A 144,179-nucleotide genomic window follows, 5' to 3' on the forward strand; every position below is an offset into this window, starting at 1 on the left:
AAAAAAGGGAGGGGCTGTTCTGTCTACCTGTATATGAACCTGTTCATGATATCAGATACAGAGAGGAGGTAAAAGAGAACAGTGACAGAAAAAAGGGACGCTGTAATAGAATGTCCCCACCGCCTGTGTCACGTGGCAACCCAAGCACCTGCAACCCCTCCACCTCCACACATACACGTACACAACCCATGCACCAGGTTTCTCAGTACATGCAGTGTGTACAGCTCCATGCTGGTAACCCTCATCAGATTCTGCCCAATAGGCATAGCACTATATACTCTTTTACAGTGCCTGTTCCATGCATCACAGCATTCACGCATTCACTGGGCAGTTTCTTATGCAACACAATCTCCCTCAATAACTTTCCAAGGGTCTGTGCCCGAGCTAGTTGGGGGTAGCCAGCACTCCCCATAATAACTGCATAATTTGGCCTACTCCAAATCATTGCTAAAACCTCAGGGGCAGATTTTCAAAGGGGTACGCGCATAAGATACGCTCGTAACCCCCGAAAAGCTGCCCCTTCCACCCCCTCCGCGCGCCGATCCTATGTTGCATAGGCTCGGTAGCGCGCGCAAGCCCCGGTACACGCGTAAGTCCCGGGGCTTTCCTGGTGGGGGGGGGGGGGGGCATGTCTGGGCGATTCGCAGCTGGCGCGTCATCGGGGGGCGTTCCGGGGGGTGAGGCCTCCGGACCAGGCCCCGGACCGGAACATGGCGCGCCAGCAGCCGGCCTGCACGCGCAAGTTACATCAGGCATAACTTTTGAAATAAAGGTAGAGGGGGGAATTAGTTAGGGCCGGGGGGGGCGAGATAGGGGAAGGAAAGGGAAGGTGGGGGGCACCGGAAAGAAAGTTCCCTCCGAGGCCGTTCCGATTTCGGAGCGGCCTCGGAGGGAACGGAGGAAGGCTGCGTGGCTCGGTGCACGCAGGCTGCCGATTTTGTGCAGCCTTGCACGCGCCGACCCCGGATTTTAAAAGATACGCGCGGCTACGCACGTATGTATTAAAATCCGGCATACTCTTGTTTGCGCTGGGTGTGCGAACAAAGTATGTGCGTGCGTACTTTTTAAAAATCTGCCCCTCAGTGTGGAGGGAAGGGCATGGTAAGAACAACAGCCAAATGTAAAGTACAACAATCAAGTTGTACACCATACTGGATGTGTCACCATACCTACCTGCACACGTCAGCACCTCTGTAAACACTACATATAAACTGTCAGTGTACTTGGGGAAAATGAGCCCTTCAAGGGTTAAAACCATTCCTAATGCTGACCATATGCTGCCTTGTGAGAGGCACAACTTTTCCAGAGGGCAATCACTCCATGAAAGGTGTGGTTGGGCTCCCTTGGGTCTGCAATGCAGACCCAAGGGAGCAACTTGCGAATACTCCAATACTCTCACACAGTGAGTGAGCAAGGCACACACAGCACGTGGGTCACGGGTACACACACTCACTTATGTTAGCAGTAGGGAATACATGCTGCAGTTCCTCCATGTACACATGTGCAAGGCCTATGTTGCAGCTATGTTTGCCTTTAAACTACATAGAGGTGTGTGGCAGCTTGCTATAACAGCTAATGAGTCTGTGTGAGTCCTTCTTCCACAATCATTATCTAGACCTGACCGCAGGTAAGACTTCTGTGACAGGCATATATCCACCATTCTTAGTGCAAGATTCTGACATGGGCCCCTGAAGAGCTTAGATGGCACAACATACCTGTTTGTCAAAATGGCTACACCTAAAGGCCATCACCAATCATGACAACCACATGACATCTGTGGGAGCAGTATGAGCATAGTGTGGCGGTTACTATACAGCCAGCCAGTACACTAATAATCTGTTCAGCTGAGGACAGTAGGTGAACACAGGATGCAATATACAGAGGAGTACATGGACTGTGAACCACCACAGTGGGCCACCTCAGAAATAACAGTGGAAGTGTGTAACACCACTTACTGCAGAGCCTACAGCAGAGCAGCTGTTCAGCAGTCCACAGACTTGGTGACACGCATGTGCATCAGCAAAGCCCTGCAAGCAGGAAAGCAGGCAAATGTGTGCACAGATGTTCCTAACAGTACTATGTGCAAAGTGTTTTGGACAGGAGTGTTCAGCCAATGTGCTGTAACTGCCCTCTGAGATCACACCTGCAGTGTTCAGGTAGTAGGTGTAGGTAAACAGTGAGCAATGTGCATATGTTGAGGGTGCAAGCATCTGTGCATACTGCTGCACCACAGTAGTATCTGTGACACATAACACTGTATGCTCTTCCAGCAACCTGTCATCTGCAGATGACAGTGAGCCTATGTGTGACATGGCAGTTGAAGGCATTAAAATCCTTGCCCTGGATGATATTAACATTTAATGAGGATAGATGTGTCTGCGGTTAGAATGCTTATGAACTATACCGTGATGGTGATATGTCTCAGATCATAGGAAATTACAAGTGAAGGGAGTAGCAGATTCACAATCCTGCCTTCAGTCCCCTGCAAGTGCATCCTCCCTTTGGTTTCCTAATAAGGTGACGCCACCTACATGACATCATGACAGGCAAGACCCTCACCTTTTGCACCTCATTTGTGACACATTTCCTAGCTTGCTGTAGTAGGGTGCATGCATGTGCATGCACTGAGAAAGTGGAATGCTACCTTTGAAGGAGCTATGCACATACAGCAAAATGCACCAGGTAGCACTTTCGCTGTCAGTCAGGCTGTCATGGAAGGTATGATACCAAAGGTGAGTGATGCATGCAGTATTGTGGCCAGCTGTCCTGAATGTGAAGTATGAACATGCTGCCATTTCATTACATCTCCCTAAAAGTAATGGAAGCAACAGCAAGGCTCTCTATACCTGTAGGCATAGCAGATACTTAGATGATGGCTAGATGTACATATGCTGCAAAGTGTATGCTGTTATAAATTCTACTGTTACCTCGCTCTTCAAGTGATCAAGCACTGGTATCAGGTGGGTCTGGGAATACACTTGTGACATAAAGCACACCCATTACAGAGGTAATACTTCCACTGCAGACCGTTAGCCACATCCAAACAAGGGTGTAGCAATTGCTATCTTCCAGTAAAACATGTAAGTGTTCCCTTCTTACTTTGCCATGCATGTTGCACCTTCACTGTAATTTCACATGTACTGCATTTATATTGTTGTCACTCTCCAGGGTCCATTACCATGTGGGCCACCAGCACACTTATGACACTATGGCATCCACATGTGAGGAGGAGAATGAGGTGCGCAGGTGATGCCTCTCAGGCCACACTGTATTAGGTAGGCCACCAAGTGAAACATCACAAGTGCATCATTTCTGTAACTAATCAGCAGAATACATGGTGGTGGCCACATGTGTATAATGTAATGGTAACAATGAACATTTTATTTAAAGTACACTGTTATGCTGCATCGCCAACACAAATCCTGAGCAGCCTTATGTGTTTGAATGTAACACAGTGACCTACTCAGACAAGAAGTGATAGAAAGAAAAGGGATAAGGAGTAGAGGAGCAGCTAATATACTTCAGGCAGACCTCCACTGGAAGAAGAATTGGTACGTGAGGCTTATCAGGTTGTTTTGCCGAATCTGGCTGCAAATCGCATGGTCTCTTTGGCTCATGCACAGAGACGTGAGGGATCCTGTGGGAAATCTGGATCCTGTCACCTGTGGTAGCCTGTACCTTTGCTGAGCCTTCAAACCTGATTAGCGCTGCCTGAGAGCATTTAACATTGTGGTGACAGGATCCAGATTCCCTCGGATGTCTTCATATAATTCCTGGATTGCCGGAGAGCTGAGATGATACCTGTTTGCCACAAAGTCCTCAGGCATGCCCAGCGAAGATGTCCGTGGTGGAAAGATACACTCCCTGTACCTCCTGGTCTATGGCCGGGTGCATGCCCGCCGCTGGGCCAGGGCCTGAACCCACGGCAACGGAGCCTCTGCCTGCACTGCTGGAACTTCCCTCGGATATCTTGGAAGTGGCCTTGCCTGTTGTTCTGGTTGTCCTTCTTCCACGTTTTGTTGTCTGCGACGAGCCTAGCGAGGCATGAAGTGTGCTTGTAGAAGAACACTTGACAGTGACAAAATGGTGTTAGGAAGGTTGACCTGGTGAAAACAGGCATTTTTATTGGTCCAGAAATGCTTGGTAGGTGTGTGGGGATTGTTTGGAGTGTTTGTAATGCGCAATACGCGCCACAATAATACTGCGGCCCATGATACCACGCGCAATCAGACTGTACCGCCAAGAATAAAGGCGTAGCTATTAGCCAGTTACTGACCCGCGATAATGTGCGCTACTTATTGCACACCGCGCTACCACCCCCTACTTTACATTTTTCCCACCCCAACTCCTCCCACTTGAATATCAATTTAGATATTTGCATACGCAATTTGCAATAGGCAGTTTTAGTGCACAGTGAGGCAGTATCGCACGCAATACTGCTGTAATGAGTGCAATAACAGCCTATCACGATTTGATAAATGATCCTGTAAGTTTGGAAACCATTATCTTAAGTAATTTTAATATTCTTTTTCTGTGGGAACCAAAGTTCTTTATAGTCAAGAGAAATGATAAAGTTAAAAAAATTGATCTTTTGAAAAGAATGTTTAAAAAGCAGACACATTCTCAAAATCATTTCTAAAATTTAATTTTGTCTGAGTTGTTTGTAACCAGACAGAATGCTTGAAATCAATATTTCCTAGCTAATCAACACACATAAAGGACTAGAAGAACTAAAATTGGCTAATCCTGTGAGAAAGAGAAAAATCTTTCAATGTATTATATTATGAAGAATGACATTAAAATAATAAGATGGTAGAAAGACCACAGCAACAAATTCCACAATAAGCATCAATGTTCATTCATGATCATAAGAGAAAAACAAGAATAAAAAATGTGCACAATGAGAAGTCCTTAACATGATTGCAAATCCTGGGGAGACTGACAGCAGTGTGTAGGTTTAGTCACAGAAAATTATATATATATATATATATATATATATATTTCCTGAGGAAATTAGGGGAGGCCCAGTCAAGTGGGTTAATGGCTGTACCTTGTAGTGCCATGCAAAAGGTCTCCAGTTCAATCCCTTAGTCAGATCTTCTACTCATCAGAGTCAAGGATGCTACAAAGGTAGCATTTATAGCTTGAGCAACTGCAAAGGAGTCATGGTCACTGTTGAAGGGTGACAATAATCTGATTTAGGCCCCTGATTGCAGAGTTCTGTTAGAAGACTGGGTATATGAACCCTTGCCTGTGATTTAAAAATAGGAAAAATCATGGGTAGTTGTGAATAAAGGAAGTTGGTGCCAGATTCCAAACCTAGTTCTATTCAAGCTGGAAGTACAAAGGAACAGGAGGAAACTGTTATATAAATAAATAAATAAATAAAAAACCACTGAAAGTCTGGGGTAGGTCACTAAGAGAATTAAATACAATGCTTGGGTTAGGACGTTTCATAAGAATTTGTAGCCCCAAAAACATTGCTTTGTTTCATTTGTTTTGGTGAAGGGCTTTCAGTATTTTTTGTGTAGTTTTTATTTTTTTAATTCAGAGGACGTGGTCATTTCGTTCTGTTTCTGATTTAGTGCACACTATTTGCAAGTATTGCACTAAAAATGAAAATGACATAAACTGAAATCAAAGCAAAACTTCATTACTGTAAATTGTAGTTTCTTTTTCAAATGGCACAAAATGAAAGAGCTTTTTTTCTTTGGTGTTTTGAAGTCATTTAAAAATAAAAGCACATCCCTGATGTTTTATTCTAAGGGTCAGGGCTGGCGCATCCATTAGGTGAACTTCGGCGGTCGCCTAGGGCACCGAGCCGTAGGGGGCGCCGAAGAGCAGCCACGTGGTGCTACAAGCGGGGCCTATCCCGTTCGTGGCAAACAGAAATAGAGACTATGTGCTTCTCAGGGCCGTGCCTCCACCTGTTTCGGCGCCGACTGTTTCTATTTCTCTTTTTCTGCGAGCGGTATAGGCCCCGCTTGCGGCACCATGTGGCTGCTCTTCGGCGCCCCCTACAGCTCGGCGCCCTGAAAAGCACACAGTCGGCGCAACCGGGGAGGGGGTGCAACCAGGGGGGGCAGCAGCGCAAGGGTCGCCCAGGGAGCCCAATACCCTTGCACCGGCCCTGCTAAGGGTAAGTCACAGGAAGGGCCAACTATTATATGTAGAAGGAAATTAGGGAGTCTGGGAAAACAGTGTGCATGAGTGAAATTCTTCATTTTGAGAGCATGACACAAGAAGTGCTTGCCAACAGTGGATTGGTTAAAGAGGTCTGAAACCATTGCTACAAAAGTGGAAATGGCAGAAAGCTGGCTTTTCTATTTTGCGTGTAGAGATCCCTAGATCTCTACTAACCAGTTTTCCTTAGCTGAGCTTAGGCTAGGATTTTACAAAAGAGAGAGTAGATTGCAGTTTACAAAAGGGAGAGTAGTTTGCAGGCCATCCCTGCAGGAAACTACACAGAGGCTAGTGTGGATTGGTCAGCAGTGCAACATAAAAGCAGGCTATGCATGAGGAGAAGTATGGCTTTTGGTTTTTGTTTGGCATTCTGAGTTGGCTTTTCAATTTTTTGTTACAGTTCAAGGAAGCTGGAATGCTTCATTATCCTCCCTATTTTTTGGGCCCCACAGCTTGATACAGAGGAAGGGCATTTTAGAGTTTTGAGTTGGAGGTAGGACTAGTGCAAGAAAATGTAGTGCTCTAGATAAACCTTTGGTCATATATGCCCTCCCCTAAGGTACTTCAAGTATAGCGCACCCTCCTACCAGTGGCAGTGGCTCCAGAATAGCTCTCCTTTTTTTGGTTGTATTGGCTGTAGCAAAGTACCCATCTGGGCCTCATATGGGTGGCATTTTGCTTCCCCCCAAATTTTGTGCTCTAGGCCAGTGGTCCCCAACCCTGACCTGGGGCCCACCAGCCAGTCGGGTTTTCAGGATATCCACAATGACTAAGCATGCAGTGCATGCACATTTTCTCTCCTGCATATTCATTGTGAATATCCTGAAAACCCAACTGACTGGTGGGCCCCCAGGACATGGTTGGGGACCACTGCTCCAGGCAACTGCCTAGTTTGTGTAATTGAAGCACTGGCCCTATTTTTAGGCTTCACAGCTTGATCCAAGGGAAAAGACTCTGCCCTGGCCAGTACCTCATGGTCTGGAAGGGATTGTCATGGAGAAGTGGAAGAGAAGCTTTTGAGAAAGCTGTGTGTATTTTTCTGAGAATCAATTATTTTTTCTTAAATCTGCCTCTGCCTAAAGAGGATTGTCACCTCTGCCTTGGGATCTCAGAATAAATGCTGTGATTCCTTCCACTCAGCCAAGAAGGGGCAGTGGTGATCTGATAGAGAAGAAGTATGGTGATGCTCATCCCTGGAGGTTTATTTCTCCTCCCCCCCCCCCCCCACCAGAAAGAATCCCAGCACCCTGGTGCAAGTGGACTGTGTTTTTGTAAGAAGAGGGAGATCCGTGATTAAAAGTGGTCTCGGGAACAACAGTGTGCCCTTGAATGCTGGAAGTTCCCTGTAGAGGGGTTACACAACATGGCACCCAAACAAGGACCCAAGGGCATCCATGGGATGGAGTCAGATGAATGTGAAGAGAGATGTTTTACAATCTTTGAGCGATTTAAGAGGTTTTGGTGACAAACAGAAAACATGGCCACTGCTCCCGCCTTAGGATGGCTTGGTGGGAGAAAATGCGCCAAAAAAGGTAGAAGAAGATAATTGTGTACATGACTGTGACATCAAGCTGCCGTTCATCAGCATTCAGCCATTCAGGAGTCATGAAGCAGCATAAGCTAAGGACATAGTTAGCTTAGCACAAGAAGAGTAAGAGTAAAAGTGTTTGCCATTAGAGATCAAAAGAGAAGTTTGTTCAAGTTCATGAGCAGGAGCCTATACCATCACAACAAACTATGCAAACACCCATTCCAGCATGGCCAGCCTTTCTATTCTGAGTTGGGAGACTGCAGTCGGCTGTATCGCTCTGCAGAGGGTCTACTTCCAGTGACTGGAGGATCTTTAGTCAGTTTGGCCAGTATGGCACAAATGACCACACATTCTTCCCCATCAGCTTTCTCTATCTGTGTAGTCAGCTTCCTCTCTCCCTTACTGTGAATGCAAAGACTGCCAAGGTTTTCAGTGACCACAGCCCATTGACCTACAATGTTTCAGATGCAATTCCAACTTATTTCTAGAAGCAGATATGGGTGTCATCCTGCCTAGCCAGCATATTGATCCACATTCTGGTTAGTGCTTTGGAGAGAGCAGGCCTGGGAGTGAGAAGAGGGTCTTCCTCCGCTGTGATCCTAGGGCCCCAGAGGAGTGGAAAGCTTCCTTCTCGCTTCCAAGAGAGTGGAGAAAGTAGCGGCAGCCACAGCCCGAGATGGGACAAGACCAGCTCTCCAAATGTAATATCTATACCGTAGCTGATCCCCCAGCTCATGAGCAAGAAGAAGTCTGAGATAGTGCCAGCATCGATTCTCTGTTCAATTGAGTGGCCAAACCTTATTGTTCAAGAGATATTTGAGGAGGCTACTCCAGTTTCCACCACCTGGGTGAGCAAGCTGTTTTGTATCAGAATGTGCTGCCTGAGAAGAGAGTGAGAGAAAAATTGTGAGAGGAAGACCAGCCCTCCAGATGCCTTTTCATTCAGCTAGGCCTTGGATGATATCACGGAGCCTCCCAGCTATCCCACAAGCCAGCAAGGAAGGCAGACAGACCCATTTCTTTGATGAGTGATTGCCTTTTTCCTGGTCCCTACAAAGGAGTGGCAAAATGGTGGTTGGATGTAGTAAAGATTCCCCCGAGAGGGACATCACTGTCAGCACCAAGCTTTCCTGCAAGCATTTCTCCATGGTTACCCCCAAATGCAATCTGCTGGTATTTTGTCAGCTTGCAAATGAGACTCTGGTTCAGCATTGCCCATCAGGGTTTTCTTCAGGAGAAATGTATCTTTGTTTAAGTGAGTCACTGAGTGTCATTTACCCAGCTGTGGACCAGGATATTTTGTGGAGGAGGGACTACTGGATCACCCATCACCAGAGCAGTGCAGGACCACTCCTGGGTGGTCCCCAATATTATTGTGCCAAGATGGAAAGCTGCTCATGCATCATAATCTGAACAGATGGTGTGGAGGAATGTCAGGGCACTTTTTGGTTTGCATTCTCCCTATGTAACAGTGTAGGTGATGAATTATGTTGAACAGCACTGAGAGGAGTGAATATAGGAGCATGTGGACTGGTGCATCCTAAAATATTCCACAAACTCCAGCTTTGTCAGCTTCCATCCTGACTACCCTGGAGCAGTGCTTCTCAATCCAGTCCTCACGGCCCACCTAGCCAGTCAGGTTTTCAGGATATCCACAATGAAAGTAGTGCATGCAAACCTATATCATGCATATTCATAAGAACATAAGAACATAAGAAATTGCCATGTTCGGTCAGACCAAGGGTCCATCAAGCCCAGCATCCTGTTTCTAACAGAGACCAAACCAGGCCACAAGAACCTGGCAATTACCCAAACACCAAGAAGATCCCATGCTACTGATGCAATTAATAGCAGTGGCTATGGCTATTCCCTAAGTCAACTTGATTAATAGCAGTTAATGAACTTCTCCTCCAAGAACTTATCCAATCCTTTTTTAAACCCAGCTACATTAACTGCACTAACCACATCCTCTGGCAACAAATTCCAGAGCTTAATTGTGCACTGAGTGAAAAAGAATTTTCTTTGATTAATCTTAAATGTGCTACTTACTAACTTCATGGAGTGCCCCCTAGTCCTTCTATTAACCGAAAGTGTAAATAACCAATTTATATCTACTCGTTCAAGACCTTTCATGATTTTAAAGACCTCTATCATATCCCCCCTCAGCCGTCTCTTCTCCAAGCTGAACAGCCCTAATCTCTTCAGCTTTTCCTCACAGGGGAGCTGTTCCATCCCCCTTTATCATTTTGGTTGCCCTTCTCTGTACCTTCTCCATCACAACTATATCTTTTTTGAGATGCGGTGACCAGAATTGTACACAGTATTCAAGGTGCGGTCTGACCATGGTGGTTAGTGCAGTTAGTGTAGCTGGGTTCAAAAATGTTTTGGATAAGTTCTTGTAGGAGAAGTCCATTAACTGCTATTAATCAAGTTTACTTAAGGAATAGCCACTGCTATTAATTGCATCAGTAGCATGGGATCTTCTTGGTGTTTTGGTAACTGCCAGGTTCTTGTGGCCTGGTTTGGCCTTTGTTGATAACAGAATGCTGGGCTTGATGGACCTTGGTCTGACCCAGCATGGCAATTTCTTATGTTCTTATGTTAATCTCGTTTCGTTTTGAAAACCTATTTAAAAAAAACCTCAACAGTTGAGCCTAGATCTAGACTTGAAGCCTGGACATCACCAAAGGAGCAGGCCGAGACCCAAAACATGGGTCCCAGCATATGCCAGATCATGACTCCAGTGCTTGGCCTGAGGCCTAGAACTGGAGCCAGGGCCTCACCTAGGCATAGGCCACTACCCAACAAAGGGGCCGTGGCCTACGCCTGCGCATAGTTTATAGTTTATAGTTTATTTAGGTTTTCTATACCGTTACATCAGTCGTAAAACCATCACAACGGTGTACAGTTAAAATGAAAATACAATAGTGTCATAAATACAATTAATAAAAAATTAATATCATAAAATGGTGGTAGCATTAAATTATTCTAAAACAGTAAAACATTATTACATCTTAAAATAAACTAAAATATCATAAAATGGTAAAAATCAGTAAGCTTTGGGGTCATGGCCTAGGTCGTGGCCCAATGCCAGGGCCTAGGCTGAGACATGAACAAAGACCCAGGCCTGGGAAATTTCCCAAACCACCCCCCCCCCCCCCCTCATACATATCAAATCCGATGCCATGACCTGGCCTGATCTTGATGCCAGGGTCATGGCCCAGATAAAGGTACAGAACTGGGGCATATCCTGGAGGCCAGTCCCAATGCCTGGGCCTCAGCATAGGTCAGGGTCTGAACCCAGGCCCGACACCATGGCCCAGCTTGGAGGCCGGGTCCCAAACCAGGTCTTCAGTTGGGCCCAGGGCCCAGGCAAAGGCCCAACATCACAGCCCGGCACAAAGGCTGAGTCCCAACACCAGAGCCTCAGTCACTGAGGCCCAGCCCAGAGGTTCAGGTTCTGATGCTTGGGCCTCGGCCCAGGGTCAGGGAAAGGCCCAGAGCCCAAGCCTTGGAACTCACCATCTTCATTCTTCCCCTCTTCTTTGCTAACTGACACCATTCACTGGGGTCATTGCACTGGAGTTAATGCCAGTGACCCCAGCAGATGGTGTCAGGTGGTAAAGAAGAGCTGAAGAAAGAAGACACCTAAGGGAAGCTCCAAGACCTCACTCTGGACCAATGCCCAGGAATCGTGAGCTGGCCTCCGTGCCAGGCCCTGGTGTTGGGCCTAGCTATGGGCTAAGGCTCTGGCACTGGGACCTGGCCTCCAGGCCAGGCCACAAAATTGGGCCTGGGTCCAGACCTTGGCCTAGGGCGAGGCTCAGCTGTCGGGTCCAGGCCTCCTAGTCTGGGCCTTGCCTAGGGCCTAGGCCGAGGTCATGGCAACCTACCACATTCTAGGCCTATACAAGACCAAGTCTTCGGCATAGACTTAGGCTGCAGTAGGTCACCACTCCCCTGGCCTATGCCCCACGCAAGGCCTCATCTGCAGATCACCCCCAGAATGGGTAAGTGGAGGCTGGGGATGACCCTGGCCCCAGCATTTTTCTGGTTAGGTGGAGGAGACAGGAGGCCCTGGGAGGCCCTGTTTCTTATTTTTCCGTTTTTGAAGGTTTTTCTTTTCAATGTTTATTTTGGGTTTTTTTAAACTAAAGAAATTAATAAACATTTCACAAAACAAAATTTGTGGGGGAAAAAGCCCCCTAAAGCCTCCTAAATGACATTGACTCAGTTTATAAATCTAAGGAAAGAAGTACTGGGAAGAAAAAGGGGAAATAGATTCCAATGAAAATCAATAAGGGCCCTGGCTTTTACAGTCTGGAATACTGATGTGCATACATAAGGGAAAAATAGCACAGGACTGCTTCTATGGCCAAATCCTAGAGCAAAGCACGTCAGGAAGCACTGTCTGAATTTTCAAGAACGCTCCTCACCCAGTAAAAATGTTGCTAGCAGTAATTTTTATTATGGATTTGACAGTTGCTTGGTTTTGATTGTAAATATTACTACCCTTATCATAAAGCTTGGGGGTAACTGCACGGAGTGGCAGACTCTACCATGGGAAGCTTGCTGGGCAGACTCAATGGATCTTTTGGTCCTTTTCTGCTGTCATTACTATGTTACTATGTTTTTTTTAGGTAAAGATAAATTAGAGAATTATTGTTGTGAATTGGACTTCCAAACAATTTGTTTGCAGCAAATGTTACTTGAACACCTGTCAGAGTGTCCAGCATCTTTCTTCAAAGTCATAAGTTTAGAATTTTAAACCTGAGAGAGCAACGAAAAAAGACACTGAATGACTGTGTGGCGGTGCCCACTCCCATGAGCCTCGGGCCCTGGAGGTTTATCATCATCTCTGGAAAGAGCCCTGGCATCCACGCTTTTTACTCATTTTTAAACTACATACCGTAGAAGTAGAATACTGCACATGTCTCTGGTTTCTGCATTGTCAGGTTTGCTCATCGAGTTTTGATGCTTCAAGGAGAAGGGGGAATAGACTTATTTTCTTTTTATATTTTCTCTTCTCCATGCATGGATGTTTTCACTTCAACCAGGTTTTGTACAGTTGTCAAGGGAGGGTCATGCTCATTATCTCTGTGTTTTCTGGGAGAGAAATGGGGAGAAAGGAAGAACTATACAGGCAGTTAAAAAGCGAGGAAAAAAGCAAAGGAACCATATTGACAGGGAGAAAGGAACTGAAGAAGCACTTTCAATTAGGAAGGTAAAGGGCAAGGATTAGGTAAAAAAACATCTGTGGAATCCAGCTTTGCAAAATATCAGGTGGCCTATACTGTGCATAGTGACAATGTAGAATTTGCTGGTGAATGTTTCTAAATTGTCATTTTTTATTTTTTTTTTGACATTGTGTTTCTGAGTGGAGTGTTTTTGACTGAAATTGCAGTCATTCACTCCGGGGCTGATGCAATACAGTGCACTCAGCCTAGTGCACACCTTTATGTGCAGTTGGACACGTGTTTTGGATGCGCTAGAATAACTCCGGATGCAGTAAGCTAATAGCGTGCTTATCACATGTAAATGCCATGTTGATGAGGCTATAATAGCTAGTACCCCCGATATAAAAAATCACGGTGTGCACAATGTGCACGTTTTAACCCTCAAAAATTAACTCCAGCCCCGGAGCTGGTGTCAAGTCTTGAGCCACCCCAAGCCATTAACAGAAAAGCAGAAAATACTGCTTTTCTCTTGTTCCTTTTACTTAATATCATTGTGATACTAAGTAGGAGGAACCACAAAAGCAGGAACAAGAAAAAAAAAAAATCTTGACAACGGTCAAGGTCAGAAAACGGATGCTCAGTTTTCCAGAATCCATTTTCCTAGCCCACGGCTGGGTGCGGGTTCAGAAAAGCAGACGCTCATTAATTGAGCATCCATTTTCCTAACCCGTGGCTGTGCAGTCACGTTTCTTGGGCGCCCGATGCCAAGGACGCACTAGGGATGCACAATTTCCCCTAGTGCGTTCCCTTAAATGCTGCTGTTCATTTGCATATCGCATTGCATGCCCAGGAGAGGTGGATGGGTGCGTGTTAGGGAAACAGGCGCCCAGTGTGGATACCCATTTTTAGCACGTCTGTGTTGCATCGGCCTGTCAGTGAGTGACTCCGTGTAGCTTTGCCAATCTCCTTCATCAAATGCAATAGCTAAATCTCCACCAGTCATTGAAAGGACATTGGCCATCACTAGAACTATTGTGTGGCATTGCAACTAAATTAAATCTTAGCTGGAGTTTGCATCATTAACATGATGGGATTTAATTCAATGTGTAAATTAACTACTAGGCAAATGGTTCTACGAAGAATGGATATGCACCATCAGTTTCTGATTTGAGAAAGAGCTAAAACTTTGCCAAGTATTTTCTGTTTGGGGACTTGCTGAGATTTGCAGTGTTGAGCCAAATTAAGATGCAGGCTCCACTCCTTTCATCAGATCCTTTAAGTTTCAGTTAAGGCTAACACTGAGACAGCTGCAACCCTTCAGAACTTAAATACTTTACTGTCCCTATTTTTAAGAAGCTGCTAGCTGGATTATTAAAATTATTATGCTAGTAAAATCTGTAGTTTGGTCTTGATTCATGAAAATATTTAACAACAAAAATCACCAAAAAATACCCAAGTGAAATAAATACCCATGCAAAATAAACCAAAGATATAAGAGCTATTTAAATAAATAGAGCATCATATAATGGGGTTGATTGATTCACACAGGTAGTTAAGAACATAAGAACATAAGAAATTAGGGATGTGAATCGTTTTTCAACGATTAAAATTATCGTCCGATAATGTTTATATCGTCTTAAATCGTTATAGAACACGATACAATAGAAATTCTAACGATTTATCGTTAAAAATCGTTAAATCGTGTTAGTGCGCACTAACTCGAGTTAGTGCGCACTAACTCCCCGTTAGTGCGCACTAACTCGATTTAGTGCGCACTAACTGAAAATGATACAAATAAACACTTTCCAGGTCACTGAAGGTCAGTTAGGAATGAATATGTGTTCCTATTGGCTGGCTGCCCTCTTATCTATTGATATTACCAAGGTTACCACTGAGGTGATGGTTGGGGGGATGGGAAATGGAACTGGAAACTAACGAACACCAACAGAAAATGAAACAAAGTGTTCACACTTCCCAGGTCAGTAAAGGTCACTTAGGAATGAATATGTATGTATGTATTCCTATTGGCTGGCTGTGCTCTTATCTATTGATGTTACCAATTTGGTTGGGGGGATGTGAAATGGAAACAGTTGGAAGCTTGACAAAAAAAGTAATGTAATGATCAGCACTCACGTGACTAGAACTTGTTTGTTTATTATTTTTGTTAGCAGGCACCTGAAATGCTAGTGCATGTTGAATTTGCCAATCACTGTGCATTTTAGAAAGGTGCTCCTGGCTGGAACTGTACACAGTTCAAATATATGTAATTGATTGTTGGTAAGTGTATTTTTTAAGCAGCCACACTGGCACCAGTATGTTTACTTTTCCTCCTACTTAACTCACTAGCTCAGCTTTGTAAGAAGGGCTTCTCTGCTTGTGTGTTGTTTTTGTTTGGTGAGAGGAGAGCAGAAACATCAGATCTTTATTCAATCTACTACAGTCATCTCTTACAGTGCCCTATCCCTATTAATACCAGGAGTGTTGTGATCTTCCTGCACACAGTGCCCAAACCCTGATACCAGTCTGAGACAGCTCCCTCCCTGCATTACTAGTGAGAGGCTGGCTTCACAGACAGGGGGGAGCTGCCTGACCCTCACTCCTGACTTCCCCCATGTCCCAGCTAGTGAATGGTGTGTGGGTGAGGGGGGGGGGGAGGATGGTGAAGTCTGAGACAGCTCCCTCCCTGCATTACTAGTGAGAGGCTGGCTTCACAGACAGGGGGGAGCTGCCTGACCCTGACTCCTGACTTCCCCCATGTCCCAGCTAGTGAATGGTGTGTGGGTGAGGGGGGGGGGAGGATGGTGAAGTCTGAGACAGCTCCCTCCCTGCATTACTAGTGAGAGGCTGGCTTCGCAGACAGGGGGGAGCTGCCTGACCCTCACTCCTGACTTCCCCCATGTCCCAGCTAGTGAATGGTGTGTGGGTGAGGGGGGGGGAGGATGGTGAAGTCTGAGACAGCTCCCTCCCTGCATTACTAGTGACAGGCTGGCTTCACAGACAGGGGGGAGCTGCCTGACCCTCACTCCTGACTTCCCCCATGTCCCAGCTAGTGAATGGTGTGTGGGTGAGGGGGGAGGGAGGATGGTGAAGTCTGAGACAGCTCCCTCCCTGCATTACTAGTGAGAGGCTGGCTTCACAGACAGGGGGGAGCTGCCTGACCCTCACTCCTGACTTCCCCCATGTCCCAGCTAGTGAATGGTGTGTGGGTGAGGGGGGGGGGGGAGGATGGTGAAGTCTGAGACAGCTCCCTCCCTGCATTACTAGTGAGAGGCTGGCTTCACAGACAGGGGGGAGCTGCCTGACCCTCACTCCTGACTTCCCCCATGTCCCAGCTAGTGAATGGTGTGTGGGTGAGGGGGGGGGGGGGAGGATGGTGAAGTCTGAGACAGCTCCCTCCCTGCATTACTAGTGAGAGGCTGGCTTCACAGACAGGGGGGAGCTGCCTGACCCTCACTCCTGACTTCCCCCATGTCCCAGCTAGTGAATGGTGTGTGGGTGAGGGGGGGGGGGAGGATGGTGAAGTCTGAGACAGCTCCCTCCCTGCATTACTAGTGAGAGGCTGGCTTCGCAGACAGGGGGGAGCTGCCTGACCCTCACTCCTGACTTCCCCCATGTCCCAGCTAGTGAATGGTGTGTGGGTGAGGGGGGGGGGGAGGATGGTGAAGTCTGAGACAGCTCCCTCCCTGCATTACTAGTGAGAGGCTGGCTTCACAGACAGGGGGGAGCTGCCTGACCCTCACTCCTGACTTCCCCCATGTCCCAGCTAGTGAATGGTGTGTGGGTGAGGAAGGGGGGGGAGGATGGTGAAGTCTGAGACAGCTCCCTCCCTGCATTACTAGTGAGAGGCTGGCTTCACAGACAGGGGGGAGCTGCCTGTCCCTCACTCCTGACTTCCCCCATGTCCCAGCTAGTGAATGGTGTGTGGGTGAGGGGGGGGGGGGTGGATGGTGAAGTCTGAGACAGCTCCCTCCCTGCATTACTAGTGAGAGGCTGGCTTCACAGACAGGGGGGAGCTGCCTGACCCTCACTCCTGACTTCCCCCATGTCCCAGCTAGTGAATGGTGTGTGGGTGAGGGGGGGGGGAGGATGGTGAAGTCTGAGACAGCTCCCTCCCTGCATTACTAGTGAGAGGCTGGCTTCACAGACAGGGGGGAGCTGCCTGTCCCTCACTCCTGACTTCCCCCATGTCCCAGCTAGTGAATGGTGTGTGGGTGAGGGGGGGGGGTGGATGGTGAAGTCTGAGACAGCTCCCTCCCTGCATTACTAGTGAGAGGCTGGCTTCACAGACAGGGGGGAGCTGCCTGACCCTCACTCCTGACTTCCCCCATGTCCCAGCTAGTGAATGGTGTGTGGGTAAGGGGGGGGGGAGGATGGTGAAGTCTGAGACAGCTCCCTCCCTGCATTACTAGTGAGAGGCTGGCTTCACAGACAGGGGGGAGCTGCCTGACCCTCACTCCTCCGGGGTATTGTGATCTTCCTGCACACAGTGCCCTATCCCTGATACCAGGGGTGTTGTGATCTTCCTGCATGCAGTGCCCTATCCCTATTAATACCAGGAGTGTTGTGATCTTCCTGCATGCAGTGCCCTATCCCTATTAATACCAGGAGTGTTGTGATCTTCCTGCATGCAGTGCCCTATCCCTGATATCGGGATGTGTGCAAGAAGATCACAACACCCCCGATATCAGGAATAGGGCACTGTGTGCAGGAAGATCACAACACCCCCAGTATCAGGAATAGGGCACTGTGTGCAGGAAGATCACAACACCCCTGGTATTAGGGATAGGGCACTGTGTGCAGGAAGATCACAACACTCCTGGTATTAATAGGGATAGGGCACTGTGTGCAGGAAGATCACAATACCCCTGGTATCAGGGTTAGGGCACAAGTTCTAGTCACATTGACTGATCACATTACTTGTTTTGTCAAGCTACCAACTGTTTCCATTTCCCATCCCCCATATACTGTCAGTAGGAAACTTGGTAACATGAATAAATAAGAGGGCAGCCAATAGGAATACATATTCATTCCTAAACTGACCTTAACTGACCTGAAAAGTGTCAAATTGTATCATTTTCAGTTAGTGCGCACTAACTCCCGTTAGTGCGCACTAACTCGAGTTAGTGCGCACTAATCGGAAAAAACGATTTTTAACGATTTTTTAACTAAAAAATCGTGCCTAAGACGATTTTCTTGCCCTGCCACACGATTTCTATCGTTAAGACGATATGGAAAACGATTCACATCCCTATAAGAAATTGCCATGCTGGGTCAGACCAAGGGTCCATCAAGCCCAGCATCCTGTTTCCAACAGAGGCAAAAATCAGGCCACAAGAACCTGGCAATTACCCAAACACTAAGAAGAACCCATGCTACTGATGAAATTAATAGCAGTGGCTATTCCCTAAGTATAATTGATTAATAGCCATTAATGGACTTCTCCTCCAAGAACTTATCCAAACCTTTTTTGAACCCAGCTCCACTAACTGCACTAACCACATTCTCTGGCAACAAATTCCAGATCTTTATTGTGCATTGAGTGACAAAGAATGTTCTCCGATTAGTCTTAAATGTGCTACTTGCTAACTTCATGGAATGCCCCCTAGTCCTTCTATTATTCGAAAGTGTAAATATCTACTCGTTCAAGCCCTCTCATGATCTTAGAGACCTCTATCATATCCCCCTTCAGCCGTCTCTTCTCCAAGCTGAACAGCCCTAACTCTTCAGCCTTTCCTCATAGGGGAGCTGTTCCATCCCCTTTATCGTTTTGGTTGCCCTTCTCTGTACCTTCTCCATCACAACTATATCTTTTTGAGATGTGGTGACCAGAATTGTACACAGTATTCAAGGTGCGGTCTCACCATGGAGCGATACAGAGGCATTATGACATTTTCCATTCTATTAACCATTCCCTTCCTAATAATTCCTAACATTCTATTTGCTTTTTTGACTGCTGCAGCACAATGAGCCGACAATTTTAAAGTATTATCCACTATGATGCCTAGATCTTTTTCCTGGGCGGTAGCTCCTAATATGGAACCTAACATCGTGTAACTACAGCAAGGGTTATTTTTTCCTATATGCAACACCTTGCACTTGTCCACATTAAATTTCAAGTGCCATTTAGATGCCCAATCTTCCAGTCTTGCAAGGTCCTCCTATAATGTATCACAGTCTATTTGTGATTTAACTATTCTGAATAATTTTGTATCATCCGCAAATTTGATAACCTCACTCGTCGGATTCCTTTCCAGATCATTTATATATATATATATATATATATATATATATATTGAAAAGCACCGGTCCAAGTACAGATCCCTGAGGCACTCCACTGTTTACCCTTTTCCACTGAGAAAATTCACCATTTAATCCTACTCTCTGTTTCCTGTCTTTTAACCAGTTTGTAATCCATGAAAGGATATCGCCTCCTATCCCATGACTTTTTAGTTTTCTTAGAAGCCTCTCATGAGGGACTTTGTCAAACACCTTCTGAAAATCCAAATACACTACATCTACCGGTTCACCTTTATCCACATGTTTATTAACCCCTTCAAAAAAAGAAGCAGATTTGTTAGGCAAGACTTCCCTTGGGTAAATCCATGTTGACTATGTCCCATTAAATCATGTCTTTCTATATGATCTACGATTTTGATCTTGAGAATAGTTTTCACTATTTTTCCCGGTACTGAAGTCAAGCTCACTGGTCTATAGTTACCCGGATCGCCCCTGGAGCCTTTTTTAAATATTGGGGTTACATTGGCCACCCTCCAGTCTTCAGGTAGAATGGATGATTTTAATGATAGGTTACAAATTTTAACTAATTGATCAAAAATTTCATTTTTTAGTTCCTTCCGAACCCTAGGATGCATACCATCCAGTCCAGGTGATTTGCTACTCTTTAGTTTGTCAATCTGGCCTACTACATCTTCCAGGTTCACAGTGATTTTGTTCAGTTCATCTGACTCATCACCCCTGAAAACGATCTCTGGAACTGGTATCTCCCCAACATCCTCATTAGTAAACACGGAGGCAAATAATTCATTTAGTCTTTTTGCAATGGCCTTATCTTCCCTAAGAGCCCCTTTAACCCCTCTGTCATCTAATGGTCCAACCGACTCCCTCACAGGTTTCTTGCTTTGGATATATTTTTAAAAGTTTTTATTATGAGTTTTTGCCTCTATGGCCAACTTCATTTCAAATTCGCCTGTCTTATCAATATGTTACACTTACCTTGACAATGCTTATGTTTTATCCTATTTTCTTCAGATGGATCCTTCTTCCAATTTTTGAAGGATTTTTTTTTTGGCTAAAATAGCCTCTTCACCTCACCTTTTAACCATGACGGTAATCGTTTTGCCCTCCTTCCACCTTTCTTAATGCGCGGAATACGTATGGACTGCGCCTCTAGGATTGTATTTTTAAACAATGTCCAAGCCTGTTGAACACTTTTAACCTTTGCAGCTGCATCTTTCAGTTTTTTTCTAACTATTTTCCTCATTTTATCAAAGTTTCCCTTTTTTAAATTTAGTGTTAGAGCTGCAGATTTACTTATTGTCACCCTTCCAGTTATTAGTTTAAATTTGATCATGTTATGATCACTGTTGCCAAGTGGCCCCACCATCGTTACTTCTCTCACCAAATCTTGCGTCCCACTAAGAATTAAATCTAAAATAGCTCCCTCTCTTGTTGTTTCCTCAACCAATTGCTCCATGAAGCAATCAATTATTACATCCAGGAACTTTATGTCTCTAGCAAGTCCTGATGTTACATTTACCCAGTCTATATTGGGGTAATTGAAATCTGAATTGAATTGAACCCACCTACAGCGAGACTCTGCCACATCAAGGGAAGTACTTATTCCACATATTACCATACTAAAGTTTATTGCATAAATCACAAAAATTCTATAAAAATATTTAAAAAAGAAAAAAACTTTTAAGAAAGACTACATAGATGTTGCAGGACCAATGATTAAAGATGACCCGATGTGGTTGAGAACACATGCATAAGATGCGTGCATACCACGGGTGTTATGATGGTCCTTAATAGAATTCATAATAAATAATATTTAGTAACACACACATATTAAATTGAAGCATTATTGTACAACGTGTTTGTTTAGCAGTGCTTATGCAGTCATTGTATTTTGAATAAGTTTTTGGATATATTGGTAATTGAAATCTCCCATTATTATTGCACTGCCAAATTGGTTTGCTTCCCTGATTTCTCTTAGCATTTCATCATCTGTCTGACCATTTTGTCCAGGTGGACGGTAGTATACTCCTAGCAATATACTCTTACCCAACACACACGGGATTTCTACCCATATAGATTCTACTGTGTATTTACTCTCTTGTATGATCTTTATCCTGTTGGACTCTATACCCTCCCAGACATAAAGTGCCACACCCCCACCAAGTTGATCCTCCCTGTCATTGCAATAATATTTGTACCCTGATATAGCACTGTCCCATTGGTTATCCTCCTTCCACCAAGTCTCTGTGATGCCAATTATGTCAATCTCATCATTTGCTGCTATACACTCTAACTCTCCCATCTTACTTCTTAGACTTCTGGAATTGGCATACAGACATTTCAAAGTGTGGTTTTTGCTTGTTTTAACAACCTGCTTTTCAGTTGTTTGGGATAATTCGTAAATCATTAGCTTTGGTGATTTTTTACATATAGGCATATGAGAACTATGTTTGCTTTTAATGGAACCTCTCTGTTGGGATGCCCTAACTCTCCTGTTTCATTAGTATCCTTCAAGGATACATTTCTCTGAACTTTGCACTGCTGAGTGACTGTCGGCTTTCCCCCTTGTTCTAGTTTAAAAGCTGCTCTATCTCCTGTTTGAAAGTTAGTGCCAGCAGCTTGGTTCCACTCTGGTTAAGGTGGAGCCTATGCTTTTGGAAAAGTCTCCCCTGTCCCCAAAAGTTTCCCCAGTTCCTTACAAAGCTGAATCCCTCTTCCCTGCACCATCGTCTCATCCACGCATTGAAACTCTGGAGCTCTGCCTGCCTCTGGGGACCTGGACGTGGAACAGGAAGCATTTCAGAGAATGCCACCCTGGAGGTTCTGGATTTCAGCTTCCTACCTAAAATCCTAAATTTGGCTTCAAGAACCTCTCTCCAACATTTTCCTATGTCTTTGGTGCCCACATGTACCACGACAGCTGGCTCCTGCCCAGCACTGTCTATCATCCTATCTAGGTGACGCGTGAGGTCTGCCACCTTCGCACCAGGCAGGCAAGTTACCAGGCAGTCCTCACGTCCACCAGCCACCCTGCTATCTACATTTCTAATAATCGAATCACCAACTATGATGGCCGGCCTAACCCTTCCCTCCTGGGCAGTAGCCCTGGGCGATTTGTCCTCAGTGCATTCTTAGGTCCTCTGAGGGGTTGTCAACTAATGTAAATCATAAGAATACAAATCAAAACAACGATTTGAAATTTCAATCTTTTCACTCTACTGCTTTCAAGAAGGGATTAACAATGGGTCAATTTTTTCAGATCAAGCATATTTGCTCATCTATGGATGAGTTTAAAAGGCAAGTGTCTCTATTAGCTTAGAGATTTATCCAACATGGTTATCCTTCCTCAGTGATAAAATCAGCTTACCGGAGAGCTTTGTATTTAGATTGCTCATCCTTATTGCAATATCACTGTAAATGCACAACTCCACAGATTACATGTGTTCTTCAACATTCTAATAAAATCTGCCTTGGTGGCATCGAGCATCAGATGGCATTGGGGAGTTATGGCCTTACATCCTCTTTTCTAGGAAGTCCCCTTGATCACATATAGTAAGGGAAGAAATATTAAAAATGTAGTCATATATGCTGATTTATCTGAGTTAACAAATGACAACTAGCAAATGTTACATATTGGTCATTTTACTTGTAACAACTTCAATATTTGCACCAATTCTTTGGTAGGTGAAATATCAGAAGATCCAATATCAAAGGTGGCATTTAAAAAGACCATTTTGACTGACTATAATACTTCAAATGCATTTATATGATCAAGTGTAGCTGCCCTTTATTATATATTGGGAGGAATTCACATTCTTTAAAGGTGTGAATTAGAGAATACCATAGCTGTCTTCAGTTGAAGAAAGAAGAAGCCCCTATTTTTAAGCATTGTCTTCAATTTGACCATCAATTTGAAGATTTAAACTGAACCATGATTGATTCTGTAGTGCCCTCAAATAGAGGTGGTAATATTTCTACCATTTTGAATTTTAAAGAATAACAATGGATCTTTAAATTGAATATGATTTCTCCATTAGGAATGAATGAGGCTATTGATAGGTATATCTTGGTATCTTGGGCTAACTCGACACTTTGAATTGGCTGAGACATGTGGAGAGCTTTTCTATTGGCTTACTTTGAAGTATTCTATCTGGATTGGTCCATTTTTTATTTAGATGCTAAAGAACATTTTTTAATATGCACAAGCAATGTTAGCTGACAGCACATAGGAAATGGAACTCTGTTATACCGGTATTGTATTTAAATATATATATTCAACTATTGAGACTTTTAATGGAAGTTTATGCCAGTTTGTTTGATTTTGTATTATTTGAAGAAACATCTAATGCCCCTGACGAAGAACTGAAACACGCAGTGTGTCGGATATTTCATTTGTCTAAACATCTGCAGTTCCTATTACTGATTTTGCATTGGAAAGAAACAAGAAAAGTGAACCTTTGTCAGCATTTTGCAAGATAAGTGACTATTTTTCATGTGGATTTTATTAGTAAATGAAAAAAAGTAAAAAAGAAGTATTCTCTGATATATATATATAAAATACTATTGGTGTTCTGAAAACATTTGAAACCCATGATTATGAAATAAAAGGGAAATCAATTGCACTGAATATTCCAGCATTTTATTTGCGGAACTTCCATTTAACATATCAATATACCCAAATATATTATAGTTTATTTATAAAATAATTTTTATATCTTTCATGAAAATATTTGGCAAAGAATTTGCTTTGGTTCTCTGTTTAGAGGAGAAAACCCTTGATTCTAGCAATAGTGCACACCTTTCTCTTTCTGGTTCATGACTAATATTGGGGGCTTTTATTTATAAAATTGTTTTTCCCATATACATTGAATTAAAGAAAACCCATATAAATCAGGCTTATTGTATGATGAGCATACACTGTGGGGAAACTAAATGCTAGTAATGTAAAAGCAAAACCATTTTCTTCAAGCAAAGTATCTGTCTCTGTCATTAACAACTGGTGCTTGAACTTTTAAATGTTTTAGATGGGGTAACTTCATTCTCCAGTTCATACCTATGCAGTCATCATTTAGGTTAATCCTCTTTTCATTCTTTTGCCTCTAGTAGATTATGGAGTTATCTGACTGAATCTATTCATGGGGATCTATGGATGTCTATTTGATGCAGAGATAGAATGACTAGCAGAAAGATGAGTGGCAGGCTCTTTCAAGATGGAAAGTTTGTTCTCTAGGTACTTGAGCCAGGAAAAACCTAAAAAAAACCCCAATATTGAATTTTTAAAAAATGCATGGATAAGAAGTTATCCAATCCATATATACTCAGATCTCTAAAATGGTCCAGGTTTCCTTTAGCTATTTGTGATTGATTCATAAATTATGTCAGATTTTGTCTGTTCAGGACATAAAGATGTTATACTTTTGTTATTAATAGACTAGATTAATGTAATGTTTTATATGAGGGTTTGCCACAGGCTGCACTTAAGCAAATGGAAATGTTTCAGATTAATACAGCAGCCCAGGTGGTGGCAGATTTAAAAAGTTCAGACCATCTCACTCCAGTGTTATATGATTTACATAGGTTGCCAATTCCCCAGTGTATTCAATTTAAAGTGTTATCATGCATAAATGGTTCATTTATGCATGATATGTTTGCATGATCAGGGCCCAAGCTATTTGAAGACACTGTTAGTTAATTATATGTCTGCAAGAAATCTTAGACCTGCAAGACAAGATTTGTTGAAGACTCCGACTCTGTCTCAGATCAGATTAGCAATACTGCTTCTACATGATACTGCTTCCTCTTGCCGCTGCAAGAGGAAGGCCTGCGCGATCGGCGCCCAGACCCGTCGGGGTAAGGCCTTTTTGTTCCCTTCCCCCCGGCGAGCCTGATCCGCGATCGCACAGACAGCATCACAGCACAACAGCTAAGACCCTCCCTCCAGACTTACCATCCAATCGGGGAGACGAGAGGGATTTTAAATTTCACCTCTCTCCGGCGCCGCTGACAATAACAACCTGAGGCCGCCGCTGCTGCTGACGCTACCGCTGCCGCTTCTGCTGCCGCTGCAAGAGGAAGGCCTGCGCGATCGGCGCCCAGACCCGTCGGGGTAAGGCCTTTTTGTTCCCTTCCCCCCGGCGAGCCTGATCCGCGATCGCACAGACAGCATCACAGCACAACAGCTAAGACCCTCCCTCCAGACTTACCATCCAATCGGGGAGATGAGAGGGATTTTAAATTTCACCTCTCTCCGGCGCCGCTGACAATAACAACCTGAGGCCGCCGCTGCTGCTGACGCTACCACTGCCGCTTCTGCTGCCGCTGCAAGAGGAAGGCCTGCGTGATCGGCGCCCAGACCCGTCAGGGTAAGGCCTTTTTGTTCCCTTCCCCCCGGCGAGCCTGATCCGCGATCGCACAGACAGCATCACAGCACAACAGCTAAGACCCTCCCTCCAGACTTACCATCCAATCGGGGAGACGAGAGGGATTTTAAATTTCACCTCTCTCCAGCGCCGCTGACAATAACAACCTGAGGCCGCCGCTGCTGCTGACGCTACCGCTGCCGCTTCTGCTGCCGCTGCAAGAGGAAGGCCTGCGCGATCGGCGCCCAGACCCGTCGGGGTAAGGCCTTTTTGTTCCCTTCCCCCCGGCGAGCCTGATCCGCGATCGCACAGACAGCATCACAGCACAACAGCTAAGACCCTCCCTCCAGACTTACCATCCAATCGGGGAGACGAGAGGGATTTTAAATTTCACATCTCTCCGGCGTCGCGCACCGAAGGCGCGCGACAAAGGGGCTTGCCCCTTTGTGCGCCCCTTCATGCAGCCCCTGAGATCATACTCTATTTCATTATCTGCTTAATTCTCCTTTCTTACCTTGATTAGAATTCAGCATCTCATCTTTAAATCTATAAATTACATTGGCAACAAGATTCAAGTCAGCTGATTCGTGTAAGGGAGACGCGAATAGATCCCAAGCTTTATTCATCAACAGGAAAACAAATTGAAATTGAAATCCAAAATCACCACAAACCCTGGAACCTCAACAGATAGTGTTCCCTGCTCCTAAAGCCAGCTTCGGGTCAATAATAAACCAGTTTACTGGCCCTTGAATCTTCATCTTCTTTGGAGCACTCGAGTAAGCCTCTAATATTCTCTCTATACCACACAAACAGATCAACATGCTTCTTGGTTTCCCTATCCCTATACATCACCATGTTTGCCATGGTGAATACTCCATACCAATCATCAAGAATCAACGTAAACATCAAACTAAGCCTCTCCCACAACACTACAACCGTCATCAAAGGCTAATTCCAATAATGATTTCACCAATCACACAATTCCTCGGCCTTTCTCTGTTATCTCTTACTCTATTCAATGCTCAATCACTTTCAAAAAAAACTCATATCTTAAACGACTACCTTACTGAAGTAAACCCAGATATCTGTGCAATCACAGAAACGTGGTTTAAACCTTCAGATTTAGCTCTGTTAAATCAACTACCAACTCAGCTTTATGATTTTTTCTCCATACCTAGACCCAAAAGAAAGGGAGGAGGTCTGCTTCTTGCAGCCAAGAAAGGTCTAAGAATAACTTTACAACATTCATATACCACATCAAAATTAGAGCTCTCTTTCTTTAAATCTGATCATTTACAAATTGGCCTAATCTACGCTCCACCAGGATCTTTAGATTCTGACCCTTCACCAGTCATTGAACTCTCTGCCAAATACTTCAACCCAGACAAACCTGCCATCTTACTGGGTGATTTCAACTTACATGTCGATGCTTCACCACAATCCCCAAATTGTGTTACCCTACACTCAGCTCTCAACTACATGGGCTTCACACAAATTATAAAAACCCCTACCCACAAAGCAGGTCACACTTTAGACCTTATTTTCATTAATCAGTGCATCTCAAACACAAAGACAATCACATGTTCACCTGTCCCTTGGTCGGACCATCAAATCATCAACACGACCTTCAAGCTTTCACAACATCCTCCACTTTCGTTCCCAAAAAACACTATTCAATTCAGGAAACCTTGTTCTACAGAACTTCTCATCAATCAGTTCACTAATGAATTATTACATCTCGATCTCTCCAACGCATCTACAGCCACCACCTCATGGTGCAACATCACCAAAAAGATTGCAGACATTACCTGCCCTTCCATCACAAAAGTAGTACAACCTTCGCCAGACAACAGGAAACCCTGGTTCACCCCAGAACTGAAGCTGCTTAAACAAGAGCTAAGAAATAAAGAACACACTTGGAGGAGAAACCCATCCCCCACAACCTTAGCTATTTATAAAACCTCCCTCAATGCTTATAGGATCACCATACTGAGAACAAAGAGAGATTTTTTCTCAAAAAAAATACATCATTTCATATTTGATTCAAAAGCACTTTTCTCCTACGTTTCAGCTCTCACTAAACCATCACCTCCTACCATTCCTGATGATCAAGCACTCAACAAAGCATCAGAACTAGCAGAATACTTTAAGGATAAAATTGAGAAACTGACTATCTCTTTCTCATCATCTTTTTCATATCCCCCATTCCCTCACATTACCTCACTTCAATTAAATACAACGCTGGAAACTTTCGAGACCACTTCAGCACTTGAGATAGAAAACATACTTAAAAAAATGAAACCGTCATCTCATCCCTTAGACACAATTCCTACTAACCTTCTCATCGCAATAAGAAACTCCATATCAAAACCAATTGCAGACATCATTAACTGCTCTCTCTCCCAGGGTCTAGTTCCTGACCAACTTAAATTAGCCATTCTCAAACCTCTACTTAAAAAACCTAACCTTCCAACCACAGATCCAGCTAACTTCCGCCCAATAGCTAATCTGCCATTGATCGCCAAACTTATGGAAAAGATAGTCAATAAACAACTATCTGAATATTTGGAAGAAAACAACATTCTTGTATCTTCCCAGTATGGCTTTCGGAAATCGTTAAGCACTGAATCTCTCCTTATCTCTCTTACCGATTCTATTCTATCTAATATGGACAAAAAACAACCACATCTTTTGATACTACTAGATCTCTCTGCAGCCTTTGACACTGTCAATCATTCATCTCTATTAAAATGTCTGGCAGATATAGGCATTAAAGGAACAGTCTTCAGCTGGTTCAAATCCTTCTTAGCAAATAGACAATTCAAAGTAAAGATTAACAACAAAGAATCACAACCGATCCCTTCCAACCGGGGGGTCCCTCAGGGTTCCTCCCTTTCCCCTACCCTCTTCAACATTTACCTCTTACCTCTATGTCATCTACTTACTAAACTAAACCTAACTCACTATCTCTACGCGGATGACATCCAGATACTCATCCCAATCTCAGAATCCTTACAAAAAACCTTGACTCACTGGAACAATTGTTTGCAACAGATCAATCATCTTCTCTCCAGCCTTTGCCTCATTCTTAACAATAACAAAACTGAGATCCTAATCATCAATCAAGACATCAACATCAAACTTCTAAACCCAGCTGACCTACTCAACTCATCCACTCCCATATTAAATCACTCACCACATGTTCGAGATCTAGGTATCATGCTAGACAATCAGCTCAATTTTAAAAAATTCATAAGCACAACCACCAAAGACTGTTTTTATAAGTTACAAGTCTTAAAAAAATTGAAGCCTCTTCTTTATTTCAATGATTTTCGGATGGTCCTACAAGCCATTATTCTATCAAAAGTCGACTATTGCAATTCGCTTCTCTTTGGCCTTCCATATTCATCCATCAAACCCCTCCAAATGCTACAGAACTCTGCAGCCAGAATCCTTACCAATACGAATAAAAGAGATCACAACACCCCCATTCTCAAGCTCCTCCACTGGCTGCCTATAAAGCAAAGGATCCTATATAAAGTACTCACCGTAATTCATAAATCCATTCACAATATCTCTCCTCTTCAATTATGTAACCAACTACGCCCTCACTCCTCCTCTAGACCCATCAGAGGAGCATATAAAGGCACACTCTATGTACCTTCAACAAAATCCTCGCATTATAAACGTGCCATATCTACAGCAGGCCCCATTCAATGGAATGCGCTCCCACCAGACATTCGGCTTGAGCTCTGCCACTCTTCATTCAAAAAAAAACTTAAAACCTGGCTCTTTAGCCAAGCTTTTCCAGGACCATGATCATCATTTTTTCCCCTCCAACCAGCAAGAGCATATCTTCTTCACAAACCCCCATTTTCCATACCACTACCTACTTCGGTATCTAATCTCTTGCTGCAGGACACTTGAGACTTTCTCACTTATACGTTATAATTTTTATGCTCAATAAGACCTGTCAACTTAATTGTTTAAGTCTTTTTCTTTCCTTTATCTTTTGGTCATCAATGTTACAACGTTATTGTTAAATTTTGAACTTATGTACTCTGTTCCAAGTTTCATAACCTTGTTCTATGTAATGCCTTTTGGCAATTTTCATGTTCTGTTTCAATGTAAACCGATGTGATCTTTATTTCATATAGGAACACCGGTATATAAAAATCTAAAAATAAATAAATAAATGATGGAATATGTTATCTTTGGAAATACAGCAAACTAATAATTATTTGAAGTTTTGCAAGCCTTTGGTGGCCTGGGTATTTGTGGATGCTTTTAGCACAGAATAAATGGTGTGAGAGATAGTGGGGTCCTGACAGTGGTTTGGGGGTTTAAGAAATTGGTTTTTTAAGGCGAGTTGAGTGATAGGGTTGGATAGTATGGGGCTAGGGGATTATGTTTATTATATTTATTGTTTTATTGTTATGATGATATGATTGTATTTTATATTGCTTTTATTAATATAAACCACATGGACATTTTTTATATCAGGTGATATATCAAATTTGCTGAATGAATAAATGAAAGAATGAATAACAAACTTTTAGGGCATCAAATTCTACCTCCTTCATTATGGGCCATTTGAAAGCAGAGCCCAGTTATGAGTCAATGTGAAAGACCAAGAGCTATGCAAAAATCTTAATTAATCTGTTTGTTGGATTATTTCTATCTACTAAGGTTTCTTATTGGAAGCATTAGACTAGAGAGCCACTTACCAGTCCCATTATTCTCATATGTAATGCAGAAGTAATGTTGCACAGGTTAAGGATTAGGAATTCTACATGCCATTTAACCTGTGAGACACCACACCAAATAAAATTCCATGAGGAGAAATTAGTGAACCAGCCCAGGGAGATCTCCCTCTCCCAACACACATCTTTTCTAAGAGAAACATTCATGCCAAACCTAAACTGTTCCTTTGTAGAAAGGGGGTGATGAGGATCCGTTTAGAACTGCACAGTTATTTCTGTACATATGCTTTTTGTATTGTATTGCTTAAATATTACGTTACTTTTGAAATATTGATTAGATTCTTATTTCCCTCATTCATTGGTTATCTTTTATTCATTTTGAGAGGGTTTAATTTTCCTTTGTATATTTGTTGCCTTTGGATTCCTGTTTCTGCCATGATCCAGCAGAAGCTAGACGGTTTTGTCAATTGGGTAACCGAGACTTCAGAGAGAAATCTTATTGTTGAAACGAGTGGAGGAACGTCAGATCCGCGTGGGGATGACATCTCTCTCAATTCTCTGGACTATATACCTCCCCCCCCACACACACAGTATAGCACAGCATGAGGCACTATCTAGCACTATCAAATGATAACAGTGCCAAAAACAATATAGTAGGAGCCAGGGCCTTGCAGGCATCTACCCAAAAAACATCAGAGGTACTGAAAGAGAGGGGATTATCTGCTGAGCCCACAGAGCCACAGATTAAGGCTGGCATGGAGAGCTTGGTGGTAAACTGAATCCCGGTACTGAGATCACAGGAGCTGTTGGCAGTCAGTTAAGATAAGGCTCCCCCTGCTTAAAGCTGGGCTAATCCCAATTGATGCTATTTGGGTGGTCTTGGTGAGTTTGGACTGTCGCTTGAATATAAATTCCTGAGTAAAGATTGCGGATGTATTAACTCACAGTCAAGAGTCCTGCTCTAACATGATGGAAGACTGAAGGCACTGGAAAATTATATTAAAATCTGCAAATGCAGCTTTGACAAAAGATAAGGTGTTGCTCCATTGTAAGGTGGAGGAGATGGAAAATTCTGCTAAACAGCTAAATCACTGCCTTCTAAACTTTCCTCAGATAAGAAGTATGCCACCACAAGACATAGTTAAGAAATATTTTGATGAGGTTTTAAATATTCCAGCTGATGTCTACCAACCAGTGAATAAGATTGATTTTTTACTTGGAAGGAGACAAAGAGATGGACAGGGTGCAGCTCAGATAACAGTCTTGATCTGATTGCTTTGCTCTATAGATCACTATAGGAAAAACAAAACAACTCAATACTGTTAGCCTCATTTATTTTGAACAGGATTTAGATATGATTATATACCTTTACTTTTGTAAAGCCCAAATTTTATTTGTTAGTGAAAGAATCTGGATCTATTCAGAGCTGGCTAAATCAACACTGGAGAAAAGAGAATTTTTTTTTTTAATGCATCAGGAAATTGCTGCTCTTTGTGGCTACAATTTTCTTATACAATCCCTGTAAATGTACTGTAAAATATTGTGATTCTAACTAGGTTTTCTTTGTCCCTGATCAGCTTAGACTTTTTCATGATGCTAGAAAGATTACTGGGCCCAACTCTGGAGAGAACACCGGAGTACATAGTTGAGAGGTCTAACTGTAATGTCTAGGGTTACCCACTTGGTGTTTTATTGGCTGATAAGTTTTCTTTTTTTTTTAATCACTCATATTATAATATTGAATGCCTCCCCCCTTTTCTTTTTTTGGGTCTCATGTTGGTTGGTTGCTATGTTAAGCTTTCTTTTTGCCTTACATCTGATTGCTAATTTGAATATATTGTATTCTATGGCAACCTACATTTCCTAACATAAAGTTCTCGTGTTTGTTATAATACAAATTATTTTAAATAAAAAGTGTATCAAACACCCCCCTCCCCCCCTTGGTTTAGAGATTTCTAATACAGGAGTCATAACAGAATTCCTTTCTCCTGGATAACTCTTCTCTCTCATTCACACCATCTGCAACACTGCCGAAAGCCATGAAAGGGGCTGGAGTTCAACCAGTGAGGAGGAGGAGGACAAGCCTCTGCGGGTAAGTACCTTGTACAGTTTCTCACAGCCAAATAGCCTCTCTCCCTTTTGTAACATAGACAAATCTCTTCAATTCAGCAGGCTGGTTGTCGGGGTGGGAAAAAACAGGCTGAAACTTGGCGTGGTGTTCAACAAAAAACTAGTTTACTGCAACTCAAAAAATGAATTTCAGGAAAAAGGTAAAATCGTCAAAAGTTAAAAAAAAAAAAACCCAGGATGGTAGCTCCAAGCTCCAAGCAAGGTCTCTCCCTCCAGGCTCAGCTTCTGAATAGGGGTCCCAATCTCCAAAGGTCTTTCCAGTGATGGGAAAGAAAACTCTTCTCAATGCTATAGGCAGGGAGATGGTGTTAGAAAAACAAATTCCCCCTTCAAAAGATGACACAAAAACTTCTGCAAAAACTAAGTTCTTACTCTTTCTCCTTCTAGGTCACTACAATCCCCACTTTTATTGGACGTTGGACAAAATAGCTTCCCAGGCAACAGAGCAAACATCATTCAATCCTGTGCCCTCAGACGGGGGGGGGGGGGGGGGGGGGGGGGGGGGGGTGTTCCCTCCTGAACTGGGAGAAGGTCAAAAAAATAAACCAGCTCTCTCAAAAGTTAAAATCCACTCCTCACAACTCTCCTTGTTTATCCCTTTGGTGCAGACTAGGGGGCCTACTGGTATTCACAAGAACAGCACCTTTCACTACAAACCAAAAACTACATCCAACCACACCTCTCTCATGCATAGCCCAGTCTATATAGGAGAGCAGTGGATGGGCCAGCCAACTGGGGAAGATCTATTAATGCAAATCTCACCCAGCAGATGGAAAAAGGCAAAATATCTAGTAAGGAGTGAAGCCCACCTTACAAAAATTTAGAGAAAGAAAAGGCAGATATCTCTTTTCTTCATATTTCTACAAGATTTTGCCAGGCTCGGAAAGAATTCCTCACCACCTTGACATACACCATCTACTGGAGGGAAGTGAAGCAATGAGGGATATCCCTGTGATGAGATGGCTGGGGCTTAGCACTTTGAGCACTTAGGGCATTCTCTCCCCCCGTTGCACCACCCTCATGATTTTATAAACGTTTATCATATCTCCTCTCAGTTGCCTCTTCTCCAAGATTATGATTACCATGAACATGGACAATGATCTAGATCTGCTGACCAAGTTAATTATGAATCATTATTCATTGATCATAAAATCTGGATCAGTCCATCTCTAATGCATATACATTTTCTTTTTCATCACATATACTGTACTATTGCAGTAGGTAGTGAAATTGGCAAACCAGATGGGTCTGACAGTTTTTATCTGCCCTCAGTTTCTGTGTTTCCCTGTTTCTATAGAAATGTGCAAAATAAAATTGGAATAATTCATTTCTCATTAAAGTGCTATAGATAGATCCATTATAAATGATGAACTCTGCATTTAACAAATGTTTAATAGGGTGTTCTGAGATTAACAGCACACTTACAAATAACAGGAGAGATATTTAGACAGTGCTATGAAAATACATTTACTGCCAAATTGACAATTAAGATGTTTGGTTTTCTATGCATCAAATATGCCTACTAAAGTGAGCAGAAAAAGAGCCTTATTTAGTTTTTGCATAGAAAACATTGCTATGGAGTTTGTGTTGTAATCTGTAAGCATGCTTGATCAGGCACAGCAACCTTCCATTCATTATTGAATCGTTGATTAGAAAATGAGTAATTAGATTTGCAGACTTGAGGAAGGATAGTTTAATACAGAAAACTCTGTGCCACTTTATTGTGTTAGATGACAATGTAAGCATTAACATAAATAATACAGTTACTAAAAAGAAAACATTGCAAATACAGCAGAGCCTCAATTAGAGAGTAAATTAATAAGAGCCCTGGCAATGATTCATTTATTTTAAATTATTTGACTAAATAAACAGTGTGATAATTGTATTAATTATATTGAGTAAATAAGGTTGAAAAGCTGAAATGTGTAAGCACCTCTTGTCCTTTTGCTAATAGAGATTAACATACTAATTTCACAAATACTAGCATTTATGCTGTACTGTTAGCAAAAAGATCAAAATAAGTGACTCCAGCAAAGAAATCTGAACAATGACATTATTAAAACCATAGGGGCAAGCCATCTTGTGCACCGCAGGGAAATTCAGTTTTGCACAGTTGGTGCTTTGGGACCCACATGTGACACAATTAGTATAATAGAGCAAGTTTCTTATTAGCAAAGCATTTATTGCAAATTGAGTCATTAATCTCATTTACAATGTTGAGGTTTATAAGCCAAACCCATATATCTGTTGTAGTGCCTCCTCATTCACAAATTATGATGGTTGACTTCACTGAATATCAATACCATACAGTGTAGACAGCGTTGATATATAAATGCCATAAGTCTCAGTTCAGCCACATTCTTTTTCACCTCTGGAGAGCAAATAGAGGGAAAATCCTGATTAGCAGTTGTGAAATATTCATCAGAGAAAAGAAAATATTTGCTGTGGCCCGACAAAAGACATTTGAGGCATGTAGGGACTACCATAGTTGTACAATATTAAACAATAACTATTAATAATATACACTAGCTTATTCCAAAAATTTAAATTCTATTTACAGAACAAATATGAAACCATCCTCCTTCTCTCCCCATCCCCATTTAAACTTGAAGCCTCTTCTGTACCAGCTCATGGGTTGGGGATAGAATTGAAGTACGACTGCATTCTTCTCGTCTTGTCTGAATACTGCCATTGCTCAGAAGTAATGGGGGCCTCTGCTCCTCCTCATGGAGTTTCTTTCAGCCATATGAGCAACCCATCATTCTGAGCCTGAAAAAGATGAGAAGAAAAGAGAGGAAGATAGTGCATAAACACTGCCTAAGCAAACACAATGGGTATCTTAAACGTTAACCTACAGAGGATAAAACTCAGACCAATGATGGATTTAATCTAGACATGAATGAGTAACAGAAAAAATGTAAAAGCAGAAGTACAGAAGAAATTGGAATATTTGACAAAGTGTCAAGACTCTTGTTACGAGCGCGCGCGGGCACGGTCGTCTCGGGCGGGTGGTGAGCCCTTGGGCCACGGCAGGACCCCAGGAGGAGCCCAAGGCCACACCGTGGGAGGTGAGCTGAGCAGGCATGGTGAGCCAGGCAGGCAGGAACAGAAACAGGGAGTCCGGCCCTCAGCCGGACCTGCATGCCCATGGTAGCCAACACGGGGAAGTTGACTAATGAACGGTCCTCCGACTGTTCCCGGCCCTTTCGGACCTGCCGCAGGGAACGGCAATGGGCAGCAGGCCGGACAGAGGCGAGGGCAGACAGAGTCCTTAAACAGAAGACATCAGACGGGGCAGAAGCAAGACGGAGACATCAGGACAAGGGCTGAAGCGAGACACAGGAAAGGTCCAGGCGAGCAGGAACTCCGATGCTGGGATACTCACATCCGAAGCCCCCTCGGCTGGCAGACGCTCAAGAGCCCGTGGGACGAATCCCTCCTGTTGGCCACTCCAGGGCCCAACAGGACAGAAGGCTCAGGAACCAGGTCAAGGCAGAGACAGGTAGACATCCGGACAAGGGCTGAAGCAGACACTGAAGACAAGGCTGGACGGGAACATTGCACTGTCCATCAGGGCGCCCTACTCAGCCCACCCGTGGGACTGAGTCACGGACCACCCTGTCCCAGACGCGCCCTACACAGCCTAGGAAGGCTGGTCACGGACCACGCTGAGAAGGAGGGCGCGGGGAAGACCCAGGCGAACAGGAACTCCGATGCTGGGATACTCACATCCGAAGCCCTTACGGCTGGCAGGCACAGGAACAAACAACTAGGCACACGTCAAGGCAGACATCAGGAAACATGGAGGACCTGGACCGGCAAGGTTACAGACAACTGTAATGCACAATCTGCAGGCCGAAGACAAGCAGGAGTCGGAGTCACGGACCGGAGTCAAGGCAGGCTGAAGACAAGCAGGAGTCAGAGTCACGGACCGGAGTCAAGGCAGGCTGAAGACAAGCAGGAGTCAGAGTCACGGACCGGAGTCAAGGCAGGCTGACGACAAGCAGGAGTCAGAGTCACGGACCGGAGTCAAGGCAGGCTGACGACAAGCAGGAGTCAGAGTCACGGACCGGAGTCAAGGCAGGCTGACGACAAGCAGGAGTCGGAGTCACGGACCGGAGTCAAGGCAGGCTGACGACAAGCAGGAGTCAGAGCCACGGAGGACCTGGATCGGGACAGGCCACAGACAACTGTGTAACCCAATCCGAAGGTGAAGACAAGCAGGAGTCGGAGTCACGGACCGGAGTCAAGGCAGGCTGAAGACAAGCAGGAGTCGGAGTCACGGACCGGAGTCAAGGCAGGCTGAAGACAAGCAGGAGTCGGAGTCACGGACCGGAGTCAAGGCAGGCTGAAGACAAGCAGGAGTCGGAGTCACGGACCGGAGTCAAGGCAGGCTGAAGACAAGCAGGAGTCGGAGTCACGGACCGGAGTCAAGGCAGGCTGAAGACAAGCAGGAGTCGGAGTCACGGACCGGAGTCAAGGCAGGCTGAAGACAAGCAGGAGTCGGAGTCAACGGACCGGAGTCAAGGCAGGCTGACGACAAGCAGGAGTCGGAGTCACGGACCGGAGTCAAGGCAGGCTGAAGACAAGCAGGAGTCGGAGTCACGGACCGGAGTCAAGGCAGGCTGACAACAAGCAGGAGTCAGAGCCACGGAGGACCTGGATCGGGACAGGCCACAGACAACTGTGTAACCCAATCCGAAGGCGAAGACAAGCAGGAGTCGGAGTCACGGACCGGAGTCAAGGCAGGCTGAAGACAAGCAGGAGTCAGAGTCACGGACCGGAGTCAAGGCAGGCTGAAGACAAGCAGGAGTCGGAGTCACGGACCAGAGTCAAGGCAGGCTGAAGACAAGCAGGAGTCGGAGTCACGGACCGGAGTCAAGGCAGGCTGAAGACAAGCAGGAGTCGGAGTCACGGACCGGAGTCAAGGCAGGCTGACGACAAGCAGGAGTCGGAGTCACGGACCGGAGTCAAGGCAGGCTGAAGACAAGCAGGAGTCGAAGTCACGGACCGGAGTCAAGGCAGGCTGACGACAAGCAGGAGTCAGAGCCACGGAGAATCAGGACAGGCCACAGACAACTGTGTAACCCAATCCGAAGGCAAAGACACAGTGAACAGAAAGTCCTTAAATACTGGAGGTAGAAGGCAACTCCCTGGGAGGAGCCTGCCAGGACCGCCCACCGCTGGTCCTATAACTAGGGTAGAGAGCTGCGGGCCAGCCCCTAGGGAAGGGCGTCGCCCAACAGGAAGTCCAAACACTGAGCCCGCAAGCCACAGGCATGCCTCAGGAGCAGCTAGGCCTCTCAGGCCCTGGAGAAAGTCCTGGATGATGCGCAGGCGAGGCCCTGGCTTCAGAGTGGCCTCTGGAGGAAGGTAAGAGACCTCCTGCAGCGCAGCAGCAGGGGGGATCGCAACAACTCTAACCAACAAAATCCTATGATTTTTCAACCAGCTAGTAAAAGGTTATTGTTTAGGTTAAAAGGCTGAATGACAAATCTTGCTTCTTCTGCCTCTAACAAAACCACATGCAAATCCCATGTTTCCATGCAAAAACCTAATCCTACAATTAGTTGCATATATCATGTAAATTTCAACGATATTATCTATGTCATTTCATGTCATTTTCAAAACAAGATAAAAGAAAAAAAATGAAATTCTGTGTTTTTTCTTCTATCATTTTTAATGTGCACTACTCAGAAATAATGTGCATAATTCAAAATAATGACAACTATTTAGAAATAGTGTTGGGAGTTTGGAATTTGTGAAAAGTCTGAACATTGGGTCATCTTATAAGCGGTCAGCCAGCCTAGGAATCTTCAGCAAAACATTTAAACACCAATTCATTGTAGAAGTATAAAACTGATGCCAAAGCAGTGTAAGACCTAGTTTGGGACCGAAGTTACAGTCAAGTTTAAGACTGGAAGCTGCATCTGCAGATAAAAGACCATTTTGTGTTAAAAGATTTGTAAATTGAGTACCATTATTCGCTATGAAAGCACATGTTTATTTTGAGCACAAGTACTAGTCACTATTTTTTACAAATTGTTTGCAGATCCATGATTATACTGAAAATAGCAGACTTTTAAAAAGTTTATTTACTAGTACTAGGTGTGGGGTATAGGTATGAGGTTTGTAAAACCACTTTAAGCAATTCAAAAGCATTTACTTAGGATTGACTTGTGAAATTGAACATCGTGAGTGTCTCTCCTTGTTGCACTTTATGGTTTGTGTAACCCATGATTGACATGGATGCAAGCAGCTAAAAATATAAAAGCTGAATAACAAAAAAGGCTTTGGAGTCCTCATCATGTTGCAAAGGAAAGCCTGGGTGCTGTACATCTGAGAACTTTTCAATTCTGATCTACAGGAAGCAACTTTCAGCTCCTGGAAAGTAAACTGTAATGTATTTGTTTGGGATAGTATATATATATATATATTTTTTTTTTAATATTATTATTATTTGTCATATATTCTTCTAAGATCCAAAGTGAATGGAAAATATATATAAATTCCTCTGTAAATATACACCATTGTCTGATTGGTATTGTAATTATAATAATTATAATAAACTATTAGTCCATTTAGGTGACTTTCTTGACTTCAGAAGTATTTTGGTTTCATTACTAATCCTGATTCCCCTACAAATCTAATAACATTGTAATCTGACTTTCTAATCACTTGACCTAATATGACATAGCAAGTGACCTTCTCCTCTCTATTTTATAACCATTTTTATAGAGACTTAAGAAGACTTGTGCCATGTCACACATGAAAAAGCAATTTTGAGTGCACCTTCCAAGTAAGTCCTATTCAAGGTTGCTATGAGGCACAATTACCATGAATATACCTTTATGTACCTAGGTGAATGCCATGTTACCTATATTCAGTATATTTCCACTGTACTTGAGAGAGAGAGAGAAGAGATGGCAATGTGCTGCTATGGTATTTGTAATACCTCAGTTTTTAAAATGTTTTAGCAGAGTAGTTTTCTCATGGTCTTTTGGGTTTCTAGCTCAATTGGAACCAACCTCTACTGGGGTTGCAGTGCTCCAAGGTTTTCCTCCAATTTAACTGATTCCCCTTCCTGTTCAGACCAATCATCACAGTGACAGTCCTTAATCAGGAGGTAAAGATAGTGTTTCCCCCTGAAACTTAATATGTCTACATCCTGAGTCTGGCCAATAGGTGCTAGCATTGTATGGTAATGATAGTCCCTGTTCCAATGACTATGAATTCTGTCTCTACAGCATCTCCAACCCCAGATGGCCTGACCGGGTTTGTGATTTGAAGCAGATTTTCTGTTTGCTACTGCCCAGCACTCTCACTGAGCTATTGGACCTGACCTATTTTCTTAATTCTATATGAGAGTGATGATGCTTTGATGTACAGTTCAGTGGGCTTTTAAGGCATAGCATCTCTTTCCAGTTTGGATTGTTTGCTGTATATAGATGTGAGTATATATTGAACTGGGAAGGGTTATATGTTATGGTCGGGATGTGGATCCTTGGGCCGACCGGCAAGAAGAGACGGTCGGAAGGCAGACACACTCAGCGAGGGATGGATCTTCACCTGGAAACCCGTGACCCTACCAGAGGAGCTGTTAAGGCCCGGGTCGCTAGGACTTAGGTGTCTTCGCCCTGGAAGCCCGAGGTCCCCCCAGGAGGAGCCCATAGGGACCCGGACCGCTGGGACTTAGGAGAGTCACTGGTGTGGACGGTACCTGGAGCGGACTGGGGTCTGGACTGGCAGCAGAAGACTGAGACGATGAGGCGTACCGGAGTCTGGGCAGGCAGCTAGGAACGGATCCGTGAGACGAACCAGTATCAGGACAGGCAGCAATCAGGCAGAATCGTGAGACAAACCAGGATCAGGACAGGCAGCAATCAGGCAGAATCGTGAGACAAACCAGGATCAGGACAGGCAGCAATCAGGCAGAATCGTGAGACAAACCAGGATCAGGAACTCAGGAACAGCAACTAACTCTCTCCAAGGAGTGACCACGTTGCAAGGCAAAGCAAGGAAGGAAGCCGCAAGCTTAAATCCCCCGCCGGGGCTTACGTCAGAGCAAGGGGCGTTTCAGGACTTCCGGGTGCTGGGCCTTTAAGAGGCCTGTCTTCGCGCGCGCGTTCCCCTGCAGGGGGCGGAGCTACCATCGGCCTGAGCCGGCGTCTCCACGAGGAGGACGCCGCTGCCATGCGGCCAGGCCCGCCCGGAATCGCGCGGCTCGCGGCGCTGGAAGAGACCCGCGGGGAAGGTAAGGACCCGGTCGCTGCGTAAGCGACTGGGGCTGTAACAGTACCCCCCCTCTTACGCCCCCTCCTCAGGGGACCTGGCTTCCCAGGATTGTCCTGGTGGAACTGGATTAACAGTGATTTGTCTAGAATATTTCGAGCTGGCTCCCAAGAGTCCTCCTCAGGACCGCAACCCTCCCATGCCAACAGGTATTCCCAGCGACGAGCCTGGAAAGGGACATCTAGTACTTCTCGTACCTGATAGGTAGGTTCTTCATTCGGGGAGGATGATACAGCGTCAGTAGAGGGATGATGGAAATGGGAGAGTACCACACGTTTCAGTAGAGAGACGTGGAACACGTTGTGAATACGTAAAGACGAGGGCAGACGGAGTCTATACGAGACTAGCCCAATACGTTCTGCTACAGTGAAAGGGCCACAGTACCTTGATGCTAATTTCCTGGAGCGGCCCGGCAAATGGAGGTTCCTGGTGCTTAACCACACCTTGGAGCCGGGCAAGAATATGGGCGCTGGTCGTCGGTGACGATTGGCACATCTTTGTGCCTTTTCTGCAGAAGATGCGAGTCGCTGTTGAACCGTCTTCCAGAGACGATGAATCTGATGAGCCACTGTTTGCGCTACCGGGAGATGGCACTGTAACTGGAATGGGTACTGGCGGTTTCAGGTGGTGACCAAATACCGTCTGGAAGGGGGATTGTCCCGTTACAGAGTGGGTGTGATTGTTGTAGGCAAACTCAGCCCAGGGAAGGAGGGACACCCAGTTGTTTCCCCTTTCAGAGATAAAACTTCGAAGGAACGTCTTCAAGGACCTATTCATTCGTTCAGTCTGTCCATTACTCTGTGGGTGGAAAGCTGTAGATAGATTCAACTGTACCCCAAATTTTCGGCAGACGGCCCGCCAAAACCGGGCTGTGAATTGAGGCCCCCGGTCTGAAACGATGCTTTGTGGGAGCCCGTGGGCCCTGAAGATGTGCTGAGTGAACAAAAGGGCCAACTCGGGCGCCGAAGGTAACTTGGGTAATGGTACCAGATGAACCATTTTGGAGAAACGGTCCACCGTTACCCAGATTACCGTGTTGCCCTCGGAGGGGGGTAGGTCCACCACAAAATCCGTGGTGATATGAGTCCAGGGTTCCGTGGGTATAGGAAGCGGTTGCAGGAGGCCCCACGGGCGACCGCTTAGAGGCTTCTGCCTGGCGCAAACAGGGCAAGAATCCACGTACAGGCGAACATCCTGGCGCACCTTGGGCCACCAGTAATATCGATTCAGAAGGTCAAGGGTTCTCTCCCTGCCGGCGTGACCACCGGAGAGGGAATCATGAGCCCAAGCAAGAACTCTCTTGCGGTCCCTGCGAGGAACTACTACACGTTCCACAGAGGATACGATAGTACTGGCTAACTGGACTTTGGCTGGATCGATAATATATTGAGGAAGTTCCTCCTTTTCCTCTAGAATATCATTCCTCGAGAGAGCATCTGCCCGGATGTTCTTAGCGGCAGGTCGGTACTTGAGAATAAAGTCAAACCGACTAAAAAACAGCGACCACCGCGCCTGTCTGGGGTTCAGTCGCTGGGCTTGGTTCAGGAACTCCAAATTCTTGTGGTCGGTGTAGACCGTCATCGGATGACTAGCTCCCTCCAACCATTGCCTCCACTCTTCTAACGCCAACTTGATTGCCAACAGCTCCTTATCCCCGATCCCATAGTTGTTCTCGGCGGGAGTAAATTTCTTGGAGAAATAGGAGCAGGGGAATAAATGGCCAGAAGAGGACTTTTGCGAGAGGACCGCCCCTACCGCAACGCTAGAGGCATCCACCTCCACGAAGAAGGGCTGAGTAGGATCCGGATGTCGCAAACAAGTGTCTTGGAGGAAAGCCTCCTTTAAGTCCTCAAAAGCTTTGCAAGCCTCGGAAGGCCAGATTCAAGTATCTGCACCCTTCTTAGTCAGGGTGGTAAGTGGCGCCACCATCTGGGAATACTGTGGAATGAAGTGGCGGTAGAAATTTGCAAAGCCCAAAAAGCGATGCAAAGCCTTCAAGCCCACCGGCCGTGGCCAGTTCCGGATGGCAGATACCTTGCTGGGATCCATGCGAAAACCAGTTGCAGAAACAATATACCCCAAAAAGGGCAAAGAATTCTGCTCAAAAAGACACTTCTCCAATTTTGCAAACAACCGATGATCCCGAAGTATCTGGAATACCTGTCTAACATGTCGTCGATGAGAGACCAGGTCCGAGGAGTAGATGAGCACGTCATCTAAGTATACAATGACACATGACTGTAGGAAGTCCCGAAGAACCTCATTCATTAAGTGCTGGAACACTGCGGGAGCGTTGCATAGGCCGAATGGCATCACTAAGTATTCGTAATGTCCGTCCCGGGTGTTAAAAGCGGTCTTCCATTCGTCCCTGGGACGGATACGGACCAAATTGTAGGCCCCTCGCAAGTCCAGCTTTGTGAATACCTGTGCTCCCTGGAGTTTGTCCAACAGCTCCGGGATTAAGGGCAGTGGGTAGCGATTCTTCTTGGTTATGGCATTAAGTCCACGATAGTCTATACAGGGCCGCAAAGACCCATCTTTCTTTGCCACAAAAAAGAACCCTGCTCCTGCAGGCGACTTTGAAGGGCGGATAAACCCCTTTTTGAGATTCTTAGAAATGTAATCCGACATGGCCCGGGTTTCAGGCTGAGACAGTGGATGTACTCTCCCACGGGGGGGAGTGGAGCCAGGAAGCAATTCAATCGCACAGTCAAAAGGACGATGCTCCGGTAGTAATTCCGCTTTTTCTTTAGAGAACACATCAGCAAAATCCTGGTACAAGGATGGAAGCTGGGAGCTGACATCTGTCAGTGCCAGAGGCGTTCGCGGACCCTTCCAGGGCTGGATGCAAGAACGGGAGCACTGCGAACTCCAGCGAACAATCTGGAAATCGTCCCATCAAATCTCCGGAGAATGCAATTGGAGCCAGGGTAACCCAAGAACCACGGGGTATACTGATTTCTCCAAAATCAGAAACGAAATCCTCTCCGTGTGAAGCAGACCAGTTTGGAGGATGATGGGCGTGGTACTGGTAGTTATGCTGCCAGAGAGCGGTGTACCCTGAATGGAGGTGACCCGTAAGGGTGGTTCCTGAAGCTGTGTGGAGAGCTGAAGGCGTCGTACCAAGTCCTTAGTGATAAAGTTCCTTCCTACCCCGGAATCAATGAGGGCCTGTGTGTTGAAGGAACCACCGGGGTACTTGAGGGTTACCGGCACGGTACAATGAGGAGTAGCATTTAAACAACCTAGGGAGACCTCCTCGCTTACCCCTAGGTGCGGGAGTTTCCCGGCCGCTCCTTGCATTGGGCCAGGAAATGGCCCTTACCTCCGCAGTACAAACATAAGCGCAAGTCCCGGCGGCGTTGCCTCTCTTTGGGAGTCAAAGCGGATCTTCCCAGGTGCATGGGTTCCTCAAGGGGAGACTCCGCTGGGGTGCCGGTGGCACGAGATCCTGGGTTCGAGGACCTAGTGGTAGCTGATGGTACGGGAGTCAGGCGGCGGGGAGAGCGCCCCTCCTTCGCTCTTTGTTGCAGGCGTCGGTCGATGCGCCCAGCCACATTAATAAGCGAATTAAGGTCCTCTGGGAGATCCCGAGCGGCAAGCTCATCCTTAATCCTAGCCGCCAGACCCTCCAGGAAAACCCCACGAAGGGCGTCATCGGCCCAACCCACTTCTTGGGCAAGAGTGCGAAACTCCAGAGCATAGTCGGCTAGGGTTCGTGTCCCCTGCCGGAGCTGGAGTAGCTCAGAGGTTGCGGAGGCCAGACGTGCAGGCTCGTCGAAGGCTGCTCGGAATTCCTCCACGAACAAGTTCAAATCACTCAGGGCGGGATCGTTTTTGTCCCACATGGGAGACGCCCAGTTTAAGGCTCGACCATCAAGTAACGAAAAGATGTAAGCCACCTTGATTCCATCTGAGGGAAACTGATTGGGCAGCAAGGCGAACCGTACAAAGCACTGATTCAGAAAGCCTGAGCAGGCCTTAGAATCCCCAGCAAAACGCGAGGGAGCCGGAAGCTGAGTTGGGGTATGAAGCGTCACCACTGGTGCTGGTATGGCTACTGGAACCGGGACCGGAGCCGCGGGTTCAACGTCCATGCGGGTAGCCAACCGTTCCACGGTGGCCGCCAAGGAGTCCAGTACCTGTTGCTGTTGTACCAAGCGCTGAGCCAGTCCGGGAATGGCCTGCAGGCCCGCTAGGTCTGCCGGATCCATGGCCTTGCAAACTGTTATGGTCGGGATGTGGATCCTTGGGCCGACCGGCAAGAAGAGACGGTCGGAAGGCAGACACACTCAGCGAGGGATGGATCTTCACCTGGAAACCCGTGACTCTACCAGAGGAGCTGTTAAGGCCCGGGTCGCTAGGACTTAGGTATCTTCGCCCTGGAAGCCCGAGGTCCCCCCAGGAGGAGCCCGTAGGGACCCGGACCGCTGGGACTTAGGAGAGTCACTGGTGTGGACGGTACCTGGAGCGGACTGGGGTCTGGACTGGCAGCAGAAGACTGAGACGATGAGGCGTACCGGAGTCTGGGCAGGCAGCTAGGAACGGATCCGTGAGACGAACCAGGATCAGGACAGGCAGCAATCAGGCAGAATCGTGAGACAAACCAGGATCAGGACAGGCAGCAATCAGGCAGAATCGTGAGACAAACCAGGATCAGGAACTCAGGAACAGCAACTAACTCTCTCCAAGGAGTGACCACGTTGCAAGGCAAAGCAAGGAAAGAAGCCACGAGCTTAAATCCCCCGCCGGGGCTTACGTCAGAGCAAGGGGCATTTCAGGACTTCTGGGTGCGGGGCCTTTAAGAGGCCTGTCTTCGCGCGTGCGCGTTCCCCTGCAGGGGGCGGAGCTACCATCGGCCTGAGCCGGCGTCTCCACGAGGAGGACGCCGCTGCCATGCGGCCAGGCCCGCCCGGAATCGCGCGGCTCGCGGCGCTGGAAGAGACCCGCGGGGAAGGTAAGGACCCGGTCGCTGCGTAAGCGACTGGGGCTGTAACATTATAGTACAGAATAAAGTATCCGATTTGTGAAAAGTAGAGATATTTGAGAAGGTAACTCTCCTTAATGTACAGTGCTACAGGTAGGCAGTAAGGACAAAGCAAAATATTGATTTACATCTTTTCCCTTCTATATGCATAGCAGCCATCCGGAATCCCAACAGCATTCACTGTTACATTCTAAAAACTGTAGACGTGTTTTTTCAACACATATGAAGTATTTCTATTTTTCTTTCTGTGTATGCATCTTCCCCAATGATTCTTATGGCAATGGGGAGATATGTAGGGGTGTACAAAGGGTTTTCATTCCATTTTGTTTTAAAGGCAATAGCAGTCAGTCCCAGTTCTTCCCTCCAATGCCACAAAAATTGTGATTCTGTAAAGTGAAACAAAGTCCCATTGGACATCTTCGCTGTCCCTAGGGCTTCAACACCATTTTGACAAATAAGATTGATGGAGATAAGGCCCTGTAGAACTTTATTTTATTATTTAGAAATGCAAATTTTGCAGGGGGGAGGGGGAGGCCTGCGGCAACCTGCTGATGCCTTTTATTTTAATGAAATGAAACACAAACACAATGTTCATTTTTCCTTAATTTTCAAAACGAAGGAAACAAAACAGAAAATTTTGTTGAAATTTCCTGTTTTGTTTCAAGCAAAAGCACATCCCTAGTGAGAAGTGTTTTTGAAATCATTCATTATACGAAAATATGATGCAGACTCATGGTGGATTTCTTGACAGCCAGAACAAGTTTGAGAACCATTATGTTTGGGTGCATACAAATAGGCATATCCAAGAGAAAAAAACAGAAGGTGATCATGCTTCCATGCAAGTTCATAAAACCTCATTGCAAAAAAGATATTGGTAATTTGTCTGCCATGTTTATGCACTTGAATGTACAGAAAGAAAAGTTAACTGACAAAAAAGGACTCAACAAAGACATAGGATTCCTATCACATTATGAGCTACAAAATTATACTGCCAATTATCTTCTGATCATCCATCACAGCCCCCTCACCTCGTTCCTCTACCCCATTCCCTTCACCCTATCATTGGAAAGTCTTTAATTATTCACTTATGGCAGTCACACTACTTTAGCTTTTCTGCTAATATCATCTTTTGTTCATTTAAATTCTGAAGAAGAGAGTAAGAGAGTATTAGGTCTTGAAAGCTAATCAAGAAATTAATTAAGTTAGTTCAATAAAAAGATCTCAATGGCATTCCACTCTAAACCATGGACTGGGACAATAATGAATTATTTAAATATATACAATAGACCCAATACCCTCACTCCACAACTGTAACATTGGGATCTGTGACCAGGGTGTGAATCCTGCCAGGCAGCTCATACCCTCACCTCCCTCTAGAAATAACTATACATGACAATACTGAAAGTGGAAACAGGCTGCAGCTTTTATTTAATATATAGCAATAGAAAAAAACATAAAACCTCATACCTGGGCCAATACCTTGAATACTCGAAAATCCTGGACCATCTCCCTGAACTGCCTGCCATAGACAAGCAGGGTGGCACAACCAAAACCGACCCCCCCCCCCCCCCCACACACACACACACACTGCATTTCCAAGCAAGGGGGCCCTACATCCGGGCATGGTACCCACCCTTTCCAGCAACATGCCCTTTCCATCAGTCCCACGGTTGACCTATTTTCATGAGACAACTCCAACCTATTCAATAGCTCCCCATTGGCCCAGGTACCTGCACCCGCACCCGCACAAAAGGACTTCCAGCTGCAACATTACATAGAAAATGCATTGCTGCTTAACATAATCCTCTAAGTATAACAACACATGGTTCACAGGAAGCATTTGTTCCAACAATAAACACTAGCTATTGTAGTGGACTGCTTCAAAAGTATAAACCCAAATCAGGCTCATTGCAAGATTACATGACAGTATTTTAGGGTTACAAAGCCTTCCCATCCCTTTGCCTAAAGTTACAGGAGGGTGGCAGGGAATGCAATTGAGGAAAGAGGCCAACTGTGGGCTGCACTGTGCCCTTTAAATGGAATATGATGTCATCAGGATTGGCCAGGGAGCCGGTGATGTCTCCACTGAGAATCTGCCCGAAAGAGGTCAGCTTCGGGCCTTCCCCACTGACTGAAGGTGAAGATCATCGAAAGCAGCCAGGAAACCGGCCGATCCCGATATTATCCCCACCGAGGCAGCAGCATGGCAGGACCCACAGCTCAGCCCCAGGTCATCTGTGGGCTCCAAGCATTTGGCGTAGGCCCATGCATTGACACTGGGAGCCGCGACCAGGATGTGAGTCCTGCCAGTCAGCTCATACCCTCACCCCCCCCAATAGAAATAACTATACATCTCAAAACTGAAAGTGGAAATAAACAGGCTGCAGCTTTTATTTAATATATAGCAATATAAAAAAAACATAAAAACCCGTACCCGGGCCAATACCTTGAATATTCAAAAATCTGGGACCATGACATTTAAATATACACAATGGGGCGGATTTTCATACTCCGCGAATAGGCCTACTTTTGTTTGCGCTCCAGGCGCAAACAAAAGTACGCTGGATTTTAGTAGATACACGCGGAGCCGCGCATATCTGCTAAAAACCTGGATCGGCGCGCGCAAGGCTATCAATTTTGTATAGCCAGCGCGCGCCGAGCCGCACAGCCTTCCCCCGTTCCCTCCGAGGCCGCTCCGAAATCGGAGCGGCCTCGGAGGGAACTTCCTTTTGCCCTCCCCTCACCTTCCCCTCCCTTCCCCTACCTAACCCACCCACCCGGCCCTGTCTAAGCCCCCACCTTACCTTTGTCGGGGGATTTACGCCTCCCTCTGGGAGGCGTAAATCCCCGCGCGCCAGCGGGCCTCTTGCGTGCCGGGCCGCGACCTGGGGGCGGGTACGGAGGGCGCGGCCACGCCCCCGGACTGCCCCGGGCCATAGCCACGCCCCTGTACCCGCCCCCAAAACGCTGCCGACACGCCCCGAAAACGCCGCGACGACCGGGACCGCCCCCGACACGCCCCCTCGGAGATCCCCGGGACTTACGCGAGTCCCGGGGCTCTGCGCGCGCCGGTAGGCCTATGTAAAATAGGCGCACCGGCGCGCAGGGCCCTGCTCGCGTAAATCCGGGCGGATTTACACGAGCAGGGCTCTTAAAATCCGCCCCAATAGCTCCAATACTCTCACTCCACAATTGCTATATAAATACAAAAACCATAATCAAAAGATTTTTCTTTAAAATGCTTAATCAAACATCATATATTTCTTAAAATATAGTAACATAGTAACATAGTAATAGCAGAAAAAGACCAAAATGGTCCATCTAGTCTGCCGCTCCATGCAGAAGTTACCCCCATGATCTCTTAAGGATAGTAACTGCTACTCCGTGCAGGTTACCCCCATGTTTCACTTAAGAGTAGTAACTGCCGCTCCGTGCCAGTTAAGCTTTTTTTATTTATTCCCATCCTCTAGCCTTTTAGGGATCCACAGTGTTTATCCCATGCCCCTTTGAATCCTTCACAGTTTTAGTCTTCACCACTTCCTCCAGAAGGGCATTCCAGGAATCCACTGTCCTCTCAGTGAAGAAATATTTTCTGACATTGGTTCTAAGTCTTCCTCCCTGAAGTTTCAAATCGTGACCCCTAGTTCTACTAAATTGTTTCCGATAGAAAAGGTTTGTCAACGACCATGGATCATTAAAACATTTCAAGTATCTGAAGATCTGCAACATATCACCCCTGATCCTCCTCTCCTCCAGGATATACATATTCAGGTTCTTTAACCTCTCCTCATAAGTCATTTGATGGAGACCACCCACCATTTTGGTCAGCCTTCTCTGGACCACCTCCATCCTGTCTCTGTCTCCTTTGAGATACGGTCTCCAGAACTGAACACAGTACTCCAGGTGAGGCCTCACCAAGGATCTGTATAAGGGGATTATCACATCCCTTTTCTTACTAGATAGATATTCCTCTCTCTATGCAGCCAGCATTCTTCTGGCTTTGGCTATCACCTGTCAAACTGCTTCATCGACTTCATGTCATTAGACAATATCACCCCAAGGTCTCTCTCTTGCTCCGTGCACATCAGCCCTTCACCCCCCAATGCATATTGTTATCGCAATCCCAACTACCAAAAACTAGGGATGTGCACACATTTATTTTTCATTGGTGTTTTGTTCTTGGGTCCGGGGTGGGCCATTTCGGTCCACTCCTCAAACCCAAAAACTTTTTTTGTTTCTATTTCGGGAAAAACCCGAAAATAAAAAAAAAACCCCACCCCCAACCCTACAAATTATTTTAATTATAATCCCCACACCCTCCCGACCCCCCCCCCCCAAGACTTATCGAAAGACACTGGTTGTCCAGTTAAGGTCCTGGGAGCGATCTCCCCCTCTCTGACCATCAGCTGCCAGTAATGAAAATGGCACCAGTGGCCTTTTGCCCTTACCATGTGACAGGGGCTACCAGTGACATTGGTTGGCCCCTGTCACATGATAGGAGCAAATGGATGGCCCATGCCATCTTAACAAATGTGACAGGGGCTGACCAATGACACCAGTAGCCCCTGTCACATGGTAAGGGCAAAAGGCCACTGATGCCATTTTGATTATTGGCAGCTGACGGCCAGAGAGGAGGAGATCGCTCCCGGGATCTTCACTGGACCACCAGGGACTTTCGGTAAGTCTTGGGGGGGGGGGTCAGGAGGGTGGGGGGATTATAGTTAAACAATTTGTAGTTAATTTTCATTACTGACAGCCGACGGCTGGAGAGGGGGAGATCACTCCTGGAACCCCCGCTGGACCACCAAGGACTTTCGGCAAGTCTTGAAGGGGTCGGGCAAGTCTTGGGGAGTTGGGATGGTGGAGGTGTGTAATTAATTAAATTTGAAGGGTTGGGGTAGGTTTGGGTTTTTTTTTTAATGTGCTCTTTCTCCCCCCCCCAAGAAAAAAAAACAAACAAACAAAAAAAACAAAACAATAGGAACACCACATAAAATTTCATGGGTTTTCCTTCCATTTTGTCAGACCCCTGAAATGCAACGAAATAGGAAATAGCGTCTTTATTTCCTGTTTCGTTGCAAACGAATGCACATCCCTACCTAAAACCAACCCACCCTAGCACTCATACATATACTTGCACACCACCCCTACACAAAAGCTATTTAAAATCTAGTCTCTACAAAAATGAAACAAAGTATCCCTTAAGGTAGTGAAACAAATTATCTCACTTTCAATAACAGCCTAGGGATGTGAATCGTGTCCTCGATCGTCTTAACGATCGATTTCGGCTGGGAGGGGGAGGGAATCGTATTGTTGCCGTTGGGGGGGTAAAATATCGTGGAAAAATCGTGAAAAAATCGTGAAAAATCGAAAAATCGAAAAATCGCAAAACCGGCACATTAAAACCCCCTAAACCCCACCCCCGACCCTTTAAATTAAATCCCCCACCCTCCCGAACCCCCCCGAACCCCCCCCAAATGACTTAAATAACCTGCGGGTCCAGCGGCGGTCCGGACGGCAGCGGTCCGGAACGGGCTCCTGCTCCTGAATCTTGTTGTCTTCAGCCGGCGCCATTTTCCAAAATGGCGCCGAAAATGGCGCGGCCATAGACGAACACGATTGGACGGGCAGGAGGTCCTTCCGGACCCCGCTGGACTTTTGGCAAGTCTCGTGGGGGTCAGGAGGCCCCCCACAAGCTGGCCAAAAGTTCCTGGAGGTCCAGCGGGGGTCAGGGAGCGATTTCCCGCCGCGAATCGTTTTCGTACGGAAAATGGCGCCGGCAGGAGATCGACTGCAGGAGGTCGTTCAGCGAGGGTTCCGGGGGATTTAATTTAAAGGGTCGGGGGTGGGTTTTAGGGGGTTTTAGTGTGCCGGCTCACGGCTCACGATTCTAACGATTTATAACGATAAATCGTTAGAATCTCTATTGTATTGTGTTCCATAACGGTTTAAGACGATATTAAAATTATCGGACGATAATTTTAATCGTCCTAAAACGATTCACATCCCTATAACAGCCCGAAGTCTAATCTTGAAAAAGAAATACAGTATCACTCTATAAATTTAAACATAATCTGAAAGGCATATTAATGTTACAAAACCTTTTATTAAAGGAACAAAACCTTCCTATGTTTGATTAAAGCTCATTGAAGATAAGCTTTATCATTTAATTGTGGTTTTTGTATTTATATAACATTTATGTAGTGAGAGTGAGAGCTATTTGTTTTTATTTGTCATCCTTTATTTCTGTGCAAAAAGATATGGACAGAATAGCAGCAGTCTAGTGAAGGGCTACCAAAATGATGCAGAGTCTACAGCAAAAGCCATATGAGATGAGACTTATAAGCATATTCAAGAGGAGAGGAGATGGATATTATAATAGAGACATTCAAAAACATCATAGGTGTAAATAATGTACAAAATGCAAATATTTTTCAGTGGAAAAGAAGTTCTAGAAAAATAAGTCAAGAGTGGATCAAAGCGGGTATATTCCAGGATATTTTTAAAAAATATTTATTACCAGAAATGGTGGATAATGCACAGAGAAGCCTCCTGGTGAATATGATAGAAGCAATCTCAAACAGAATTAAGAAAGCTTGAGATGAGTACAGTGGATTCTTAGTTGTAAAGAACTGAAGGGATATCTGGATATTTACTGTTTATTGGCATTTCACAAAAAGTGAATTTGGCAGATGAGATGGACCTTCTGGTCATATAATTGAAGAAAATTCTCTTTCACTCAGTGCATAGTTAAGCTCTGGAATTCATTGCCAGAGGATATGGTTACAGCAGTTAGTGTAACTGGGTTTAAAAAAAAAGATTTGGATAAGTTCCTAGAGGAAAAATCCATAACTGCTATTTCAGTAATTAATAGGGATGTGCAGCAGGGATGGATTTGTCCCATTCGGAATTCATATTCGTGGGGAGCCAAATCCGTTGCATCTGTTCTCAGGGGACTCCGATCTATTCATTAGTTATTTCACAGGGGCTACCGGTGCCATTGGTCGGCCCCTGCCACATGGTAGGAGCACAATTGGCAATTGGCACCGGTAGCCCCTGTGACATAGTGAGGGCAAAGGCTATCAGCGCCATTTTGAAATACCGGCAGCCGACAGCCCAATTGCAGGAGATCACGCCAAGACCCCCACTGAACCACCAGGGACTTTTGGTAAGTGCTTGGGGGGGTCAGGAGGGTGGGGGGGTTTATTTGTTAGATACGTTGTATTCATGGGGGTTCGCCATATGTTTTGTGACCTCAAATAAAATGAATAGGGACATATACGTTGCGGATTGCCAATACATCGAAAACGAATGCACATCCCTAGTAATTAATAAGTAATAGTAGCTTGTGATCTATCTAATGTTTGGGTACTTGCCAGGTACTTATAACTTGGATTGGCCACTGTTGGAAACAAGATACTGGGCTTGATGGACCTTGGTCTGACCCAATATGGCATATCTTATGTTCTTACTTGCTGCCATATTCTAAGGAGAATATTCAAAGTCATTTACATGGCTTAATAGTGATTTGAGCATGTGATTTGGTTGTCTGAAAATTGCCCTCCCTTTATATGGCTGTGTAGATGGTGTTGATGTGAGCCTTTTGCCTTCCTGGATCATTGGATGATATTTCAAAGATTGTTAAGCAGAGATGGGATCCACTTGTCAAAGAAGGGGTGCAACCTTTTTCAACACAGAATGGTAAATCTACTGAGGAAGGCTTTAAACTAGGATCATTGGGGATGGAAGAACAAAACCTAAGGTAAGTAAAACATTGCATACTAATATAGAAATGGAAAACATGGGGGAAAAGGCAATATTTGGAAAACTATGTACACTAATGCTCATAGTATGGGGGAATAAAGACCCAGATCTAGAGGCAGTCAGAAGAAGCAGATTTAAATATAGTAGCTATCACGAAGATCTGATACACAGAAAACCATAACTGGGTGGGATATAGTTGTACCCAGCTTCAATAATTCAGGAAAGACCTGGTAGGAAGGAAAGGAGGAGATGTGGCATAATATATAAAGAATATTAAAGCAACAGTATTGCTGGGCTTGCGAGGAAAGGAGGCGGCACTAGAAAGAGAAAAAGGATCATCTATTTATAGTGATGTAATAAACAGACCTTCATCACAGACAGAGGAGATGGGTTGAGTTTTAATGGTGGATAATATTCACAGGATTGCTGTGAAAGGGGAGGTGCTGCTGCTAGGGGATTTTAATCTTCCAGGTGTTGATTGATTCATACCAACTACAGTGTCTTCTAGAAGCAGGGAGATCCTGGATTCTTTGCAAGGAGAACTGTTCTGTCAACTGGTAATGGAATCAACAAGGTAGGGGGGGATACTAGACCTGGTGCTTACCAATGGGGATGTTGTATTGGATGGTCATCTGTGAACCAGTGACCACTGGATGGTGTGGTTTAATATTAGAATGCATTCTAAGGCAAGGGTCCTAGACTTCAGGAATTAGGGATGTGAATCGTGTCCTCGATCGTCTTAACGATCGATTTCGGCTGGGAGGGGGAGGGAATCGTATTGTTGCCGTTTGGGGGGGTAAAATATCGTGAAAAATCGTTAAAAATCGTTAAAAATCGAAAAATCGAAAAATCGAAAAACCGGCACATTAAAACCCCCTAAAACCCACCCCCGACCCTTTAAATTAATCCCCCACCCTCCCGAACCCCCCCCAAATAACTTAAATAACCTGCGGGTCCAGCGGCGGTCCGGAACGGCAGCGGTCCGGAACGGGCTCCTGCTCTGAATCTTGTCGTCTTCAGCCGGCGCCATTTTCCAAAATGGCGCCGAAAATGGCGGCGGCCATAGACGAAAAAGATTGGACGGCAGGAGGTCCTTCCGGACCCCCGCTGGACTTTTGGCAAGTCTCGTGGGGGTCAGGAGGCCCCCCACAAGCTGGCCAAAAGTTCCTGGAGGTCCAGCGGGGGTCAGGGAGCGATTTCCCGCCGCGAATCGTTTTCATACGGAAAATGGCGCCGGCAGGAGATCGACTGCAGGAGGTCGTTCAGCGAGGCGCTGGAACCCTCGCTGAACGACCCTCCTGCAGTCGATCTCCTGCCGGCGCCATTTTCCGTACGAAAACGATTCGCGGCGGGAAATCGCTCCCTGACCCCCGCTGGACCTCCAGGAACTTTTGGCCAGCTTGTGGGGGGCCTCCTGACCCCCACGAGACTTGCCAAAAGTCCAGCGGGGGTCCGGAAGGACCTCCTGCCGTCCAATCTTTTTCGTCTATGGCCGCCGCCATTTTTCGGCGCCATTTTGGAAAATGGCGCCGGCTGAAGACGACAAGATTCAGAGCAGGAGCCCGTTCCGGACCGCTGCCGTTCCAGACCGCCGCTGGACCCGCAGGTTATTTAAGTTATTTGGGGGGGGGTTCGGGAGGGTGGGGGATTTAATTTAAAGGGTCGGGGGTGGGTTTTAGGGGGTTTTAGTGTGCCGGCTCACGATTCTAACAATTTATAACGATAAATCGTTAGAATCTGTATTGTATTGTGTTCCATAACGGTTTAAGACGATATTAAAATTATCGGACGATAATTTTAATCGTCCTAAAACGATTCACATCCCTATCAGGAATACTAACTTTCTCAAAATGGGGGAATACCTCAAGGTGTCATTTTCTGGATGGGAAAATCAAGGAAATATCATAAGGGCAACTAATCTTTTTGTTAGGAATATAAATAAAGGGAAGAGGAAAAAGAGACTGTGGTAAAACAGGTGTTTTGCATGTTTTGTAGTTTATTGTTCTGTCCTGTGACACTTTTCCCTAGAGAGCTATTTTCCTCTGTGCTGGCCTGCAGGTGGTGTTGACTTCTGCACTGTATTTCAAGCAGAGGCTTTGGATGCTGCTTTGACTCAGAAGGTGCTTTGATCAGCATACACATCCCAGCAGCCCTGATGAAATATAAGTTTGAAACATCCTTTAGTGCCAGTGGCCAGAAACCTGTTAGTACTGTGTGCACTGATTGGCCATGCAGACAAACAGCTAGCCCTGAAGGTTCTGGAACTAGGGATGTGAATCGGGCTTCGGACGATTGAAAATATCGTCGATATTTTCAAAATCATCACAAATCGGGGGCTCCCCCGAAATGATAGGAAACCCCCACAATATTGATCGTGGGGGTTCTCTTATCATTTGGGGGGAGGGCGGGAAAAACGGCTCACAAAAATAACCCCTAAACCCACCCCGACCCTTTAAAACTAATCCCTTTGCTTTCCCCACCCTCCCGACCCCCCCAAAAACATTTTACAGGTACCTGGTGGTCCAGTGGGGGTCCCGGGAGCGATCTCCCGCTCCCAGTCCGTCGGCTGCCACTAATCAAAATGGCGCCGATGGCCCTTTGCGCTTACCATATGACAGGGTATCCGTGCCATTGGCCGGCCCCTGTCACATGGTAGAAGCACTGGATGGCCGCACCATTTTTAAAGATTCACATTAGGGATGTGAATCGTGTGCCCGATCATCTTAACGATTGGGTTCGACTAGAGGGAGAAAAAAATCTGATCGGTGGTGATGTGAATCGGAATCGTTTCAGATTCGCATCGTTAATTTTTTTTTAGTGAGGCCTGACCCTTTAAAATTGACCCCTTACCTTCCCCCACCCTCCTGAACCCCCCAAAACTTTTTACGAGTACCTGGTGGTCCAGTGGGGGCGCGGGGACCGATCTCCCGCACTTGGGCCATCGGCGCCATTTTGGCTGCCACTCAAAAATGGCGCCGATGGCCCGATAAAAAAAAACCCCACCCGACCCTTTAAAAATGACCCCTTAGCTTCCCCCACCCTCCCGAGCCCCCCAAAACATTTTAAAATTACCTGGTGGTCTAGTGGTGGTCTTTAAAGATGGCGCCGGCCAGCCAGTGCTCCTACCATGTGACAGGGGCCGGCCAATGGCTCGGATACCCTGTCACATGGTAAGGACAAAAGGCCATCGGCCCCATCTTTATGAGTGGCAGTCGACGGCCCGAGAACGGGAGATCACTCCCGGGACCACCACTAGACCACCAGGTAATTTTAAAATGTTTTGGGGCGCTTGGGAGGGTGGGGGAAGCTAAGGGGTCATTTTTAAAGGGTCGGGTGGGGTTTTTTTTTTAATCGGGCCATCGGCGCCATTTTTGAGTGGCAGCCAAAATGGTGCTGATGGTCCAAGAGCGGGAGATCGGTCCCCGCGCCCCCACTGGACCACCAGGTACTCGTAAAAAGTTTTGGGGGGGTTCGGGAGGGTGGGGAAAGGTAAGGGATTAGTTTTATGGGGTCGGGGTGGGTGTAGGGGTTGTTTTGGTGTGCCGGTTTTCCCACCCTTCCCCCTCCCCCGATTTACGATTTTTCACAATAAATTGGGGGAAATTCTATTGTATCGCGACTCTTAACGATTTTTGATGATTTAAAAAATATCTGACGATTTTTTTAAATCGTCAAAAAATGATTCACATCCCTAATTCACATCTCTATCTGGAACTTTCCAGTCTTGTCTGGAAGTACTGAAGGAATAGAGTTCTATGCTGAGGCCTTGTTCAGTTCCTGTGAGCAGCCTTTTTCCTCACCTCCCCAGTCACTAGTAAAGAAATGTAAGGTGTTTAGTTACCTTTTACTATATAATCCTGTTTTATCTGTTCCTGTTTGAATATTAAATCTTTTATATTCACTGCTCCTACGTTTTGTTAATAAACTTAGCTTGTTAGCTCTGCCTGTCCTGGACTGACTAGTAATCCCGGTATTGTGTGTATATTTGGTATGTGAGTTTATTTCAAGAGCTGTGTAACTCTTGTTTGGGAGGGGTCTCAGTGTCCCTAGAAACCGCCAGGAGATAGCTTGTGTGTGGGGAGCTTGCCCAGAGACAAGCAGGAAACCAGTTGGCAGGTGGGAGTTTGCTAGTGTAGCTGCACATGTGCAGGTGCAGGCCGGCCTGGGCAGTGTTTAGGAGGACCCTCCGAGTGGCCACAGGACTACTCTGAGTAGATGTTAGGGGTAGCATTGAAGCATTACATTACAGAGACCATTATGGTTTTCTAAAGAAGTAGCTGGAAAGTTAAGGGAGAAAAGGCTAGCATTCATAAACTACAAGAGATCACAGAAAGAGGAAAGCAGGTGACAATATCTGGTAAAATTAAGAGAAGCTGGGAAAGTAGTCAAGAATGTAAAAATACAAATAAAAGAAAAAATAGCAAATATGGTAAACAGAGGGACAAGTCTTTTTTTTTTTTTTTTTAGATATGTTAGTGATAGCAGGAAGTGCAAAAGTGGCATTGTAAGTCTCAAAAGTGAAGAGGAGGAATATGTAGAGGCTGATGAGGGAAAAACAAAATTGCTTAAGAAATATTTCTCTTGGGAGTTCACTGTAGAAGGGCCTGGTGTAGACCCACCTGTATACCCTAGAGGAAAGGCGAGATGGGGAAATACGATAGAGGCATTCAAATATCTCGGAGGTTTCCATGCACAGGAAAGGAGGCTCTAGAATGAGGGAAAGGAGGCTCTAGAATGAGGGATCATGAGATGAGGTTGAAATGGGGTAAACTCAGAAGAAATGTTAGGAAATATTCCTTTACAGAGAGGGGGGTGGATGTGTAGAAGTCTCCCAATGGAAATGGTGGGGACAAAAACATATCTGAATTGAAGAAAGCATGAGATAAATACAGGGGATCTAAAAGAAAGTGATGAGAATTATATTGCTAAATTAATTGGGCAGATGGGCAGACTGGATGGGCCATATGGTCTTTTTCTGTTATAATGTTTCTATGGCTACAAGTATTCACATTGTTCTACAACATGCATAGTTTTAACTGTATTTAGGGTAGATATTCCTAGTACATGTTTTGGGAAGGATCAGAAAATAACATGTATATATTGTACTATCAAGTCTATGTATATTATTTTCTATAGAAAGATCTTCTCATACAGAAAGAAGGTACAAAGTTCTGTGGGTAATTTGTAACTTTCTGCCCCAATAGGAGAGGCATTCTCAGGGGCCGGGCTGAGGAGGAGTAAGCACTTAACACGTCTACTTTTGAAGTTTCAGAAGCACACTCAAATATTTTCTTGGAAAAGTACCTGCACAAATAACAGGTACAGGTCCACACGAGTACTTTTTCTGACTCAGTTTTCAAAGGGAACATTTTTTTTCCTTTGAAAATTGGTGTAAGGTCTGTGGGTAAACAAGACCTCCAGGATTTTACACTTCTGTGCACAAACTGAAAGTTGCCCTGCATGACTGTTTTTTGCTGGGTGTTCAACTGCAAGAGATGAGGAAATAGTTCTCAATAAATCTGGATGACAATATCTTTTACGAGTAATAAAAAAAAAAATGACTTAGTAGAAATTAATGTAGTGGCAATAACTAATAGGAGCGGATGCAGGGATTTGCTTTGATCATCTGCCTGGCTTCAAGAGATTATTTTAAGCATGGGGTATAATGTGCAGAGAGAGGCATCAACATAACAAATATTAAATTAGTGCTTTTTACTTAAGCACTTTATGCTATCCAGATATTAAGACACAACAGGGTCTACACTTCCAAGTGATTGTTGTGAAAGAAGTAACCTGTACCTTAACAATAACAAATAAGCAAAAAATGGGCAGTTGTACAAAATCTAACTAGGCTTTGTTTTAAGAATCTGGATGCTGTCAGTTTGTTTTGAGCTATTCTAAGAGTGCAAATACGGCAAATTAAAACATAATGGTTTGATCAGACAGCAGCATTGCATGTTCACTTATACAGTTTGCACTTAAATTCCCTGCTGACATTAGGGGAGAAATGATTTCTTCATGTGCTCTATGGCCTCAAGGATTACCAGATACTTACACAGTCTAGCTTTTTTCTGTTTCCCTTGGTAAACTACACCCACAGCATACTGCTTCGTAAATCCTCATCTATCAAAACTCAAATGAAACCAAAGGTTGAGGATATATACACTTTTGATGTGTTAATACAGTCCCAGCCAAAATGATATCATATTGCTGAACAGAACAGTCAATGAACGTATTTGTTGTGAAACTTTTGAGTGTAAGCAGCACAAAGCTTATAATCATATTATATCATGTTGAACTCATTCTTTCTGCCGTGCATGTATGAATGCAGATTCTAGTGTTTGCTTTTTTCTACTTTCCTCATCTTCTTTTAATTGTAAATGCCATTTGCTCTCCAAATGTTCTTTAATTTAGTCAGACTGGGTGCCAATTCTGATGCTACACCATTTGCAGCATAAATATACCATTTCACTCTCTTCTCCTGTTTTGGATTTCTTAAAAAATCTCCTTATGTTCTGAGATGTATCGTGGTACAGTTTTTCATTTGCTTTCCATTTTAATGAGAATCTTCAACTCTTACTGCAGCAAATTCAAAGAGTAGTAGGCTGGATGAACTTGATTGGACAGAAGACATGACATACACAAACTCTTCTCCATCATCATCACATTCTCTCTCTCTTCTGTTGTTCTCTTGCTTACCTCACTCTGATCCTAGGCTCTTCATCTTATCTGCCCTACTACAACCCAAAATCTACTTTGCATCTCTTCCTCTCAGACCTACAATCACCACTCTACTATTGTGAAACAGATTTATCCCCTCCGATGCAGATTTTCTCCAAGTCCAGCATCACAGATAACCTCATGAGGATTGTACCTCTCTAGCATGATCACCCCTCTCCTCTCCCCCACTGCCAGCAGGAAGAGACTGGCACAAGAATTCTGCTGGCTCATCCCTGTCACTTTCATGCTGCTAGGGATAGAACCAGCCCTTCCATTCTTTTTGCTCTTTAACATAAGAAAAATGAAACCTGGCAGGAGTAGATTCGGAACCTCTATTTTTGCGATCTAGAAGTATCTTAGTGCCAGTGGTCAGAACAATGGGCTGAGAACCAGGGAGGCCAGGGTTTACATTCTCCTGATGCTCCTTGTAACTTTAGGCAAGTCACTTCACCCACCATTGCCTCACATCACCTACAAACTTACAGGCTCATTTATCAAATCATGTTTGGGCCTTATTGTGGGTGTTAGGGCCCTAATGTATGTGATAAATGATGCATATGCAAATTTAAAATTTAGTCAAAAGGCCAGAGTTTATAAAAAATGAAGGGTGTTTAACGTTGCATGCAATAGCATAACGCTGGATTTAACGCCGGAAATAACTACACTTTTTTGTCCTGGTGTTATGCCCAAAATGGGATTTGCAATAAAAATTGCAAATCCTATTTTGGGGGGGAAGGAGAAAGAGAGAGAGCATCTAGGGAGGCACCCATATTATCCAAGGTTTCATTCCACTCTAAGAGGGGCAACCTGAAATTCAGGGTGAGGTTTTGGTGGTGGCCTAGGTTTTGACGGGCAGCTTTACATGCACAGTCAGAGGTACGAACAGCACACAGCAGTGAAGATTTGATATGTTTTGGAGTGATAAAAGGTACACAAAGATGAGATTTGTACAATGTATTCTCGACCAAGTTTAATGCACGCTCTACCTAGCTGCAATCATGCTAGGTGAGAGTTCAATCTACAAATCTCATCTTTATGTACTTGTCATCACTCCAATCACATCAAATCTTCTCTGATGTGTACTGGGCTGTTCGAATCTCTGACTATGCATGTAAAATTGCCCCTAAAGCCTAGGCCACCACCAAAACTTTACCCCAAGTTACTAGTTGCTCCTCTTACAGTGGTATAAAGAGTTTACTTATATAACTATCTTACAAAGTGGTTTCTCTCTCTCTTTCCCTATCATAGCCCAAAAAGGCACTGCAGTGTCTTGAAAATTACCCTAAAGATACCCCCTTTTGTATCGCAGGCATTATTTTTTATATATTTATAGCAAAATGATAAATCTAGATCTTAGATGGGAAAGCTCTTTGTGGACATGGAAAATACCTAATGTACCTGAAAATAACTTAACAAGCTATCTACCAATGAAACTGTGAAGTTTCATGAGAAATCAAGGGTCACATAATGTTTGTTTTAAACCTGAGAGAACTAAATAAAAATTTTAATGACAGGCTTAACAGCATATGAGTGCACAGAAGATGGTATGGAGATGATTAGCTGCTTCTGTGAAGCAGGACAAATTGAAACGAGCACCTATTTATTTGTAGGGAGATCCTATTGGGTCCTTGCACTGTCCATTTCTGTCCCAATCCACTTATAAGACCTCTCCACAAATGATGCTTTGGTGATCCTGATACCTTTCCGCCTCTGCCCAGCATTTATCCATTTTCTCCCACTCTCCTGCATTTCCATTTTTTCTTTCCAAAAATCTATTTTTCCCATTTTCCACTAAGAATTCCACCAAAATAAACCATCTCCTCAAGAATCCCCCTCCAAAAAAAGCTGGTTTCTCTGGTAGTGGCCTGCAGCGTGGGGTAAGCCGGAGAAAACATCCTCTAGATAAAGCTTGTGCAGGCTGTCTCCGGCAGTGCTCCACAGAGCGGGGTAGGCCGGACACTGGTGGTAGATGTTTGCCCAAGACAGTGTGGATCCGGTAGTGTCCACAGAGCAAGGTAACCCAAGAATCCACACAGAGAAGAAGGAGGTAGTAGTTGAGCAGATCCAGTACTCACTCTGAACAGAGTAGCCAGCTGTAGTGGTAGGCACCGTGGAGGCCCATGGTACTGGAGCACTGAAGCGTCATCTGTGGAAACAGGAAGAGACTCACTGGGTTAGAGAAGTGAGGCAAGTAGAGATGGCCCTCCGAGGAGCAGATAGCCCTGAGTGCGGCAAGGCCCCCGAGGCGTGGGTGCCTAGATCACTCAGACAGGAGCACAGGAAAAGTGAAGAGAAGACCCAGAATGGCAGAAGTGAGCAGGACAGGAATCCTTGCTAACTTGATGGTATGCTGGCCCGATGAGATTATATATATGTAGGCAGTGATGTCATGCGGTGGGGACACCCCCGAGGTTCCCGCAATGACGTGGTTAATTGGGGGCAGGCGCGCACGTGCCCTAGGTCAACCCAGAAGTAAGATGGCTGCCGGGAACGCCAGTGTCTTCCCAGGAACACAATGGAGGATGGCATGCAGAAGCCGAGGCGGCCATCCTCCCTAGACTTGGAGCTGCAGGGCAAAAAGAGGTGAGCAGCAAAGGTTGCAGCCATCTGTGACCAACGAATGCAACAGTATCCGCCTTCTTAGGGCCTCTCCCAGGGGGTTTTGGCTTTCTAGGATGGGGGTGGTGGAACCGAAGTATCATGTCTTTGTCAAATATGTTGACAGCAGGTTCCCAGCAGTTCTCCTCAGGTCCATATCCCTCCCAAGAAATGAGATATTCCCACTGCTTTCCTCTTTTACATACATCCAAGATGTCATCCACTTTGTATGCAATATCTGTTGCGACCATCGCTGCTTGACGTCCTCACTCCGCCCTCTTTACCTCTGTGGTGACTCCCTCTGGGTCCGATGGATGGCTGGATGCCGCAGCATCTCCATGCCGTCTCCCTCCGGCGTCCCCAGACCGGCTCGACATTGAGATCCGCCATGTTGCCTCAAGACCTAGGGCACGTGTGTGCACGTGCTCTGATTGAAGTACCAGCAAGAGCGCGAACCTCAGGGGCATCCCCCTGAGATGATGTCATCTGCTTCCAATATTTAAAGGTCTCTATTTTCACTATCTGAGTTAGCAAGGGGAAGGGGATTGCTTTGGCTACACCTCCCAAGCTACTCTGCCTCCTCAGACTTACCAGGGGTACCCGCTCCTCGGGAGCCTTGCTCTTTTTCTTTACTTTCAGATTACAGATAGGAACCGGTACTCACTCCTCAAGGGCCCATGTTCCTCGACACTCTGAAGATTCTCTACTGCTTGGAAGCTATCGCTGCTACAAACAATTGTGAGTTACCATCACTCTCTCAGAGCTTTCCCTGGAACCAGGTACTCGCTCCTCAAGGGCCTAAATCTTTCCAGCACCTGAGCTTCCTTGAGACCTTATGTGAGTTTTGTCATCTAGTTCTGTTCATGAACTCTGCCTACTCTGCCTACTCACTTTCTATAGTTTCTCAACAGCTCAGCCATCCTGGATCGCTGTTCCAGTACCTGAGGGACTACAGCCCTGCCGGGCATATCAGCTCACTAGTGCCACCTCTGGTGGTTTCAAAAACCTGTTTAATAAAAGAACTAATGTGTGTCTGTCTCCATACTCAAGTCTAGCCGATGGTCCCTCTTGGGATATCCTCCCAGGGGCGTGGTCATCTGCAACTGGCCCAGGGATCCACCCACAACTATATCAGATTGCTAACTCCTCACAGACATTCATTACAGATTGCTAACTCCCAGCTCTAACACAGAGCTTTCCTAACAGATTGCTAACTCCTATCTGATTGCTCCTCCCATCAGATAGCAGAACACATCAATATCTTCTTCAGTATCAAGAGGTTGCGGATCAGGGGTCTTGTGAGAGAACTCCGAGAGGACGAGTGGTTTAAAGAGTGAAACGTGGAAAATGTTGTTTATTTTCATTGAGGGAGGCAACTTCAAGCTGTAAGTTAAGGATCCCAGGCGGCGAAGGACAGTGAAGGGCCCAATATATCTTTTACTGTTTGTAAGGCTTTGGGTGGGCCCTTGGACACTGTGGCTGCTGACCACGCCCACAGGGGGGGTTTCCCGTGAGGGGCCACAGGTCAGGCTCAGCTTCAGGACACACAACACAGAATTATCTTTTATTAAACAGAGTTGAGGAGCCACAAGAGGTGGCAGTAGTGAGTACAGATGAAGCCCGTCTGGGCTTGTAGTCCCTCAGGACACTGGAACAGCAATCCCTCAATAGCTGTGCTGTAGTGGAGAGAAACTGAGATAGTGAGTACAGTGGAGCATACACAGAGTTCTGGTATCGAGACTTGTTGGTGGATTACTCACACAGCAGTTTCTCCCGGAAGGTAACAAAGAAGCTGGAATAGAGGCAGGCCCTCGAAGAGCGAGTACCTAGCTCCAGGGAATAGCTCTGAGGAATAGTTGGTAACTCACTGATGGTGTAGGCAGTGGTATCTTCCAAGCAGAAGTGGAGCTCTGGCAGCGAGTCCAGGAACATGGGCCCTGGAGGAGCGAGTACCAGTTCTAAGCAGCGACTCTATCGGGGAACCCGAGGAGCGGGTTCCCCGATAGAGTAAGTCCAATTAAGGAGAGGCAGAGTAGCTAGGTACGGAGAGTGAGTCCCATCCGCAAGGAATCCCAACCCTTGCTAACTCTATTAGCTAGCAAACAGAGTAGGCTTTTGTATCTGGGATGCGTGACATCATCACAGGGGGACAACCCTGTGGTTCGCACCAAAAAAAGCATAAGAAGCAGGGCCATGCGGCTCGTGCGCCCTATGGTAGCTGAACAACATGGCGGGATGCAGTGCCCAAGCCGGACCGGGGACGCTGGAGAGGACGCCGCGGCAGCCAGACGCCGTGGCAGCCAGACATCCATCAACCACGGGAGGAGTTGCAAAAGAGGTAAGGAGGGCGGAGTGGAGACATTGGGCAGTGACAGTCATAACAGCACCCCCCTTCAAAGGGCAGACTCCTCTGCGGGTACCAGGTTTAGGCTTCAAAGGATGTGCGAGGTGAAATTGACGGAGCATCTCTTTATCAAGGATGTTAGCCTGAGGTTCCCAAGAGTTTTCTTCGGGGCCAAAACCTTCCCAAGAAATAAAGTATTCAAGTGTTTTGCCTCGTCTTTGGACATCAAGAATCTCTTCGACCTTAAATTCTAGGTCAACTTCTGCATTGATGGCAGGTGGTTCCTGAGTCTTGGAAGAGAATTCACTGAGTATGAGAGGTTTCAAGAGTGAAACGTGAAAAGCGTTGTGGATGTTTAGTCCAGGTGGTAGCTTCAGACTGTAATTGATGTTGCCAAGACGTTGGAGGATTGGAAATAGTCCAAGGTAACGAGGAGCAAAACGAGTGGAGGGTAACTTCAGTCTGAGATGTTTGGTAGATAACCAGACTTTGTCACCGGGTTTGAAGACAGGCGCTTGAGAATGGTGAGCGTCATAAAACATCTTAGCACGGTCACTCACTTTAACTAGCTGTCTTTCGTCTGAGTCCACAGGTTATGGATTTAATCAGCAGTAGACTGAGCTGCTGGAGACATCACTGAGAGCTTCAGTGGAAGTGGCAGTGTTGGAGAGGTGTGCCTTGATAGAGGCTTTCTCCCTCTCTCCCCCCTCCCTTCCCAGAATGGGATTTGTAATATTTATCATAAATCCCATTTGAGGCATAAGACACAGCATTACACCAAGAAAAAAGGTATATTTATTTCCAGCATTAAATCCCACAATTGCATGTGTTATGCTATTGCACATAACATTAAACATCCCTCATTTTCATAAATTCCACCCAAACTCCTCCCTTTTGACTACGTTTTTAAAATTTGTATATGCATCTCACGATGCGTTATTTATAGGATGCATTATTGCGTTATTGAGGTTGTTAGGGCCCTGACACAGATAAAGCCCTAAAGTGATCTGATGAATGACCCCCAATATTTATGTATATGTTTCTTGGTATTTTCTCCTGGGGTTTCCTTTTTCCAGGGATTGGAAAATAAGATGTTCAGGGAAGAATGGAATTTCCTTTCTCTTGTGAATCTCCCTTTCCAAATTTACATTTTGAAAATAGTTTTATAAATATACTCCAAAATGTTTGTTTATACAAATATTTTCCTTATACTTTAATAGGATAATTTCTTCATGAAAGTTAGAAAATGTAATACTCACCTTTTGCTGGTTAGAAATATATAAAAGAAGGGGAATTTGCCTACTTTGTTAAAAATCTTCCCATTAAATTCTATGATGAAACATGTTGTGAAAATAGACATTTTCCATATTTTTCTGTTCCAACATTTTGTCTTTCACTGTGACTATGTTACAACTTTTCTATCTGTAGTCATTTTCGGTATTTCTATATAACAATCCCTGATTTATGCTCTGACTTTTCCAAGGCCTTTTCACTCACATTAATACTATAGTGCATAATCAGTGGTGTATAACAATTATCCTTATGTGACAATGATTATTGTTCATGTCCACTTAGGAAACTATAGGTTTTCCATTATCTGTATAATACAAACTTCCTGTCTGTTGTGTCAGAAAAAGTCAGAGAGTGAGTAACCTTGGAGAAGAAATTATGAGAGGAGAATATAGGCATAGAAAGGCATCCACACACAGATAACAATTTAGCGCTACTTGCATTTAATTTAGTCAAGCACTTGTGGATATTTTCTGGAAAGGAATGCTCTATTGGGATATGTTTTGATTGTTTGATTATTAAAGTGTATTGTGCAGGAATTCATTCCTGTAAAACGACATTATTTATGTGTGAGTTGAGGTGAAAGTTCTGAGACAGCTTACGGTGAGTGCATGATAATTTGTGATTCATTGTTGCAAAAGTTGCTTTTGAAAACAGGACAATGTCCAATTATATTTTCAGGCATCTACAGGTACATAAACAAACAGCTAAAATTATTACATATATAGAAGACAAATGAGAATCTTCAAATAATATTTGTAATTAATACTGGCTTAAAGTTGTGACCCCAACTAGGAGGTTTATTGGATTACAATACTAGACTCTGACAATTATCTCTTCCCAACTAATATTTAAATTCTCTAATTCAGCCCATAAAATATCACATATAGAATATCACAGCCCATTTTCTCAATTACTTTGGATAAATGTATGTGTATTTGTAATACCCTTCCCACTTTATCAGGGGTCACTTTCCCAGCCCTGGAAAGCACTACTTTCCCTCAATCAAGATGGGGGAAAAGGTTCTCTGGGTCCCTTGGAATGGAGGCAGGATATACCTGCAAGAACAAACTGAGCAGAAGTTATCTTAAAAACATTGTCCTTGCATGTGTTGGTGCTCCAAAAAGAAAAAAACCCCATTTACTGGTAAAATAACTAGTTTCAGAATACAAAACAAAGTCTGCAGTGGAAATAGAAAAGTCCAGATACAGAATACCAAGTTCAAAACTCTTCAGAAATTACTTTCCAGATAAGCAGATCTTATGCTGTATAAGACTCTGCGAATCTCAGCACTCGGCACTGAGTTAAGTCAGAGTTTGAGGTGTTAAGAGATTCAAGGAGAGCAGCCAAAGCACTGGGCTCTATCTTTTGGATCTGCAGCAGAGAGTGCTCTCCTGTATGACTGGTAAAAGGTGGAAATGAAGGAGGAATCTAACCCAGAAATTGCAGAGATGACTGACTTTTTCAAGCCTGACAGTAGTGAATGAGGGGGGGGGGGGGGATACTGTAGTTTTTTCTTTTGGGGAGCTGAACAGATAAATGTTTTTTTGGGAAGACCTTCTATAGAATCCTATTGTTGTAGAACAGTACTTAAGCAGCAAAAGGATTTGTGCTAACACTTTTGGTTGCCTGTGAAATTGTAAGAACTGTTTTTGGCTTGGATTTTTGTACTTTGGATTATACCTAATGAGATACATTGGAGACTGGGGCTGGGTATGGAGCCAGAAAAGATTATATGGTAAGGATGGCCTACATTTGTCTGTGGCAGGAAAGAGGATGCTAAGGAAAAATTCAGATCATAAATTATCAGGCATTTCAACTAGGGAGTGGGGGTGGCAGGAAGTGGCTAGTGAAATTGGACTGTCACCCCCAAGCAATTCAGGAAGTGGGAAAACAAAGTAACAAAAATCAATCAGAAAAAATAGAAAAGATCACTAGGAAGAGCAGCTGGAAAGCTATGACTACAATTGCTTATAGTTTGAGCAATAAAATCCCAGACCTGCAGGCCTTAATGGTGGAGGTGGATTTGGACATTATTGCTATTATGGAGACCTGGTTCACTTAGAATCATGATTGGGATGTGGCCATCCTGGGCTATAACTTGTTAAGGAAGGACAGAGAAGACAGAAAAGGGGGAGGAGTAGCTATTTATGTCAAAAACAATATCCAAGCAACTGAATTGCAAGGGACATGGGATAAAGAAGAATTATTATGGACCATCTTAAAATGAGAAGATGGTGCTTCCATTTTTACTGGTGTGATCTATAGGCCTCCAATCCAAATGGATGAACTGGACAGAGACCTGATCGAGGACATCCAAACATTGGGAAAGAAGGGAGAAGTGTTACTCAGAGATTTTAATCTTCTGGATGTGGATTAGAGCATCCCTTCTGCAAAATCTACAAAAGGTAGAGAGATAGTGGTTGCTCTTCAAGGTGCTCTGCTCAAACAAATTGTAATGGAACCCAGGAGGGAGGGTATGATACTTGATCTAGTTCTTACTAATGGGGATAATGTCTCTGATGTTCAGGTAGGGGTTCACTGAGCTGTAGTGATCATCAGACAGTATGGGTCGATATCGCAAATAGGATACAGAGAAGTCACACAAAGACCCGTGTTTTGAATTCCACAAATACAGACTTTGTAAAAATGGGGACGTACCTGGAGAAGAACTGGAAGACTGGTAGAAAATGGATGAGGTGGAACAACAATGGGCCAAATTAAAAGGAGCTATTACAAAGGTAACAAATCTATATGTTAGGAAAGTAAAGAAGAGTAAGAGGAAAAAGAAACTGATCTGGTTCTCTAAGGAGGTAGCTGAAAAAATTAAGGCAGAAAGAACAGCATTCAAGAAGTGTACAGGATCTCAAAAAAATAACACAAGGAAGAATATATATTAAAACTGAGGAAGATGAAGAAAGAAATCAAGAAAGCAAAAAGTCAAATGGAAAAAAGAATTGCCCAAAAAGTAAATAGAGGCCACAAAACATTTTTCAGATATATCAGAGAAAGAAGGGAGGCCCAAAGTGGTATAGTGAAATTGAAAGGTGACAAGGAGCCCTGTGTGGAGAGAGATGAAGAAATGGCAGAAATATTAAACAAAGACTTCAGTTTGGTGTTCACTAAAGAAGGCCCTGGAGAAGGACTGTTGCTAGTTGACAAGACCGTAGGAGGAGATGAGATAGAAGAAACTCTTTTTATAGAACATAATGTATGGGAAGAGCTAGGAAAACTGAAAATGGACAAGACTATGGGACCAGATGAGGTCCATCTCAGGATATTGAGGGAGCTCAGAGATGTACTGATGGGTCTGCTGCCTGACTTGTTCAATAGATCCCTGGAAATGGGACTGGTGTCGAGTGATTGGAGAAGAGCTTTCCAATCCCTTGATTTGTTGTACTTCCTAGGCACCTTTTCAGCTTTCTTGAGCTGATTAATTTTGTTATTTTCTCCTCCCATGTCCTGTGTTGCTTGTGGGTAACATGTCAGTTTTATTGGCCATCTCCTGCCACCCCCATTCTTTAGTTTAATTGTCTATGATATGAATTTCTCATTTAGCATCCTCCTTCCTGCTACAGACAGATGTAGACCATCCTTACCATATAGCCTTTTACTGCTCCGTACACGACCCCAGCCTCCAATGTATCCAAAACCACTTTCTGTACACCAGGTTTTGAGCCAGGAATTGAAATTATCTATTCGGCACAGCTTCTCATTTCCTTTTTCATGCACAGGTAATACTTCTGAAAAGGCAATAGTTTTTGCAGTGTGTCTTATCACCTTTCCTAGATTTAGGAAATATTTTTGTACTTCATGGATACCATTTCTATTGAGGTCAGTGGTCCCCAGATGGATGATATCACTGATATCAAAGTTCCTACTTTCTTCTTCAATGTCTTCGACTATCTGGTTTGCAATTCTAAAGCTGAGGATCCTGGAATGCATTTAACTATTGTGTCATCATCAAAATGTGCTCCCAAATTGGTTCCCCTGATGTGAGCAAGTCTCCCAGCAGAAGCAGCTTTCTTTTATGATATTTGATTCTGTTGCAGGGCTTCTGTGTGCAAATGGTGACTTCACTTTTAGAGATCACTTCAGTATTTATTGCTGAGGTTTCTTCATTCTCCAATGCAGAAAAAGCATTATGTAGGGGTAGCATTGGGGAGAGTGGGTGTCTCTTCATCACGGGCCTTTTTCTGCCAGAGCTCACTGCTATCCACTTGTCTTATGTGCATCACTTTGACAGGCTACAAAATAGCAACATATGCTCATAAATGTTGGCCCCTCTCTGGAATACCCCTGCCCTGCCCCTTTTTCATAGACACAAATTTGCCCATGGACACTGATTTTCACATGTATGTTGTGGGTTGTAAAATAGCATACACTCGCATATATGCTATTTTCCCTACACACATACTATCTTTTATACACGCATCTTTTGAAATTTACCTTTTACAGTTTTTTTTCTAGAAGTGCCACCATGAGGACTTCATATACTAAGGGCCTTTTACGAAGCTCTTTTCATATTCTTTACGGTAAGTACATCAAGAATGCCTCATGTAACAGACCATTCATCTTTGCATAAGCAGAAACTTAAATGCCTAACTTTCCTAGTATCAGAAAGTTAAGAAAATAATGGAAATGTCAGGGGCCTAATTTTAGAAATATATACACCAGCAACAGGAGGAAATGGGGCAGGAACAGCATGATTTGTGGGGTTCTCCAGACCCTGTTAATCAAAAATATGTGTTACACACAGCTGGAACAGAGTGGTTAGAAAGGTTCCTTAGACCCCACCAGCAGAAGAATTACAGGGGCTAGGTGATCAGAGGAGGAGGCTGCATCTTTGGCTTCAATCAGGACATGTTGGAGGAGGCAGAGTCTTTGGCTCTGATGGGAGACCCAGAGGATAGAAACAATGTTATAGCGCCAGAGGTTGGAGAGGTAAGTAGAGGAGCAGCATTAAGAGGGCTGGAGGTGAGAGACATGAAGTAGTTGGAAAGGGTGTGAGAAAAGCAGGGAGGGAGAAAAGGAGAATTAGCAGGTGGATGAAAGAGTGTGGATGTATTTGGAGGAAAGAGAACAGTGGTGGTGAATGGGTGGGGAGGGAAATTACTGCAGTTTGGTGAAGGAGGGAACTGAAGCCTGCATTGGGATGGGGTGAGTAGAGGATTAGGATAGATTTTAATGGGGGAGGTTCAATTGAAAGACAAGAGAATGCACACACCATTTAGTTCAGCCACCCACCACCTTTAAAATAAATTAGTAGAAAGATGGTCCACAATGTATTTATATGGCAAGTGTATTTCATGCCTGGTACTTGCTAGAGGTGAAGAATGCCTTGGAAATTGTGTGTACAGAATAGAGTATATTTTTCCAATCCTGTTTTCCAAAGACACAGAATGGAAAACACCATTAGTAAATCAGACCCTAAACTGATAACTTTCAAACTGGCATGTGGGTGCACATTTGCGCTCATATGTTGGCCAATGCCCAGGGATGTGGCTATTTTATAACTTCTGCGCATATATGCACACATGTTATGAAATAGTCTGGCCGCATGCACATGTACACCAAATTTTAAGTGGTTGCACACATGCATGCAAACCCTGCTTCTACCACATAAGTCGAGGGATTTTTATGTTTAAATTATTTGTATTGAGCATATGTAGAATGATGCACATAAAGAAAGCCCAGAACTGGTGAATACTTCTCAGTCCAGGTAGCACATAATGTACTTTAATAACAACCCAAACAGAATTGGCTCAAGTCTTCCCAACCCACTCTACCCTTCCCCTTCTCCATCCAATCCCAAGTGGATAAGTAGAGTTACTCAATTAACAAAATACCCAAATAACTTTAGCCAACATTTCTAAAACTCAATGAGTGAAGTCATTTAATATCAAGCTTCTGTCATCAGGTGATATAAATTGCAAGTATAAGTCCCAAATTTTCAAAAAGGTCTTATATCTCTTATTCATATCCATTTGTTAGATATATTTTACTAGCTGACATGTCTGAAAAACCATATTCCTTAATTGCCCTAGACTGGTCATCTCCTCCATTGTCTTCTTTTGTAAAATACATTTCTTTGCTAACAGTAGTACTTTCCTACACAAAACCTTGTATATCTAGATGGAAAGGTATATTTTCTCATATCATCAAACAGCAATACTCTTGCATCAAGAGCCAATGTTACCCCCAATACTTCCCAAATATATCTTTGCACTGTTTTCCAATACTTTTGTATCAGGGAACAATTCTAAAAACTATGAACCAATGTTCCCGAATCCTGACCACACTTCATGCACAGACTCATTGCCACCAAATTACTCTTAAATGTTTGAATCTGGGAGCAAAAAATAAATTTATATTGAGTTTCCCTCAAGGAAGCACTGTGTGTGAGAGATTTAGCTCCCACCAAGGCTCTAAAAAGAGATTGCACAGGCAGTTCTATACTCTACTCCAATCCCTAGCTATTTTCTCAAAACTGGGTCCCATTTGCAATTTCTCTAAGATTTTATACCAGAAAGAAATAGAGTGATGGCTAGGATCTTCCAGATCAAAAATCTCTAGCATTACCTCTCACTGTCTCCTTCCAAGGCCTCAAGATGTAGTGAATGCATGAAGTGTCTCAACTGAAGATAGGAAAAACTAGGTCTCAGAGAGATATTAAACTGCTTGCACACCTCTGGATAGAGTAGAATGCACCCCCTCTTCAGACAACACCATTGTGAAATTTTAATTGTTGGAGTTAAGAGGATATTTTGCTGAAGAGACTTTAGTAAAGCCAAGCATGAACAATGCAGGATGAACCATAACACCTTAGGCCTCACCAAACTCTTTTCCATTTCCAGGGGAGTGTAAAAGTTCATCCCCATAATCCAATCTTCAATGTGTCTTAGACCTAGATTCATCATTTTGCTATTTTGCATGAATAACACCCATAATAAAAAAGGGGTGTGATTTGAGTAATTTTTGAGATACAGCAACATGCACTATTTTATTGTTCACATAGGTATTTTCTGCAACGCATGTTATATTTATGACACTCTGTGATATTTTTACATTGCAGGATACAAAGTGGAGAGAGAGAGAAAGAGAGAGAGAGACTCTTTATAAGGTTCTCATATAAGTAAAATATTTATACCACTTTAGGAGGTGAGGTTTTTTTGTTGCGCGTCCCATCCGCGCTAGACCTGTGCCCGGCCCTGCTCTCCTTGCTCCTGCACTAGGGGGTCCTGAGTTATCCTCTTCCGCTGCCACTGTCAGCACCACCCATCCACGGTGTCCCACGGCAATGTCCCATAGGCCCTCCACCTCGGGCCTAGCTCCACGCTGGGGGCAGTGTCAGCTCCTATGCCGGCCCCGCCCCTAGGCCATTTAAAGGGCCAAGAGCGGGAACCAGCTTCGCAGCACAGGTCGATGACATCACCTAACTCCGGTATATAAGCGGGGCCCTGTTCCCCAGGACCTCGCCTTGGCAATCGGGTTGACACCGTTGGTGTAGTAGTTTGCCTTTCCTTGTCTAGAGTTTCCTTGTTCCAGCATCTCCTTGTTCCTGAGTCTGTGTTCCTGTGTCCTTCTCAGATAGTACCTCTTCGGACTGTTCTCGGTCCGAAGAGGTACTATCTGGCAGGCAGGCAGGTACTATCTGGCAGGCAGGCAGGTACTATCTGGCAGGCAGGCCAGGTACTGCCTGGCAGGCAGGCAGGTACTGACCTGCCTGCCTGACCATTCTCTTGTCTACTGCCTGGAACTGACCTCTGCCTGCCTGACCATTCTTCATCTGCTGCCTGGAACTGACCCTCGCTTGCCTTGACTACTCTCAGACTGACCTTGGTATTGACCCCTGCTTTGGCTGACCTCTCCTGGACTGATACTCTGGATCTGACCCTTGCGCTTCACTCGGATACTCTCTTCTGGCCTACTGTGACTACCAGATCAACCTGCTTGGAATCTACCCATGGCTTCCACCTGACTAGATCCGCAGGCGTACCTGTCTCACCCAGAGAACCTTCCTGAACTGTTACCTCCCTGAGGTCTCTGGAGCTTCCAGTTCGGGTCTAGTCCATCCTCTCTGCATCAGCAGTGCACCCTTGCTCGTGGTGGGCATACCCCTCCGCTACCTCTCCGGGAGACCATCCGAGGCCCACCTAAGTCCAGGAGGTCCAGGTACCCAAGGGCTCAACCTGCGGAAACCCCGGACTGTTATTGGAGAAGCTCCAGCTAGCCTCTGTCTCCTCGTGTGCTCCACTTCCTGGTGGCAGGCGCTCTCTGGGTCCGACCAGAGGGCCGTACCAATCCTGCACCAGGCCAAGGGTCCACCTCCAGTGCAACAGTTTTGGTATTCATCGAGGGTTTGGGAGGCAGTTTTACATGCACAATCAGAGGTACGAACAGCACAGTACACATCAGTGAAGATTTGATGTGATTTAGAGGAAAGGTATACAATATGAACCTGCACCTTTTGAATTTTCCTCAAGCTCCTTTAATCTCTCCCATAGAGACGTTTAAATTATACATAAAATACATTTTGCTAATTCAGAATCTGCTCACTCCCCATTCAAAAAATCTTATATTTGCCATCAAATATGAAGAATTTAGATAGATCACAGCAAGATGTCTCTCTGAATCTAACTGATTTTTTAGAGAATTCAACATTACAATATCACAACAAAGACACCCTGTTGATCTCTTTTGTGTTTTTATAAGATCGTGACAATATTCTTCGTTTGTTCTTCCATGATTGAGAAGTCATGTTTAAGGGGGAGAAAATCTGGATTTTTCCAGATTTAGCTAGAGCTCCTCAAGAGTGCAGGAAAAATTGCTTGTTATGAGTCCTGAGGTGTTAGCTCTAGGTGCCTCATTTGTTGTGAGAAACCCATGTAAATGTATTGTGCTATTTAATGCTATAAGATATGTTTTATTTGACCCTGGGCAACTGCAGGACTTCATCCAGGCCAGACATACTGCACCCTCTCAACCTACTTAAGATGACTTTTATATTTGAGGGCAGTATTAGTTCAGGTTAGAGATGTGAATCGTGTCCTCGATCGTCTTAACGATCGATTTCGGCTGGGAGGGGGAGGGAATCGTATTGTTGCCGTTTGGGTGTGTAAAGTATCGTGAAAATCGTTAAAATCGTGAGCCGGCACACTAAAACCCCCCTAAAACCCACCCTCGACCCTTTAAATTAAATCCCCCACCCTCCCAAACCCCCCCCAAATGCCTTAAATTACCTGGGGGTCCAGCGGCACACTAAAACACGGCACACTAAAACCCCCTAAAACCCACCCCGACCCTTTAAATTAAATCCCCCACCCTCCCCAAAATGCCTTAAATTACCTGGGGGTCCGTAGCCTTAAATTACCTCCGTAGCGGCGGTCCGTAGCTAAATCGGGGGAAGGGGGAGAGCAGGAAAAGCGGCACACTAAATCATGTAGTCTTCAGCCGGCGCCATTTTGCAAAATGGCCGCCACAAAATGGCGGCGGCCATAGACCAAAACGATTCGATGCAGGAGGTCGTTCCGGACCCCCGCTGGATTTTGGCAAGTCTTGTGGGGGTCAGGAGGCCCCCCCAAGCTGGCCAAAAGTTCCTGGGGGTCCAGCGGGGGTCCGGGAGCAATTTCCTGTCGCAAATCGTTTTCCGTACGGAAAACGGCGCCAGCAGGAGATCAACTTCAGGAGGTCGTTCAGCGGGGGTCCGGAACCCTCGGGGGGGGGGTTTCGGGAGGGTGGGGGATTTAATTTAAAGGGTCAGGGTGGGTTTTAGGGGGTTTTAGTGTGCCGTATTTTAGTGTGCCGCTGGACCCCCAGGTAATTTAAGGCATTTGGGGGGGGGGTTCGGGAGGGTGGGGGATTTAATTTAAAGGGTCGGGGGTGGGTTTTAGGGTGTTTTAGTGTGCCGGTTTTCCTGCCCTCCCCCTTCCCCCGATTTACGATTTTTTGACGATAAATTGGGGGAATTGGTATTGTATCGTGGCCCTAATGATTTTTGACGATTTAAAATATATCGGACGATATTTTAAATCGTCAAAAAACGATTCATATCCCACCTCAGCTGTCTCTTCTCCAAGCTGAAAAGTCCTAACCTTTTTAGTCTTTCCTCATAGGGGAGCTGTTCTATCCCCTTTATCATTATGGTAGCCCTTCTCTGTACCTTCTCCATCGCAATTATATCTTTTTTGAGATGCGGCAACCAGAATTGTACACAGTTTTCAAGGTACAATCTCACCATGGAGCGATACAGAGGCAATATGACATTTTCCGTTTTATTCACCATTCCCTTTCTAATAATTCCCAATATTCTGTTTGCTTTTTTGACTGCTGCAGCACACTGAACTGACGATTTCAATGTGTTATCCACTATGATGTCTAGATCTCTTTCATGGGTGGTAGCTCCTAGGGATGTGAATCGTGTCCTCGATCGTCTTAACGATCAATTTCGGCTGGGAGGGGGAGGGAATCGTATTGTTGCCGTTTGGGGGGGGTAAAATATCGTGAAAAATCGTTAAAAATCGTGAAAAATCGAAAAATCGAAAAACCGGCACATTAAAACCCCCTAAAACCCACCCCCGACCCTTTAAATTAAATCCCCCACCCTCCCGAACCCCCCCCCCCCAAATAACTTAAATAACCTGCGGGTCCAGCGGCGGTCCGGAACGGCAGCGGTCCGGAACGGGCTCCTGCTCTGAATCTTGTCGTCTTCAGCCGGCGCCATTTTCCAAAATGGCGCCGAAAAATGGCGGCGGCCATAGACGAAAAAGATTGGACGGCAGGAGGTCCTTCCGGACCCCCGCTGGACTTTTGGCAAGTCTCGTGGGGGTCAGGAGGCCCCCCACAAGCTGGCCAAAAGTTCCTGGAGGTCCAGCGGGGGTCAGGGAGCGATTTCCCGCCGCGAATCGTTTTCATACGGAAAATGGCGCCGGCAGGAGATCGACTGCAGGAGGTCGTTCAGCGAGGCGCCGGAACCCTCGCTGAACGACCTCCTGCAGTCGATCTCCTGCCGGCGCCATTTTCCGTACGGAAAATGGCGCCGGCCATACGCGTATGGCCGGCGCCAATTTCCGTACGAAAACGATTCGCGGCGGGAAATCGCTCCCTGACCCCCGCTGGACCTCCAGGAACTTTTGGCCAGCTTGTGGGGGGCCTCCTGACCCCCACGAGACTTGCCAAAAGTCCAGCGGGGGTCCGGAAGGACCTCCTGCCGTCCAATCTTTTTCATCTATGGCCGCCGCCATTTTTCGGCGCCATTTTGGAAAATGGCGCCGGCTGAAGACGACAAGATTCAGAGCAGGAGCCCGTTCCGGACCGCTGCCGTTCCGGACCGCCGCTGGACCCGCAGGTTATTTAAGTTATTTGGGGGGGGGTTCGGGAGGGTGGGGGATTTAATTTAAAGGGTCGGGGGTGGGTTTTAGAGGGTTTTAGTGTGCCGGCTCACGATTCTAACGATTTATAACGATAAATCGTTAGAATCTGTATTGTATTGTGTTCCATAACGGTTTAAGACGATATTAAAATTATCGGACGATAATTTTAATCGTCCTAAAACGATTCACATCCCTAGTAGCTCCTATTATGGAAACTAACATTGTGTAACTATAACATGGGTTATTTTTCCCTATAAGCATCACCTTGCACTTATCCACATTAAATTTCATCTGCCATTTGGAGGGCCAATTTTCCAGTCTCACAAGTACTTCCTACAATTTATCACAATCTACTTGTGATTTAACTACTCTGAATAATTTTGTATTATCTGCAAATTTGATTACCTCACTCATCGTATTCCTTTCCAGATCATTTATAAATATATTGAAAAGTACAGGTCCCAATACAAATCTCTGAGGCACTCCACTGCCCATTCCCTTCCACTGAGAAAATTGTCCATTTAATCCTACTCTCTGTTTCCTATTGGCCAGTTTGTAATCAACGAAAGGACATCGCCACCTATCCCACGACTTTTTAATTTTCCTAAAAGCCTCTCATGAAGAATTTTGTCAAAAACCTTCTGAAAATCCAAGTACACTACATCTACCGGTTCACCTTTATCTACATGTTTATTAACTCCTTCAAAAAAGTGAAGTAGATTTGTGAGGCTTTACCCAAGGCAAGACTTGCCTTGGGTAAAGCCATGCTGACTTTGTTCCATTAAACCATGTCTTTCTATATGTTCTGTGATTTTGATATTTAAACACTTTCCACTATTTATCCTGGCACTGAAGTCAGACTAACTGGTCTGTAGTTTCCCGGATCACCCCTGGAGCCATTTTTAAATATTGGGATTACATTAGCCACCCTCCAGTTTTCAGGTACAATGGATGATTTTAATGATAGGTTACAAATTTTTACTAATAGGTCTGAAATTTCATTTTTTAGTTCCTTCAGAACCCTGGAGTGTATATCACCTGGTCCAGGTGAATTACTACTCTTCAGTTTGTCAATCAGGCCTACAACATCTAGGTTCACCGTGATTTGGTTCAGTCCATCTGAATCATTACCCATGAAAACCTTCTCCGGTACCAGTATCTCCCCAATATCCTCTTTAGTAAATACTGAAGCAAAGAAATTGTTTAATATTTCCATAATGGCCTTATATTCTCTAAGTGCCCCTTTAACCCCTCAATCATCTAACAGTCCAACTGACTCCCTCACAGGCTTTCTGCTTTCGATATATTTTAAAAAGCTTTTACTGTGATTTTTTGCCTCTATGGCCAAATTCTTTTCAATTTCTCTCTCAGCCTGTCTTATCAATGTTTTACACAATGTTTTGCACTTATGCATTATCCTATTTTCTTCTGTTGGATCCATATTCCAATTTTTGAATGAAGATCTTTTGGCTAAAATAGCTTCTTTCACCTCACCTTTTAACCATGCCGGTGATCATTTTGCCTTCCTTCCACCTTTCTTAATGTGTGGAATACATCTGGTCTGTGCTTCTAGGATGGTATTTTTTAACAATGACCATGCCTCTTGCACACTTTTTACCTTTGTAGCTGCTCCTTTCAGTTTTTTTTTCTATTTTTCTCATTTTATCAGTTTCCCTTTTGAAAGTTTAGCATGAGAGTCGTGGATTTGCTTACTGTCCCCCTTCCAGTCATTAATTCAAAGTTGATCATATTATGATCACTATTGCCAAGCGGCCCTACCACCATTACCTCTCTCACCAAATCCTGTGCTCTACTGAGAATTAGATCTAAAAACTTTCTCTCTCTCATCGGTTCCTGAACCAATTGCTCCATAAAACTGTCATTTATCCCATCCAGGAACTTTATCTCTCTAGCATGTCCCAATAATACATTTACCCAGTCAATATTGGGGTAATTGAAATCTCCCATTATTACCACACTACCAATTTGCTTAGCTTCCCTAATTTCTCTTAGCATTTCACTAACTATAATGAAATATGTGACTCCTTTTGCTAGCACTGAATCTAATCAGAAAATCTAGTTCTTAACTTTTCTCAAAGGAAATATATTTTCATGAATTGAATCAGTTTAGGGCTTGCTTTCTTCTTCTGGAAACTGACATTCTCAAGAATATGCAAGATATGAACAACATAGGGATGGATGTGCATTCATTTAAAACAAATGGGTATCCCAAAATGAATTTGGTCCAATTTGTTTCTTTTGACGGCCCTCAAAATGAATAGAAAGAAACCCCAAATTTAAAAAAAATCCTATTCATTTCATTCATTTTGAAATTAATGATTTCTATGTGCCATTAAAGTCAATGGCCTGATAGAAATCAATGGGAGAGCAAAAGGCATAAGGTTAGGAACTGATAAAGTATAGAGCAGCCAACCAGTAGACAAGCATAGGACATACATGTAGTCAAGGAGACAGAGACAACATATTGCAGTAAAGCATTTTTCCAATCTAACCAATTGCTGCACATTCGCTCCAGTGGCACTGATCTTGAAGACTGAGCATGTCTGAGAATTGGTGTGTATTCCTTCTGAAGGTATTATATGTGGGGGATGCTTTTTGTACTCTGAGTTCCTAGTAAACTTATCTCAAAAAACTTTTGGCTGCTGACCATTTTAGTCTGTCATTGTGGTAGTCAGTAGAGAAAGTCAGTCAGACACTGTTCCAGAAGCTCTGGGTCAGTCTTTGTTTTGGCTGCTACTGATTTTGTCTCTGCCTGGGTAGTATGAGTAGTGGGTACTAGGTAATCACTAAGCACACTGCAGAGACTGAAGTATATCAGGCTGTGCTATAGAGTATTTCACTAAGCACAGCAGTACCAAAACTAATGCACACAGTGTGATACTCAGTGCAGTGTTGTTTGGTTCCCCACATACACACATTGGTATGGCATAGTCAATGGGAATACAGTCCATTATGGTATCACTGAGAAACATAAAATCATTTTAATATCCAAACCCCCAGTGACAAAATGCCTCATATAAAAGCAGTATACAAATCATACAAAGTTTATTGCAAACCCTACCCATATATACCTACATAGACATTAAAACTAAGCTAGCACACTCACACATTCACATCCACAAATTAAAAAATATGTATTTTTTTGAGATACAAAAACAGTACAAATATGCATTGCATTGTTATTACATATAGATTTTACAAATGCCCATAATATATCATATTTAATCAATTGCCTATATTATATATTGCCAACATTAAATAGAGTCATTTGTTCAATATGTCCTGTGTCCTGTGTCCTGTGTCCTGTGTCCTGTGTCCTGTGGACACAGGACATATTGAACAAATGACTCTATTTAATGTTGGCAATATATAATATAGGCAATTGATTAAATATGATATATTATGGGCATTTGTAAAATCTATATGTAATAACAATGCAATGCATATTTGTACTGTTTTTGTATCTCAAAAAAATACATATTTTTTAATTTGTGGATGTGAATGTGTGAGTGTGCTAGCTTAGTTTTAATGTCTATGTAGGTATATATGGGTAGGGTTTGCAATAAACTTTGTATGATTTGTATACAGATTTTGGCTCTCTACAGTTTGTGTATTTCATGACAAGATTATAGAGAGTTGTATTTATATACCCTTTGTGTAAATTTATCATATAAAAGCAGAGCATGTAAAGGAAATGCTGGCTCATATCTAGCTGCCATACCCCTAGTATCTTTAGTGTTATCAATTCACCATTGAGGGTCATCCATATAAGGCTTATCTCAGTTGGAGCATTTTTTTTTCTATGGTGAATTGATATCACTACAGATTAGTTTTTTATATTCATCTTTGGGTTCTGCTTACTTAAAATACTGATACACCTATTATCAGCATAGACAACTTGTTGCCTGATGTCTAGCTGCCATATCCCTAGTGCCAGCATAGGGGGATTTCTGCCTTATGTTTAGCTGTCATAACCCTAGTACCAATACTAGATCAAAAAAAACTTAAACGTGAAAAAAGTAATAATGCATATAATACAAAATTCTACTCCTATTGAATGATACCAGCATTCCTATAGTGCAAGGAAGATGTTTATAGTATGTGGCCCTCATAAAATAGCACAGGACTGCATAAAACTGATCTTTTGGCTCATGTCCTTAATTTATGCTGTGGAGTCATTGGCCACTGAGTGCTATTCACTTATTACTTTTTTGAAATTTTTTTTCTTGCAATTAAAACAATATATATATTTCAAGAGTCACAACTGGACCTAAGTTTCACTAACAAGAAGTCTACTGTTGATCCAGTTCTTTGTGAAAAAAGAAAAACAATTTAATCTGCAATGCCCAAAAGAATCTATACAGAAGTATTCTACTTTCAAACGATTCTTCAAGGAGCAGAACGCCACAATTTATTTACTTCAAAGGATTTAGTTTTGGTATTTCCATTCTGTTTGCAGTTGCTTGTTTCTTTGTTGTACTGGTATTTGTTTTTCCCAGAAAAAATAAGTAACACATTTAGAAAAAAGATTCTCCTCGCCTCCATCAATTTTACAATTCTTTCTTTTGTTCTAACCCCTCTGCAATAATCCTAGCCTGTTTCTTCCACCCTATTTGTTTGTTGATTAAATTGGGGTGGTTTATCTATAAGTAACTTCAGTCTTAAGGAAGAAATACAGACAGAACAGGAAACATGGAGGAGAGAATCCATTTACATGTTCTGAGTGGTTTAAATGTATCAGTCAGGAAGACACAACACATGTCACACCTCTAGTTCCACCATAGAGGACTTGCTGCCTGATGCCTACTTATACCTCTAATAGCACCATTGCTACTGCTCTACTTACCTGCTATGCCATTGCCTAATTATGTTCATGGGAGTTTTTTAGTTTCCTGTTTGTTTCTTGATTGTACTTGGAGTGTTTGTTTTTCCCTAGAAAAAAAGTAAAACATTGTTTAAATCTTTCTCCTTCTTTTCCACCAATTTTGTGGTTACTATTTTGTTCTAATCTCTCTACAATGATCTCAGCCTGGTTTTCCCACCCTGTTTGCTTGTTGATTTCTCTGGTGTTTTGTTCTCAAAACAAAAATTGTGAAAAGAGAGAAAAGAAACAAATTCCTCTCCTACTATGAACTTTCTGCCTCATATCCTCCTGCCCAACTAACATACTGCCATATGGGACTTGCTGCCACATGCCAATCTGCCATAATTTTGTTGGTGCACCCTTTTGGAGCCTTGGGATGTTCTTTATACCCATACTTGCTTTCTTCTCGATTTATTATACCAGGGTGTTTTGTCCCAGAAATAAAAGTTGAAAATAACAAAAAAAGACACAGGTTTCACTACCATGACATGGTACCTCTTCAACCCCTTTCTCCCAGAAATAAAAGTTGAAAATAACAAAAAAAGACACAGGTTTCACTACCATGACATGGCACCTCTTCAACCCTTTTCTCCAATCTATCAACAATCTCAGCCTGGTTCTCCTACCCTATTTCATGGTTGATTTTACTGGGCTGAGAGAAAAAATGTTCAAGAAAAACAATTTACTGAATATCATAACAGCTAGAGTAGTAAAAGAACTCATACAAAGCCAGAAAATAAGAAATGGAACAGCCAGATTCTGCTGAAAAATATGGGGAAACGTTCCTTAAAAAAATATCCAAACAACTTCACAACTTAAAATAAAAGCTAACCTCACTCATTTGTGAATCTAATTTTCATGTTCTGAATGTGATATCAGTTTCATTTGAAAAGCCCATTTTTAAAAAACTCAAAATTCCACCTTGGAACAAGGCACCTTGGGGGTCTTTGTGCCACCCAGTCTTGTTTCCCTGCCCAGACCTTACATCTTGGATTTCTCTTTGCCACTGTGCCTTGCTGTTGTATATCAGACCTTACACCTTGAGTTGTTCTTGCCTGTCTAAGAGGCTGCTCTTCACCTCTCATGATCTTTGGTGTCTTGAAGACACTCTTTGTGTTACTTGGCCTTTTTAGCAGTGGCTGCATTGGGGAGTTTTCTGTAATTGTTTCTGCTTTGTTCCCCCCTCCACAATGCTTTAGGATGCTAAGAACACTTTTGGTGCTAATTTGCCACTTGAGATGCCATCAAGAGTTCTTGTCACTGTTCCTGGTGCCCTCCTTTGGAGCTTTGCAGTGTTATTCCTACTTTTACTGCTTTTCTGCTCCTCTCATAGTGATTTGGAGAACTTCTGCCAATGCTGGTTCCACCTTGCCCCTTTATAGAGCTATAGGCTATTCATGCCCCTTTTGGTGCAACTTTTCACAGTCTTTCTAGGTACTTTGGAATTCTTTACCCATTCTGATGATTCCTTCCCATGAATTATAATGTGATTAAAAAAACCCAATTCTGAAGCTCAATATAGGCTGTAACAGTTTCTCCATTTACTTTAATGGCAAATGCATCAAAGGAAAATTTAGTTTTTCATTTTGAAACTAAAGAAATGAATTGGGGTCCCCACAAGATGAATTTTGAAATGAAACAAAAGGTTTCCCCTTGCACTTCCCTAGAAGAATGCTTCATTCAAGCACAACTACTATACAAATAATACAATAATCTATGATATGGGTCATGGTAGTACTATATAGTTACATTTAAATAAGAGCATAGCTTGGAATTTTTTTTTTCTTTTTGATCAAACAGATCACTTAATTGGTAAGGCTTTCTTTGCCTGATATAAAATAGCACAGCTCCTGCAAAGGGTCACACAGTATTTTCGAAAATGCATCACTGTTAATGGATAATGTCCACTAATTTGTGAAGAAAATTAGATAAAAAGACTGCTAATGTTCAGGCATTAGAAGCATCTCTAGAAGCTGCCTATAAAATTTCCCTCCTTAACTTGACCTCTTCAGTTTGCATTCTGTAAATGCTGTTTCTGGTGTGATATCAGTCAGTAAATTTTTCACTTCAGGCTTTGGCAGGAATCCAGATGGTTTTAAAGTCACTTGCTCAGGCAAAAGAAGGATGGTACAGCTGGGATAAAATTATCCTGTAGGACATTGTAGCAATTAGATAGATGAATGGCCATGGCTTTTAATTAGAACACTAGATACACATTCCATATCATTATTCTAAGACAAGAAGCTAATACAGCTAGAAAAAGCAGTGTAACATTTCTAAGTAGTAACCTGAGGAACCACAAACCCTACCTCTCACTAGCATCTTGGAACAATTTTCAAAACCATTTATCTGGGTAAATACTTATTTACATGTGGCTTGCCTGAAAATTATTCTCCTTTGCCCAGCTAAAAGTGTGCATAGGCTTTAATAGTACATTTATCTGGGTTAAAAAGAAACATTTCAGGGACTTATTTATATCAGGGGATTAAAACAGCTGCGTATACGTTTTCCACTAGCTGGCTGCTCCTGCAAATGTCAGGTGCAAAGTACATGGGAGTTTTTAGAATGCATACTTTGTGGCTACTAATTTTCAAGGAAAATGGCATGCAATGTTTTCATTTGAAAATAGACTGCAAAGTACATGAGCTAAAACTGCCCATCTACATTGTAAACAATGAGGGTGGCTTTCAAACTGGCGTGCGTGCACACATTTGTTTCTATACATCAGCCCGCGTCCAGATACATAGCCATTTTATAACATACACATTCATATGCGCACATGTTATAAAATTGTCTGGCCACACGCCCATGTACGTGCAAATCGTGCTTCTACTGTGTAAATCAGGGGATTTTAAAAGAGGTGCATGCTGATGCCATTCACAGTTTTACCAGTTCATCCCCAACTCACCCAGTTAAGAGATAGGTCCTCCAAAACCCCTGGATTGATAGCCTTCACTCCCCCTAGTTAGTCCCATCCCTTAAAACCCTGTAGATCTGCCTATTTTTTTTTTAAATTTTAACTTACACGGCATCCATAGCAGAAGTAAAGTTATGCAGCAGGGGGCTCAGCAAGCAGTGGGTGATGTCAATATTTATGCGTGCATTTTAAGTTCACACCTCACTCTTTTCTGTAAGCTTTCGAGATGTGCATGCTGTGGGAGATATGCACATCTGCTCAGTGTGTGTAAGCCCAACTTCTTGCATCTCCTAATTAATGTGCATGTCATGCTTTTAAAATGCACCTCAATGAGTGTTATTCAAAATTGCTTCTTTAATATCAAGTAGAAATAATGCATTTGAAATGTATGATAAAATCTTCTGTAACTCCATCCTGGGCTATTCTTTTGGATAAACAGTCCATATTCAATGCAGGGGCTGAAACCCTGACTCTCCCTGCTCTCTGGTGTGGATTTTCTGTTGCAGGGAAGGAATAATCTTCTGGACTCATAGTATTGCCTGTGTCTCTCATTTTAATATGAATAGTCAAGACTCCTTATTAGTTCCAACATAATACTTTACTGAATCACTTCAACACACTGTACATTTCTTTTGTTTAGCATCTATGATACAAAACTGATTTCCAAAAAAATCTGTGTTCCCTAGGATCTCTAAGTGGAGTCCATTCCATTCTCTCCTGGATTTTAAGGTTGCTCCTAGGGTAGCTGACAAGATTCCTCCCTTACATAAAGGTTTCCCCTTGTTGATATTTGAGATCTACTGCTTGATCTTGAATCTATCTCCACTCCTCCCTTCCTTTACGTACCATGTGGGTACCTTCTCTTCTGGTTTTCTTCTCCTCTCATTATGGCATCGGATTGGGATTTACTCCTCCAAACAATTTCTGCTATGTTGGAACTGAGTCTTCCAGGCCGAGTCAGACAAGAGTGGGCTGAACAGGTCCCCAAAAACATAAGACAACCTCTAGCCACTAAAATTGAAACTCCTCACCCGCAAAAATACTCCTAGACCCTGTCCCTCAGTAGACTAGTAGGTGCTATGAACAAATGGTACATTCCTCTGGCCTACTCTGTGTAGCATACAGGGACATATTCCTTAGTAAAGTTCCCAATGGATATTAGGGATGTGCATTTATTTGCAACAAATGAGATCATCTTTTCTTATATCCTTACTGTTTGTGGTGAATCCAGGCTCCTCCTTTCTCCATTTCTGGTAGCATGGTCATGTTCTTGCATTCTGCAATGTATCTCTGCATTGTATTCATGAGGATGCATGAAGCCAGGGAGACAGGGAGTCTACTGGGAAGTAATTTTCATGGGAAGCAGCTACTTGTCTGTGTTTAAGTGGGTGATTGTGGAGCTTTCCTCGGGCCAATGCTTCAGCTCCAGCCCTCTTCCGGTGAAAAACTATTGGCCTGACTCTTCTCCCGAATGCAGAAGAGAGTCTTGAGACATCTGGGGTCCCAGCAAAGTTCTGCCGCAAGAGTTTTGAACTCTATGGCAAATTCAGCCAAAGATCTGCTGCCTTGCTTCAAATCTACTAAAGCAGAACCGGCAACAGTAGTTCGAGCAGGGTCATCAAAAATGGATTTAAACAAGTCCATAAATCCTTCTATGCCCTGCAAAATAGAGTCCTTGTGTTCCCACAAGGTGGATACCCAAGACAGAGCCCTACCATCCAGGTATGAAAGGATGTAGGTAGTCTTGGAGAGAGCTGTAGGAAATAGAGACGGCTGTAAGGCAAAGTGCATGCAGCACTGGTTCAAAAAGACCCAGGTCTTCTGGATTTCTCCAGAAAAGCGGATTGGAGCCACCAGTGGTACAGCAGTCTTCAAAGTTACCTCCAGTGACTGACCTTCTTGGTTGGAGGTTGTGCCTTGAACCTTCTGTGTGTGTAGTTGATGAAACGCTGAAGTAAGTTCTCCAAAGCATCTTGCTGCTCCACAATGCGTTGGGCCAGGCCCGGTATGGCCTGCAAAGCACTGAGTTGTGCCGGATCCATGGAGTTAGCCATCTGTTATTATTTAGGAGAGTTGTGGGTGGATCGTTGGGCCGGTGGCAGATGACATCTCACTTGAGCTGGATCTCTGACATCAGGTGCTTTGAAAGAACTGGGCACCGGGTCCCAGGTATCTCACTGGGACTGGAACTCTGGCATTGGGCACATCACTTGAACTAGGCCTCTGGAACAGAGTATCTTGATAGCTTGACCTCTTGCTTAGGGGGTTTGATGGCAGAACCAGTGGCGCAGGGTCAGCAAAACTTGGTTATGATGGTGGGACATCATGGATGGCTTTAAACTGGAATAGGAAAATAAAGACAGAATGCAAGATGGCCGACGGCTACTAATGCGGCTGAGAGTCTCGTTCAGGTGCCGGGTTAAACATGCCGCACTCTGGCAGAAAACATCGAGCCAGAGAGCATGCTATCTTACCTGTTTCTGCTTTATCTAACATATTGGGCCCGATTGGACTCCCATGTGCTAAGAGGATCACAAAATCCGGGAGTAGGCTCACTGGAGGAAAGCCAGGAGGCAGAAGAACCCGACTCCCTCCCTGAACTGATGACATCATTTTCCCCGGAGCAACAGTCAGTTCCAGCTAACCCCGTGGTGAACAGAGCAATGTGGAAAGAGGAAGCAGCTCCTTTGGTGGAAGGGAAGGAGGTAGCTTCATTCGGGCAGTGGTGGCTGACCCTGCTTTGATTTTGGAGTCGGAAGGAGTCCCGCGGGACGCTAAGGACAAAGCAGGCTTACCCGTTCAGTGGCAGTTGGAGGAAGAGCCCAAACAATTCATATTGCCTGAGTTGGTAAGGCCTAATGTTATTACTCTTGAATCCATTTGGGAGGCGATACAGTCCTTGAACAATAATATATATAAGTAATTGAACCCTTTCTGTCTGGAAATGCATGGCTTTGAAAAATGTTTCGATGTAATTGAGAAGGATGTGTCTCTAAATAAAAGTTCTTTGGAGGAAGTTAATACAGAAGTTAGAAGTATGGCAGCAACTCACCAATTAATGACTAAAGAAAATCAGATGATTCATAACAGAATGGAACAAATGGAAAAGAAGATCAGGGGGAAAAACCTACACATTATAAATTTTCCTAAGGATCCAACAATGTCACCTAAGGACATGTGGAAAAGATACCTATTAGAAGTATTAAAACTCCCAGAGCAGACTCTACACCTGGCTTCGAGAGTATACTATATACCACCATTCAAGAAGACTTCTTCGGATCAAGATGGATTCCAAATTATAACACCTATGGATATTCCACAACTGGATATTTTGAATCTGTTAGAGTCTACCCAAAAAGACTTAATATCACCAGCAACATTAATTGTATCTTTTTTGCTCGAATCTGACCGTGACTGGGTTCTGAGATCTTTCTTTCAACATCGTGGAGAGCTTTTCTTGGATCTTAAAGTCAGCATATTTCCTTATTTAGTAAAATATACTCAAAAGAAAAGGAAGCAATTTCTTTTATCAAGTCCTAGAGCCTTGGAAATAGATGCTTTCTTTCTCTTAAAATATCCATGTAAGTGCATTCTTAAATACATTCTTAAATATCATAAAGTATCTTATATTTTTTTCCTGCCCACACAATTAGCGGCTTTTCTTGCTGAAAGATTTCATCTGATCCTAATAGGGCTTCTTCTTCTCCAATTACCTATGAAGGGAATAGATAGCTTGCTCTGATTCCTGTAGCAAAAATATATTGGTCACTGGTAGCCTAGAGTTGCCTACAAAGATTTTCTTGGGGTTGTTAATTGGATCCCCTTATTGAGGACTTAGGCTGAAGAGAGGAATTTGAAATGTATTTGTTTGACTTGAATAGCTAAAACTTACTTTTTCTTTTTTTTTCTTTTTAATTTGTATGTTTTTGAAGATAAATATATCAGGCTCTTCTGTATTCAATTCAAGTGTTTATCTTGAAAAATAATGTAAAAATCTTCAAAATTAAAAAAAAAAACTGGAATAGTCCCCTGCCTAGCTAGCCCCTTCCCCTGCAGGTTCAACCCTTGAGTTTTGGGGCCAGTAGGCTTAACAAGACAGGCTGGATAAGGTCAGACAGGCTGGATGTTGTAAGCAGAGATAGAGTGGGAGCAGAGATCTTGGTATTAATACAGGGAAGAAGCTAAGGACTGGATAGGAACAGGCAAGGAGCTGAGGAGTGGACACTGAGACAGGGAAGGAGCTGAGGACTGGACACTGGGAAGGGGGGTGACAGAATACTGAAAAAGGGCTAGACTGGATAGACACACAGGCTAGGATAGTGAGCAGGGACTGGGCTGGGCAGGTCATGAGAAGAATGGACAAGGATGGGTAGGACTTAGAAAAGGCAGACAAGGGCAACACAGAACAGAGAACACTGAAGCCAAAAGGCAGCAACACAGAAGGCCCAGAGGCCACCGAGCAAGGAAAGACTTGAGTAAGCCACAGAGCAAGTCCTAAGGAGACAAGGCAAGTTAAGGCCTGAGTAGGCCAGAAGGCAAGGAGCAAGATACAAAAAGGCCCAGAGGCCACAAGGTATAGAACAAGGCAAGAGCGGCTAGGTCAAAGAGCAAAGGGTGATTCCATGAAATCATATCTAGGTTCTGGCAAGGCAGGGTTAAATGGGGATGGAGCTTGGGTGTGGTGTGTCAGCAGCAAGGGAGATCTTGGCAATGCTGGAGATGAAGCTCACTTAAGACCCCTGGTGGAGAAGAGGTTGCACCACAAGCTGAGTCAGGTGGCCAAGGAGGAGGTGGCTTGGATAGCTCAGAAAAGAGCTCACTGGAGGCCTCTGCTGGTGGGGAGGTGTCACAGTAAACTGGATCACACACAGCATGGTGAGGCTGCACAGCAGGCGAAACCTTATCATCAATATGACTGTTCTGGTAATTTGTTACGTATGTTTTATTAAGAAAGCTTTTTCCATATTCTGTAATTGAACACACTCCTGCCTTTGTTAATTGTTTGGTGTTGCATTAGTTCTCTCTTCCTACTAAAACCTTTATCACTTTTTAAACATGTAAAAAGTCTCTCCTGTGCATATTTTCCCTTGTGCCTGTATGTCTTTCTTCTGACGAAGGGTTTTTGGGGACAACAGCCCCCACTATAACCAAGAAGGAAGTAGGGTGGGAAAAATAGGCTGGTATCCTAGAGATAAACTTCAAATTTGAAAGGTAAAGAACCATAAAAAGAGATTGGTTTATAATGGGGACAAAGAAAATCAGCACTGATGCTGCTCCCACTCACTATTCATATCTTTGAGTGATTCCTCCTATCTCTGACTTTCTTAGCGGTTCTTTTCAAATTCCCTTCCATTATGGTACTTGCTGACTCTTAGTCTTGCCATATGAGTCCAATACTTTGCCCACTTATTGCTCTATTCATAGACCCTTGGGCTATGTTCATGCCACTTCTGGTACCACTTTGTTCCTCTTGGTGCCTTGGGCTTCTGATGCTAATCTTCTTTCCACCTCAGCCCCTTGATGCCATTCTTCTTGCTGCATTGCACTAAACCTATCATTTGTGATTTTAATCAACAGTGCTTCTGCTGCTCCAAGCCTCTCTTGGGTGGTTCCACCTCTGCTTTAGCTGTCTTCAAGTTTCTTTTCAAATTCCCTTATAGTACTTGCCAATCCTTGATCTTGCCATGACAATCTGATGTTTTTGCACATGTCTTGCACCACTCATGGATGCTTGTGCTCTTCATGCCACTCTTAGTATTACCTTGCCCCTTGTTTGGTATCTTGGGCTATTGATGCTATTCTTCTTATCTGTGCCTCAGCTCATTGACATCATTCTTTTTGCTGTGTTGCTCTGCACTTACCATTTATGATTTTAATCACCAGTGCTGCTGCTGTTTGATGTCTCTTTTGATTTTGCCTCTGCTCTGGCTGTCTTTGAGGTTCTTTTCAAATTCCCTTTTGGAATTTGCTGATTATAGGTTTTGCTATGACAATCCAATGCTTTATACAGACCTTACAATGTTTTCTTTAACAGTTTCATGCCGTCTTGTACTATTTCTTCAAATTAGGGAGGTGAATCGGGCTTCGGACGATTGAAAATATCGGACGATATTTTCTAAATCTTCAGAAATCGGGGGCTCCCCCAAAACGATAGGAAAACCCCACGGTATTGATCGTGGGGGTTCTCTTATCATTTTGGGGGTGGGTGGGAAAAACAGCACACAAAAATAACCCCTAAACCCACCCCGACCCTTTAAAACTAATCCCTTAGCTTCCTCCACCCTCCCGACCCCCCAAAAAACTTTTTACAGGTACCTGGTGATCCAGTGGGGGTCCCTGGAGTGATCTCTCGCTCCCGGGCCGTCGGCTGCCACTAATCAAAATGGCGCCGATGGCCCTTTGCCCTTACCATGTGACAGGGTATCCGTGCCATTGGCCATTGGCTGGACCCTGTCACATGGTAGGAGCACTGAATGGCTGGCGCCATCTTGTGCTCCTACCATGTGACAGGGGCTGACCAATGGCATCACTCATGCTATTAGCCTGGATAAAATTGCTTGGCTCAAAATTACCCTCTTCTGCCCAGCTATTATAAATGTAAGTTAGGCCTTTATAGTGCATGTACTTTTAGCTAGGCTAAAACAAAAGTATTCTAATGGGCGTGTTTATGTTAGGGGAGTATAACAGCATGCATAGTGGACATTTTCAGAAGCCTCGGGTAAGTAAAACATTAATACTTGTAGATAAATGGGAAGAAATGCCAACATCTGGAATACTATGTACAGTATTAGAAATAAAGTCCCAGATCTGGAGCCAGTCATGGAAGTGGCTGGGTTGAATATAGCAGCATCCATGAAGATATGGTATATAGAGAATCATGACTGGGATGTGGTTATACTAGGCTATAGTCTATTCAGGAAGGATAAGGTAGGAAGAAAGGGGGTGGAGTAACACTATGAGGTCCATATTCATCTACCGTATAGCTCTGCTAGCTAGCCAGCTACACCTGACTGGCTAAGTAGTGCTGTATATTCAGCGGCATAGTCGCACCACTAAATATGTTTGGCTGTCTTAAAATTAATCAGTTATGTATAACTGAGTAACTTTAGGACAGCCCTTTGGCTTGATCAGAGTTGGCCAGATAAATTAGCCAGCTAATTCTGAATATCGAGTTAGCCGATAAATTATCTTGCCAACTCAACTCCTTCCCTATTCACCCATTTCCTGCCCCTGACCTTTCCATTAGCCAGATAAGCCACTATGAAGGTAGACCTCAAACAATTTTCAGAGGACTGTGAGAGGAGCTACCAAAACTAAAAGTAGATAAAGTAATGGGGACAGACTGGAAACATCTGCGGGTATTAAGGAAACTCAGAGAAGCTCTGCAGTCTGACTTTTTCAATCCTTTAGAGTTGGGAGTAGTTCCCAAGGATTGGAGACAGGCAGATGTATCTTTTCCACAAAAGTGGAAGTAAGAAGGAGGCTGGAACTACAGACTGGTTAATCTGACCTCAGCGGTGAATAAATTAATGGATTCTCTGCCAGAACAGAGTATAGTGTAGTTTCCTGCATTGAATGGTTTACAGGATCCAAGTCGGCATGATTTTTGCCACATGTAGGTCTTGTCAGATGAATCTAGTCAATTTCTTTGACTTGGTCACTCGATAGTAAGAAAAGGAAAGAGAGCTGGATATAGTGTACTTGGGTCTTTGACACAGTTCTACATAGGCAACTTATAAACAAACTGAGAACATTTAGTATGGGTCCTAAAATGATTGACTAGGTTAGAAATTGATTGAGTGGGAGGAAACATAGGGTAGTAGTAAGTAGATTTCAGTTCAAGGAAAGGGAAGTTTCAAGTGGTGTGTTGCAAGGATTGGTTTCTGATTCAGTTCTATTCAATATTTTCATAAACAATATTGTGGAACCGCTGTTGCATAAAGTTAGCCTTTTGCAGATTATACCAAAATCTAAAACAGGGTAGACACCCCGCAAACTATGAAGAATATGAGGAGGGATCTAGTAAAGGCCGAGAAATGGTCTAGAGTTTGTTAGCTAAGATTTAATATTAAAAAATTAAAGGCTAGGTTCAGGGGTTATTAAAACCCAAAGGAATGATATAGTATAGGAGGTGAAGTTCGAAGTACAAAACAAGAGAGAATCTGGGGGTAGTCATATATGGTGATATTAAGGAGCTAAATAAGTAAATATGTTGCTGAGAAAAGCCAGAAGGATGCTCAAGTGCATAGGAAGAGGAATATCCAACAGAAAAAAGGTGATATTTCTTTTGTAGAAGTCTTTGGTGAGAACTCATTGGAAGTACTGTGTAAAATTCTGGAGACCAGTGCATCCAAAAGGATATAAATAGAATGGAGCTGGTCCAGAAGGCAGCTGGTAAAATGAGCAATAGTGATGTGCATTTGTTTAAAACAAATCTGCAACAAATATGCACCTTTTGTTTCATTTGTAGGCCCCAATAAATGAACGAGCCCTTCACATAAATGAAACATATGTCATTATTTTCATTTGTTTATGTTTCCCATAGCAAATCATTGGCTGCATTGTAAGAATATAGCTTGCCTGTCTGAGGTTCAGGCTGGTCATATGGGAGTTTCCATAGCAACTAGTCCTAATGCTTATGACTCATGTGTGAGGTCAGAGAATAACCGAGGTGTGTTGTCAAGGGAACCAGAATGACAATTTAAGGGAACATATCAGAGTAAAGTATTTTTCTAAATCAGCGAATCACTACTCTGTGTATTCTTCTTACAGTGCATTTGAATCTTTCTTTCAAGAAAGAGACATTGCTTTTACAGTTCGGTGGGCTCTGTGTTGTTTCATAATTCACAGTGTTCTGAATCAACAGCATACTCTTGTTCAACATCAGAAACATTAAATTCCAATTCTTTTGGTTGCTGTGTTTATCTTTAGAGGTTTTTAATTTGTATTTAATTTAAAATATCACTATCACTGCCACTGACCAAGAGGAAGGCATATGTTTTCAAATCCCCTCTCCCCTTTTGTGGCAGAGGGCTGCAGTGATTTAAATTTAAGCTTGTTATAATGAACTAGCAGCAGTGCCAGCTAGTGCTAGCGTTATGCAAGCTAGCTGTGCCACAGTACCCAAGATACAGTGAGGCATTTTTTACTCTATCTGGGTCTGTGCACCAGAGTAATTGCATCTACAAAGAAGCAGGCAGAGCCACTCACTAGTCACAGGTACAGCCAGCAACTTTGTGGATTAATTTTGTTACTGCATACTAGTGATTGGATGTGCTATTCATGCCACACACATATTGGAGCATTTTGTTTCATTCTGAGCTTTGTGTGTATGTGTGCAACTGTACTTGCAGTGCACTAGTCTGAACAGAAAAATACTAAAGTAGTACTGTAGAGCATTCTCTATGTTTTTCAACTTTACGCACAATGATCACTTTAGACAGTGTCATACACACATCCACTTCATTGAAAATAATAAAGATAAAAACATATACTGTCCATCATTTAAATCCTAATAAGAAGGCTCTGCACATGATAAAATCCCATCATGTTAGGCAAAGGTACTAAAAGCTGTAGCAAGCCCACAGTTGATAATGGATTTTTTTTACAACACAACAGTGAGTCCCCAAACCAAAATAAAGAGGGAATTTTTTCAAATCTACAACATGAGAGGCACTTATGTTACGCCGTAAGAAATTGAGATTTGGGAAGAATATGCCAGCACCAGCTGTGTCTCAAACAGACCCTGTTGTGTAAGAGGAGAGGGAAAGGGCAGGCACTAATAGCAGCCACAGAGTACATCCACCAGTGCCTTTGGAAATAGATGTGCAGGTGGTAAAATCTAAAGCACCAGCAGTGCTTAGTGAATGCAGGCTGTAAAAACAGTTTTGTCATCTTCCTCCTCTGAATCAGAGAGAATATCCCTTGAAATGACATCCTGAAGCAGAAATGGGAGTGGTGTTAGCTGAAGACCTTATATTAGGAGAATTAGTAGTTTGTTAGCCTCCACTTCAGTGATGGAGAACACATAGGCAGGAACTAATGTTGGTGAGGGAGAGAAGCCACACTAACATTGCAGGAACAGAGGATGAGTGAATCCTCTGCCACAGTTTCTCAGGGTCCATCTGTCTCCACCGCTACTTCAGTGCCAGTATCATCCACCCCCAAAGATGCAGACAGAGGTAAGGGATCACAAAAGAAATCTGTGATCTGGAGCCATTTTACAAATGAGGAAGGACCCATGCTTTGCTCATTATAACTCTTGTGTGAAGGAGATCAGTCAAGGGAAGCAACTGGGCCATTTAAGTAACTCTGGGATGGAGCATCACATGAAGCATCACATGAAGAAGCATCAGGCCCTTCAATTTGCATAGTAGGAGATCATAGTAGCAGTACCACTTCTACAAGCCAGAGAACATTATTTGAAAAGTGGTGACCTGGATCATTGGCAAGATGATCACTTTAGATGATAAGCCAATGCAGGGAGTTGAGAATGTGGGATTTGGGCATTTGCTGCAGCTTTAGAGCCAAAGTATAAAGTGCCCTCCAGGATCACTTTCAGTAGAAAGGTCATCCCCAGTTTGTACAATCATTGCTGTGGTTGAATCCAGACACTGCTGGCGAAGGCACAAGGGAGCAGAGTGCATTTTACAAGCAACATCTGGACATCGGAGAAAGTTCTTTTTCACTCAACGCACAATTAAACTCTGGAATTTGTTGCCAGAGGATGTGGTTAGTGCAGTTAGTATAGCGGTGTTTAAAAAAAGATTGGATAAGTTCTTGGAGGAGAAGTCCATTACCTGCTATTAACGAAGTTGACTTAAAAAATAGCCACTGCTATTACTAGCAACGGTAACATGTAATAGACTTAGTTTTTGGGTACTTGCCAGGTTCTTATGGCCTGGATTGGCCACTGTTGGAAACAGGATGCTGGGCTTGGTCTGACCCTGTATGGCATGTTCTTATGTTCTTATCAACAAATGTTTCACACTCCTTCCTTTCTTTGACAGCACACTCTTGGGACCTGTCTGAGATAGGAGCAGATAGCAGCTCCACAGCTGACAGAGCAACAGGGCTCAGGTGGGCTTTGCTGCATACTCACCTGGCGGATGGTGCCCATACCTCTGCCAATATTTTAGGAGCCATTAGAGAAATGTTGGAAGGCTGGCAGATGGATGAGAGAATCAGAAGTCTAAATGCAGGGTTCTTTGTCACCAACAATGGCTCTATATAATAAAGGCAGTACCTGATGAGGAATATCAGGGTATATGATGCTTTGCTCACACCCTGCACCTACCAGTGAGGGAGATCTGGGACTGGGGCCCAGGACCCAGAGCATATTTACCTGTATGTTTTACTAGAGATATAGGGAAATAGCTGCGTTCTTCCACTGAAGTGTGAAGTGTGAAGTAAAAAACCTCATGCGTCTAATTCAAGATGTGGGCACCAGCAGGAATTCTACTTACATGATGCTACAGAGGCTAGTGGAACAGCAGACACCCCTGCATGATCTATCTCAGGAAATGGAGATAGGTGTGCAGGTCAGGATCCCATAGGGCTTCATGATTAGTCAGTCATGAGACAGCATGTGAAATCCTGATGCACTTTAAGGATGCCACAGAGGAGCTGAGTGCCACAAGCACCAACTTGGGAGATGTCATTCCCCCATAATAAACATCCTGTTAGAAAAGTTGGAAAGCTTTCAATAGGAAGAGGAAATGAGAACTGAGGTGCAGTGCTGCCTGGCATCCTTGGAAAAGCAGGTAACAGAGAAAAAAAAATAGGAGCTCTGAACAGAAACCCCACATACATGCTCACTACATTATGTGATCCACGAGTGAAAGGGAGACTCACACTGCAGGCCAGCAATCTGACACATATGAAGAGCATGCTGACAGAGGGGGTCTATCAAGTAGAGTGCTAGAGGTTAAGACAGAGGAGGGCTTTAGCACAGGAAGAAACACTATTATTGGTCAAGTCAGACAGTAGTGCAAGTCAGAGCAGCACCATGTCATCGACATCTAGTACTCCTTCCTCCACTGAAAAACAGAAAGATTCCTCCCTTCTGACCCAGGCAATCACAAAGGCAGTTAGGAAGAAAGACATATGTGCAACAAAAGCAAAGGAGATGGCAGTGATACACTAACTCACAGAGACCATCGAGGACATGGACACAGATGTGCTGGTATATCTGGCCAGACCTAGTGAGAATGGCTCTGTGCTATTTTTCTTGTCCCCCAACCAATTTGCCCAGCAAAAGAGTGTTTGTGATGACAGGGGAAAATGTAAGCCCTCATCATGCCAGGCTGTCACCACACTTGATGGAAAAGCTAATGTTCCTCAAAATCAATCTGCCTTGCTTAGGTTTCTGGATTTTCTGTACAAATGGCAAGATAAATGAAATGAATTTGAAGGTCCTGTAGCTCCTTTGCTTGTCTGTCTGCCATGCTTCAATAACAGCAATGGGGCCTAGGCCTACATCCAACAATCTACAACATCCAGTGACTGACAGCATTTGCCTGCTGTGTCTCCAACACTGCTAGTTGGGCCACACTTCCAGAAATGCACTGCTGCTGCCTCACAGGCCTGAGAAGTCATTCCAATGGCCTCAGCACACTAATTCCGAGTCCTACTGTGCCCACAACACCAGCAGTGGGACTAAAACTCCAGAAACACACTGCTGATGCCTCCCAGGCCTGAGAAGCTATTCTGAGGGCTTCAATACACCTATGGTGAGTCCTGCTGTGTCATCAATACCACCAGTTGGATCACACACATCCTGCTTCCTCCTGCCATGTCTCCAAATACACCACGGGGGCCAACATGCACTGACACCTTCTGCCTGCCTTGCCTTATATACCACCACTGGGGTCTCACCAATCCTGCTACCTCCTGACACATCCCCATCAACACTGGGACTTCACGCTTTCTCCTATCTCCTGACATGTGCCCATCAACAAACTTTGTCTGTCACATCCTGCTGCCTCCTGACACCTCAACAATACTGGGGTTGGACTCAGCTTATGTCCTCCTGTCATGTCCTCATCAACACTAGGGCTTCACTCCTTCTCCTATCTTTTAACATGTCCTTATCAACAACACTTGGGCCTGTCACACCCTGCTACCTCCTGACACCCCCAACAACAACACTGGGGCTTCACTCCTCCCTCTCAACTTGTCCCCATCAACAACACTGGAGTCTGTCACATCCTACTTCCTCTTGACATGTTCCAAACAGTAACAATGAAGCCTGACACTACAGGCATCTGACAGCCATCCAGCAGCAGCGGCCATACACTACCATACCTCAACACCAACCGCACATGTGTGTGACAGCATATCTAGCAGCAGCCTTACATTGTCATACCCCATCACCAACAGCACAGAGGTCTGGCAACACTTCCAGCAGCAGCCTTATACTGCCATACAACTCATAAAACCACGGGGGTATGATCCATCGTTATTCTGTCTGCCATGTTCCAAGCACCACCACAGGGTCATGACTCTTTTGAGTTCCCCTGCCTACTTAGCTCAAACACCACCACAGAGTGATGACTCCATTGAGTTTCTCTGGCTGCCATGTTCCAAGCACCACCACAGAGTGATGACTCCACTGAGTTCCTCTGCCTGCTTTTCCCCATTCACTACCACAGATCCATGACTGCTGAGTTCCTCTGCATGCTTTTCCCTAATCACCACCACAGAGGCATGATTCCACTGAGTTCCTCTGCCTCCTTTTCCCCAAAAGCCACCACCAAGGCATGACTCTACTCAAGAACTTTATGGAGCAAAGCAGACAGGGGAAGTGAGAGGAGTCATGCCTCAGTGGTGGTGTGTTTGCTCCACCAAATCCATTGAAGCCTAACATATCCTGCATAAGCCAGTTTTGCTCCAACCATACCACTCTGGCCTGACATTTCCTGGTACAGAATGCCATCTCCAGCCATAACTACAGTGGTCTGACACTTCCAGCTGTAGCATGCCATTCTCCACCATATCCACTAAAGTCTAACGTACCCTGCATAGGTTTGTCTTGCTCCAACCATAACCACTGTGACCTGAAACTTCAAACTTCCATGCTACAACCATATCCACTGTGGCTGCCCTTACATATCCAGCTTCAGAATGCAATGCTAAAACCATAACCACTGTGGCTTGACACTGCCAGCTGCAGGATGCCATGCTCCAATCACCATATCAAAATTATCTTGAAGCTCAGGATCCATAATATTTTCCAATAAACTTTGCAGTCCCTAAGAATGCTACATTTTCTACCTCCATAGGTATTTTATAAATGCTCCATGGACCTGACATTGACAGCACCACAGCTTTGGAGGTGTTACTGCTACACTTCTCACTGCGTTGCTCTGCTCCTGACATTCCAGTTTTTAAAAATTATTAACCAAGACCACGTCTTTTGCCACTGCCCCTAGCCAATTTTGCCAAATTATGGTGCCCGCTCACTCCACTCTTCTGTTATGTGTAAGAACTGGCAAATGCCTCTGGGGGTGGTATGGCTACCCTTCTCACTGTGTTGCTCTGCTCCTATCATTCCAGTTCTTAAGATATAGCAATGCCACTGCTGCCACTGACATTCCAAGCCAGTCTTGGTATCTTAGACTGCTTCTTTCACTGGTCCAGTTATGTTCAACGTTCTTGCCAAACCCCCTTGCCCATTATTTGCCCACTTTTTGTCTTGCACTGGCAATTCATTGCTTTGCAAACTTCCAGAAACATCCTCAGGCTTTTCATACCATTCTTCCTCTATGGTACTCACTTTCTTGTCATCTCTTGCTCTTGCCATAGCTATTCATTGTTCTGCACACTTGCAGCACCACTGCATGAATTGAAACTAATTTTGTGGCCCATTTTCAAATCCACTGTACTGCACACATGGGTACTTATGACATGCATGGCTTGGCTTACTTTATGACACAAACATATGCTACTGGACTGCTGGATCAACCAGGTGCAGCCCTTCTTCAACCAGGAGCGGCATCCCCCTCTCTGTATGTCTCTATACTTGAACCAAATGACTGGCATCTTCCATGCTACTCTACCTTAATGATATGCCCCTCATCCTACACTTTGGGCTTCTAGTGCCACTCAGCCTTGCTGCCATGCACAGATTTTACACCTTGGGATTCTCAACTTCTTTCTGCCACTGTAACTTCCTAGCATACTCCGGCTCTTACACTTTAAGGTCTCTTCTTGCCAATCTGGGGTGCTGCTGTGCACCTCTTCTATGCTTTTGAAATCTTGACACCACTCATTCTTATTCTTCTTGGTCCCTTTCTCTGTACCTTGGGATGTTTCCTGACATATTTTCTGTTTCATTCCATCTTTAGAGTGCCTTAGTGTGCTGATGCCACTTTCAGTGCATCTTGTGATGCCATCAAGCATTCATGTCACTATTGCTGTTGTGGAGCGCTAGAAGAGCGATCCCACTCCTGGGTGATGTGTGTCCTTGGGCCACGGCTCGACCCCAGAGGGCTCTGAAGAGGTGCCGCGGGAGGCGTGGCATGCCCAAGCATGGGCTGGACGGGAGCAGGGCTGGAGTGACATGGAAGACAGGCCCTCCTCCGGACCTGCACGCTTCGGAAGACCCAACAACGCAATGTTGGACTTGTGAACAGTCCTCCGACCGTTCCCAGCCCTTTCGGACCTGCCGCAGGGTACGGCACGAAGCGGCAGGCCGGATGGAGGCCAGGACAGCGATGACTGGAACATGGATTCAGACGAGACTCAGGAACGACGTAGACTCAGGCATAGACGTGGACTCAGGACGAGGTGCAGGATCCATAGACGTGGACTCAGGCATAGAAGCAGGATCCTTAGACGTGGACTCAGGCAAAGACGTGGACTCAGGAATGAGGTGTAGGATGCATAGACGTGGACAGGCACAGACGTGGACTCAGGACGAGGTACTGGATGCACAGAGGTGGAGTCAGGAATGAGGGCTGAAGGAAGACATGGGCACCGTCCCTCAGGACGCCCTACTCAGACCACCCGCGGGACTGAGTCGCGGACCACCCTACCTCATGCGCGCCCTACTCAGCCCTGGAAGGCTGGTCGCGGACCACGCAGAGAGCGGGAGAGCACAGGAAAGAGGAAGCAGGTTCACTGCACTCCTGGCAGCACAAGGCAAGAATACGCTGCTCTCCTGGCAGCACAAGGCAAGGATACGCTGCTCTCCTGGCAGCACTAAGCAAGGATATGCTGCTCTCCTGGCAGCACTAGGCAGGGATACGCTGTTCTCCTGGCAGCACTAGGCAGGTTAAAGCATCAGGATCAGGAACTAGGATATCTGGAACAGCAGGAACATCAGGACTGGAACACAGATACTGGAACAGGAGACACACCTCAGGGCTGGAACATGGACATCAGGAACAGCAGGAACATCAGGACTGGATCAAGAGACAGACTTTGGGACTGGAACGGCAGGCAGACATCAGGACTGGACGAGGAGCTCCGACAGGTAACACGAAACACAGGACCTTGCAGAAGTGCTGGAACACGGACGACTTCCTGGAGCGAAGGATCTCAGGAGTGACCAACTCCTTGCGAAGGCAAAGACAGAGTGAAATCTGAGCCTTTTAGTAGGGCTTAGGTGGACAACGCCCAGGGAGGGGTCAGCAGGGGGCCACACCTGGCTGGCCCTTGAAGAGGAGCAGGGAGACGCGCACCCGCGCCCTAGGGAGCTGGAGAGAAGAGCTGGAAGCTGGTGGCGTCCTCAGCCCCGTGGAGGGCCCAAGGAAGCTGCAGAGCAGCCCTGGACTGGAGCTGGGTGAAGGCAGGTCACTGGAGCAGCTCCCAGCTGCAAGGACAGAAGCAGGAAGAAGCAGAGAGAGGTAAGGCTGGCTGCAGAGGAAGCGGGGGAAGGGCTGACTGCAGGAACGGCTCCATGCCGTGAAGACAGCAGGCAGAGCAGAGAGCTGAAGCAGGCTGCAGGCACTGGCAGGGACGGCTTCCCAGCCAGGCAAGGACCCGGGCTGTAGCAGCACGTCGGGGGAAGGCAGGAACAGTAGCAGAGAAGCAGACCGCATGGCAACAGCTGTGGGAACAGCCCCAGCTGATTCAGGGAGAAAGAAGCAGCCCAACTGGCTGTCTGTGGAAGGTAAGAGCCTGCCCATGCTTCTTGTGGGCAGGAGCGTAACAATTGCTGGCGTCCTCATTTTCCACCTTCGGATGTTGTTCCTCCTCTGACTGCTTCTTTGGTCCTCTCACGGTATTTTGGAGAACTCTTGCCAATGCCGGATGGAGCCTGGTAACCCTTTGTCCCTTTGCGGAGCCTTAGGCTACTTTATGCCACATTTTTTATGCCACTTTGCCACATTCTAAGTACTTTGCAACTCTTTCTCCCTTCTAATGATTTCTTTTCACAAGCTTCATTAGAATTGATAAGAAAATCATTTTAGTGGAGCCTAGAATAGACTGCAGTTCTTCTCCCATAGCTTTTAATGGCAATCAAATAAACTAATGAAACAAATAAACACAATTTTTGTTTTCATATTGAAACTAATGAAACTAATTTGTGCCCCAGTGAAACAAATGAATGAACCAAAACAAATTTTTGTCTTCTGCACATCCCTAATGATCAAAGGACTTCTGTTGCGATCCCCCCTGCTGCTGCGCTACAGGAGGTCTCTTACCTTCCTCCAGAGGCCGCTCTGAAGCCAGGGCCTCGCCTGTGTTCCATCCGGGACTTGCTCCAGGGCCTGAGAGGCCTAGCTGTGCCTGTGGCTTGCATGCCTCAGCGTTTGGACTTCCTGTTTGGCGACGCCCTTCTCCTAGGGGCTGGCCCGCAGCTCTCCACCTGACTTATAGGACCAGCGGTGGGCGGTCCTGGCAAGCTCCTCCCAGGGAGTTGCCTTCTACCTCCAGTATTTAAGGACTGTCTGTTCACTTGCACCGGGCCTTCGATTGTGCATTACAGTTGTCTGTAACCTTGCCGGTCCAGGTCATCCATGTTTCCTGATGTCTGCCTAGACGTGTTTCCTGATGTCTGCCTTGACGTGTGCCTAGTTGTTTGTTCCTGTGCCTGCCAGCCGTAAGGACTTCGGATGTGAGTATCCCAGCATCGGAGTTCCTGTTCGCCTGGGTCTTCCCCGCACCCTCCTTCTCAGCGTGATCCGCGACCAGCCTTCCTGGGCTGTGTAGGGCGCGTCTGGGACAGGGTGGTCCGCGATTCAGTCCCACGGGTGGGCTGAGTAGGGCGCCCTGATGGACAGTGCAATGTTCCTGTCTAGCCTTGTCTACAGTGTCTGCTTCAGCCCTTGCCCGGATGTCTTCCTGTCTCTGCCTTGACCTACGTCCTCGTCTGGTTCCTGAGCCTTCTGTCCTGTTGGGCCCTGGAGTGGCCAACTGGAGGGATTCGTCCCACGGGCTCTTGAGCTTCTGCCAGCCGAGGGGGCTTCGGATGTGAGTATCCCAGCATCGGAGTTCCTGCTCGCCTGGACCTTTCCTGTGTCTCGCTTCAGCCCTTGTCCTGATGTCTCCGTCTTGCTTCAGCCTGCTTCTGCCCCGTCTGATGTCTTCTGTTTAAGGACTCTGTCTGCCCTCGCCTCTGTCCGGCCTGCTGCCCATTGCCGTTCCCTGCGGCAGGGTCGGTAACAGTCGGAGGACCGTTCATTAGTCAACTTCCCCGTGTTGGCTACCATGGGCGTGCAGGTCCGGCTGAGGGTCGGACTCCCTGCTTCTGTTCCTGCCTGCCTGGCTCACCATGCCTGCTCAGCTCACCTCCCACGGTGTGGCCTTGGGCTCCTCCTGGGGTCCTGCCGTGGCCCAAGGGCTCACCACCCGCCCGAGACGACCGCGCCCGCGCGCGCTCGTAACAACTTCATTATGAAGCATATGGGAACAAACTTAAAAATCTAAACAGTTATACACTGGAAGAAAGGAGGGAAAGAGGAGACAGGATAACATTTAAATACCTTCAAGAATTACATTCACAGCATGCAAGTCTCTATCAATAGAAAGGAGTCTCTAGAGCAAGGTGTCATGGAATGAGGGTGAAAGGGTATAAAATCAAAAGTAACATAAGGAAATATTTCTTTACAGAGATGGTGGTGGACACATGGAATGGCCTCCTATTGGAAGTGAAGAAGGCAGGTACAGTGTCAATATTCAATAATATTAAAAGCTTGCTTTTTGTGCATGTAACTCAAAAAGTTTCCCTCATAAATGCTTTCAATATTGACCTCTCAGTATTTCTTTTTATGGTGAACCCCCTTCTCTGTTACAGCAATAGCATCTTTAATGGAGGAGTAACCCAATGAACATCCAATATTAATTTTTAATAGGGATGTGCAAAGGCAAACTTTTTTTTCTTTTGGTTTGGCCACTTGTTTCAGAAGTCCCCTCTATTCATTTCATTAGTTTCAAATGTTTCCATTAAAGTCAATGGAGTAAGTAACGCAGCCTATTTTGACTTTCAAAATTGGGGTTTTCTAATGAATTCTAATTAAACTTGTGTTTAGACAACATCAGAAGGGGGAAAGAGACTCCAAGGCACAAAGGCTGAGGCAAAATGGCACCAATAACAGTTGCATGAATCTCCAAAGGCAGCACAAAAGGGGTGAAGTGGAACCAAGAATGGCATGAACATTCTAAGTTCCATGATGGGGGAACAAAGCATCAAAGAAAAAAACAAAGGCACTGATAGTTGGATAAAGCAGTATAGAGTGGTATGAGCACCCCAAAGCACCATGAGAGGTAAAAATCAGCCACCCACAAGGTGGGGTGGAATGGCAAAAACACCCCAAGGTATAGATTCTGGTGAATGGCAGCATGTCAGAGTGGCATAAAGATCCCCAATGTGCAAAGTCTGTGATGTGGCAGAAAGATTGAGTGTTGGAAAGACCACCAAGTGTAGCATAAGTGGTATATCATCAAGGAAGAGTGGTAGCCAAGCAGAGTGGCTGCAAGTCCCTCAAAGTGTAGTGTCAGAAAGAGGGCAGCAAGTCAAAGTGGCAACAAGACCCCCAAAGTGTAGTAGGGATGTGAATCAGGTGCCCGATTGTTCCCGCTTTCGGGTTCGTCTGGCTGCGAGAAAATCTCATTTTCCTGTGGATGCCCGTTTTTTTTTTTGTGAAAAATCTTTTTTCGGGTTAGTGCGCGCCAACTCATGTTCGCGCGCACTAACAAAAATAGCAAAAAGTAACTAAAAATAACAAAAATAACAAAAATAAACATTTTTTGTTAGAGTGCACTAACATGAGTTGGCGCACACTAACATGAGTAAAACAATTTTTATGAAAATTTTGGGGGAAAGTGATTGTTTCTTTTTTTACCAGATATATTGACGAATTTAGAAATATCATAGAATATTTCAATTCATTAGAAAAACGATTCACATCCCTAAAGTGTAGCATCAGGAACAGAGCAGTATGGCAGAGAGGCAGCAATCTCTCAAGGTGTAGCATAAAGGGCATGGCAACTAGGAAGAGTGGCAGCAAGATCCCCAAGGAGTAGCATAAGGTGTATAGCAGCAATGCAGAGTGGCAGCAAGATCCCAAGTATAGCATAAGGGGCATAGAAGAAAGGCAAGGTGGAATCCTGACTCCTAATGTGTAGAGACTGGAGTATGGCAGAAAAGCTGAATGGTTGCAAGAACCCCAAGATAGTAACCAAATCTCAAAAATGATATAGCAGAATTAGAAAAGGTACAGAGAAGGGCGACAAATCGATAAGGGGATGAAACAATTCCCCCATGAAGAAAAGCTAAAGAGGTTAGGACTCTTCAACTTGGAGAAGAGATGGCTGAGGGGAGATAAGATAGAGCTCTATGAAATAATGAATGGAATGGAACGAGTAAACATTAATCAGTTGTTTACTCTTTTGAAAAGTACAAAGACCAGGGGACACACAATGAAGTTACTAGGTAATACATTTAAAACTAATAAGATAATTTTTTTTCCCAACGCATAATTAAGCTCAGGAATTCAATGCCAGAAGATGTGGTGAAAGCTATTAGGGGTAGATTTTAAAAGCCCTACACAGACCAAATCAGGGAAATACGCATGACTTTTGGGCCGGTGTGTGGCGCATGTTATAAAATGGCTGCTCCCATAATTGGCCGCTCCAAAATTGGAGCAGCCTCGGAGGGAACGGAGGCAGGCTGCGCAGCTCAGCGCGCGCAGGCTGCCGATTTTGCACAGCCTTGCGTGCGCTGACCCCGGATTTTATAAGATATAAGATACAGCCATTTTATAACATGTGCCACACGCCGGCCCAAAATTGGAGCGGCCTCCGAGGGAACTTTCCTTCCGCGTCCCCCAACCTTCCCCTCCCTTCTCCTCCCTTCCCCTACCTAACCCACTCCCCGGCCCTACCTAAATCCCCCCCTACCTTTGTTGGGCAAGTTACGTCTGCTTGAAACAGGCATAACTTGTGCGCGCCGCCTCACATCCCTTGGCACAGGCCGCAGTGCCGGGGGACTCGGGACTGCCCTCCCGGCCCGCCCCCAAACCGTCACCATGCCCCCGGACCCGCCCCGGGACATACGCGCGTCCCGGGGTTTTGCCCACCAGCGGCCTATGCAAAATAGGCACACCAGCACACGAGTGCCCTGCGCGTGTAAATCTGCGAGGATTTACACGCACAGGGCTTTTAAAATCTAGCCCTTAGTGTAGCTGCATTTAAAAAAGGATTGGACAAGTTCCTGGAGGAAAAGTCAATTAACCATTATTAAGGCAGAGCTGCAGAAATCCATAGTTGTGAAACTAAATAAAACACTTTTTCAGAATGCCAGAAACCCTCTCCCTCTCCACATAAAAATCAGAGAGTCTATTCTATCTTCTGAGTAGAACTCATTACAGAAACACACAAAATACTAAAACACCAGGAAATAGCACAAAACCAACTATCAACTAGTGGATAAATAGCTGGTGAAAAAAATCACTTGCAGTGGTGATGATGTCTATGTCTACTATACTCTGAAAATGTGATGAGTACTGGAAGATCACTGGAATGATCCTTTAGTATGTGCATGGCCTATTGGAGCAAGTGTGAATTTTTTTTTTTTTCTTTTTGAAATCCATATTGGTCAGATTAAGGGTAAATATGTAGGCTAACCCTTAATCCCTGCATATATTCAATAACTAAGCAGCCTGCATAATAACGTTTGTGCTCATTACCTAGGACCAAGAGTTAAGGAGGCATCAATCAAAAGAATTTGTATAGTTAAACAGGTGTTCATTTTCAGATATTTTCAGATACGTTTATTTTTGCTTGTTTCCCTTCAGAACATACTGAAAATAGATTTTTTAAAAAATGTTTTATTTATCATTTTCACAACACAGCACAAGCTTAAACTTGTTATAGAAATACAGGCACAAAAAAAGAATAAAATGAAGAAATATAATAATGCTGTAAATCCTCAACACAGCCAATGACACTACCCTAGGCTGAAACTCTGTCATTGATGAATTCAGTTAAGTTTCCATCTTCACCTGCCAAGGGATTGATATGCTGAAGTAGGAAGGTGGCACCCCTCTCAGTTTACCCTTATGCTTGATCATGGCAAAGTGAATGTAGAAAAAGAATGCAAGAAAAATCAAAATCTCAGACAGAACTTGTTAGACTAACTTGATACGTCCACTCAAGCAAATGCCATCTTGGATCTCTCTCCTTAAAATAGACTTTTTTGTTCCAAAAATCAAAGCAAATACACATCCATATTTTAGGGCTTCTGTGCTCTGTAAAACAAAACTATCCCATGAAAAGAATATTGCAAGTATTATTTCCAGCCTAGTAGGTTAGTACTGAAATGTGGATCTAATTACACTTATAGCTGCAGTAATCCAGAACCTTCTTGCTTCTGACCTGACTTCAATGTATTTTCCCTCCATCTAGCATACCTAAGAGCAAAACGTAAACCATCTAGTAGACAATTGCAATCATATCCACTTCCTAAGAGGCGTACTGTAAACCCCCATTTATTTAATTACATATTTTTATATCCTGCAAATCTAAATCATTTGACCGATGTGACTTACAAAATAAAATCATAAACCAGAAATATAACATAAAACACATTAAAATGCAAAATATTAAAATATTATCTTAAATCTGTTAATATCTCAAATTTATCAGACCATCTGTATAAAAAAGTGATTAAAAAAATCACTTCAGATATTTGTAACACTCTAAATGTGCACGTGATGTCTGGGTGAATAGATGCATGCGTCTCTTTATGCCTCTTTTCTGCCAGACATATGGAGAAAGGTATGGGAGGGAAGGGCCAGAGTCAACATCCATATCTTGTGTCACCTAAGAAGAGAAAATAGTATAATGCAGTCATGGAGACTAGCTTTAGCCAGTCTGAGTTCATGTGCAGCTGATGTGACTGTTAGCATTGTAGGTGTTACAGTTATTCTTATTCCCCTTGCTTAATGAGTGTTGATGATAACTAGCGGTCCTTGTAATGGGGTGACTCTTTCTAGGCAGGTCTCCTTAGATTTGTTTCCTAGTGTGGCATATATCAAGGTATCTCTAGAAAATATTGAGGATGTAGGGGTAGATATTCAAAGGCTTAGATGTCAGTTATCTGGCTAAAAATGTCATATAGCCAGCTAAGTAGTTCATAGCTGGGTATCTAAAATTTTCAGTGCTGGAGACAGACGAATATAGCTAATGAACGCTGTCAAGTAGCTGGATTAAAAAAAAAAAGGGTATTTCAGTGTCATGGCCAAGACCTAGCTGGTTAGGTAACATTTTCATTGATGTGGCAATGTACAACAGATGACATATATCCATCTATTCTTACATCTGCTTTTTAGCCAGTTGGAGGTTGCTGGCCTTTCAAAATAGGCAGATAACTTTTCCCAGTGTTTAATGCTGCTTTTTCTGCACTACAGCTGGTAGGTGCCTGGAGAAGAGTCTCTATGCTACCTTTTTGGTTGATTCTGCACCGTTGCCAACGAGAGAGAGATGGGTGGCAACAGAGTAAAAGGAGACACCTGTCAGAGTATTCAGGGTATAGAGAGATGAACAGGAACATAAGAACATGCCATACTGGGTCAGACCAAGGGTCCATCAAGCCGAGCATCCTGTTTCCAACAGTGGCCAATCCAGGCCATAAGAACCTGGCAAGAACCCAAAAACTAAGTCTATTCCATGTTACCGTTGCTAATAATAGCGGTGGTTATTATATAAGTCAACTAAGTAATCACTTAGTAATCACTTAGTTCAACAAACAAACCGTCTTGGATATAGGTGACCTACTCAAAGAAGATCTGGAGATTCTAAACAAACAGAAGCCATGCTATGCCTGTCCACATCAAAGTCACCACAGACTTCACGGTTTTTGACCATAGGCAATTTCCAGACTACGCTAGGAGAAAACGATAGAAATTACCTAGTCAGCTGCATTGCATTATACAAACATTTTTGAGGGCTCTTCTGCACAGACTGAAGGACTACATATCATTTCCTCTTTCCAGAGAGCAACAAGAGCAAACTATGAGTGACTTTTATGCCATAGCTTGCTTTCCCTCACTTCTAGGAGCTATAGATGGCAAACATGTGACATTCAGACCACCATCTCTGCCTGAAAAGAATTACAGGAACAGGAAAATATGTCACTTAGGGGTAGATTTTCAAAGGGTTACGCGTGTAACTTACGCGCGTAACCCCGAAACCTGCTCCTGCGAGCGCTGAGATGTGCGTTTGTCCCGGGGCTTTGAAAAAGGGGTGGGAAGGGGGCGGGGGTGTGGGCGTGGTGCTGGTCCGGGGACGGGATCGAGGCCTCCGGCACAGCAGCTGTGCCAGGGGATGGCGCGCCTGCAGCCGGCCGGTGTACGCAAGATACGCCTGCCAGAGGCAGGCGTAAATACTTGAAATAAGGTGGGGGGGATTTAGGTAGGGCTGGGGGGTGGGTTAGATAGGGCAAGGGAGGGGAAGGTGGGGGGGAGCGGAAGAAAAGTTCCCTCTGAGGCCGCTCCGATTTCGGAGCGGCCTCAGAGGGAACGGGGAAACCCATCAGGGCTCCCCTAGGGCTCAAGTGTACAAGTGTGCACCCCCTTGCGCGTGCCGACCCCAAATTTTATAACATGTGCGAGGCGGAGTGCGCATGTTATAAAATTGGGTGTACATTTGTGCACGCCGGGTAGCGCACACAAATGTACTCCGCGTGCACAGGTTAGAAAATCTGCCCCTTAATGAACATGCAGGTAGACTGCAATGCCAGGTGCATAATCACAGATGTCCTAGCCTCATACCCTGGTCCTGTTATAATGATTACATTCTCTCCCAGTCTGGACTGGCAGAGCATTTTGAGTGTGGCCAAGTGGGCAATGATTGGTTTCTGGGTAAGTAAAATCACTCTCTCTTCTTCTTTACATGACTAACAAGATGTTATGTTGTCTAACTGTATAGCTAATGCACTCCTTCTGACTTTGATGCTGTTATGTGCAAGGTGTAAACATGATGGCATGGCCTCAGCCTGAGGGGTCACATATGTAAGGTATTCATATCACATAATTGCTCTTCAACACGGAAGGATAAACTAGGAAATGTAGCAGAAAGTCACAAGCCAGTTAGGGCTCTAATTTGTGTAACACTGATATCCCAGCCTTTTAACTTGCTAAGTAAAATTCTTCTGTGTCTTACCTCCCCTTCTCCTCTTCCCACAGGTAAAAGAGCATACCCATTGGAAACATGGCTATTAACACCTATTAGGCATCCAGCAACACCAACAGAAGAGAAATATAACAAGGCTCAACATCAAATCAGATCGGTCATTGAGCTTACCTTTAGTGTTCTGAAGCGCCGCTTTAGATGCTTAGTGGTGGGATGTTATTATATGCAGCGGACAAGGTCTGTCACATTTTCACAGTCTGCTGTATTCTCTATAACATAGCTACCATAAGAAGAACCCTGCACCAGAGGACAACAGAGAGGAGAGTAATGCAGAATCAGACTCAGAGTCAGATCTACCCATTGGACAGGTATGCACACCAGCTGCTGCCTTGGATCAGAGAAGTAGAATAATTTGACACATTTTTTCCCGGTGACATGATTTATTTATAATGCAAGGAATATGCTAAGTGCATAGGTATGAATTCAAGTTTACATGAATTTTTCTTACTTTTTCCATGCCTCCCATTCTCAAAATCCCATTCCCTTCATTTTATCACCCTTGTAATCCTTCTTAATGAGGCGGAGTCAGAGGTGCTGCTGCCTTCATGGAGATCATCTGCATCAGTGTCAGCTTCAGATGGTACTAGGATAGGAACCTCCGCTGGGGCCCTATATGCTATGGGTGAATCTGGGGTTGTGAGAGTGGCAGAATGAGTCTGAACATGGCTAGCAGCTACAGCAGCTCTTGGAGCCAGATGCTGGGTCAGCTGCTGGAGGAAAGAGGCAATGTTTGAAAGATGGGCTGCTTGGCTCTCCAGTACAGTGGTCTGATGCTGCAGTGCTGCTGTCTGATGCACCTATGTAGCCCACATTGCCGCCAATGCCTCCAATATATGGCATGTATACGCCAGCTTTGTTGATCAGACATCTGCAGTTCCTCTGCCTCTCTCTTTCCTCTTCTCCTCCTAGCTGCAGTTGTGGTGACATATCCTCAGTATTATCATCACCTTCATCATGCTGGCTTATACTAGGGGACACTTGCAAGGCTTCTCCTCTGTTATTGTTTTGTTATGTGGACCCAATGAGAGAAAGACAGCCTTATCTGAGCCCAGGCCAAGGTCAGATGCAAATGGGGAATAGAAGGATGCAGGTCCAACCTGAGTTGGAGTCAGAGCCTCTGTCTCCACAGAATCCCAGTCCAAGTCAGAGACCAGTAGGGGGTAGCAGATCCAAATCCAGTCCAGGTCAAGGGCAGGCAAGAAGAATCCAAAATCCAATCCAGGTCACGGGCAGGCAGACAAGCAAGAGAAATCCAAAGTCCAGTCCAGGTCACGGGCAGGCAGCAGACAAGAAGAATCCAAGGCAATCTGGGTCAATACAAAGGCAGAATCAGCAGAGAAACAGCACCAGCACAAGCCTGTGCCGAGGCAAGGCTTGTGCTGGAACACTGGGTAGATATAGCCTGAGTTTCCCACGCTACCGCGGGGACTGTCGGGAGGCATGCTGACGTGCAGGGGGGGGGGGGGGGCGGAGCCAAAATGCCACGCGGGTTGGGCAGCGTCATGCGGCTGTGACGCTACAGTTGCTTGGTGCTGCTTCGGGGGTTCGCCGAGAAAGGGTAGGCCTGATTCACAGTGGTAACAGTTATTAATCTCCTGCTCTTTTATCTGCTGCTGGTGATGTGTCCTTTCACATGAGCAACCTAGTAGCTCATCATCGAGGTGCATAATCTGATGACTGGGGTGATCTAATGATGTTGAATAGTACAGAAAACATAGGTTAATGGAAAGGTCTTAGCCTTACCACATGTCATGTGCTCGCAAGGGAAACATAAAAATATGGCCCTTTGCTACAAGTAACAGATACATTGAATACACCTAACATCCTGTTTACATCTACTAAGTATCTTGGCCTCCTTAAACATGTGCATTTTTGGTTCTATAAAAGATTAATGTGGCTATGTTATCCACATAAAAAGGACAAGAGTATCTAGCTAATGCAAATATAGGGTAAGAATAAGAGAAGTGGCATTAATGTTAGGCTCTCATTGCCTTTTTCTCCTTCCCAGAACTTTTAGGGATAGGTAACATTGAGAGAGTGCACAAAACAATATGTGGTAGGGTGCTTGCTAGAAAAGGTAATGCACAGGATTTCTTTCTTGGATGTGTTAGCTTAGGCTCAGCATTGATAAAGTCATACAATCCTAATATCTATCTCCTACAAGATGTTACTAGCCCTTTATACATTCTGCATACTATACAAGTCTATTAGGGAGGTGAATCAGGCTTTGGACGATTGAAAATATCAGATGATATTTTCAAAATCGTCAGAAATCGGGGGCTCCCGATAAGAGAACCCCACAATTTTGTTCCTGGGGTTCTCTTATCGTTTTGGGGAAGGGCGGGAAAATCGGCACACCGAAACAATCCCTAAACCCACCCGACCCTTTAAAACTGTTCCCTTAGCTTCCCCCACCCTCCCGAACCCCCCAAAACTTTTTACAAGTATCTGGTGGTCCAGTGGGGGTCCCGGGAGCCATCTCCCACTCTCGGGCCGTCGGCTGCCACTAATCAAAGTGGTGCCGATGGCCCTTTGCCCTTACCATGTGACAGGGGTATCTGTGCCATTGGCCGGCCCCTGTCACATGGTAGGAGCACTGGATGGCCCGCGCCATTTTTAAAGAAGGCACCGGCCATCCATTACTCCTACCATGTGACAGGGCCTGGCCAATGGCACGGATACCCTGTCACATGGTAAGGGCAAAGGGCCATCGGCACCATTTTTATTAGTGGTAGCCGATGGCCCCGAGAGCGGGAGATCGCTCCCGGGGCTTCCACTGGACCACCAGGTACTTGTAAAACGTTTTTTGGGGGTTCGGGAGGGTGGGGAAAGCTAAGGGAACAGTTTTAAAGGGTCGGGTGGGTTTTTTTGTTTATCGAATCGGGCGCAGCCGATAAACAAAACCGCGATCGGGCTGCACACAAAAAAAAAAACCAATTCCGGTTCCGATTCACATCTCTAAAGTCTATATCACAGTACAGTTAAGAATGCCCGTAAATAGGTGGCCCTAGCCTTGGTTATAGACATTCATGTGTAATTTAGAATCTAATCATACTTGGGAGTACAGATATGCCAGGTCATGAAGGCTAAGTCCTGTGTGCCCCAGCCTCCAACCTCCCTGTGTTTATCAAGTCATATATGTGCATAATCACAGATCAGACCCTCAGCTGGCAACTGTACAGGAATACTTACTTTATGATATGCCAGGCCATAAACTATCCACACCACCTCCACCAGTGATGGTGGCTTCATTTATGTCACTCAAAACATCCTCCTTGGTTGGAATCAGGGGTATCCTTTATGGGGCAGGGAAGAGTAGATTGGCTGCATGTTTTTTCTTTGCTTCCCTGCGTAGCAGCCTCCAGCATGTTTTAGTTCTTCTTCCTCCTGGCTGTGGTGGTATACAGCATTAATTCTGTGGCAAATGCTGTGCCAGTTTGCATTTTAGTAACTCTGTATTGCCTCCAAGAAAGCTGCCTTCGTTCTGTCTTATAAACCTCACCAGCATCTCACTTTCTGGGTGGCTGAAACTGGCTTTCCTCAAGCTAGCTGCCATTGTGCCAAGCTCATACAGAAAGCTGTAATTTTAGCTGCATAACACTTAAATATAACCGTTTATCTTATACTGTGATGTGCACACAACTGCTTAAATACTTGCCAATTAACTGGATAAAGTTTAGCCAGCTAATAAATCAAAATGGCAATTGGTCTGTAATGGCTACAGCTGTTTTAGATGATTAAGAAATATAACCATTTATAATTGAAAATTCTCTGGACAGAACTTCAAATCAAATGTACTGCCAGAGGAGCAGTTCTATCACACTATATAGGCACTCTCTAAGAGAAGTGCACACTACCAGCTAACTCATTATAATACTATCACCGTCACCGACAAGTAAATTACAATGAAAGGCGCCAAACCATTACAACAGGACATAGTTATATGTTGATATTATGAGTTGTCCTTTCTTACTTTCAGGCGGGATAGTTAGATTTGCAGAGGAGCCAATGTTATAACCTACATGATGACTGGTGGATTCAAAATTGAGAAGGAACTTGCTAACTGAAGCCACCAGTTCAGAACACAGAACACAGCTGATTGCCATGATTGAATATATTTCGGCCACAAAGAGGAAAGGAAGGGTTGAAAGAATTGGAATATAGACCTCTGATATTGCTATGGCGACACTCTTTGAGGCTACATGCAACAGGGCTGCAGTGCATTTGAATCTTCCCTCCCCCCCCCCCCCCTCACCCACCTCTAAATCTGTATTGGTTATGGACCCACAAAAAATGTAATTTAGAAAGCAAATGGTTGGAAAGCCATTGCACACTGCTGATTCAGTCATAGCCTACTTTTCATTCTCTTTACAGACCATGCACCTAGCTCTTCAGAAAAAGAGTGCCTTGCACATTGTGTGCCATGGATGGCATTCAGACTTTGGAGTGTAGTACATACAATCCATGGACTTCGTGGTTTAAATTATGCCCACAAAGTAGCTCTTCACTGCAGTCTATGTGGCCCATTTGCTAGCTGCAGACTAACTGTCATTAGGTGTGGCCCTTTGGATGCTGTGTTTGCTATCGGGCTTGGAGGTTGTGGTGCTCATTTTGCAGGAATTGTGCACACAGCCACTTGAACATTGAACAGCAGACAGGTTGTCTTGGAATTGATGCCAAAGATAAAGTATGTATCCAAGTGGCATTTAAAGCTTGTTTAGAAAGTTATCAATCCTATGAAACCCTGTGTCGGTGGTCTCAAGAGATATGTATGTAGGCTTTTAAAGTTATACATGCAGCATGCCCTTTGTAGGACCCAGCTGTACAGTGGCTGATGGATCCATATCATCAGGGACAGACTGAGGCATATCTGCACATCCAGAGCATAACTAACAATAACTCTTCCATTTAAACAGCCATGCTGGGTGGTATCAGGCAGCATAGGGCTCATGGGGCTGCATCACCAAGTGCTGAAAAAGCCTTCTAGGAGAAACCAGAGTACCTCAAGATACAACCTGACACTGCAATGAGCTCCTAAAATTAAAGGTCTTGAAAGGCTCAGCCAACATTAGCTAAAGTTTGTAAATATGTGTCCTCTCAAATATTCTGTGGGAAAGCCCTGTACCATAGAAGGCGCCCTCTATAAAGATGTAGTTTGTGCATACCTATAACAAATATGTTGCTAATACAGACAAGAACTTTCTAATGTGGACACAATAGCCTGATGAAAGCTGCATCTCATTGCCCAGCTGCAGATTACAGTCATTCCAGTAATCAGCTTGGCTTACATACCTTCACTCCCTTTGTCTTATATATGACCAGGGGCACCACTTGGTGAGTGGCTTAGCTGTGTCGTGTTCCTGTGACTCCTAGATTTTCCTGCTATGGTCCCTTTAGCGACCATTATAATACCTGGGCAAGCATTAATGTTTGCTCAGCGGCAGCTTCGTTGCAATAATGTATATGGTGTATGTGAAGGCCCCGGGCCTGAGGGCCCCCTGCATCCCAGGAACCCCAATACAACTCATTTTTTACATGTGAGGTTGTCTTTCAGTACATCTACCACATATGAGGTGAACATTTCCAGCTGCAGACAGAAGGTCCCAGATGGATTGGCTAGAACAATGTTGAAGAGTAGTTGATCTGTAGTACAAGCAAGTGATAGTTGACAGAAGATATATTTTATGCTTTCCACAGGCTTCCTTATCTGTTCCACTCCCCTGAGTTTTCAACACCTCTTATTTTTCATGTATTAACTTGACAAGATATGGTATAAATGTCTTTCTAATATTCCTAGATGCGGACTTAAGAGTTCTTTGTACATAGAGATATGTTTTATTGCATCATATCATGTGCAATACTGAAATAAAGAGAACACACAAGAACGTTTATATTAATTATCTTTGAAAGCTGATTTCATCTTATGATTTTTCTTAGTGTTTTTTCTCAAGCTTTAATAATTCAAGATAAATCACCCCCTCCCCCCCCCCCTCCTCCATCGATACAGATCCCTGGCCAAGTTGATCTAAGCCTAAACAGTTTTCTGCAGACTTACACCTCATCAGGAGCAGCAGCAAATATATCTGGCTAACAGACCACCACTCGCTGCGGTGGGCGGTTTTAAAATACAGCTTTATGCCCATTGCTGCACCCATGCCCTGCCCTTTTTTCACCCTCTTTTGTTTAACTTGCATATATGGGCCTTTAAGATTGAGCAACACTTTTAAAATTTGGCCCTCAGGTTGCTAATGAAGTAGTGATGCGGAAATTAAAGTCTTTTAAATTTATGTTAATTTGGCAATGACCTGCAAGGGGACAACAATTAATCTATTGATAAGGACTAGATCACTCGCTTGATTTAGATAAATCTCAAATTGATTTTTGGTGTGAAAATGTCTCTTTGTTATCCATAGGGATGGGTGGATATTGGGGTGGATGGGAAGGAAGGAAAGACACATTTAAAATTACCTGCCTTTCCTTTCCTTTTATCAGGCAAACAAGCTTAAAATTACCTACCTTTCATTTATTTTTGTAAATCACACACGCTTATAGTTTAACTGCCTTAACTTTCTTTTTGTCAGGCACACAAACTTAGATTTTAACTACCATTTTAGTTAAGCACACAAACTAAAGATTAATTTACCCCAATATATCACTCTCCCCCAAAAGTTAAGTTCCATAATTACTCAGCTAAGCAATACTCTCTCATTTTGGGTCACCAACAAAATCTTCTGCTGCTCTCAATGTTCCTTTTGTCCTCCTCCTCCTTCTCCTCTCTCTCTCTTTCTGAAATCCTTATGCCAGCATTTCCTGTTACTGAAGCAAAAATCCTCCATTTTTCTCCACAAAATGCCTCCAGCCAATAGATGACTTATATAGTGTATGCAATCAGTGCTTAACGTCTACTCCAGAATGAGTGATACATTTTTTATATCAGCGTGCCGTCGTTAAATAATGTGTGGTTTAGTGACTAGATAATAACTGTAGCACATTTATTTCTGCATTTATTTTTATACCCCTCTACTCATTAGCATGTACCTAGAGGCTACACTTTATCATTCACATACTATAGTATTAATGGGTGCCTTAGCATGCATGCTAAGAGTTTAGAATACAAGTTTCAAAGGATTTTACCTGGATAACTAAGTAATTACCTTCCCACCAGCAGGTAAACATATGTGCATGTGTACATAGTATGCAAACTTTTAGCCATAGGCAAAAAGAACAGGGAAGGGAAAAGATACATACAGATTTCATTTTCAGATCTCTGTCTGGACTTTGTACCTGTGGTCTTGCGGAATCCAAATTTTTAAAAGGAAACTCTATACTGAGTTTCTTTTGAAATGCAACATATGTATTCTAAGTAGCTCTGGATCTGAAAAGTGGATCTGAAAACTACCCATGTAGTTTAAAAATTACCACCTCAGTGGATATGATCCTATTTATTGCATATGTTAAAATGATTTAGTATGCATGCTATTAGCACCTTTAGTGAATTGACCTCAGAATTACCTAACATTTAAATCGTAGGATCTCAAAGATCTAAAATCTGAAAGTACACAAAGAACATTTATGCTTCTTGATGACCTCTGTTCTTATTAATGGGGTCTGCAAGTGTGTAGAGGATAGTGGCTAAAAGTTAAACACGGGCATCTCCTGAGTAACTTAGGCAGGGCATTCTCCCCGTGCTCTGCCTGAATCATTTTGCATGTGTTGAACACTATTAGTTTCACGGGGGTTGGATGCACATTTTGGATGCACTAATCCCCTAATAATATAAGGGATTGTAGACCCGCTTCCAAAACATGCGTCCAACCACAGGTTAAACAGTGTGCTCAGCTGAGCACACTGTTTTGCATCAGCCTCTTTGTCTTTGCTGTTATCTGCATTTCTCCAAACTCTTGAAAATGACGTTGGACAAACAATCACTACTTTGTTGAATGCCAATTTTTGCTGAATCAAATCTTTGTTAATTTTGATAATGATAATGACACTTGGCAGTATTGCCATTGTTGCATCCGGCGCTCTGCAAGGCAGGCCCCCGGAGCGCCATCCTTACCTCCAACCTCGAGCCTGGCATGTTACCCATAGGCGGTGGGGTAGGCCCCTGGATGTGTGTGTGTGTGTGGATGGCTGCCATGTTCCGCCAAACCCAGCCACTCTGGCTGATGATAACACAGCCTTGCTTCCCGCCAAGTGGCAGGCTGCCACTCACTATCTGACTCCAATGCCACTGCCTCCCATTTCACCCCCTAGATGCAAGGGCACCTGTCCTGATTCCACTTAAAGGGCCTATGGTAGAAATCTACCCAGTGGCGTTCTTGATGACATCACAACCCTGAGTATATAAGACCACTCCAGCTCTTGATCTGGGGCCTCGGAAATAGGTCGACTATCTCCTGATAAAGCTAGTTGTTTCAGTGTGTTCCTGTGTTCCTGAGTCTCCAGTCCTGTTCCTGCTTTCCTGGTTTGTTTTTTGTTGCCTTGTCCCTGGTCTGTTTTCATTTCTATGTGGTCAGTCTTCAATTCCTTGTCTCTGGTCCTTGTTTCCTCTTCCTGGTCAGTCATCAGTTCTGTTCCTCAGCCTTCCATCTTCTGAGTTCCTTGTCTCCTGCCTACCTCTCCTGCCCTGTTCCTATTGGTTGGACCTCTGGTTTTGAATTTGGCTTGCCTCTTGAACTTGATAGAGCTCCACCTGCCACTAACCACTGCCTGGACCTTGACCTTGATTGATTTCTGCATGCCACTGACCATCGCCTGGAAAGAGACTCTGCTGAATGCCCCCTGCTACCTGTTCTGGCCACAGCTTGTCTCTGGCTCTGCCTGTCTTCAGTGATTTGAGGACTTCGATGGATGTTCACCTTTACTGCAGAGGCCCACACCTAAGTCAGTGGCATAGCCACTAGGCATTTAGATATGAGCCATGTAGTTATACTTTTATTGAACATATTGCTCCCATCCTAGTGGAATTACACTGGTTCTCAATCAATGAATGCATCAAATATAAACTTGGAATGCTTGTACACAACCTTCTTAACTATCAAAACTGTCACTGGGTGAATGCAATTTTAAAATTTTATTGACCAACTAGACTTCTCCACTCTTCGCAAAGAAGCTTACTGAAAATCCCATCACCAAAACTAGACAAACTTCACATTACTCATGAGTGCGCTTTCTCTGTCGCAGCACCATCCTTATGGAATTCATTTCTAATAGAAATCAATGTGATTCACTCAACCAATTTAGAAAATTTATTAAGACCTTTTTATTTAATTTAGCTTATGCATACGTTTGTTTTTATCATTTAACTCTTGTGTTTATCAACTATTTTAACTTTTTTTTTTTTTTTTGCACCATGGTAATATATCTTAATCTTTTCTTTTAATTATAATTTTAATTGTATGTTTTATTTCTTGTTTTTCAATTCAAATTGTATATGTTTTGTTCACTGCCTAGGCCTTTTAGTGTTAGGCGGTCTATAAATCTTAATAAATGTAAATGTAATCTGTTGTCAGGCGAACTCTAGTCTGCTAGATCTGTAGTACTTTTAATATTTTAAACTCAATGTCTCATCACGTCATCCTAGGGTTGATTTCAATTCAGCAGCAACAGCATTTAGGATTGTGTGTATGTACGTATGTATGTGCGTACGTTTGCAGTTAACTGTCATTTGAAAAATAATCCCAGACATCACACTGTTATGTAAATATAGACCTCTATTCAAAAAGTATGTTAAGTGTTAACATGCCAAAACATATTATTAGTGAATAGGTCTCACTGAAACTAATGAGGCCTGCACTAAATAGTAGGGATGTGCAAAGCCTGAACAAGTTCGGGCTTCATTTTCGCCCCAACCCCCCCCCCCCCCCCCGCAGGAAATATCGTATTTCCCGTGGTTCAGGCTTTTGTAATTCAGGGGGACACGAATTTCGGGTTAGCGTGCACTAACCCGAAAATAAATTTTTCCTGAAATTTCAGGAAAAATTTGTTCGGGTTTCTGGGTCCCTGAACCAGGACGAATTAGACAATTTTGTTGAAATTGCCTAATTCGTCCTGAACGATAGCACATCCCTACTAAAAAGAACATGTTAACATTTAATGCACTTTCTGAATAAGGGCTATAATATTTCCTGTGAATTTTACCTGTTTGTGCCCCTAGGGGTATACAAAATATCTAAAATTCTTGAAAGGGGTTTAATAATTATGAAAGGTTGAGAACCTTTTCCCTAGAAAACACACCATCCTATTGGCAGGTGCAGACTGGACTGCTACACAGAAACACTTCGGGTGCACATGCAAAACACAGACAGATCGTTAAACAGAGAATAAATGACCACAACTATTAATATATAAACAAAAACTGAACTGGAAATCTCAAGAAGCAAGACTGCCTGCAGTACACCTATTTTAATATCACTGCATTGGCTCCCAATAAAATCACAAATAGAATACAAGATTCTTACTTTAATACACAAAATTACCTATGAAGAACAGACTGGCTGAATGCAGCAATTAGACTTCACATTCCACAATGAAATCTCCGCTCTGTGAATAAAGGTTTACTGACAATCCCCTCTGTCCGATCGGTTCAACTCTTACAAGGCATGAGCACGCAATATCACTCGCAAGCCCCAAACTTTGGAACGCACTTCTCTCTGATCTTAGATTACAAATGAATCTTAAAACTTTTTTAAAAGACTTGAAAACCTGGCTCTTCTCAACAGCTTATCAACATATCTAACATACTACTCCCTCTACTTTTAAATATGTCCTAGCTGTCCCTACATTCCTTACTTTTAATACTGCCTTTTATCTGATATTTATTTCTAGTAATTTTACATATGTGGTCTTATTATAAATAACATGTGTACTTGTATTTTAAATTTATACTGTATTCTTCATTCTGAAGTGCAATTTTTAATATTTAATTGTTTTACTTCTTTATTTATTATTTAATTTACAAATGTATTCTGATTCACGCACTGCATTTGTCAACCGTTGTGATGGCTATGCCAAACGATGGTATATAAAAAAACCCCAATAAAATAAATAAATAAAAATGCACTTCCTCCTGTATTGTGCAAAATACCACATTTCCCAAAACTAACAGAAAAATGAAAAACTTCCCACAGAAGAATGAGCAAGATATACTCCTGGAAGAGCATAATATTTACTTCCTAATGCCAAATGAGACCCAAGGCAGTTTGCAACAATAAGCATAAACTATCCAGTCTCACTCTCAACCCCCAATCTCCAAACCCCCTCTCTTCCCCATCGGTTTCACATTTCCCCCCAGCCCCCATCTCTGTCCCCAGTAGTTTCACACTTCCCCACCCCAGACTCTCCTTCATATTCAGCAATCTCATTATTTTCTCCCAGACCACTCTTCCTCCCCTTCCTCTCTTTATTTCCAGAAGTCTCATACTCACCTTTCCCATTTATCCCCAGCAGACCCACTCTCATCCTTCTCCACTTCATCCCTAGCAGGCTCACTCTCACCCTTCTCCCATTTCATCCCCAGCAGTTTCACACTCTTTTCTCCCCCCCATCCCCAGCAGTCTCATTCGCCATTCTGTCCCATTTCATCCCCAGTAATCTTACTCACCCTTCCCCCTCATTCCCAGCAGTCTCACACTCACCCTTCCCTCACTTCATCACCAGCAGTTTCACACTCTCTTCTCCCCATCCCCAGCAATTTAGCTCACCCTTCTCATCTCCAGCAGTCTCACACTCACCCTTCCCCCACTTTATCACCAGTTGTCTCACACTCACCCTTCCCCTATATCAGCACCAGCAGTCTCACATTCACTCTTCCTCTACTTCATCCCCAGCAGTTTCACCCTCTCTTCTCCCTCATTCTCAGCAGTCTCACTCACCATTTCCCCTTCATCCTCAGCAGTCTCATATTCACACTTGCTCCACAGGAACACCTCTTCAACCCTAGCAGCCTCATACTCACCTCCCCTCCTACATCCACAGCAGTCTCACATTCACCGTTCTCCCACTTCATCCCCAGCAATTTCACACTCACACTCTCCTCCTTTATCCCCAGCAGTCTCACACTCACTCTTCCCCCACTTTATCCCCAGCAGTTTCACACTTTCATCCCCAGCAGGCTCACTCACCATTCCCCTTCATCCCAAGCAATCTCACATTCATACTTGCTCACCCACGAACCCTTCTTCATCCGCAACAGTCTCACAGTCACCCTCCCCCCACTTCATTCCCAGCAATCTCACACTCACACTCACCCTCTCCTCCCTTATCTCCAGCAGTCTCACATTCATAAGGAAGGGCAGTGTAAGCTGCAGCCAGTGATTAAATGTGGTGGCAGCGATGCTGTTTGGGCTCTGGCCATTTCTGGGCCTCTGATTTCCTCTCCCTGCCATTTCTTTTTGCTGTTAATGGCTTTTATTAATTTTGTATGCATTTCTGCCTCTCTCCTAATTGATGAATGGGTCAATTTCTAAATTTCTAAACAAGGCATATTGGTGGGGGGGGGGGGGGGGGGTCCAGTAATTGCAACCAAAGTCTTGGCAGCTACTGCTGATCTTGTTTCCTGTTGAAAATTCTGGCCAAAGCTGACCTTTACTGCCCACCTCTGTGGACTCTTATTCTTCAGGAGTCCTGCTGCTGCTGAAATACTCCCCACTGCAGCAGATTCAGTCATATCTTTCTCTGTGAAATGCAGCAAGAAACTGACTGCAGTTGGTCCTGCCATGACACTGCATGATGACAGTGGCTACTCCCTGGCTCCTTCCTGGGTGGCTGCTTGCTGGTTACTATTTGCCCTAAAGAAAAACTTTCCTTTAACTTGAAAATAATTGGGTGGACTTGAGTAAAACGTGGGTGAGCCATGGCCCACCTCGGCCCACCCAGAGATACGCCACTGGTCTGTCAGCCCCCCGCACCCGAGGGCTCAACCTATGGGGAACAAGGGCTGGTATATATGAAGCTCCAGTTGGGCCTCTGCCACAGCCAGTTCTGCCAGTCAATGGTGGGGACCTATAGGGCTTCTACCTGCAGGTTGCATCAACTCCACCTCGATCCCAGTGCCCACGCCTGCAAAAACCAGCTGTTTTGCACAGAGTAAAATAAGGAGTAGCTTGCCTCATGTCACCTCCAGGATTCTTACACAATGGATTCTTATTGTACAAATTATATTGCAGTGATAGGGTGGATCAACTTGTTGGGGGGTGGCACTTTATGTTCGGGACTCATAGAGTCCAACAGGATAACTATCTTGTAGGGGTGTGCATTCGGATTGACCGCATTAGTAAAACGCAACTCATATTTTTTTTTTACTTAAAAAATTGATTCGACATAAACGATCGGATTTCCCACATATCGAACATAGATATGTTCGATATGTGGGAAATCGCGATTGTTGAGCCAAAATAAAAATATAAACCCCCTCACCCTCCTTAATCCCCCCCCCCCGACTTACCACAACACCCTGGTGATGGAGCGAGGAGTGAGGACGCCATTTCTGCAATCCTTGGCGAGAAGCATGTGACATCGGCGGCACGTCGAGTGACGCCGGCGTCACGTGATTCCTGGCTCGTTCGCGCCGGACGGCTCGTTCGGCCCAAAAAGAACTTTTGGCCAGCTTGGGGGGGTCAGGAGGCCCCCCCAAGCTGGCCAAAAGTTCTTTTTGGGCCGAACGAGCCGTCCGGCGCGAACTTGCCGGGAATCACGTGACGTCGGCGTCACGTGATTCCCGGCAAGTTCGCGCCGGACGGCTCGTTCGGCCCAAAAAGAACTTTTGGCCAGCTTGGGGGGGTCAGGAGGCCCCCCCAAGCTGGCCAAAAGTTCTTTTTGGGCCGAACGAGCCGTCCGGCGCGAACGAGCCGGGAATCACGTGACGCCGCGTCACTCGACGTGCCACCGACGTCACATGCTTCTCGCCAAGGATTGCAGAAATGACGTCCTCACTCCTCGCTCGATCACCAGGGAGTTGTGGTAAGTCTGGGGGGGGGGATTAAGGAGGGTGAGGGGGTTTAAATTTTTTTTTTGCACATATGTACATATACCCAACTCATTGGATTTTTTTTATGTCCATATTGGCCGCAAGTGGGACCCCCTTTCGGACATAAAAAATATGAACATAAAATTTTGCTCTGCACATCCCTACTATCTTGCAGGAGACTAAATGAAAAGTAGAATATTTATGGATAGAAATACCATGTGTGTTGGGGAAGAGCATAGCAATAGGGGAATTCTACTGTCCACCTGGCCAAAGTGATAAGATGTATGATGAAATGCTAAGAGAAATTAGGAAAGCTAGCAAACTTTGCAGAACAGTAATAATGGGAAATTTCAGTTACCCAATATTGACTGGATAAATGTAACTTCAGAACATGATAGAGAGGTAAAATTCCTGGATAGAATAAATGACTTCTGCATGGAGCAATTGGTTCAAGAACCAACAAGAGAGCGAGCCATTTTAGATCTAATTCTCAGTGGAGCGCAGGATTTGGTGTGAGAGGTAATGGTGGTTGAGCCACTTGACAATTGTGATCATAACATGATCACATTCAATTTAATCAATGGAAGGGGGTACAATAAGTAAATCTACAGGTCTAGAACTAAACTTTCAAAAGAGAAACTTTGATAAAATGAGGAAAATAGTTAGAAAACACTGAAAGGTGCAGCTGAAACAGTTGAGTGTTCTACAAGTAAGGGCTTTGTTTAAAAATATTATTTTAGAAGTTCAATCCAGATGTATTCCTCACTGTTAAAATAAAGGTGGAAGTTAAGCCAAACAATTACCAACATGATTAAAAGGTGAGGTGAAAGAGGCTATTTCAGCCAAAAGAACTTCCTTCCAAAACTGGAAGAAATATCCATCTGAAGAAACCAAGAAAAAGCATAGTATTGGCAAGTTAAACGTAAAACATTGATAAGACAGGCTAAGAGAAATTAGAATCTGTCTGTAGAAGCAAAATAATAAAACCTTTTTAAAATATATCTGAAGCAGGAAGTGTGTGACAGAATCTGTTGGACCATTAGAGATTAAGGGGTTAAAGGAACACTTAGGGAAATAAAGCCATTGTGGAAAGACTAAACAAATTCTTTCTTCAGTGTTTACTAATGAGAATTTTGGGAAGATGCCCATTCCGGAAACAGTTTTCAAGAGTGATGATTCAGATGACTTGAAAAAAGTCACGTTGAACTTGGAAGATGTAGTAGGCCAGATTGACAAACTGTGGAGCAGTAAATCTCATGGACCAGGGTTTTAAAATAACTCAAAAAATATATTTCCTATCTATCATTAGTAACTTGTAACCTATCATTAAAATCATCCATTTTACCTGAAAATTGGAGGGTAGCCATTAGCCAATGCAACCCTGATATTTAGAAAGGGTTCCAGAAGTGATATGGGAAACTATAGACCAGTGAGTCTAACTTCAGTGCCGGGAAAAAATTGTAGAAACTATTCTAAATAACAAAATCACAGAACATACAGATAGACAAAATTTAATGGGACACATCTAACATGAATTTATTCAAGGGAATTCTTGTCTCACAAACCTGCTACATTTATATTTTTAAGATGTTAGTAAACATGTGGATAAAGATGTACTAGTAGATTTAGTATATTTGGATTTTCAGAAGGTGTTTGACAATGTCCCCCATAAAAGACTTCTAGGAAAATTAAAAAGTCATGGGATAAGAGGCAATATCCTTTTAAGGATTGCAAACTGGCTAAAAGATCAGAGAGAGCAAGATTAAGTGATCCATTTTCTTAGTAGAGAAAGGTAAACAGTAGAGTTCATCAGGGATCTGCACTTCTAAAACTGCTTTTTAATATATTTATAAATGAAAAGGGGAATGATGAGTAAAGTGATCAAATTTGTAGAAGACACAAAATTATTCAGAGTAGTAGAATCACAAATGAATTGTGATATTTTGCAGGAGGAAGTTGCAAGACTGGAAGACTGGGTTATCCAATGGCAGATGAAATTTAATGTGGGCAAGAAAGAATCAATGCAGATAAGGAAAAATAGCCCATATTGTAGTTACATGATGTTAGGTTCCATATTAGGAGTTACTACCCAGGAAAAAAGTCTGGGTGTCATAGTGGACAATACATTAACAGCCTTGGCTCAGTGTGCTGCAGTGGTCAATAAAGCAAATAGAATGTTAGTAATTTTCGGAAAGGAATAGTGAGTAAAATGGAGAAGGTCCATGTATTGCTCCATGGTGAGACTGCACCATGAGTACTGTATGCAATTCTGGTCACCGCATCTCAAAAAAGATATAGTTGCACTGGAAAAGATTCAGAAAAGAGTGACCAAAATGAGAAAGGGGATGGAAAGGATCCTCTATGAGAAAAGGCTAAAGAGATTAGAGCTGATCAGCTTGGAGAAAAGATTTATTTATTATTTTATTTATTTTAAGCATTTTATATACCGAAATACGTTGGGAACATCATCTCGGTTTACAGATAACTAAAAATAGCAAGAAGCTTCACAGAGAACACTTATCATAAAGTATCAACAGGATACTGGATACAGGGATGGTTTACTGGGTATGAGGGGAAACATATACAAATATATACATGAAATTTACATGTCATTTACAAGAGATTATCAGATTTCAGGGGGGGGGAGGGGGATATTATACGACTAGAAAGGGTAAATGTGAATTGGTTACCTACTCTTTCAGATAATACAAAGACTAGGGGGCCACTCCATGAAGTTAGATAGGAGCACACATATCTTTTTCACTCAATGCACAATTACGCTTTTTAATTTGTTTCCAGAGGATGTAGTTAAGGCAGATACTGTAGGTGGGTTTAAAAAACATTTGGCCAAGTTCCTGGAGGAGAAATCCATAAACTGATATTAATCCAATTGACTTAGGTAAAAGTCAGTGCTTATTACTGGCATTAGTAGCATGGGATTTATGTACTGTTTGGGTATTTATCAGGTACTTGTATCCTAGATTGGCCACTGTTGGAAACAGATACTGGGCTTGATGGTACCTCGGTCTGACTCAGTATGGCAACTTATGGTCTTAGTCCTCTAGTTATCACACCCAGGTACTCTCTCTGTTTCTTCTCCAAAGCTCTTTCTTTTGACTATAAAACAAGTTGATTGACCACAGATCCATGCAGTTCCTTTGCTTGATAACTAATCTGGAAAAACTCCCCTAATAACCAAACTTTAGTAGTGCTATTATATGAAATGCCGCCTAATGTAACTTTTGCAGTTTGCAGAATACCACTGTCTAATTCCTTTGATCTCTACTCTTATCACTGAGGATTGCTGGTGTGCAGAGGTCAGTGGCTGAAAAATGGGCATGGGCATCTTGTCTGTATACCCTTTTGAGGCAATAAAGATTTATTTATTTAATTATTTAGAACTTTTCTATACCGACATTCATATAACATATCACATCGGTTTACATGGAACTGGGATAATATAACTCAGAAAAAAAGAGGCAAAGTTACAATGCACAGGGAGAAATAACTTGGAACAGGGAGAAATAACTTAGCATTAGCTAAGGAGAAGAATCAAAAGCCAAGAGATTATATACCAGTTTGCGACTCTATATTGTATTCTTGACTTTACAGGTAACTAGTGAAGGTCAAACAACACCAGTATAATGTGCTCTTTCATACTATGTCAACAGGTTAGATGTATGACTACATTCTGCCACAAATGGAGGGCTTTCTGTTGACACTGTGGGCTCTCTGTTGACACAGTTAAGCCAATATAAATCAAACTAAAATAGCCAAAGGCAGAACCAGTACCTGAACCATGGAACGACAGTTTGCTGATTGTAGCAATGGCTTAAGAACACGTAATAGTCTCAACTTATAAAAACTGGACTTGATAATATACTTAATCTAATGAACAAATGACATATTAGGGTTGTTTAACACCCATAAACTCCTTATACATGAAACAATTTGAAGCCTGACACTTTCAATCATAAATTCTGATGGAATTCTTAAAAAAAACTATTATGATGAATCACCAAAATTTCTGTTTTAGACAAATTCACTGGTAATTTGTTTTGAGTCAGCCATTTTCCAATTACAAAGAGAAAAGATAGCATATCTAAAGTGTCTGGCCACAAGGTCCTGAGAGGGATATAGTATTGTATCTCAATAATTTGCAAATCAGCAACAGATATATATTAAAGTGTTGCCAAAAGGGCTGAACCCTGAGGAACTTCTATTTGCATTGGATACCAATTGGACTTGTTTTTCCCAATTCTTGATTGCTACCTCCTGCTGTCAAAAAAAGATCAAAACCATCTGAGAACTGTACCAGCAATTCCAAATTCTCTCAACCAATAGAAAATCTGAAGGCCATGGAAATGTCGAGTGTGACAAACACTTGGCATGTCCACTATCAAGATCTCTTAGTATGGCATAAACCATTCAGAGTAATAGGATCTCAGTATCTCTCCCATTCAGCAGAACACCACCCAAAATCCCCTCCTTCACTCACCCAAGATCTCTCATTCCCATACTGATATCCCCTCCAACTCCTTAGCCTCATGGCCTTCTCCATCTTACTATTCAACTCTCAATCCCTTGTCAAAAAAAATCCCATCCTAAATGACATGCTACTTGACCTTAATTCAGACATCTGCACTATCACTTAAACATGGTTTAAACACACTGACCTTGTCCTTGTCAACCAACTCCCCACCCACCTCTATGACATATTCTCCATACCAAGAAAAAAGAAGCGTGGAGGCGGCCTCCTTCTTGCTTCCCAATAAACCCTGAACCTTCGCCTACTACCCTCCAATGCCGACTCCAAAATTGAATTTGGCCTATTCAAATCGCGCAGTCTCCAAATATGTCTGGTCTCCTCCCCCCCCCCCAGCCTCCTCGAAAACAACCCCTCCCCCCTCATCAAATTCATCACTAAAAACTTAGACTGTGATTCCCCTGCCATCATCCTCAGTGACTTTAATCTCGCTGTCGACGCTCTCCCTCTCTCTCCTAACTGCGAAGCCATCCTAAACTCCGTAGAAGCCATGGATTTCAAACAAATTATCAACACCCCCACCCATAAAGCTGGCCACACTCTCGATCTTATCTTCATACACTCCCACTTCCACCTCCTGAAACCCCCCTCCTGCTCCAGAGTCCCCTTGTCAGATCACTGCATTATTAAATCTACCCTCTCAGTAAACAAAACTCCCTTCTCCCCTAACCACATCTCCTTCATTCATTTCAGAAAACCATGCAACCAAGAAGACCTCATTACCTCATTCACCTCGGCCCTAGATGATCTAGACTGCTCTAACCCTGACCGGGCCCTTGCTACCTGGGATACAATCACCTCCAACATCGCAAACAAACTATGCCCACTCATTTCCAACCAATAAACCCTAAATCACATTAGAAAAAACCCCTGGTACTCTCCCAATCTCAAAACACACTCTAAGGAATGACAAAAGGAAATGGAGAAAAAACCCTTCTCCATCCCTCCTTGCCACCTACAAATCCACTCTCCATAAATATAGAAAAGCCATTCAGAAATCCAAATGTGACTTTTACTCTCGTAAAATTCACAACTTCCTATTTGACCATAAGAACATAAGAACATAAGAAAATGCCATACTGGGTCAGACCAAGGGTCCATCAAGCCCAGCATCCTGTTTCCAACAGTGGCCAATCCAGGCCATAAGAACCTGGCAAGTACCCAAAAACTAAGTCTATTCCATGTTACCATTGCTAATGGCAGTGGCTATTCTCTAAGTGAACTTAATAGCAGGTAATGGACTTCTCCTCCAAGAACTTATCCAATCCTTTTTTAAACACTGCTAACTGCACTAACCACATCCTCTGGCAACAAATTCCAGAGTTTAATTGTGCGTTGAGTAAAAAAGAACTTTCTCCGATTAGTTTTAATTGTGCCCCATGCTAACCCCAAAGTTCTCTTCGCCTATGTCTCCCAACTCACTAAACCTGCCACCCCCTACCTGACACTGAATCCAAAACTAAATGCACACCCTTGCCAATTACTTCCACGACAAAGTCTCTAACCTCATGATGACCCTTCCCCCACCCAACCCTAACTTTAACATCCCCCCCTGAATCTCCACTCCACCTTTAACTCCTTTGACTCCATCTCTGCCTCCGAAACTGAAACCCTCATTAAGAAAATAAAACCCGCTGCTCATCTCACCGACCACATCCCACCCAATATCCTCAAGTCAATCTCCACCACATTATCCAAATCCTTAGCCGACATCATAAACCCCTCCCTTACTCACGGAATGGTCCCAGTCATCCTGAAACAAGCAATTGTCAAACCCATTCTAAAAAAAACCAATCTTGATCCTACAGAACCAGCCAACTTCAGACCCATCCAGCGGCGGACTCACGATGTCAGACCGGCCCGGGTATTCGCCGCCCAGGCCGGCTCAGGACACGTAATGTGGTCTACCGAGCGCGGCTCTGTCACAGCCGTGCACGGCAGATCACGTGACTGGAGCGATCGGCCCACCTGGGGATGTCCGATCCCCCGATAGGCCAAGCCACCCCTGGACCCATCTCTAACCTCCCTTTCCTTGCTAAACTCCTAGAAAAGGTTGTGAACACCCAGCTTTCTGAATTCATCAAGAATTACAGCATCCTCTCTCCCTCACAATTTGGTTTTCGTAAAATCTTTAACACGGAAACCCTCCTCCTCTCCCTGTCTGACACCATCATGAAGGGTCTTGACTGTGGTCAATCATACATCCTCGTTTTACTTGACATTTCCTCTGCATTCGACACCATTAGCCACAAACCCCTTTTAAACAGACTATCTGAAATTGGTTTTTCTGGGTCAGCTCTCAACTGGTTCAAATCTTATCTTGATAACAGAACGTACAAAGTAAAAATTGGCAACAATGAATCCCACCCTATAAAACTTTCCCGTGGTGTCCCCCAAGGCTCCTCTTTGTCATCCACTCTCTTCCACCTATACATGTTGCTCCCTGCCGTCTTCTCTCTGACTTTGGCTTCTCCCACTACATCTATGCTGACGATGTCCAAATCTTCATCCCCATCACCGACTCCATTGACTCTTCTCTTCAACCTGGCGTAACTGCCTTTCCTTTATTAATCTCATCCTTTCAAATCTAAACCTTGCACTGAACTCCTCCAAAACTGAACTCCTCTTCTTCACACACCCCCGACCCCCCAATCCTCCTTCTCCTCTCTCCCCCACTCCCATTTCTCCCCAATTACTCCTCCATGCTAGAAGCCTCGGCGTCACCCTTGACAGCAGTCTCAAACTCAAAAAATTAATTAGTGCCACTATGAATGAATGCTATTATAAATTCCATGTCCTTAAAAAATGCCAACCTCTCCACCTAAATGATTTCCATACGGTCCTCCAAACAATAATCTTCTCCAAAATGGATTACTGCAATGCACTTCTGTTAGGCCTTCCTGCTGCTTCTCTCAAACCCATGCAGATGCTCCAAAATGCCACAGCACGTATTATCACCAACTCTCGAAAACACGATCATATTACTCCCATCCTTAAAGATCTCCATTGACTCCCTATCTCCTTCAGAATCCTATACAAAACCCTCACCTTAATTGACAAAACTCTCCACAACCCCAACATGCAATGGCTAAACAAATCCCTATACTTCTACTCCTTCCAGACTTACCAGATCTGCTCACACCGGCACCCTCTTTGTCCCCCCCGCCAAATACACTCGCACCTCAAATCCACTAAAGACTGCACACAATCCACTGCTGGCCCCTATCACTGGAACTCCTAGCCCCCCGATATTCATCTCAAACCCTGCACCCAGACCTTAAAAAAGAAATTAAAGAACTGGCTCTTTAAGCAGGCCTTTACATAACTCCTCCCCTCCCCCTCTTGCCAACTTACGACCCTTCTCCAATGTATATACTCTCCCCTGTATATATTCCTCCTACGAGTTATCTCTACTACCCCTTTTCCATGTACCTGCCTCTATTGCTTCTCCTCCTTTGTGCCTTTTCTGTCTCCCCTATCCTTTAATTTCTACTCATTAATTGTGAATTTGAATCAGTTATTTGTTATTATGTAACTTGTTTCTTCCCTTCCTTTCCCTTTCCTCCTCTCTATCCGTTTTATGTAAACTGATGTGATGTTCCATACGAATTTCGGCATATAAAAGCATTAAATAAATAATAAATAATAAATAGATTCAGTGATTTTCTAAATAAAAATTGGAAATTATAAAAAATGTGATTATCTTCAATAAAGTGAACTAATTGCTTCAATACAGCAGATTCAACAATCTTTGCAGTAAATGAAAGTGAAGAGATTGGCCAATATTGGCCAAACCAGAAGGGTCAGGAGTTGGCTTTTTCTTCAATGACCTAACACGGGGTTGCTTTAGCAAGGCAGGCGTATGAAAGATTGACCATTGAAGCAATAACTGGTGAAATAATATCCTTTGTAGCTTTCAGGTTGGCAACATTGCAAGGATTAAGTGGGCAATCAGAAGCATTCAATAAGGAGATATTAGAAATCTCCAACTCAGAAATAACATCAAATATAAACCATTTAGTGTCAAAAGAGTCAGGGAAATCTTTAAACTACAGTGAAACAACTGAAAAAGAAGTTGAAATCTTTGACAATTTCAATAATAAAAAGGTCAAAAAGTTGTCACAACTAACAATTTCAGACTTATTCATACAAACTGGGGCAGGAGTTACATTTCAAGTCAAGTTCTGCACAGTCCAAAAGAGTTCCCTGGGATTGTTCTCAGCAGCTTCAAACTGAGAGGTGTAAAAATTATTTTTTAATTTGTTCATTATATTCTTGTAAGCATCCAGTAGCCTCTTATAAAAATACTGGGCTTCAGAGGAACGTATATGATGCCAGAGCTGCTTCTGTCTCTGCAGCTCATGTCTGCTGCTGCGGATTTCAGGAGTGAGCTAAGGCTAATGAAGTATATAAAAAGGTGCTAATTTATCCAAGATGCTATGTAAAGACATATCCCAACATAAGACAGCAGCATCAACATTATTCAAATCATTTTCCACAAGCTCCTCAGAAAGTAATTCACCAAGTCTCTATATCAATGCATCCACGCCAGACTCATCTGCCTCGGTGGTAAAGACTCCTTCTGTTGAAAGTGCCCAGGAAAGAATATTGATAGAAAATGAGGGCATGATCCCAACCATGGAACATTGATAACTCTAACATTAGGATCATGAACCACCAAAATTGAAGAGTTCATGAATACTAAGGGCCAGATTTTATAAAACTACGCGCGTGCGTACTTTTGTTCGTGCACCAGGTGCAAACAAAAGTACGCCGGATTTCAATAGGTGTAGCCGCGCGTATCTGTTAAAATCCGGGATCGGCGCGCACAAGGCTGCCCAAAATCGGCAGCCTATGTGCGCCGAGCCGCGCAGCCTGCCTCCGTTCCCTCCGAGGCGGCTCCGAAATCGGAGCGGCCTCAGAAGGAACTTTCCTTCCACCACCCCCCACCACACCTTCCCCTCCCTTCCCCTACCTAACCCACCCCCCCAGCCCTATCTAAACCCCCCTACCTTTGTTGCACAAGTTACGCCTGCCCGAGGCAGGCGTAACTTGCGTGCGCCGGGCCGGCCACCGGCATGCCATGGTCTGGTCCGGGGGCTGGGACGGAGGCCTCGGCCATGCCCCGGAATGCCCCCGGTGATGCACCAGCCACAACACGTCCCCCGACATGCTCCCGACATGCCCCTGATGATGCGCCGGCCACGACACGCCCTCGACACCCCCCCCCCCCCCAGGAAAGCCCCGGGACTTACGCGTATCCTGGGGCTTTGCACGTGCTGGCAGCCTGTGCAAGATAGGCTCAGCACGTGCAGGGGGGGTTGGGGTAGGTTTTCGGGGGTTACACGCGTAACCCTTTGAAAATCTACCCCTAAATATTTTATGTTATCCAACAATTGTTTGCAACTGGTGCTTATTGGAATGGCATTAATATAAAGATTAAAGACCTCCAAGACAAGTGTATTTTTTAAATTAGCTTTTCAACATAGCAATTGCTCAAAAATGGGGGCACAATGATAATGCACCAGTCCAGGTGGAGAATACACTAAACAAATTCTAATGTTCTTTGAAGCTAACATTAGTATTTCATTGGGAAGTCCTCACTCTAATTTTCCTGTGAAAAAATCCCACTGACTTCTATATACAATTAATAGACCATCCCTTCATCCCTTAGAATGGGGCTGAGAAGCAACAGAGTAGCCTGGAAGGCAGATCAGATTAAATAATAATAAATCCAAATCTGCCAACTAAGATTTCATAACAGAGGAAATCAGGGGAATAAACAGCAAGCAAATCATGTAAGACAGGTTTCTTTTGTTTAAAAAATTGAGCATTGATCAAGAAAACAGTGATATCGGAGCAGGCAAGACCTGAAACTGATACACAAATTTTAACAGGCACTAGCCAAGATTGATGTTTGATATAGGGGAGGCAACCATGTGATAAATCGCCATACCTTATTTGACCTTGGATTACAGTAATCCTTTCTTGCAGAGTAATTTGGAGAAGCACCATCAGTGGAACTTGATACCAAGACAACATAAACCAGTCCCTGAGTGCCACTTGGCACACATGAAGGAACACAGAAATGACGAGCACTCACATCTTCGGAAGAAATTGCTGCTCTATTGGTGAGGGTCTAGCCCAGCTCTAACCAAGCAATTTTTTATTATGATAAATTAGAAACTAATCATGGGAGTACCTGTCCCTATGAGCCCCATATTATATGCCTCCTGGTGTTCATATTACCTTGAAGGCCCAGACACTAGCTATCTAGAAAGTGTCCAGGATTGCAGCTCTTTTTAAAATGCTGTAAGCCTTTTCCTAATTGTTCACTTTTTAAGTAGTGCAGCCTACTGCCATTATATTTACTATTGCTGCCTGCCAATTAATTTAAATCCTTTATGATCAAAACTATCTAGATCCTAGTCATCCTGGCTTTTGGGAGAGTTGCAGGACAGAAACTGCTCTGTTTGGGGTTAACTTAATTTGCAGAGGAATTTTGGTTAATGGTACAGATTCTCTGGTGGTCCTTTTTGATTTGTCATCTGATTTTGATACCATGGACCATGACATCTTGATCAACTTAGGATCCTTGGTATAGAATGAAACATATTGAAATGGTTTGTGTCCTTGCTCAGTGATAGATCACATAACGTAAAGGCAGGCAATCTCTCTAGACCTTCTCCTCAATTTTTGCCATGCCTACAGTATACCTCATATATTTGACATTATACATCCCGATTTCTTATAATTTACAAGGAGGTTAAAAGTAAATTAATAATGGTGATAAATGAAGCCAATCCCTGCGGCACCCCAAATAATGGCACCCAGGGGAAAGCCATGCTTTATTACTGGCGTGCTGGCATGCCCCTTGCTTCCTTCCACATCCTAAAATATAGACTGTTTGGGCTTTTCCTGATAATGTAAACAGGGGGAATGGAAATGGCCCCAAAACATCGGCAGGACTGTAAGAAGGAATTTTTCTGGCAGTGAAGGCAGTGAACCAAAAAGTCAGGCCTGCAATGCTAAAAAAGAAAAGAAAAGAAATAAGATCCAGACCAGACTATTAGTGGGGTGGTTGGCAACTCCTAATTCCGCATTTTCCACTTTCTTCTGCTATATGCCTGGAACAGACTTCATGCTTCCCCTCTAGCTATATTCAAATCCAGTCTAAAAACTCACCTTTTTTGAAGCTGCTTGTACATCTTAACTACTTCATTATAAATACATTTCCTGTAGATTCTTGTTTGTCATTAATTTTTGTCTTAACTAGTTTAAAGCTCTGTAAATAGAGGGTAAAATTAAAATAAATAATTATTTACCTATCCAGCAGTTATGGGCTTAGGAAATCCCAAGAGGTGATGCCTGGTGGGGCTAGGAAGGCTGTAGAAGAACTGCCCCGATTTCTTTTTTTTTTTTTTTTTAGGTGTGGCGCCGGGAGGAGCAATGTGATCTTGGCTGCCAGCGGCTCTAGGCCATGATAAAATGAAGGCGCGTGACAGCCGCGATAGTAGAGAGATGCCCCGGGGGTTTGGGAAGCTCCCTAGGGATTAAGGAGAGGCTGGCATCGCTCCAGGGATTCCTCCCTCCCCAATGCAGCTACAGCTGTGATTTGAAAATTAAAGCGGCAGTCAGCCGCGAGGCGGGCAAAGGGGCTGCGGGAACCTGGGGAGCACCCGGTGGCCTGAAGAAAGAGCTCCGAATGCCGTGATGTTTTTTTTTTTTTAATAAAACAAAAGTTGCTGAGTGCAGCTGATGTCAGACTTCAGTGGCAGCACTGGGAATGCTGCCACTGTGAAATCAAAAGACAGACAGCATTGGGGCTGTAAGCAAAGCCCCGGCACCTGGCATGATTACAATGCAGGCCAGGTGATGTTGGGAATGAGTGACATCAGCGAGAAGCTGTCCCTAGCAAGTGCCTGAGGCAAAATTTAAAAGTTATAAAATAAAGAAAATGTAAAATAATGTTCTTAAAAGTGTAAAAAGGTGGTGATTTTGGTGGGGAGCCATTAGAGAGACTCCCACTTTAGTGTCAGTCCCTGGGAAGCACCCTGGCAGGCCTGGTGACAATGGGCCTGATTTTAAAAAGCATTTACTCGAGTAAAAACCAGGTTTACTGGAGTAAATTCACTTTACTTGAGTAAGTGGGTTTTTGAAAATTGCTACAATATATGCCATTGACTTATCTATAGGATTTACTCACATAAGTGCACTTTACTTGAGTAAATGGCTTTTGAAAATTGCTACAATAGTAGCTACATTTACGCATGTAACTCCTTTTGAAAATTACCTCCAATAAGTTTAATAAACTTTTCCAATTAAATGAAAATGAATATTTTGCAAATGTTTATATAATTTAGGGGTACCTATAACCTGACCACATCTGTAGTTTGGGCGTCAGAAGTTAATTTTAATAGATATATCCCACCCATTTTCCCAGTTTTGCTGCAATGCCATAGTAATGCCAGCCCAGCTCAGTGTCTATGCAAAGCAGTTAGGTGATCAGGATTGTGTAAACACAAAATTGAGGCAAAGCTCAGAAAGATTTGAGAAGTAATTTACCTTTAATATTTTGAATGTACTAACAATTCTTTTGCAAACTGGTTTCCTTAGTCAAGGAGTTCTTAAGGGTCTCCTTGGTAAATAAGAAGGGGTTTTTTTTTTTAGTAGATGACAACTATTTCTTGAAAAGCCCTCAGAGGAGTAAAGATCTGGGCTGAGGATTTTCAGAAAGCCCATTGAGAAACTGAGCAGAGAGCTAAGCTGGAGACTGCATAGATTAGATAGCAGTGCTCCAGACTGAAGAGGAAAGTCCAAGTTGCAGGTTCCTGTCACAGAAACCTAGACTGAGTGGAAAGTACCCTAGGAAACATATAGTATTGTGTGTGACAATGTGTGAAAGTGGTGCTTCTTGTAATTCTAAGCCTTTCTGAGGTAAGGAATTAATTAAAATTAAGATTACTTCTATAGCTGGCCCATGGTATTTTGCCAGCTTTGATAGATGGATGTGAGAAAAGTGCATGATTGATCGTCTGATTCTGAGTCAGAAAGTCCCAGAAAGGTGTCATAATGTTGATCACAGGACCTGCAGATAAAGGTATCTCTGTGTCTTTTTTCCGTACAGGAAAAAAATCTTTGAAATATTTTGAATATAAAAATCTTATAAATTGTTCCTGTCTTTATTGGAAAATAAGTGTGGAATGTGAGCAAGAGAGTGATTAAATATTTTTCCTACTTTGTGAGTTCTCTCAAAGCCAGCATCCTTAGACAGAGTTGATTATCTCTCTTATCTTTTGATTTCCATTAGCAAGAACTCCAGACTCAATTAGTTGCCACATGCTAGCAACATTATAGACTGCAAAAGATTGGCAGTGTGAGGAAGTCAGTCTTTATTATTGATTTGGTTTGAGATGGCATTGCAGGTGAACCACTGTATCCTGAGACTTCATGGTCAAGAGTGGTAATCCAGGTCCAGTCTGCACCATCAAGCAGCCTAAACTATTCTTCAATCACAAGCCACCAAAGCTTCACATTATTCCAGGATCAGCACTCTCTATCCAGTGTTCACAAGCAGCGCTCTCAAAATGTATTACCCAGAAATCAATCAAAGATAAAGGGTCAATTTTAATAGGCCCATGCATACGTCCATGTGTGTGCGGTTCCCAGCACACACACACATACATGCGGCTATTTTATAACATGAGCACGTCGGCACAGACATGTTACAAAATGCGAGTCCTGCACGCACATGCGCACCAGATTTTAATGTCCACGCATGCATGTATGGGTGGGTGGCCTCCTCCACATGCAGGGGGGGGGGGCAGATTTTAAAAGAATCATGTGGTGACACAATCGGGCCTTTGCCCAGTTCCCTCCCAGTCCGTTCCAATAATGGAGCAGACTGGAAGGGAACTTCCCCAACTCTAACCCTATCCTTCCTCCCTCTTCCCCTCTCCTCCCCAACCCCTTAACTAAACTTCTCTATCCCCAATTTGTTTTTTAATACTTACAGCTCCTCCAGAGCAGAGGTAAACTCTGCATACTGGCCGGCTGCCGGCGCGTGCTTCCCCAGGACAGCATCTAATGGCACTGTCCCGCCCCGCCCCCTCTTCCCCGCCCCTCCCCGCCTAGACCCCACCCACTGGCCCACCCCTTTTAACAGGCCTGACTCTTCTGCACGTATTGGGGGTTACATGTGTGGCCCCCATTTTACTGCACGCAGCGCTTTTATAATTTGGGCTTAAGTGCACACCAACGAAGTGTGACACAATTTTGGTAAATTACGTTAGTGAAAAAGCACACAAGGACAGACAAAAGGTCATATTTAATCCCTAAGTTAAACCAGGTTACAGAGTAAAACTGTTCATACTTACCTAAAGGAAACATGGAGGATTCCAGAATTACCTGAAAAGGAATCAGATTTCTTGAATTAAATTTAAGAATTTAACAATTGTTCTCATTAAGAAGTATTGAATAAGAGAAATATCTGATAGTATCTTGGTGAAAAGTAATCCTTGTATAGGAACCAGTTTCTATTCAAACACTGTGTTTACAAATTAGATTGAGAGTCAAATATACAGAATTGTTTTGTGTATCAGAAGCAAAATATTCTCAACAAAATTATTGACATTATTGAAATGTTTATTCTGTTCAATAATTACACTTGTGTCTAGAAGTGAAAAACCTGAAAAATAATCCATTTGCCAGCAAAATAAAATTCTTTAATTTGATTATAGAAGTGCCTCTGAAATCATTTTTCTATTTGGATTTATTTACTGGTGAAGATACTCTGGATGTTAAAACTATTTCCATAATATCTTTTAAGACAGAAGCCCCCAATAGCTTTACCATCTGGCTACCCACATGACAGTGCCTGAAATAGTTTGGTGCCCAAGGCTGTCTACAGTTCTATGGAGCAGGGACTGTTTCTTATAAGTACAGTTGTGCTCATAAGTTTACATACCCCTGGCAGAATTTGTGAGATGAGTAGCATTTTAAGAAAACATGAGTGATCAGACAAAATATTTCTATTTTTAATGTGTTTCAAATTAAACTATTTTATGCTGCACATCTTACAAATTCTGCCAGGGGTATGTAAACTTATGAACACAACTGTATCTGTACTGTGTACATCTATTTGCCCTTTAGAGATAAGTAATAGTAGTAGTAACAACTACTTTTTAGGATTACAATTGTTAAGATTCATGGGTTTGCCTAGGTCCCAACCCTACAGTCTTCTACTCATTCAAACTATTTGCCTGACATGCTCAAGAAAAAAAAAAAAATAAAGCTGGTCCTGAGTAAATCTTATGTACATCCTACTACATCCGATGCGGGCTCAGCTCAGATTCCAAAACACTTCCTTATTTGCATGTGAAAAATAATTGTCTGTGCATTCAACTGGATGTGTTGTTTTAAAATTATGCAGGCAATCTGAATTGTTTACATTAATTACTGTACCTGCACAATCAAAACTATGCTTGCAAATATAGCATGGGCGAGAAAAACAGAATGAGCAGGCAGCTGCAGTGTTTAAGTAAAACAGAATGATGAGCTGTCAAATAGTGCACACATATATAGTAATAATTTGGATTTTATTATTTAAAGTATGAAGAAACAATAGTACAGAAGAATCAAAATACATTTTTTTCCCCTTTATTTAGATGTTCAATTTTTCTGCTCCTTGCATTCTTATGAGTTGGCCCAGCAGTTTTTTCTTTTGTCTTCGTGCTGCCAGTTCAATCAAAACGGGACCCTACTGATACTATAGTGCTATCAGGCCTTATTCAAAAGTACTAAGGACTTCTCCCTTCCCCCCAGCCATCACAGCAACAGACCTCATCAGCCTAAGGGCCACAAACTGCAGCTCCCTTCACTGCACGTATGCACCGTGAATCTGGGATAAAGTAGTTTGGCTGCTGCATTAATCCACTTGAATGCATTTGAATGTGTGCACTCTGAATCTGGTCAGCAAAAAGTCCCTCATAAGTGATGGCTGGGACTCCTTGCCCTCAGTGTTTCAGCTTTGCCTCGGTAGCATCTCTGGCTCTGAGTGACCTAAGGCATCAAAGTTCTTGTTTATGTATTCTATTTTGTATGGCAAATGGGACACATAGCTAGATATTTTTTCACGTCTGCAGTATCTTAATGTAAACAAATTACAGTTTTGTCTCCACAAAATCTTACCTTTCTGAGAAAACCTAAATTATTTTCATCCCACTGTTTCCCATTCCAACAAATATCTTGCAGATTCCTGTGTGGTGTTCCATGCAATTGTTTATTTGCTTGGCTTTTAAAAATATTTACTCTGATTTGTCTGGCATTCTTTATCTTCTCTTTTCATTTGTATTTTATTTTTCATTGACTTATGTTCAAAATGTTCCTATTTCTCAATAAAATGGCTTAATGACCATGACGAAGCAGGTATACTCCTTAGTAACTTCTATAACTGAGAAATTGATATTCAAAGACTTAATTTTAGGAGTTAGCTTAGCAAAACCCGAGATCTGAATATTCCTCTAACCACCCCCCCCCCCCCCCCCAGCCGCATTCCCTGGCTAAATTTTGTACAAGCAGTTTGCTGCCCTCATAAAATGTATCTCGGTAGAAAGAGGCAATGCTGGAAATGTTCCTGGGACATGGTTTCAATTTTCCTGAAGTGAGAAATATCAGTGTTGCCTGGACAAAGTTAGCCACACAAGTCTGGTTGGATCAATACCTGTCCTGAAGATATGCAGATACCTTTACCCAGATAACCTATCTGGGTTAAGTTATCTGAATAAAGGTACCCAGTTAATTTTATTTGGATAACTTCAGATAACTTTTCCCAGTTAACTATCTCAGTAAAGTTAACTGAGTAACTTTACCTGGAGTACTTTACCCTATATATTCAAGGGAATACGTCTTTGGTTAAGTTCTGCTGAATAACTTTACTCAGATAACTTTTCTTCTCTCTGGCTTAGTCAATATGGACCTCTGAAGAGATTTTTTTATTTATTTGATTTCTATTCTGCCTTTGAGACACTTCAAAACAGAATGGAAATTATGTACTTGTAGAATCCTCATAGCAGTCACCCACATTAAAATGAGTCTTGTCAACTATGTATATATTTCACAATTCTATTTAGTACAACCATATTAGGTGGCCTATGCAAGAAAGTTTATTATGCCAACTAAAGCCCTGATAAAAATTTGTGAGCCCACATATGCAAACAAAGGGACATCATATAGGTACTGAAGTTATGACCCTATTCCCACAGGGCTTACAATCAAAGGAAGTCTTTCACTCAGCTGCAATGGGCTTTTTACTGATGTTTTTCATGCCATAAATGTCTTAATGCAGGGATAACGTGAGCTATTTAAAATATCTCATGTGATTTGATCCCTGGCTCTGTGCAGATTTAAATCAGATAATGAGGTCATAAATACCCTTAATGATACAAATCAAATAACATGGCTTGCTGAAAATTTCACAAGTCCAGGGCCTTATCTTAAAGGGGATGATGGTCCCAGTAAGTGTCCCTCACCACCCTCCAGAAGGTCATCATACATCTTAGGGGTCTGCATAGACTCCCTGTTCCATCCAATACCACTGCCCTTGGAGGCAGCTGTTGTAGCAAAAGAAAAAATATGAATTTTTAAAGACTGGCACAAGCCCAGCCATAACCAACCACTTCCTTTCACAAAAATAAAAAAGTCAGCTCCTGGAAGCTGGGTCCCCCATCCCCACGTGCACAAAATGATCCCTGATGTAGTAGACTCTCCAAACCCCCCTTACAAACAAATGTCATCCCTGTGGTCTAGTGACCCCTCCCCGTACCCCCCTTTATTTGGAATAGTTGCCTTGGTGGTCTAGTGGGGGCTCAGAGCCAAGCAGCAGCCATTTTCCAAAATGGTGCCTCTTAGTAATTGTCCCATCACATGCATGCAAAGTAGCCATGTTAGTTTCAAGAGAGTTAGCTGCAACTCTGATTTGTAGCTCTCTTTCTCTGGAAGTATGAAGACAATAATAGGTGTCCTGATGCTCCTGGGACAGTGAGTTAAAGGACTTGAGCACACCCCCAAAGTATGACAAAGCCCTGGGGGGCTTCTAAAACCCCTCCTGTCCCCCTCCCTGCCACCCCTTGAGGCAGCCTCAGGGAAGGACATTTTTTAACACACCATAAAGGTTCCTCCTCTCCCTCCCAAATTCTGTCCTTTTAAAAAAGATCCCCCCTCCCCCCAATCAGGCTTTTGACTCTTCTCACCCATTCAATGCTTACTGTACCATTCCACCCCTGATGGCTTAGTGGGGTCTGGAGTGCTCCCTGGGCTCTAGGCCCTGAGTTATCACTGTAAAACTGTTGCCAGCTGGTTTTGTACTGATGTTCCTATCACGTGACAGGGGCATAAGCAAAATATTGGTCTCACTATTGAATATACCTCCAAATCAGCCGGATAAATTTTGCTAGCCAGACTGTGTTTGAATATGGACCTCCTTATACATATTAAATTACTGTGTGATCCATAGA

The 144,179-nt window shown here is 43.9% G+C and overlaps 1 long non-coding RNA gene across 1 annotated transcript; it reads right to left on the bottom strand.

Moving 5' to 3' along the window:
- Window positions 1-33,889: 33,889 nt before the first annotated feature.
- On the bottom strand, window positions 33,890-82,660 carry LOC115088515. Its single transcript, XR_003855797.1, has 3 exons — window positions 82,576-82,660; window positions 34,966-35,110; window positions 33,890-34,712 (listed from the first exon to the last, which is right to left on the bottom strand). It is a non-coding gene; the product is annotated as an uncharacterized LOC115088515 (long non-coding RNA).
- Between the last annotated feature and the right edge of the window lie 61,519 nt (window positions 82,661-144,179).

The sequence above is a fragment of the Rhinatrema bivittatum genome, chromosome 3 (genome assembly GCF_901001135.1).
Source record: "Rhinatrema bivittatum chromosome 3, aRhiBiv1.1, whole genome shotgun sequence".
Classification (NCBI taxonomy): Eukaryota; Metazoa; Chordata; class Amphibia; order Gymnophiona; family Rhinatrematidae; genus Rhinatrema; species Rhinatrema bivittatum.